General features: G+C 38.8%; 2 protein-coding genes, 1 long non-coding RNA gene and 1 other non-coding gene across 4 annotated transcripts; 2 read left to right on the forward strand and 2 right to left on the reverse strand.

The window, feature by feature from the left end:
- The first annotated feature begins 34,877 nt into the window (after positions 1 to 34,877).
- LOC137768970 (U6 spliceosomal RNA) lies at positions 34,878 to 34,984 on the forward strand. The gene has a single exon (XR_011074889.1). It is a non-coding gene; the product is annotated as a U6 spliceosomal RNA (small nuclear RNA).
- A 25,712-nt stretch (positions 34,985 to 60,696) lies between these two features.
- HERPUD2 (HERPUD family member 2) lies at positions 60,697 to 108,541 on the reverse strand. The gene is made up of 8 exons (XM_068549296.1): positions 108,338 to 108,541; positions 85,290 to 85,367; positions 82,797 to 82,910; positions 80,147 to 80,301; positions 65,693 to 65,815; positions 62,797 to 63,120; positions 61,972 to 62,089; positions 60,697 to 61,514 (listed from the first exon to the last, which is right to left on the reverse strand). Exons 1-8 carry the CDS (start codon positions 108,482 to 108,484, stop codon positions 61,353 to 61,355), a joined length of 1,221 nt encoding a protein of 406 aa, XP_068405397.1. The 5' UTR covers positions 108,485 to 108,541; the 3' UTR covers positions 60,697 to 61,352.
- A 69-nt stretch (positions 108,542 to 108,610) lies between these two features.
- On the reverse strand, positions 108,611 to 109,560 carry LOC137768319 (uncharacterized). Its single transcript, XM_068549812.1, has 2 exons — positions 108,953 to 109,560; positions 108,611 to 108,752 (listed from the first exon to the last, which is right to left on the reverse strand). The coding sequence occupies exons 1-2, from the start codon at positions 109,558 to 109,560 to the stop codon at positions 108,611 to 108,613; spliced, it is 750 nt and encodes a 249-aa protein (XP_068405913.1).
- A 177-nt stretch (positions 109,561 to 109,737) lies between these two features.
- On the forward strand, positions 109,738 to 111,254 carry LOC137768072 (uncharacterized). The gene is made up of 3 exons (XR_011074703.1): positions 109,738 to 109,842; positions 110,651 to 110,788; positions 111,192 to 111,254. It is a non-coding gene; the product is annotated as an uncharacterized lncRNA (long non-coding RNA).
- The last annotated feature ends 23,081 nt before the right edge of the window (positions 111,255 to 134,335 follow it).

The following is a 134,335-nucleotide window of genomic DNA, read 5'->3' on the forward strand; positions in this document are numbered from 1 at the left end:
ACTCTTGGACCCCTTCTCTATGTCCAGCATCAAGAGAACAGAGGAGGTTTGAAATCACGTTGGTCCTACAGGTCAGTTGGGGAGAGAGTAAAATATGAATATTCTAAGACAAAGTTACACATTGTCTCCGTGTGGTGGACCAGGAGACAAGATGACACAGGCAGGACGAGGCAAGGACCTTGCTTAAGCCGGTAGAACAACAGGGAAACATTTTAACTAGAGATTTGACTCTGGGTTCTTGTCACATAATCCAGGTCTGTAAGCACTTCCCCCTTCTTCCTGGAGCCATCACTAATGATCCCACGTACAACTGCTGAAGAGCATGGTAAGAGAAGAGAGGGGTTAAGAATGAGGAAATGATGCATTCTAGCATAGCCAAGTACAAGGGTGGCAAACCTGGGTATTGGGCTGGGAGAGTAGCCTGCCCTCTGGCTTCGTGTTTCCATGTGAAGGACATGACTCTCTTGGCCATTCCTTCAGCCCTCCTCTGCCCCCCACCACCACCCCAAGAAGAGGGGTGAACCATTGGCTTGTTTAATTGGGACCAAACACTTGTCTGAGACTGCATCTGTGTCCCCAAGAGCCCCGTAGAAGTCTCCACCAGCAGAAGACACTGCTGCTCTTCTGGGTTTCCTGTAGAAATAGGTGGAGAAACAGAGCGCTGAGTGACAATTGCTGTGAGGCAGCTAGATGGGCTCCACTTCGCACAAAATAAGTTAACAGTGTGGGTCTTGACATGCACCAAGAATTAACTTCCATTGACAAATATCCTGATGTGCCTGGGACTTGGTTTTGCCCAGAAGAGACTGACAAAAACAAAGGTACAAACATTAAGTGAATAGTATTTGGAATACTGAGGGAGCAGGGGGAATATTCAGAAGGTGTTCAGGCCTTTCTATGTGCTGGGCCCTGAGGTTTATATACATTAAGGCCATCTCATCTTCACAGTAATTCCATTTGACAGTTAGGGAAACAGTGTCAGAGGGATTAGGCAATTTGCTGTGATGGCACAGATGAAAAGCGGCAGAGCTGGCATTTGAACACCTCAGATCTGTCGAATTCCAAAGCTCAACCACTCAACCAGTCGACTGCACTGCCACGTGGCAAGTAATTTGCTGCATTTTCTATTTGTCTATAGTTTCAGCCCTATGTCAGATCAGAGAGCCCATTGTCTAGGAATAGCAGAAATGTTTGAGTTTTTGCTTGGGGTTCAGAAAATTTGTAGGATCTGGTAGGAGACTTTTATCTACTGCTCTATCTAGGGAAGAATTTCCTGAGATCAAAGCTGTTGCTGCTTAGGGAGGTGGCAGGGGCACGGGCTTTGAGAAAGACGGGCCTGAGTTAGAATCCTAGCCCTGCCTCTTATTCACTGAGGGACATTAAGCAAGATGCTCTACCTCAGAGCCTCAGTTTCCTCATCTAGAAAGTGGGGCTGATGACAGTTGCTTCATAGATAGCATTAAAAGAGATAAAATATATAGAATACCTACATGCTGTAGTATATACCTACATGCTATAGTATATCTATAAGCTATAGCATACCTACATGCTGTATACTATAGTCTGCCTTTATAAATGTTGGTTCTCTTCCTTGCTTCAATTTAAGAAAATTATAGGAAGTGATCACAGTGATAGAGACTGCATCCCAAAAACAGAAGTTAAGAGATGATACTAACAATTCAAAACTGTTCAGAGGAACTAGAGCCAGGCTTCTTTTCATGGGGGCTCACATCCCAATGAGAATCAGTTCCTCATCAACTACTCAGGAAAATCTACAGACCCCAAACCTCACTGGAGGCAACAAGCATGGTAGACAGTCTTCTGAGATGGACCCCAGTGATCCCCATCTCCAGGTATTCATACCCTTGTGTAATCCTCTCCCCTCAAGTATGGGCTGGACTTGGTACTCACTTCTAAAGAATAGCAAACAGTAAGAGCAATAGGATGTCATTTCTGAAATTAGGTTAAAAAACTGCAACTTCCATCTCTTGCCTTTCATTTTCCCTTTCCTTCAATGTCTATTCCTTCTTCTCTTTGGCAAATATATCTTGGCCATGTCAGGCACAAACCACCACCATCTCTCCAGTTTTGCCTCTCCTGGCCCTAGCAAAGCTCGTGGATAGGGCAGGCAAAGACAGCATTTGCCTTAGAGGGTGGGGTGCAGGGGAGACAGTGAACACTCACTCAGGATGAATGTTTGACCCTGTCATACCCGGCGATGGGCTTGGGCTGCTCCCCAAACAAGCACAAACTCCATGGCTTGTGGGCTTCAGCTTAAAAGAGCATCAGATCCTTAGAGAAGTAACAGCTGCCAGTGGACGATCTGGGAGCGTCAACCACCGTTTCTGGAGCAATTAGACCCTCTGGAGTGAAATTTTTCACTGAAAACATTTTACAGTTTCTCTTTCCATTTGTAGTTATATTTGGAAAGGGTGGACTTAACAGATACTTTTGAGCTAGAGTTGTTTTACATACCCATGAATTAAGGGTTTTATCTTACAGCCAAATTATTAAAAATGTCTCAGGCAGGAAGAATGCCAAGTTCTACCAAGACAGAATTTCTCAAGGCCTTGCAAGCCAGTGTCTGGTCAGACATTTGCTACAGGCTCATTTGGGGCATTCAGATAGCTCTGAGTATACCCTGACAAGCTGTGCAAGTTATTATCTCGCTGAAGAAGATGGGCAGGGAATTAAATCGCTCATTTTAGCCAAGAAGACCACTGTAAATTAGCTAACTCCATTACTTTCATTGCAGTGCTTATCTTGCCCTAAAGGACAGCCTTGGGGCAGCAAAGAAGCTCTTAACTGCTTAGAATGGGAGGGGCTCCTGCTGCATTAAAGCACAGCCTGAGGAGTGTCTGCAGAGAGGACAGTGCCATTAGGTACCCTAAATGCCACCACTTTGGGTTCAAACAAGGATTCTCTCGGATAATTTTTAACAAGTCGGTGAGCTCTGTGAGGACGAGAATGGTATCCTTTATCTCTGAACATATTCCAAAGTGCTCTGTTTTCAGCTAAGCCAAAATTTTCTAACCTCTAGGAAGGGGGTGATAATACCTACACACTAGAAACTGCAAAGAACGTTGTAAATTATGCACCTAGAGCCCCTAACATGGTTCCTGGCATAGAGTAGCCACTCAATACCCATATACTTAAATTAATGAATGAGGAAGAGAATATTGCATAAGCGATCATGGACATAAAATTAACCATAAAAACATCTTTATTGTTGTGTGTGCTGTCAGACACCATTTTCAGTGGACAGAGAGCATCAAAATATATAGCCCAAAAGAACAGTATTTTTACAATCTGGTCTACCAATATGAAATTTTTTTAAGATTTTTTTTTTTGATGTGGACCATTTTTAAAGTCTTTATTGAATCTGTTACAATATTGCTTCTGTTTTTTTTTTTAATGTTTTGGTTTTTTGGCCGCGAGGCATGTGGGATCTTAGCTCCCCTACCAGGGATCAAACCCACACACCCCCGCATTGGAAGGCGAAGTCTTAACCACTGGGCCTCCAGGGAAGTCCCTACTAATATGAAATTTAATATAGCAAAAATAATTTATTATCATTATGGCCGTTTTACAGGTGAGTGAACTGAGTATTTCAGAGGTTAAGTAATTTGCTGAAGCTATTCACAAGCATATAATAAGGTATTTATAATAACGTATCTGTTGCATACATACTATTTGCCAAATACTCTACATACATTAGCTCTTTTAATATTTTCAGCAGCCTCATCCTTATGCTGGGGACTACTGACTCCACATAACAGAGGAGGAAACAGAGGCTCAGAGAAGTTAAATGTTGATGATCACTAAGTGGCAGAGCAGGGATTCACACCCAGGTGGTCCTGGTGGCAGAGCCCATGGGCTTCATCCCAACATTGGCCTGTTAAAGCCATGTGCACCTTCTGCCATAGAACAAGAACTCCCTGTGAGGGTGTCAGCCTTGGGGAACAGGATGGGTCACATTCAGCTTCATGTCCCTACCAGGGCTGGCACGGTGCCTGTCTGCGAGTAAGCATTTGACAAATACAGTACCTATTCTGTGCTCATTCTTGGGAAATGCTCTACAAGCCTCTTATGTAAGGTAGATGACATCTGTTGAGGAAGTGTATTAGGGCTCTCCAGAAACACAGAACCAATAGAATGTGTGTCTGTGTGTATGGAAAGAGATCTCTTTTAAGAAATTGGCTCACACAATTATGGAGACAGGCGAGTTGAAAATCTACAGGATGGACCAGTGGGCTGGGGACCCAGGAAGAGCCAATGCTGCAGCTCCAGTCCCAAGGCCATCTGCTGGCAGAGTTTTTGCTCAGAGGAGAACAGTCTTCTGTTCTATTGAGGTTTCAGCCGATTGGATGCAGCCCACCCACATTATGGAGGGCAATCTGCTTCACTCAAAGTCCACTGATTTAAATGTTAATTTCATCCACAAACACTCTCACAGAAACATCCAGAATAAAGTCTGACTACACAGCTGGGCACCATGGCCCAGCCAAGTGGACACATAAAGTTACCAATCATAAGAAGTTAGACAAATAAATTTAAAAATGCACACATGGGTTCACAGCTCCACCTTCAAGAGACAAGCAGAAGACAACATACCACACTCTCTGGCTGGCAGCATCCACTTATGTACCAGCTACTTTTATTGTCAATCTTTTGTGGTGCGATGTACTGAGAGTAACTGATAGAGGCACTGAGGAATCGTGCAGGGCTCCAGGCTGGACAATGAACCTATGGCAGGGAAGCCCAAGGAGAAGCAGTTAGGTGTCTCCTAGGAAGAAATTCAAATGCTGAGGCAGGTCATGTGTGTGTGGAGGTGGGTTCCACATGGCCCCAAGAGGTCTCACAGGTGACATCCACTAATTCAGGGGATATACCACTGTCTGGGGTCTGACGTGGGTTCAGAAATCTATTGCTTTTTCAGAGCACTAGGAAGGTTTATCCTCTCAAGCAACACACATAAACTAAGCTCAAGAGACAGAAGTATAAAAATGGAAAAGTCCATTTCTTAAACTCTGGTTAATAACTGCCATGAGCCAGGTTGATCCTCTTCAAGTAAATAAAATGTCCCTGCTCAAAATCTTCAAATGAGGACTTCCCTGGTGGCATAGTGGTTAAGAATCTGCCTGCCAATGCAGGGGACATGGGTTCGAGCCCTGGCCTGGAAAGGTCCCACATGCCGCGGAGCAACTAAACCCATGCGCCACAACTACTGAGCCAGTGCTTTAGAGCCCGTGAGCCACAACTGCTGAGCCCGCGCACCACACCTACTGAAGCCCACGTGCTCTAAGGCCCACATGCCGCAACTACTGAAGCCTGCACGCCTAGAGCCCGTGCTCCGCAACAAGAGAAGCCACTGCAATGAGAAGCCCATGCACCGCAAAAAAGACCCAGCACAGCCAAAAATAAATAAAAATTTAAAAAAAAACAAAAAAACCTTCAAATGTATTAAAATCAAAGTCTTTGCCACTGCAAGTCTGGATCTGGATTCTACCTCAGTCTCTGACCTCATTCCCTAACACCTGCAACCACCTTTGTACATGTGCTCCAGCCAATCTGGCCTCTTGTTGTTCTTCCATCATGCCATCCTTCTGCATCCCCTCCTCAGGGCCATTGCCTCCTTGCTGACCAGCCCATTCCTTCTTTCAACAGGTTTATAAATCAAGGAACTAAGCATGGCCCTCCAGCCAACAACCAGGGACAAACTGAAGTCCTCAGTCCAACATCCAGTAAGGAATCATATCCCACCATCAAGCATGTGGGTGAGCTGGGAAGGGCACCCTGCCCTAGTTGGGCCTTGAGAGAACTGCAACTTTGGGGACACTTGTTTGCAACCTCATGAGAGACCCTGAACTGGAGGACCCAGATAAGCCATGCCCAGATTCCTGACCTGCAGAAACCGTAAGTTGATAAATGTGTTGTTTTAAGCTCACCAAGTTTTCGGGTAGTTTGTTACAAAGCAACAGATAGCTAATACATCAAGTGATTTAAGCTCTGCACAATTTTTCGTCTGAGTAAACATGGTCCAGGAAACAAATAATTAAAATCAATCCCAAGCTTTACTGGTATTTTGTGAAGAAAGTCAAGGCAAGAAAAGGACCACTAAGGTATTGGAGGAAAATCCCAGAGTGAGTGAAGTGATGTTGTAAAGGGGAGAGTGCATAAAAATTACCTGTATTAGTCAAGGTAAGCTAATCTGAGAACAACAACCCCAAATTATCAGAGGATAAGTACAATAAAAGTTTCTTCCTGCTCAGTCCAGTGGTTAATGTCTGTCTTCCAAGAACAGGGTGGCTAACCATTCTAGTTTTCTTCATACTGAAGGGTTTCACAGGACACGGAACACTCTGTCCTAAAACCAGAAAAGCCCCAGGCAAACCTGGATGACTTGGTCACCTTACCCAAAAATGGCTCCTTGAGCCAGCTCAGGCTTCTCTGTTGGCTCTTCCACATTCAGAAACACAGCATGTAAGAAAGACCGTGGAGAATCCATGCCCACCATTAACTGCTTTGACCCTAAATAGACATAACACTTATGTCTCACATTCTGTTAGTGAGAACTAATCACAGGGCCCCGCCCAGATGCAAGGGAGCATGGGAATGTTGTTTAACTGAGTCTCCAGAAAGAAAAAATGGGTTGATGAACATGTCACCAGTCTTTTCCCAATGCCCCAGCTTCCTGTGGAGCCAAATTGTTGTAGAAAATTGGGGCTCCCAATTTTTCCATTGGTCTACAGTGGGTTCAGAAGGGGAAAGATCATGATAGGACCGATGTACCAGCTCCCTTCATACACACACATACTTCGAGAGGAGGCTATTGAGCATAGCAAAGTACCCCCCAAATATGGCAGCTCAACTTTCTCTCACTTAGGCCACCCTGACATCGTGGAGTGGCCATTAGCATGGAGTCAGTCGGTTATCAGAGACCAAAGATTCTCTAACAACACAGGAAGCCAACTACAATAACAAGAAACTATCTCATAGATACGATAAAGCAAGAATAAAGGAAGAAAAAGGGATAAATTGACCAAATCTTCTATATGCCTTTGTGTGTGTGTGTGTGTGTGTGTGTGTGTGTGTGTGTATGTGTGTAACAATTACTAGGAATAAAATAATACTGGTTAGTGGTAAGGGGAAGAAAGTTTATCACTCTCAGATGATAGAGGACTTGCATTAAGAAATATTGCTGCACAAGCACAACTGAGGCACATTTTTTTAAATAATTAAATTTTAAGATTGGATTTTACGTAGTTTTCCAGAAGAACCTCTTGTCTGGGCTAGATGAGAATTTTCCTCCAAGCTGGTAGATATTGCTCAATACAATTTAACCTGGTCCCTCCTGATGGGACAGTGTTTTGTCCCCATCAAAGAGTTTTGGCAACAAGGGTACTACCAGAAACTAAAGACTAGTCAGGAATCGAGAATCCAGAGAAAAATACAGTTGCCAACAACAGTTGCCAAATTGGACTGATTACATGATATGTGATGTATGGTTCTCTGAGCTCAGGACCAAGCTCCGGAGGTCATATCAGGAAGAGTTCAGTTTGAGAGAGGTGTCAAAGGTCAGGGGAGGAGGAGTAAGAAGACTAGCAATTATTGCGCCCCTACCATACACTCAATACCATGTGCTTGGTTTTCATGCTTATGCTTTACCTACCCACTCTGCACTCACTTCAGTCTGTGGTTTCCCCAAATTGTTGTGTCTTTGGCCTCCCCAGCATAACCATCTTAGAGAAACTGAGGTAACACAGTGGCAATTAAATAGCTGAGAGGAAATGAGTTCCTGCCATCATGGGATAAAGATGCCCGAAGACGCTGGTTTGCTTTCTGGAAAACGTTGAGTTCATTTCAAGCCTGAATGTGGAAAGAAGCAGTAGCAGAATGCTGGAAAGGTCAAGCTCTTTTCACAGCGGAAGCTGCTGTTGTTGGTTAGCTCCAATTCAGTAAAGTGAGATGATAAGGAAGGGACAGTCAATGCAAACCAATAAATCTCTCCTTCCATGCAACCCTTTATCTGAATATGTCACAAACAAACAAACAAACAAACAAAAACTAGACAGGAAATATGTAACCCTAAAGCAGTAGCCTGATACATTTATTAGGTATAGCTGAGTTTTCCAAAGATACAGCATGAGTTAATTGAGAGTTCATGCTTAAAGGGAGGCTTAAACTGCTGGCTTCTTCTACCCATTTAAAATTTAGAAAATCACAATGTCCCTGATGAGAATCAGACAGCTGTATTGCTTGAAGAAATATGCCCAGGAACCACTGGACACTAAATGTCTACCTGATCCCTGTTTGGGTACCATTTTGCAAATGGTGAGTTGAGTAAATATATCGAGTTCATGCACTAAAGGTGCAAATTCTCATTATTTAGTGCCCAAAGAGGGCCAAAGATGGTGAGACCTGATGTATAATTTGTCTGCTAATTCAGATCTCTCTTCTAAAGAAGTTTTTTTAAACTTGATTAAGATACCTCAAACACACAATATGCAATGAACTATATACACATTTATCTCTATATTTGTCTATCTATCGACTATCTATGTATTTATCATCTATCTATGTATCTAGCTATGTTATTGTAGGTTAACTGAAGCACAAATACATACATTTACAAATTCAAATAGTATACAAGTCTAATGACATTATGCTTCTGAAATTATCTACCAGTCCTTTTCACTAGGAAATTTTGCCAGGTGTGATTAGGCTAAACTAGTTCTCAATAATTGCTCCCTGGGGGACATCTGGCAATGTTTGGAGACATTTTTTACCCTTACAGCTTGGGGGTGGGGTGCTACTGGCATCTAGTGTGTAAAGGCCAGGGATGCTGCTAAACATTCTACAATGCAGGTTCTTAGTTGCAAACCACAGAATCCACTCTACCTAGTTTAAACAGGAAGTGAATCTATTCAAGGCCATCAAGCAGCTCACAGAATTTCCAGGGGAGTCAGAGAGTCAGTCTTAGGGCTAGGCAGCTGGAGCAATGCCCAAACCACAATGCAACAAAGACACTAGATACACACCAAAGGTACTTTGCCACCACCCTCACCGAAAGTCTGAGTCTAGCCAGCCCTGCTTTCTCTTGTTGATTACTGCTGAACTGGAATTTCACACGGTGTGTCTAGTTGACAGGGATTACAGTAATGCCTACAGTGCATGATGGAGCTGTGGAAAAGATGAAAAAGCAACTAAACTTGTGGATGCATGAGATGACAACCAATTTTAAAAAAGCACAGTGGGCAGCATTGCCATGAGGCTAAAAGCCAAAGGAATTTGTAATTGAAATATTGTTTTATTATAAAGAAACACTGCATTTAATTAACTATTTGTAAGAAATATGTTAAATAAGGTGTCTTTGAACAGAAACACACATAAAACAAGGTTATGTATTGAACAGTTGACAAAAATGTTACAATGAGACGCTTGCAGGAGCCCTGCCCTGTATTTTCTCTAGGAACAAGGATTCCATACTCACTAATTCAGTATTTGTGGCAACTTTATGAGACATAAACACTGTAAATAATGAGAATCAATGCACCTTAGGACAGGCCCACTCAGAATCAACTTCACCCTGAAGTATAAATTTCCTGATGGTGTGTACTTTCCAGAGGTCACATCCCAAAGGCTTACTGGGTGCCTGGTGGCAGGGTCGCTGTAGAGAAAGAGAGGAAGTACCACAGAAAAGGCACATGGGAGGAACAGACAAACTCCCCCTACTCCTCAGGAGATTATGATTCCGTCTACGATACAGCAACTCAGCATCTCCTGGAGTGAAAACCCAGTGAATGATTTGCCAAAGACCAAAGAGCTCAGTGACTGTCACGCTTGTACCTGTATTTCAGATCTGTCTTTTCTGCACTTGCCCCACAGTTACAGAAAGTTTTCCTTGTGACAACCTGTAGGGCCAACAGCACAGTATATAATCCTCATGCCATGGGCACACCAGCCGTGTCAGCTAGCCACCAACTGTGAATCCTGGAAAGGATTAGCACCACACAGTGTGATGCAGCCTAAGAATATTTTAGAAAATGGCCAGGCTGACAGATGAGCAAATTTCTGCCAGCCGACTGGCTACTCTAGAGTTTACAACCATTACAGACGCACTCAACAAAAAACATTTCTCCATCCCAGAGAATACACACAAAAGTATATATCTGGTAATATTAACATCAACAAAAATGGTAACAGCAATAGTTATTGAGCACTTCCTCTGTGCCAAGCATTGGAATCAGTACTTAACTTGCTATAACTTGTAGAGTTTAGTGTAAATCAAAGTCAAGCCAACTAGAGCAATATTTGGAAGAAATGGTTTCTATGGGCATGGAAGTTTCTTCCATATTGATGTAAATTTAGGCAGTGTTATTTCTGAAAATCTCACATTAGACGTGTGTCATGGCAATAGATGACTGCTGAGAACTTAGCAATGATCATATTACTGATCATTATATTTGTTCATGGAATAAATATTTCTTAAGCACCTATTTTGAGAAAAGTTGCAGATTGGGTCCTGAGCACACCGAGTAGAACAGAGTCTCTGCCCCCAGGAATTTACAGCTGGCAGAGGACATGAATCACAAAGTAAAATAACTGAAAAGGAAGCATCGTGATACTGTAAGAACTGAACTGTGGACCTGTTGCTACAGAGGTTCAGAACAGGGCAATTTCTCCTGCAGAGGAGACACTGGGAAGGCTGTCAGAGGAAGGGATGGATGTCTGAAGAGAGGGCAAGGGGGTGGGAGAGTGGGAGAGAGGGGGCAGGACTCAGAAGGCAGGCAAAAGCTGGGGAGAGTCCGTCGTGGGGCAGGAAGCCACACAGCACAGGAGAAGAAGAGTGTCCAGCATTTATTATGTTTCAGGCCCTGGGTTAGGACTAGGACGCAAAGATGATTAAGATGAGGCTCCTGTCCTATAGGGGCTCATGTTCTAGAGCAGTGCTTCTCAAAGCGCATCCTCAGTGAGATAAGGAGCATTCTCCGCAAAGAAAAGCAACCTGTTGATTCCTTTATTAAGTCTGGTTAGGCAACAAGTGAGCTGATATAACGACTGAATTGATTTACATTCACCCCATCACAGACCAGCAGCAGATGTACCATACTTGGAATCGTACTTCTCTAGAGCAGCAGTCTGCAAAATGGGGCTCTTGCAAAAAGACATATTGGGGCGCAGGAAGAAAATATTAAAATGTCCTCTTATATAGGGCCACAATCTCTTATCTGAAATCTTTGGGGCCAAATGTGTTTTAGATTTTCCTTGGATGCTAGAGGGGCAAAATGGTGCACACACTGTGTATAACATACACCCCACGGAAGTTAGGGCAACACCCGCTAATCAGACACATGAACATTTCTGCAGCAAAATTTGGTACTGGTCCTCAAACAGCATAAACAATGACTCTAAAGTCTTTTCTCAGTGTGGGTCGGGTTTTGTCACTATTGGGAGACAATTTTCCTCAGATTTCTTGGTATTTCTGCAAGGTCCAAGTCTTCTGAGCGAAGGCATTGACAAGCTCTGTTCAGAGATGACTAAAATAGCAAACAAGCCTTGGAAGCTGGAGAGAGTGAGTGCATATGATAAGGAGAGAGAATGTCTCCCTCCCCGAAGACATTCCAGGATTGTAAAGCTTCCTCAGAGATGACCCAGTGGAGTAAAGATACTGTCTTCCTCGGGGACACCCAAAAGAAGCAACCACCATCATTACTCCCCATTCCCGGAACTTGGGCTCAGCAAAGATGACTAATCTGGAAGTCACACAACCAACAAGCAGTGCAGCTGGGTTGGAACATGGTTCTGCAGGGTTCTGTCGGATGCCCAGGTCTGCTCTTACCCACTGTGCTCAGATGAGGATGTGCCAAGAGCATCACCTGCCATGGAACCTTATTTAAGGCAAATCTCTTAACTGCTCTGACTCTATTTCCTTATCTGTAAAATGGGGCTAATCCTCTTCTAACTCCGAAAAGTCTGAGAATTTGGTGAGACAATCATGAGATGGTGCAGGGTGAGATATTCTGGAAATTAAAAGGCAATGTAAAATGTAAGGGATTATAAATCATGTTACTGCAATCATTATGGTCCTAAAACGCACAAAATGGGAAAGACTAAAGTGACTTCTAGCCTTGCCACTACCTCCCTTGACAGCCTGGATAGGCCCAGCAACACCCAGGGGCCCTGCCTTGGCGGGGTACTGGCCTTGGCTCCCAACACCCCCAGGGCGTGGCCGAGAGACAAGGGGAAGGGAGCTTTGGCCCTACACAAACAGAATTTGTCCTGCTTTCCACTTCCTTCATTCCAGAAATAGCGAGGCCCTCTCTGCGGGTTACAGGGCGCACAGTGGAGCTGCTGTGTTTTGATTTTACCCAGAAATTATCTGAGAAGAAGAGTGGTTCCAGAGCCCCTCTGGGTAGGAATGAGGATCACGCACTTACTTCCCCCGACTTAGCTTAACACTCTCCGTGACTAGCCTCACAGAGTTTAGAAAGAGGAAATATTTTTTGGAGGGTTAAGCAAATGATTTTGTTTTCTAAATACATGCTGACATGGGGTCTGGAAAGAAGAAATACAGGTTCAGGTTAGGTCTAGGGAACAGAAGCTCACATTTGAGCCCCAACCGTGTATCAGACACAGAGCTGGGCATTCTCACTGTCCTCTCCTTACTCCTCACTGCAGCCTGGGAAGGAGAGACCATCCCCCTCATTTTATTACACACGAGAGAGGAGAAGCTCAGAGAGGCTAGCTGGTCTATCACAGACACGTGGATGGCAAGTAACAGACCTGGGATCTAAACCCAACTTGCCCATGTCCAACACCCATGCTGTTTCCTGGTCACTCTGCCCAGCTGACTTGTTTAAGATCCCCCTTCCTTGCCGATGACCAAAGAACAGACATACTGTCATGCCAGTGCCTCTTCATCTGTTTGGACATAACTATTTTCCCCTTGGCTGATTAGAAAATTAGCCCCTTAAGACAATAAGATGGTGCTGCTGACTTTTGCATCTCCCCCTAGGATAATAATGAGCAGTGCCTTTAGAAGTTGATATGGATGTCCCTGCTTTCCTGGCTTCGTTCAGTACTCAATTGCTAGGTTCTGTCTGCACATGTGTTGCTGCCAAAAAGTGGAGGATGGAGAGATCAGAGCAAATCAGCCAATTACCAGAGGTGGTGCCCCTGAGCCAGGGTCCAGCCTTGGTGACAGACCAGAGCCCCCGGGAGGAAGCCGGGCCCCTTCAGCGCCGGCGCCGGCTCACTGGCCTCCCGTCCCGTAACTCAGGAGGCGACAGGGTTCCTCCTACTCATAGTCACACAGCCCTGTTCATTGACCGCCCCCCTCCCAATTTTCATTGCTGGGACTTGTGTTGTAACCCAGCATTAGAGGTGCAAGGTCCAGTTTAGGCTTGAAATGGAAGGGGAGATTTGAAAAAAAAGTCTGAGAGAAAACATTTAATGTTGTTAAAGCGTTCAAAAACTGAAAGAGACAAAGAGAGAGGTTGGGGTGGAGCAGAGAAAGACAGAAAGAGAGAGGGAGAGAGAGAATGGTCACTGTCTAGAGAAAGGGGATGCTGTTGAAACACAGTCAACTCTTTATTTTTGGATGCATTTTTTGTTGCAGAAAATCCAAGATATAACCTTTTTACATCATTGGACATTTACTATACAGTGGGCACTGGTCTGGCACCCTACCCACATTATCTGGAATGGGGTACCCCTTCCAGTAAACCCATACTGCACGCTCATTGGTGCCTTTAGAGGGAAAAACAGAGGAATGCAAATGGGCGGGGGGCGGGGGGGAAGGAGGGAGAAGAACAGGCAGGGCCGGGAGAGGGAGGAAAACAAACTCCTATTTACTGTGGACATGCATGTTCCAGTAGTGTGTTAGACACGGAACAGGCATCACAGTATTTCTCCTCACATCCACTCTGCAAACTGCAAAGTAGGCATGAATCTTCCCCTTTAAGAGGTGAGGAAACTGCAGCTCAGATACGGTCACATGGGTAACAGCTAGCTCTCAAACTAGTATGATTCTGGGCTGAATGGGCTGAAAAGAATTCCGCCAGGACAAAGAGGGGAATTAAATTTCTTTGCTCCTAAAATAACCATGTCACTATGGCAAAAATTGGACTTTTATTAGATTATTGGGATTCTTCCCTTCATTATGAACTCTATATTTATATTCTGTATAGGCAGTTCTGTGTTTTGATTCCAGTGTCACATGGGACAGTTACAACCAAGGCTGTAGTACCAGTTCTAGTCATCTCATACCTAATAATTCGTTTGCACTTTTTATTGAAGTATAACAAACTCAAATCATGTACCATCAACGGGAGCCAGCAACTGATCCTCAGAGCCAACCAGGCCTTGAACAGGGTTGCATGGTTTGGAGGATGAGTATCAAAACGCTTCCTGGGGGAGGTGCTGAGGCTAAAATTAAGTCCACCCTCTTGGTCAGAGAGCCTCAGGAGCCAACGTCTAGAGCCAAAGGTGGGAGGGGCGCTAAGGAACCAGGGGAACTAAGAGCTGGCTGGAAGTGGTCTCAGATTAACAGATGAAGGACAAGTTGCATCCTTGTGACATGTATTTTACCTGTTTCAAGTACACATGGGATGAGTAGACCATCGCTGACACATTCTAGGCCGGTGAAGATCATGTTTTTCATCGTATATTACTAATTTACCACTTTGGCTTCTACCCAGTTCTCAGTGCTATGCCTGGCATATGGTAGGCTCTCAATAAATACTGGCTGAAGTATATGAATGAACAAATTTTTTCAGTGTGCCCTGGAGATTGACGTTTCTAGACTTATAAACCTTGACCCCCACCTGAGAGGAGGCCCACCTGAGTGGCCAGCTGGCATTCCTCTTCCGCTTTGTTAACAAACAAGAGCCCCAGTTTGAAGAACACAGACTTCCCTAACAGGAAGCCATTTCTGCATCAGTGCAGGAAATCTGGGCTCTCCTCTTAAAGAAGTTAGAAAAGAACCCCATGACCTTGTCCCTTATCCTAAGAGGGAAAAGTCTAGGAGAAAAATCTGTTTCACAAAAGCAAAAGCATGTGGCCAAGCTGTAACCTCACTGAGCTCATCAACCAGACAGCTCACCCTAGACCTTTGTCTGCAGCTCTTAGCTCAGGGTACAGAGAGGCACTCATGGAATTCAGCCCAGATATGCATTTCCTTTTATACTAATTCCCTCTAACTGCTGTACACTGGGTTCCCAAGTGTTCATGTACCGATCTTTCAAAGCAGATTCCCTCAGAAATTTCTAGTGGCCAAAACACAGGAAAGAGCTAGAAACCTGAGGAGGAAAGAGAAAATCCTACATGAGTAAATCAGAAACATGGTTGGAAACCAAAACCACCCAGAAACTGCAAATATGAAAAAGTATTTTCTATATATTTTTAAAACTACTCTTTGCCTATTTATTTAGATCTTACTTTCTTCTAAAAGAGAAACTTAAGTCACATACACATACATATTTGCTCCATGAAAGGAATAATGAGGTGGAAATATGTGTTTTATTTGAGGGCAAGACTGACTGGGTTCATATTCTGACCACCCCATTAATCAGCTATGTGACCTTGGGTTGATGCCTCTGGCCTCAGTTTCCTCACTTATAAAATAGGGATGATAATAATACCTCGTAGGAATATTGCATGGACTGACCTCCACTTGAGGCCCAAGAGAAAAAATATTTACATCTATTGACCACCTATTAAGTACCAAGATTGTACTAGGTACTTTTTCGTACTTAAATTCAATACATCTCACAACAATCTTATAAAGCACATATTATTATTCACATTTCATAGATAAAATACTAGAAGCTCAGAGAGTTTGAACTATTTGACCAAAACAACATAGACATTAAGGGAAAGGCTGATACTTGAATCCAGGTCTTCCTGACAGCAAAACCTCAAAGCTGTAGACAAGGCAGCTCCCTAGATCCCCAGCCATCATGTAGTGGTTTCTTGTTCTCATAATGATGGGTGATCAGCTTTCCCCAAATGCTCAACTACCGCCTCCTCTGAACTCTCACAATGCAGGGACTTCCTCACATGTAGAAGAGAACATTTAAATCTAATGCCTGGGTCTGAGTTCTCTCCACTTAAGATATTAAGAAATACACGTTGCTAAAAACAGACTTTATACAATGCAAGAGGAGCACAAATATCACTGAAAATACCCTCTTTTCACATGCTTAGGGATTGCTTGTATGGCTCAGCCTGCATTCCAAAAGCTTTGGTTTGTTGCACCCTGAAAAAATTCATGGGCTAATACAGTGCAAGATCATGTAATAGTACTCAAAGGTACTCAATAAATTATAGATTTTACTATCGACTCACTTTATCTTCAAAACAACATTATGAGATATTTGTTATCTCCGTTTTACAGATGAGGAAACCAAAGCTTGGAGAATAAAGCAACTAAATAGCTATATTGGTTGCTGCATATTAAATTACCCCCAAAACTTAGTAGCTTAACACAATGATAAACATTGATTATCTCCCACAGTCTCTGCAGGTAAGGAGTTGGGAAATGGCTTGGATGGGTACTTCTGGCTTAGGATTTGTCATGAGGTTTCGGTCAAGCTGTCAGCTGGGACTGCAGTTATTGGAAGGCTTGACTAGGACTGGAGGATTTGTTTCCAAGGGGGCTCACACACTGGTGCTAGTTGTTGGTGGAAGCCTTAGTTCCTCCCCATGTGGGCCTCTTCATGGGCTGATGAGTGTCTTTATGACATGGCATCTGGCTTCCCTCAGAGTGAGCGATCCAAAATATAGAGAACGAAATGGAAGTTATCCATTTGGTTACCCACAGCATCACTTCAACCACATTCTATTTGTTAGTAGCAAATCTCTGAGCCCAACCACATTCAGTGGAGGGAGAAAGAGACTCCACTTTTTTAGAGGAAGTGTGTCAAAGAATCTATGACATATTCTGAAATCACCACAAAGGCAGAACTGGAAGTCTCATTTATCCCTTTCTGACCATACAACTCCAGCTCTTTTTCTGATACCCAAGGTAGGAAAAACGTAGCATAAATGTTTCCACAGCTCACCTCTGCATCTGTAATAGACCTCATAAGCCATCCAAGTACTCGTTCTGCTGAAGCTCGACTTGGCCTCAGGATCTCTCTCTCACACCATGTTCCAGGAAATCACCACCAAATCATTCAGAGTTAGCACACAAGTAGAAATGTACTGCATCCCTGTCCCTCCCCACCCAAACCATACTTATATAGAAAAACCTCACAGGTATGTAGGTTCTGGCTATCTTAGAGTCCCTAATCTTGAGGATCACCTTTTGAACTGTCTGTAAAACAAGATTTTTAATAATGAACCCCTCTTACAAAAGTGCTCTAGGAAGAAAATATTTTAGGAAGCCTCATTTGTTCTAACTTTCAGAAAATCCTCCAAATTCCAGAACTCCACTGTAACTGTGCAGACACACCCCAGTAATGCCATTTATTCTCTAATGACAGGAGGAAAGGACTGTATTCAACATCTACGGTGTTCTTTACTTGGTACAGGGGCTCTCACCCATGGGTATACATTGCAGTCACCAGTGCCAGGACCTGGCCCCATCACAGAGATTCTGATATGATTGATTTGGGGTGCAGCCCGAGGTCTGGGGACTTTTCAAAACTCCCCATGTGATTCTAATGTTCAGCCAGTTCTGAGAACAACTGACTTAGCACTTCATTTTCATTGCCAAATAAGTGATCCCGCTGTGTATGCATTAAGGCATGCCACTCTGTAATGGCTAAATGAACATATTAAAAGAATCTGGAGTGATTAACCCCCAGGCAATATTCAAAATTTACTACTATTTTTCAAAATATCAATCTCAATTTTTGACTTTAGATTGCCTTCCTTTTGTAGTTTTTCCCATCTCTATTAAATGGACCAACCTACCTGATTCAATAAAAACCCAATTATTTTGCACTTTTATGTGACTTTAACATTTTTTCATAAGCATCTCCCAAGCCCCCTTTTTTCACACAATGTTCACTTCCCTCCATAATTCTTCCCAGTATATCAAAAATATGAGATCACCTTGGAGCAAATGTAAAATTCTGCTGCTCTGGGATTTTATGGTAGCTTTTAGTAAATACTTTTCTCATACCCACATAGTCAACTCTTACTTTCCTAGGTTAACAAAGAGGGATTAGCCAGATAACCTAAAAATCAAAACACCACTTTTGGGCTTCCCTGGTGGCTCAGTGGTTAGGAATCCGCCTGCCAATGCAGGGGACACGGGTTTGAGCCCTTGTCCAGGAAGATCCCACATGCCACGGAGCAACGAAGCCCGTGCGCCACAACTACTGAGCCTGCGCTCTAGAGCGCGTGAGCCACAACTACTGAGCCCGTGTGCCACAACTACTGAAGCCCGCGTGCCTAGAGCCCATGCTCTGCAACAAGAGAAGCCACTGCAGTGAGAAGCCCGCGCACCACAATAAAGAATAACCCCCACTCGCCGCAACTAGAGAAAGCCCACGTGCAGCAACGAAGACCCAATGCAGTCAAAAATAAATAAATAAAATAAATTTAACAACAACAACAACAACACTTTTCTCTCATATATCACATCTATCCTAAAAAAGATACTTTTGACTGAAGACATTTTCATCTTTACACCTTAGCCAAGGCAAGGACAAATGATCACCATAAGATATTGAAGGATTCTTGGGCTAGAGGGATGGCTGCAATCCCCTTAACACAGTTCCCACACTTTATTTCACATTAAAATCCTATGCCAGGTTGCACCCCATATAGTTAAATGAGCATCACTGGGGGTGGAAGTCAGGCATTTGTACAATTTGTAAAAACTTCCCAGGTAATTCCAATGTGCAACAAAGTTTGGGAACTACCGTCTTAAAACTTTACTGCTAAATCTTTGTGGGTCTGTGAGCAAAATTGATTTTCCGTATCTTTAAACTACTTTAAGAAAAAACACCTACTCAGATTGGAGATATTTGCATACCAAAGTTCATTTACTGGGCTATCCCATGTTACACAGTGAAGAACTTGAAAAATTCAAATGTCTCTTCATTTACCAAGATCTAAAATTAAAGCAGAACAGGGACTTCCCTGGTGGCTCAGTGGTTAAGAATTCACCTGCCAACGCAGGGGACACGGGTTCAATCCCTGGTCCGGGAAGATCCCACATGCCGTGGAGCAATTAAGCCCATGCGCCACGACTACTGAGCCTGTGCTCTAGAGCCAGTGAGCCACAACTAATGAGCCCATGTGCCACAACTACTGAAGCCTGCGTGCCTAGAGCCCACTGTCCGCAACAAGAGAAGCCACTGCAATGAGAAGCCTGTGAACCGCAACAAAGAGTCGCCCCTGCTCGCCGCAACTAGAGAAAGCCCTCGTGCAGCAACAAAACCCAATGCAGCCAAATAAATAAATAAATAAATAAATAAATAAATAAATAAATAAATAAATAAATAAAATTAAAGCTGGACATATTTCAATAACGTATTACCCATTGGATTTGGAGGCAAAATAAAAGTACAGTTTATCGCTGTGCTCCTTTTTCTCCCTTTACTGTACTGACTGACTTGTCTAGATACGGCATAAATGTTTCACAAGTAAAGACCAAATGAAAATTGATACCGAGAATTGGGTTGTTCATCATAAAACTAAATTATATTTATATTGCAAGGGATAACCATTTATTAGTTTAACACAAATTACCATCTATACCACTTTTTCCTTTCTTAATCCTATACTACCTCCTTGTGACATAATTCATTAGCTGATTTAGGTCATTAATTTTTTTTCCAGTTTTTTTGAAAAATAATTGACCTACATCACTGTGTAAGTTTAAGGTATACAGCATGATGGTTTGATTTACATACATTGCGAAACGATTACCACAATAGGTTCAGCTCATTAATTCTTATATGGTATCCTTATTTTTAGTGTCTTATAGGGATTATAAAACCCTTAGGAGAAAGGATCATGTACATCAACTGATATTTATTGAGTATCTACTATGTGGCTGGAGCTATGTTAGCCCATCAGAAGGTTTTTGTGTCCCCTATAGCTGTGTTATTCAATTTGCAGTTCACAATCAGTAGTACAAATCAACTTAGTGGCCTGACCACCTTTTTATTAATGAAATAGTATAAAACAGAAGCAAATAGGAAGGAATAACAAATAGCAGCATATTAAGGATATACCCACTTTTAAGGATAAGTTTCAGTAAAGGAAACTTTGTTTCACTGTGTGTGTGTGTGTGTGTGTGTGTGTGTGTGTGGAGTGGGTTTCAATGCAAAATATTTTTCTCCATTAAAAAGATTTGAAATACATTGGTATAGAACAGTGTTCCGTACATCATAGTGTTCTGTAAATATTTCTTGATTAAATGAAAAAAGTCAAAAGTTCTAGAAATGGGGTTTTTTTTGTTTTGTGGTTTTGTTGTTTTCAAAGCTGTCAGAAGCTTCTGGCTATAAACAGAAGTCACCTAGTAACAGGTATTCATTTGGCAGGTCTGAACACTGAAGGGGCCTCTTTTCCATATGTAAATATAAGGGGCTGAGGCCCCTGTGGGGAGAAGAGCAGGCAGGACCTCTGTGGCCTGGAAGGCTCATTTCCCCAGCCCTGTTGGTGTGCAGAGCTAGTTTTCTGGGCCATGGACCTCTTTGTCTAAGTATCAAGATGCCTCCTGGGAAAATAAGAGATGGACACCTGACTCTGTCCATTTAGAGCTTCAGAAGGCATGGAATTGTCCCAGCCAAGGACCATAGGCAGCAAAGGGGACCTTTCCATGAGGCAAGGGGAGTCTGGGCTGGCTTGGAGCCCATAGGACCGAGATGACCCCAGCACAACCAAATGGAGGAGGCTTTGACATGAAGAAACTGTGCTTTCTGCAAAGAGATGCTGATGGAGCCTTGGGAAATCATACAGAAAAATAGTAAAGATATGACAGTGATTAATATCCTAAACTGATTTTTTAAAATGCATACTAGTGATTTGGAGGGCTGAAACTCAGGCACTTTTAACTTACTAATAGCCACTAATTGTCTACCATACTCTGCATCCCCATGATCCTATGATTGTGATTAATGAGGTCATTTATTCTTGCTGTTATCCATATGACAAAAATAACATATACAGCCCATTTATACTTTGAACTCCTTCAATGGCTTCACTTCACTGAGATGAGGAGAATGTGGCCACACTCAAAGATGGCCAAGAATTCTACATAGGGTTAGGTCAGATGAAGCATAGTATTTCACTGCAATGTATGTATAGTTTGAATGATGAAAAGACACATATAAATTGATTCAATTAGTAGATATCTGGTGCTTACCATATGCTAAGCACAAGAAAATAAAATATGATTTTTTATACTCTAGAATTATAATAACGTTCCACCCACATTAGTGATACGACTAAGGAGGCCACTGATTGCCATATGGGTTCAAAATGGTGGCATTCAGAGCAGACATTAAGATAACTTGAACAAATTTTAAAATATTACTTGAAAACAAAATATCACAAAATGAGAAAAATCTCTAAAGACAGACTTAAGAATAAGCCACCAACATACTTGACTCACATCAAAACAACAGACTTTAGACAGAGGTTATCTGAGCAACCACTTGCATGAACGTCTTGATGGATAAAATTTATAGAAATGTATAATCATGCATCTCTTATGTTTCATTCTCAAAATGTGTAGAAGTGGAAGGTAATATTTGGCATACATGCTTCCTTATTGAGTCATTACAACATGTTCGTATAGTTTTCTTTCCAAATCAACGTTTACATACGTTTTAATAAGACAACCTGTGTTCTCCATGGTTTAAATTGCAGTGTGGATGTTCAGTGGCCTTCCTTTAGGTAAGAGGCAATAATCTGACAACAGGCTTTTCTCATTGCAAAAGGAAGAAAAATGTCTTTGTGGAATACTTTTCTCATTCATTATCCTCCCCTCTGCAAACTACTGTTTGACAAGCCTGTAGACATTCTGTGATAAGCAGGAGTGCTGTCATCAGAAATAGGCTCCACAGGACTGAAAATAGCTTTCATGTAGAAGAATATCATCTTGCTTTTACAGATCTGAAGAAGGGTTAGGAGAAAGATTTGACGAACGCTTTCTAGGCTAGTTGAATTCTGCTTGGAAAAACCAGCTTTGGTTTAGATCTTTCTTCCTCAGAAGATGGGAGGTTTTATTCTTGCACAATATAAATCATGGTCTTTCATCTCTTCTCCAGGGATAAGTAAGATACCAAGTACACTGTATAGCACAGGGAACTCTACTTCACTTCGCTGTACAGTAGAAACTAACACAACATTGTAAAACAACTATACCCTAATAAAAAAAAAAGGTACCAAGTACACACTGAACTATTTTATTAATATTTGCTCATGTATCTTAAGTTTTCAGTTTCTTTGAGATTTTTTATTTCTTATAACTGTTGTTTTTCTTTTCTGGTTGTAATAATTAGAGACACTTTCAATATTTTGTAATTGCAGTTTGAATTGGGATCCATGTAAACTGTACTCAAAGTTCAGCACATCATTTCAGTGTACATGAGAAAAGGCCTAGGACCGGAAACCAGGTGACCTGAGTTCTAGTTCAGCTCTATCACTAGCTACCTATGAGATCCTGAGCAAGTCCCTTAGCCTCTCTGGGCCTGAGTTATCTCATCTACAAAACGAAGAGCTTAAAGGAGATGTTTTCTCCTCCTTTGGATGATTAGTTAGACCTCCTTTAGAACTAATTGTAGGGCTAAAATTGCATGATTTGGGTTTAGAACTGCCTCCCTGCAAGACCTTTGTACTAAATGTTGTACATTAGCTATTCACAAACTATCCACAGCTCCCTTCTTGCTTGCCTTCCTCAATCATGGACTGGAAAGCTAATATTCTTCATTCTCATACTCCCTTGCACTTAGATGAGATGGTCATATAAGCAAGTTCTGGCCTATGATGTTAGTTGAAGTCTCTAGGAGGAACTTCCAGGAAAGCTTTTTTAAAAGAATAGATTCAGCTGTAATATCCCTTCCCCCTTTCATTCCCTCTTCTATCTTCCTGCTTGTGATGTGGACATGAGCCTGAAGCTGCAACATGTGACCATGAGGCACAAATGTAAGGACAAAGGCTATACACTAGTGCTAGTGGAAGAAAAAGATGAAAAGAGCCTGGTTTACAGATGCATCCCTGAACTATCATACCAGACCTAGCCTGGCCTACATTACACTTCTTATTGCTTGAAACAAATAAATCCTTACCTATTTAGAGCACTGTTAATTGGGCTTTCTGTAAGCCGCAAATGAATGCAGTCATAATAAACCTTAAAAATAATCATTCCCAAAGAGTAATGATTTTAGAACATAGTTCAGTAACTTTAGAATTAATCTTCCTCCTTAGAATCAGTTTCCCCTTCAAAATGACTTTCCTTTGCCTTCGTTCAGAGCTTCTGTAACCCCTCCTCAGCCTTCGGGACCCTACCCATCCCCCTCCCCCTCTATGAAGTGCTCCCTGCCTCTTCCAAGTAGAGGAGACCACAGCCTCCTCTGTGCCTCCACCATATCTGGCACTCTCCTCTATTTTTGCCCCTATCTCATTTTACTGGGACTTATTTAGTCTAGTTTTCATCCTTATTAAACCAGGAGTCTCCAGAGGGCAGTCAGCATGTCTTACACAGCTTTGTTTACCCCAAATATAGCTTTGAACCTGGTACATAATAGATGTTCAATAAATGGTAGTTTGGTTATTTAATTTTGAATGAGTGCATTAATTTATTAATATTATAATCATTTGGCAGACTCATTGCTTATGTGGAAGTGGCTGGGGACAACTGGACTTCATGCTGATCATTCTATGTGGAGATGGTATAATTCTTGATAATTCTACCTGGGCTGTATAACTGACACTGTCATTTACCTCTAAACACATTATAAACCTACTTTCAAGAGGAGTTTCTTTCCAGCGGCAGATCTATGTCTAACTCAGCCAGTCTCCCACCTTTTCTGTTGCAGCAATAGGATTGACCCTGAATTTGTTTATTAATTTAAGGGAAATAAAATATGTTATTAAGGTCCTGAAACTCATAAGAGTGAAAAGCAAGGAGCTTTTCACAAACAATGCTCAGTAAACATTTATTATGCCTGGGAAGCATGCATTATGCCTTTCCTGGGACAGCATTGTTATAAATGGAAGATATGGCAAGATATTAATTCTTTCTGATCTATTGATTTCGTGGCTTAGCACAGAAAGAAGACATTCAGAACTGCAGATTGTGTGTGTTTTTAAGTCAAGAACTATCCTAAAAAGGTCAAAAAAGTAATTGGGATGTAATAGGATTGTGTGAGATTACATTAAAGCCTACAGTTATTCAGTTTATTACATTTTGCTATGAACCACTAAAATGTCTATCTGTCTAGGCAAATTGAAGCTGATTCAGTTATGCTTAAGAATGCTCAGATAATTAATATTTTAGTGGTGCTCATTCACTGAGGCTATGGATAAAACATGTTTTCTCAAGGGAAGTGATTTGTCTAGTGAAAAGCAGCACAGTTGAGAAGAGTGTCCTGAAACTTTAGTAATTCACATACCAAATGCACAATTTGGGCTACAGTTTTTACCTGTACTAGCATAAAATTAATGAACTCATTGTTTTCCTTTTGGAAACTTACTCTTTTTCCTTTTCTACTTAAGTAAATTTATTTTTAAAAGAACTGCAAATCTCTACCACAAATTTAAATAAATAAATTATACTATATATATATATATCTATATATATATATATATATATCTCCTTAGAAAGCTTCCCCCAGCTTTGGACTCTCTATATGTATATATATTAGGGATACTGTTATCTGCAAGGCTCTAAGCCTGAGGCCTGATTTTTCTTTTTTTAAAGTGAGATAAGAAAATGTTACAGGGACTTCCCTGGGGGTCCAGTGGTTAAGACTCTGCACTTCCATTACCATTACAAGGGGTGCATTTTCGATCCCTGGTCGGGGAACTAAGATACCACATGCCACGCAGCCAAAAAAAAGAATATGTTACAGAGATGAGAGGTGCAAGAAACACACTGGTATTAACCTGAGACTTTTTCTTTGACATAATAATGAACATAATTAAAAAGGGAATAATTTTTTTATTATGTGATTTTACATCATGTCCACATGCCATGTAAAGTCCTTTTAAATACCATCAGATATGCACATCCTACAGCTTGGCAAATATGAGAATAGTAGAAAGAGCACAGATTTTGGAGCCAGACGGAGGCGGATATAAACTCCAGCCCCACCACTTACTGTGTAACTTGGACACATTCCCTTCTCTCTCTGTGCTTTAGTTTCTTCATCTGTGAAATGGGCATAACAAAGTACCACAATGGCATATAATTAGAGAATAGAATGTCGTAATTTGAAAAAGCATGCTGAAGTGTAAAGATATCTGTAGTTTATTTTGAAATGTTTTTAAACAGTTCAACTTGGCTAGGCTGAACCATGTCTCCCAGAATTCCCAGAAATGTTTCTGGTTAAGGTACACTTCAAAAGACATTTTTATGTGAGATTTGGAGGGTTAAAATGAAGCAGCAGCCATTTTTATTTTTATGCTCAGACTATTATGATAGGAAAATCCAGGTAAAAGCTAATGGAACTGCTTCTACCCATGAAAATAGTAAGCCAAAAGCAACATCTCATTCCTAGAGGTATTGCAGAGATCAGTACCACATGGTGATTCCTACGTATCCATCCCCAGTCATCCCCATTCAGCTTGCTGATTTGGCCTGTGCAGTAAACAGAATGACAGTGGGTTAGCATAAAGTTAATCAGGTGGTGACTCCAATTGCAGCTGCTATTCCCAATATAGTGTCATTGCTGGAGCAAATCAACAAATCCCTTCATACCTGATAAGCTGTTATTGATCTGGCAAATGCTTTTTTCTCTTTACCTGTTAATAAAGACCATCAAAAGTAGTTTGCTTTCAGCTGAGAAGGCCAGTAGTTTTCTTTCGCTCTCCTATTTCAGGGGTATCAACTCTCCAGACCTAGTCTGTAGGGATCTTGGTCACCGTTTCCACTCTGCAGAACATCATTCTGGTTCATTGCATTGACAATATTTATGTTAACTGGATCTGTTGAGAGGAAGTAGTGACTACTCTAGACCCATTGGTATTTCCTGCCAGAGATAGGAAATAAATCCCACCAAAAATCAAGGACTTTCTACCTCAGTAAAAAATTGAGGGGTCCAATGGTCTGGGGCATGTCGGTATATCCCTTCCAAGGTGAAGGGCACATTGCTGCATCTGGCCCCTCCTACCACAAAGATAAAACACAATCCCTAGTGAGTCTGTTTGGATTTTGGAGGAAATTTATACCTCATTTGGGCGTGTTATTCCAGCCCATTTACCCAGTGATCCGAAAGCCTCCAAGTTTTTTTTTTATAAATTTATTTATTTTATTTATTTATTTTTGGCTGTGTTGGGTCTTCGTTGCTGTGCACGGGCTTTCTCTAGTTGTGGCGAGCGGGGGCTACTCTTCGTTGCGGTGCGCAGCCTTCTCATTGCGGTGGCTTCTCTTGTTGCGGAGCACGGGCTCTAGGCACGCGGGCTTCAGTAGTTGTGGCACGTGGGCTCAGTAGTTGTGGCACACGGGCTTAGTTGCTGCATAGTATGTGGGATCTTCCCAGACCAGGGATTGAACCAATGTCCCCTGCATTAGTGGATTCTTAACCACTGCACCACCAGGGAAGTCCCAGCCTCCCAGTTTTGAGTGGGTTCCAGAGCAAGAGGAGGCTCTGCCACAGGTCCAGGCTGCCATGCAGGCACAGTGCCCACAAGCATGGATGGCACTTGAATGCGCTGCAGCTCCCCATCATCAAATGGAGGCGGTCTATTTGAGATGGAGCTCCAGTAGGTCCTGAAGGCACTACTGTGTTCCATGAGGAAGTATGTCCTCTACTCCTACCACATTGCCTTTTCTCTCTCTTAGCCCACCTATATGGCCTCAGTTATGGCATATGGTTCCGTACACCAATCAGTGAGTCCTCTCAATTCAGCATGGCTTTCCTACATGTGGCTCCTGATGGCTGATTCTGGAGGTCAGAGCACCCTAGAGGGGGCTATAGCTTCCCATACTCCTTTTTATCAGAGCTAAGGTTGTCAGTGGATTTACATTTTTCCTCAATCAATGGGGCAAGTTTTGTACCAACAAAATTGTATCTCCTGCCATAAAGCCAACTTTTAGCTGAATAAAAATTTCTGAATGATTTCCATATAAAAGCATGAGATCTATGAAAAATCTGACCATGGCTGCACATGTCACTAACTCCCAGAGAACTGAAGGAAGTCAGAGCCTGGCCTCAGGCCACCAGATGTCACAGTCACCTCCCTGCTCACCTTCCTGAGGACAGCCTCCAAGGAGAGTGGCACAGAGGGCCACAGCCCAACACGGCCCTGAAGCCCAGCCCCAAGAGCTCCCCTGCAACCATGGCTCCACCAGCAACACCCCACAGCACACGGCAGGGCCTCCCCAAGTGTTCTGCCTGGAATCCAAACCAGCAAAGAACATGAGGGCACAAGGAGAGGGGAGGACAGATTCAATAAAGAATTCACAGGTAATATCTTGTTAGGAAAAATTTCAAACATTACCAAAAGTAAAAAGAATACAGTGAACACCTGTGCACCTATCTCTTATATTCAATAATGTTAATGTTTTACCATTTTGCCATGCTCTCTCTCTCTCAGTGTCTCTCTCTTGAAATTCATGATGGAGTAGAAAAGAACTTTTGTGGGGGACAATAAATTTTGTTAAGTCCCTGTCCTTAGTCTTTCCAGTCTTATAAATCCAACTGCTGACTCAGCTCTCCACTTGGCTGTCTGATAGGCATCATAAGCTTAACAGAAATGTTGGTTCACTCCCTTCCCCAGACCTGGCCCACTCCTGTCTTCCTCACCTTAGGAAGCAACACCACAACCCACTCAGTTGTACGGCATGAAAACCTCAGAGTCAAAGTCAACCTTGATTCCCCACTAACATGGGGCACTTGCAAAAGGACTGTGATTTGGGGGGAAAGACCCACAACAAGAGGTGACATGAGAGCATGGGGGTTAGGAGTGTGAACGCTAGAGTCAGCCCACCTGCGTTCACGGCTAGCTAGCTCACTCACGAGATTTGTGCATGTGGGCAAGATACTAATTGCTCTAACCTTCAGGTTTCTCCTGTGGAACATCAAGATCACCATAGTGGGGACTTCCCTGGTGGTGCAGTGGTTAAGAATCCACCTACCAATGCAGGGGACATGGGTTCGATCCCTCATCTGGGAAGATCCCACATGCCGCGGAACAACTAAGCCCGTGCGCCACAACTACTGAGCCCACGTGCCACAACTACTGAAGCCCGTGCGCCTAGAGCCCTGCTCCACAGCAAGAGAAGCCACCACAATGAGAAGCCCGCACACCGCAACAAAGAGTAGCCCCCACTCGCTGCAACTAGAGAAAGCCCGCGTGCAGCAACGAAGACCCAACCCAGCCAAAAATAAAAATAAATAAATTTTTAAAAAAATTCTAAAATGTAAAGCTTTTTTAAAAAAAAAGAAGATCACCATAGTATCTACTACTAAGGTTGCTGTGAGAATTACACAACTTCAGTGTGGCAGCTATTCAAGGTCACCTCACCTCGGGCACTAGAAAGTGAGCCTGTTTCTGCCAGTTCATGGTCTCCTCCCTAGAGTGATGGAGGAAAGACAGAACTAGAGCTACATGATTTTCCACCTACAATGAGTTGAGTAGCATCAGCAGGAGAAATGATACACTGTGGGGTCCCAGAAGGTCCCTCCATAATTACACTTGGATTTATGTACTTTTATCAAATCCAAACCCTTTCCTTTGTTTATTCTGTCTTCTAACTCTACACGTTTCCAACCAGAGCCCCTCTCAGGGTGGTGTGCACCTGGGCTCTTCACAGTGCTGCCCCCTTCCAGCTCACACTACGCTTCTACAGTCCCCTCTTTGTATCACCATGTAACTCAGATATGGGCCCTCATTTAGGGTCCTTGGCTGCCTCTCTTGGGGCCTTTGGAGTTTCCTAGATGGATGTGATTTGATTGTTTGCTTATTAAAATCAGTGTATTCAGATGATAAATCCAGAATTATAATGACTTCTGGCTTATTCCCAACCATGAAAGAAATATGTTTTCTTTTTTTATATAAATATATACATTCTTTTTTTAGTATTCTTTTCCATTTATCATAGGATATTGAATATAGTTCTCTGTGCTGTACAGTAGGACCTTGTTGTTTATCCATTCTATATATAAAAGCTTACACCTGCTAACCCCAACCTCCTTACTCTATCCTTCCCCCAACCCCCTCCCCCTTGGCAACCACGAGTCTGTTCCCTATGTCCATGATTCTGTTTCTGTTTCATAGATAGGTTCATTTGTGTCATATTTTAGATTCCACATATAGGTGATATCATATGATATTTGTCTCTCTCTTTCTGACTTACTTCACTTAGTATGGTAATCTCTAGTTGCATCCTTGTTGCTGCAAATGGCATTATTTAGTTCTTTTGTAGGGCTGAGTAGTATTCCATTGTATATATGTACCACATCTTCTTTATCCATTCATCTGTTCATGGACATTAAGGTTGTTTCCATATCTTGGCTATTGTGAATAGTGCTGCTATGAACATAGGGGTGCATGCATCTTTTTGAATTAGAGTTTTGTCTGGATGTATGCGCAGGAGTGGGATTGCTGGATCATATGGTAATTCTGTTTTTAGTTTTCTGAGGAACCTCCATACTGTTTTCCAGAGTGGCTGTACCAACTTACATTTCCACCAACAGTGTAGGAGGGTTCCCTTTTCTCCACACCCTCTCCAGCATTTGTTATTTGTAGGCTTTTTAATGATGGCCATTCTGACTGGTGTGAGGTGGTACCTCATGGTAGTTTTGATTTGCATTTCTCTACTAGTTAGCAATATTGAGCATCTTTTCATGTGCCTATTGGCCATTTGTATTTCTTTTTTGGAGAAATGTCTATTTAGGTCTTCTGCCCATTTTTCAATTAGGTTGTTTGTTTTTTTGTTGTTGAGTTGTATGAGCTATTTTGGAAATTAAGCCCTTGTCGGTCACATCATTTGCAATTATTTTCTCCCTTTCTGAGGACTGTCTTTTCGTTTTGTTTAGAAATATGTTTTCTAATTCGATAAAGTGTCAGAAATAGATATATTATCATTTAAGGATCAAGTTTTTTCATGCCATTTCACTCATTAATGAAATAATCATTTAAATATATGTGAATGATGGAAAAAATTTTAATGATAAGTCCAATATAATATATACACTATTTTGAAATATATCAGTAGGTTATATTTTAAATCTATAGTTAGAATATTTATATTTATTATGTCTTATATTTGTATATCTGTATACGTCTAAATACAGTCATGAGGGTTATTAGTACATGAATTGAAAATTCATGTACTAAAAATTGCTACATGAATAATATATAAATTGAGTAAAACTAGAAAAGGGTTTTTTTCTGTAGAAAATGACTATTATTCAATAGAATCTGTGCTCCTTACAGTATTATTTTTATGTACACACTATCTCTACTCTGAAGGCCCCAAGAAACTAGTTCAGTTCACTAGCTAAGGCCAAATTTATGCTATAGTAAATACTCCTTACTTTGTCAACATAAGTACAATTGGAGAGATGGAAGAGCCTGTGATTAGACTAAAAGAAAGAGGCATGACCTGCATCCCTAGAGGAGACCCACCTGGACTTCAGGACATGTTTTGCTGTCCTGCATTTAGTCATCTGGCCCCTGACTTTACAGCTTACTACAAAGACTAAATTTGTCTTTCATAATTGCCTATATCCCACTTGCCTGGGACATCCTGTACAGAGACAACCATTGTCTCATGCACAACCACTGTCACGTCAGATCATTCAACAATGTATCCTGCAATCAAAGGAGCAAGAAGTGCTAACTTGTCCAAGTACAAATGATATTCTCTGGACAACCTCCTGACAAGCAGAATTTCAGTAATGGTGAAAATCTCAGCATCACAGATTAATGTCCTGTCACCTAACTTTATCTGCCCTTGACCAAAAGTAAGAATTAGAAAAAAAATCTCTGAAAGCCATCAGCTGGCACTAACAGCAAGACCCTGATGTTCTACTAAAGATACAATTTCACAGAACACCAACATCAGATGAGGTCACTCTGGGATCATGATAGAGTGAGACAGAGGTAAGACTCCTCTCAGATTATGTCTGAGTACAGACAAAAACAAGGATACTGGGAAAAACATGAAAATAAACAAATGTCTCCCTCTTTCAGCTAACATGAGTGACCACTGCCTTTTTGCTAATTACATCTTTAGTTCCACTCCATTTCTCTCTCATCTCCCAGATAAAAATTGTTATCTAAGCATAGGTTTAATTTTACTTCCTGACAGTATCAAATCCAGAGAAGTACCCCGCTTCTTTAAACACTCCACAGAATCACCTGACTCAGGTTTAAATCCTGAGTTGCTTCCTGGTATGGTCTCCTTTGCTGTAACAAGTAACACAGGCAAATTTGTTCCACTACAGATGTGCTCTTGGGGAGTTCTGGCTGTGGTCAACATTAATTAGCACCAAGAACTAACTTGAGTCATTTGATCCAAAAATGATCAAATTCCCAGGGAAAACAGAAGAAATTACAAATAGAAATAACAGTTATTGCTCACTAGACATATGCTGGAAGGCATTTTCACATGCCTTTATAGGTTGCCTTTATCTCACACAATGACTCTCTGATTCTCCTCTTTCCCTCACAGCCCCCATTGCAATCCATCGGTAAGCCCTCTGAGCTCTACCCAACAGGACACCCCAAACCTGACCACTTCTTGTCCTCTGCACTGCACACACCCAGCCCAGCCATTCTCAGCCACCACTTGCACTATTGCCATAGCCTCTGGAGGGATCGCTGGACCTCAGTTCTGGCCCCGAGTCCCCTCCCACTGTCCATTCATCTCACCACAGCCAGAGTGAGCTTTACAAACAGGAAATATATATGTATCTGTAATATTGAGTTTATGAAAAGATGTTCAATCTCAACAGGCAACTAAACATTTTCAAATTAAAATAACACATTGCACAGTGTAGTGCTTGGCACAAAGTGACTACTCAATGAATATTTATTGTATATGTGAAAAACAATTTTTCATCTAACAATTGGCAAAGATTTAAAAATAAATTTCACAGTATTGGCAAGAGCTCACAGAAACAGCACTCTATACACTTTTGGAGAGCTTGTGCATTTTTTATCAGGAAATTTGTCTCCAAAGTCTCTGAAATGTCCATATACTTTGAGCAAACACTTTCATAGTTAAATTTCTTGTTTAAGGATTTAATTAAGGATGTGCACAAAGCTGTATTTATATCCAGTAGTCCAGGCATATTAAGTAGCAGTTTAATCTTACATGTTTAAGAATGGATTTTTTTTTTTTTAGGTTATAAAAATTCATCGTGGAATAGAAAGGAGCTTTTTTGTTGTTGAGGGGTATATTTGTTCCCTATTGTTGCTTTAACAGTTTTCCACAAACTAGTGGCTTAAAACAACACAAATTTACTGTCTTACAGTTCTGGAGGTCAGAAGTCAGAAATGGGTCTTACTGGGCCAAAATCAAGTTGTCAGCAGGGCTGTGTTCCTGCCAGAGACTCTAGGAAAGAATCCATTTCCTTGCCTTTTCCAGCTTCTAGAGCCCTCCTACACATATGATACCTACATTTCTACATTTCTTGGCTCATAGCCTCTTCCTCTATCTTCAAAGCTGGTAGCATATCATCTTCAGATCTCTAATTCTGACCTCCTCTTCTACCTCCCTCTTCCACTTTAAAGGACCCTTATAATTGCATTAGGCCCACCTCTATAATCCAGAATAATTTCCTGATTTTAAGATCAGCTGATTAGTAGCTTAATTCTTTCTGTAACTTTAATTCCCTCTTGCCATGTAACATAACATAGTCAGAGGTTCTGGGGATTCTGATGTGAACATTTTTGTATTGGCATTATTCTGCCTACCACATGGGATATAAAAATTTTGGTGTCCCTCCATCACCCTGATACCAAAACCAGACAAAGATGTCACAAAAAAGAAAACTACAGGCCAACATCACTGATGAACATAGATGCAAAAATCCTCAACAAAATACTAGCAAACAGAATCCAACAGCACATTGAAAGGATCATACACCATGATCAAGTGGGGTTTATCCCAGGATGCAAGGATTCTTCAATATATGCAAATCAAACAATGTGATGAACCATATTAACAAACTGAAGGAGAAAAACTATATGATCATCTCAGTAGATGCAGAAAAAGCTTTTGACAAAATTCAACACCCATTTATGATAAAAACCCTCCAGAAAGTAGGCATAGAGGGAACTTACCTCAACATAATAAAGGCCATATATGACAAACCCACAGCCAACATCATTCTCAATGGTGAAAAACTGAAACCATTTCCTCTAAGATCAGGAACAAGACAAGGCTGACCACTCTCACCACTATTATTCAACATAGTTTTGGAAGTTTTAGCCACAGCAATCAGAGAAGAAAAAGAAATAAAAGGAATCCAAATCGGAAAGGAAGAAGTAAAACTGTCACTGTTTGCAGATGACATGATACTATACATAGAGAATCCTAAAGATGCTACCAGAAAACTACTTGAGCTAATCAATGAATTTGGTAAAGTAGCAGAATACAAAATTAATGCACAGAAATCTCTTGCATTCCTATACACTAATGATGAAAAATCTGAAAGAGAAATGAAGGAAACACTCCCATTTACCATTGCAACAAAAAGAATAAAATACCTAGGAATAAACCTACCTAAGGAGACAAAAGACCTGTATGCAGAAAACTCTAAGACACTGATGAAAGAAATTAAAGATGATACAAACAGATGGAGAGATACACCATGTTCTTGGATTGGAAGAATCAACATTGTGAAAATGACTCTACTACCCAAAGCAATCTACAGATTCAGTGCAATCCCTATCAAACTACCCATGGCATTTTTCACAAAACTAGAACAAAAAATTTCACAATTTGTATGGAAACACAAAAGACCCTGAACAGCCAAAGCAGTCTTGAGAAAGAAAAATGGAGCTGGAGGAATCAGGCTCCCTGACTTCAGACTATACTACAAAGCTACAGTAATCAAGACAGTATGGTACTGGCACAAAAACAGAAATATAGATCAATGGAACAAGATAGAAAGCCCAGAGGTAAACCCATGCACATATGGTTACCTTATTCTTGATAAAGGAGGCAGGAATATACAATGGAGAAAAGGCAGCCTCTTCAATAAGTGGTGCTGGGAAAACTGGACAGCTACATGTAAAAGAATGAAATGAGAACACTCCCTAACACCATACACAACAGTAAACTCAAAATAGATTAAAGACCTAAATGTAAGGCCAGACACTATAAAACTCTTAGAGGAAAACATAGGCAGAACACTCTATGACATAAATCACAGCAAGATCCTTTTTGACCCACCTCCTAGAGAAATGGAAATAAAAACAAAAATAAACAAATGGGACCTAATGAAACTTAAAAGCTTTTGCACAGCAAAGGAAAACATAAGATGAAAAGACAGCCCTCAGAATGGGATAAAATATTTGCAAATGAAGCAACTGACAAAGGATTAATCTCCAAAATTTACAAGCAGCTCATTCAGCTCAATATCAAAAAACAAACAACCCAATCCAAAAATGGGCAGAACACCTAAATAGACATTTCTCCAAAGAAGATATACAGATTGCCAACAAACACATGAAAGGATGCTGAACATCACTAATCACTAGAGAAATGCAAATCAAAACTACAATGAGTGCTCACTTCGGCAGCACATATACTAAAATTGGAACCATACAGAGAAGATTAGCATGGCTCCTGCCCAAGGATGACACGCAAATTCGTGAAGCATTCCATATTTAAAAAAAAAAAAAAAACTACAATGAAATATCATCTCACACCATCTCAGAATGGCCATGATCAAAAAATCTACAAACAATAAATGCTGGAGAGGGTGTGGAGAAAAGGAAACCCTCTTGCACTGTTGGTGGGAATGTAAATTGATACAGCCACTGTGGAGAACAGTATGGAGGTTCCTTAAAAAACTAAAAATAGAACTACCATACGACCCAGCAATCCCACTACTGGGCATATACCCTGAGAGAACCATAATTGAAAAAGAGTCATGTACCAAAATGTTCATTGCAGCTCTATTTACAATAGCCAGGACATGGAAGCAACCTAAGTGTCCATCAACAGATGAATGGATAAAGAAGATGTGGCACATATATGCAATGGAATATTACTCAGCCATAAAAAGAAATGAAATTGAGTTATTTGTAGTGAGGTGCATGGACCTAGAGACTGTCATACAGAGTGAAGTAAGTCAGAAAGAGAAAAATAAATACCATATGCTAACACAGATATATGGAATCTAAAAAAAACAAATTCTGAAGAACCTAAGGGCAGTACAGAAATAAAGATGCAGACATAGAGAATGGACTTGAGGACATGGGGAGGGGGAAGGGTAAGCTGGGACAAAGTGAGAGAGTGGCACGGACCCTCATATACTAACAAATGTAAAATAGATAGCTAGTGGGAAGCAGCCGCATAGCACAGGGAGATCAGCTCGGCACTTTGTGACCACCTAAAGGGGTGGGATAGGGAGGGTGGGAGGGAGACACAAGAGGGAGGAGATATGGGGATATATGTATAGCTGATTCACTTTGTTATAAAGCAGAAACTAACACACCACTGTAAAGCAATTATACTCCAATAAAGATGTTAAAAAAAAAAAAAATTGGTGTCCCTCTCAAGCAAATGATGACCCTTCCAACCTAGAGGTGAGTCTTCAAACTTCAAAAGAAGGCTTGAGACTGTAGTCTCAGGCTGCAGATAGGGAACAAGACTTCTCAGCACATCCAGAGTACCTTCATCATGACCATAGTCATGGTGGTTGGTGGTTGAGAATCAGCATTGCTCTTACTGTTTGAAATCCAAATATTTAGGCAATTATGGTGGCCTGACCTGAGCCCAGGTGGGTATTTGATGCTCAGACCCTACGTTGAATATACTTGAAACAATCAGGAGGGGGAATGGGCCAGAACTTGAGTTCTTTGGCCATCTGCTAGTCAAAGTTGGGGAAACAAACTTCCAACACAAAATCCATCCGGCAAAAGTAAGGCTGATGCTGTGGGACCAAGCCAATGACAGAAGCCAAGTATAACAGGGATGAAACTGGAATTTAAAATCGCAAAATTAAGCCCACTGAGCTAAAGCACCCACAGCGACTCTTTGCCAGTTGCCCTCATGGGCAGGTCATACTGGCTTAAAGGTACAGATTTGGCTGACATCGTTTTTCTCAGAGAAGAAATTAAAACTATACCATTGTTTTGATTTATTTTCCTTTTTTCCCACAAATTGAAGAATCTCAGTGGTTAGAAGATGAAACTTTGGCCCCATGCCAAATGGTAATAGTAATCCTAATGTGGAGGTAGCATTTGGAGCTACGGCTCCTGCACACACCACCCCCCAGCTTCTTTGCAGGTTACCTACTTGTAGTGTCTACAAAACAAACGTAAATGAGATGGAAACCCGACATCTTAATGCACACCACTCACACATTTCCAAGAATTTGTATTGCACTGACTCCCTTCCATCCAAGTATCATCATCTTTTTTTTTTCCTGTAATAATGGAATTACAGTGGTGAAGGAAATAGAATACTATCAGAGTGATGCATGAAACCTCTAGTTTATTCTTCTGTGGCTAAGAGGAAAGAGCTTTAGTGTTCAGCCTTCTGACCAATGTGCTTCCTAGACTTGAATGAGTGAAGTAAACAAGGAACTACAGCTACCTTTAGATTAAAATGTGGAAGGTGGGAAGGATTGTATAGGATAGAGATAAAGGAAGAAAGGCACCTCGGCAAATTCTATTTTTCCCAAAAAAGGATCCAGAAAACAAAGCCCATATTTTTATTGTAAACTATTACTGGGTACCCGAATCTTAAAATTCTTAGGACTCACGAGGCAAGAACCACAAGATATTAATAAGCTAAAAGAAAGCAGGGCAGGGTGGAACCATCCTGAGACTCAATCACAAACATTAGTGTCCGTTTCCCTACCCGGAAGCGTCTGTTTGGTTGGTATGAAATCAAATTCTTTTAGTCTGGCCACAAGCTAAGCTAACAGAAAAAACATTTCCTTCGGCCCCAGCTCTCTGCTTCATCCCAGTGCTTGTGTTTCCCACTCAGGGCCAAACTCAGGGGCGAGACTTCTCCTTGCACCACATGAAGGAAGCAGTGTTGAAAGCAAAGCATTTGATTTTAAGAGAGGAAGGCCTGTTCTCAAGGCCTAAACATTTAGCTCTAAAACGTGTAAACCATGTCATGGAATTCTGGCTGTGGTGTGTGTCAAGCTAAGAAAACAACATGCCATCTCACCACTCTACCTAACACGGAGATACAGAGAGGCTGAGACAGATAAACACATATATGTGTAGTTAGTTATGATATTAAAATATGGGAGCTGCTGGGAAAACTTTGCTGCTGAAAAATTAGAGCTGCCATTGTATAAAAACTGCCTAAATATTGGCTTGATATCATCATCAGTTAAGCAGTGGTGATAAAAATGTGTTCCTGGGAATGTATAAAGATAAAGGAATATCTTGTTTTTCCATGAGACATGTTTCTGAAAATGTGTGAAGTAGATTTTCGTAAATGAAACCGTATTAGGCATGCCCCTATTTTAAAAGTTTTTTATAGCACTTATCACCTTCTACCATGGTCTATAATTTACTTACCTGTTGCATTTATTGTTCATTGACTCTCCGTCCTACTGTAACATGTAGATCTTTGTATATGGTGGCAGCCGCTGCTGTGACTGCTGGCCCAGGACTCAGCTAAGGCTTCAGCCCCAAGGTTTCCTCCTCCACATCTGCAGCTGTCTCCTCTCTACCGCTCCACCTCAGGCCTAGGGTGCTAACTCTAACACTTCATTATCCTAAAGGTGTTACAGGGCTGTTTGGTTCCCAAACAGGGAAGAGGTTCTCCCTTTTACCAACTCCACCCCACAACTGCAACCCCTACTTGGTGCCCACACAGACTTGCCCTGATTTACTATTTCACCCTTAAAATTCCTCAACAACTAATTCTTACTGGGCACCTACTCTGTGCCAGGCACTGTCCTGGGTGCTTGGGATACAAACACAGACAAAAACTCCTGAATTAATTCAACTAACATTTCTTCAGTGTCCTTTGAAATTGATCCCTTATTCAATGCCTCTCTATAAATGTACCCTATTTATCTACATTTAGAATAAATGTCACTTTGAAATCTCAACCTGACACCAATTTTGGATGGTTGCCTTTAAGACACGCAGGCAATAAGGGCCTATAATACTCCAGATCTCTGGGGTTTATATTAAAGTATCTTACTTTACACTTACTACAAATTTAGGTGCTCCCCTCCCCTAGGGCCCTGGGAAAAGGATCATTGAGTGCAAATGTCACAGCTTCCACAAATCCCATTGTTATTTCAATGAGACTCCTTACACTCCCAAAGTAACCAAAAAGCCACATTGAATTATTACAGAATTCTGAAATAAATCTTTTAATCCTTTCAGAAATTTCTGTCAATCTGCTACCATCTGACCGTACTGGTCCATGACCCACCCCTGTGGAAACTCTTGCCCAGGCAAAGCATTGGAGGTTTTTAGTTGGAGTGTAATTAGTGTGCCAAGTCATAATAACTATCATGAAAATATTAGAAAAAGTCAGTATGATGAAGAGCATTCCCTTGTCTCTTTCTTGAAATTCTTCTCCAGCTTAACCCAATTGCCTAAGTCACTTAGAGGCCTTTAAACAAAATGAAATCCTAATGATGTCTCTTCCATGAATAATTAATTGTTCATGTACAGTCTTCTCAACAAAATCCATTCTCATTAGATTAAAGGTTTCCTCAAGATATGTGAGTGCATTATGGGCATTTTTACCTCCTTCTTGTATCTTTCTTTTTTTTGTCCATCTTAACTGTGTCTGTGATCTGAGATTCCATCACCCTGGCAGCCCTCCAAAGAGAAATTGTTGCAAGGAAATTAAAGACCTTTGAGAAGTGGTAACATGTCTTACTACTTTAAAACATGGTGGCTTAATTGAGAGAGTAAACAAGTGAAGGACTGAATTTACTGTGGTAAGGAAGAGCCGTTTGTTCTTTCAGAGGGAAAAGAGGAGAGGAAAGTAGGGAAGGTATGTTTGTCCACCTTCTTAGAAACTGACTTTTTATCCATGAGTGTTCTGTCTTTCTGAGAAAGCCTTCATGACTGGAAAGTCTTGAGAAGAAAGAACATTATCACAGAACATCTTATAACTTCTTCTCAGATGATGAAATGCAAGGTCTTAGACACAATGGGAGGAATTTTAGGGGTCATCTCACATTCATTTGACAAATAACTGAATCCTTTCTGTCACAGTTCCAGCCACTGGACCAAAATGAACCTTGTCCCTCTCCCCTTCACAGTCCTGCCTTTTCAGTCTTAACCTCCTCTATCCTCACCCACAAATGTGTACAATTCTTTCAACTGTATTGCTGTATTGCTAAAGAATACTTAGGCGTAGGGACTTCCCTGGTGGCTCTGTGGTTAAGAATCTGCCTGCCAGTGCAGGGGACACAGGTTGATCCCTGGTCTGGGAAGATCCCACATGCTGCGGAGCAACTAAGCCTGTGTGCCACAACTACTGAGCCTGCACTCTAGAGCCTGCAAGCCACAACTACTGAGCCCGCGTGCCACAATTACTGAGCCTGCACGCCTAGAGCCCATGCTCCGCAATAAGAGAAGCCACAGCAATGAGAAGCCCGCGCGCCGCAATGAAGAGTAGCCCCCGCTCGCCGCAACTAGAGAAAGCCTGCATGCAGCAACGAAGACCCAACGCAGCCAAAAATTTTTTAAAAAGACTACTTAGGCATAGGATGAACTTGGCAAATGCTGCACAGAGCTTTTTGTTTCACAATATTTTTACATAGCTATACTCATCCAATAGACAAAATTTTGTATTCTGTTTTTTTAATCTAGCCTATCATATACTTTTTTGAGGTTAAACATAGCTTTACAACCATCATTTGGAAAAGCTGCATGACATTCCATTGAGTGGACACATGCTACTTTAACAAACCCCTATTAATAATACTGCAGTGAGCATCTTTCTGCATAAAACTTCTTTAATATTTAGGATTATTTCCATAGGTTCAACTCTTAGAAGTGGAACTACTGAATCAAAGGATAATATTTAGGTTGTTGAGATATAGTGTGAAAACTTTCCCAAAACACTGCTCCAATCTATATTCCTACATATCCTATTCAATTAACAGGATTAATTAACTTTCAATTTAAGGTGGTCATAATGTACAGAAGAGGGTGACTGTAAGTGTTTATTGTAAAATGTATCATAGGTACAAACAGTATATAAAATATATGCAGTTTAATGAATAATAATAAACACCCATTACCCAGTTCAAGAAATAGAATATTATGAATACCTTAGAACCCCCATAGTGTACTGTAGCAGCTACAGACAGATCTCATAATCTCATTAGCTTAGAATACATGCACACACATCACACACACACCTTTATACCTTGTTCACATCACAGCCCATGCACGCTAAGGAGCTCTTCTCGACACCTCCAGCAGTAATTTAAGACTTCAGGTTGCTCGCATCTTGTAATTCTACCATCTTGGAGGTTTTTTGCTCCTAGTCAAGTATGGCAAATAAGAGAGAGGGCATGACTATTTATTAATAGCCAAGACATGGAAGCAATCTAAATGTCCATTGGCAGATGAATGGATAAAGAAGATGTAGAACATATACACAATGAAATATTACTCAGCCATAAAAAAAGAATGAAATAATGCCATTTGTAGCAACATGGATGGACCTGGAGATTATCATACTAAGTGAAGTAAGTCAGACAGAGAAAGACAAATATCATATGGTACCACTTTTATGTGGAATCTTAAAAAAATGATACAAATGAACTTATTTACAACACAGAAACAGACTCACAGACTTAGAAAACAAATTTATGGTTACCAAAGGGGAAAGGGAGGGGGGATAAATTAGGAGTTTGGGATTAACATATACACACTACTATATATAAAAGAGATAATCAACAAGGACCTACTGTATAGCACAGGGACCTCTGCTCAATAGTCTGAAAAAGAATAGATATATGTATGTGTATAACTGAATCACCTTGTTGTACACCTGAAACTAATACAACATTGTAAATCGACTATACCCCAATACAAAATAAAAATTTTTAAAAACAGAGAGGGCATGGAGAATTCATGTCTGCCTTTAACTGCCTTTCTCAAGGAGTGACACGTCTCTGCTTTCTTTGGTGAAAACTACCACTTGGCCTGAACTTTATTATAAAGGAGGTTGGCCAACGTGGTCTTCCTTTATATCCAAACAGTGCTGCCCATCACACATAGCCTCTGCCACAGTGCCCTTCCCCAAGAGATAACCCCTTCCTGACTTCTGTATTAATCATTCCCTACCTTTTCTTTGTAGTTTAAAAAAATTGACTAGGAAGCACAGACCTAACTGTTTGAGAGAATGATAATATTGATACTATTATATAAAGGCTCCTGAAAGAAGATAAGATAACAAAGTGTCTGAGTCATAATCTGGCTTCAGCTTCCTTGAGAATTTGCAAGAGCCCTCTCTGGGGATGTCAATGGGCAAGGTCATGAGTGAGTCTTGGAAATCATAAGGATCAACAAGTTTAGAGCATTTGAAAGAACTATAATTTTGATCATGTACTAGATGTCCATCAGAAATAGACACTTCAGAGGGAGGAGGCTACTCTGTAGTTTTTTCCCTAAATTCACAGTCATCTTCTGTCAGCTGTCAGGAGTGTTTTAAACCTAATCCAAGCATCAAGGCAAAGAGGGAACGCAGGAACTTTAATGATATGTAGTCAGGACAAACCAAGTGCTAAGAATCTGGGCCAGTCTCGGCCAGACATTTAGTCCCAAGGTCACAAGGATGGTCGTAAGGCAGCAGGGATCTTGGAATTCACAGTTCTCAGCATATGGTGGCTGCCTTCTCTGTCTGCAAGTGGCTGCCATCCTGGGAACTCCCTTCATCATCACCCTGTGGATTCCCTTCACCTCTCTCTGATATTGAGTCTCCCCTCTCTGCTATTGATTCCAGTATCCCATGGCTTCTTTTTTGTTTGTTTACTCTATTTTTTTTTTTATTCCTCGAACTTAGTAAGTATAGTTAATTTAAAGTCTGTAACTCTTAACTCCAATATCTGGAGTCCTAAGCGTCTTTCCAATTCTCTGTTTTTTCTGCAGAAACACATCCTCCAGCAGCTTCTTCAGAAAGGATGCAGGAGAAGTCAGTTTTTTTAGAAAATCCATATGCTTTTTTGAGGTTACAACATAGTCCTTACAACCATCATTTAGAAAGACTGTACAACATTCCGTTAAGTGGATATGCCCTTGTTTACCAAACCATGCCCTTTTTAGACATTCATATTGTTTCCCATTTTTATTATTATTAACAGTGCTGCAATGAGCATCTTTCTGCATCTGGATGCCTACTGTGGACCAGGTACTCTCGTGGGCACTGTAGAGAGTCAGACACAGTCTAGTGGGCACAAAACAAGGAGGAGGCAGCAAAGGGAAGAGTGGTGTATACATGTGCTTAATAAAGAGACAAGTGATTGTGCCCCTAAGAGCCTGAGGCACAAAACAGCCTACTGCAAAACCTAACTTTCTCTGCAGTCTTTATTCCAACTTAATTATTACCTATGCAATTTTGCATTTTAATACGTATTCATCTTTGACGGTTTTGACATTAAATAGTAAATCTTTTAAATTATTTACAATGATCTTACTATGGCACCAATATCGGTTAACACTTTTCTGTGTATATCCCCACATCCACATCCTGCACAACCCACCTCTCGAATTCCAGTCTTGCCAACTGAAAGCGCTCCCAATGGCCAAGGCTGGAACAATTTGAGTAACGAAATAAAGAAGTTTTGGATTAAAATCCAAAGTATAGAATAAATAAGTATTCATGAGTTCATACTGACATATAAATGATTGAAAAAATAAATAAAAGAGAGAGAAGAGACAAATCTCCCATGCAGAAAAATTCCTAATAGTTTATGTAGATTCTCTGCCCTCAAAGTGGCAGAGCAGAGCTCCCAGCTCCTTAAATGTGGACTGCACACAGTGACTTCCCTCCAAAGAGCACAAGATAGAAAGGGAGAAAATAAGGGTGACTTGACGGTGGAGAAATATGACAAACACTACCTCAGTCGGGTGACCAAGGTCAACATGAAGAGTGACAGGTCATGTTGATGGTGTGTGCTCTTGATATGATGTGATGAAAATGTCATTTTACCTCTGTGCTCTTCCCTAAAAAAAATACATGACCCCAGTTTAATCATGAGAAAAATATCAGACAAATCCCAAAGGAGGGACATCCTACAAAATACCTGACCAGTACTCCTCAAAACTGTCAAGGTCATCAAAAAGTTACAAAAATCGTCTAAGAAATGGTCACAGCCCAGAGTAGTTTAAGTAGACATGAAAACTAAACTTACTGTGATAGCCTAGAGAGGATTCTGGAACAGAAAAGGCACATTGGGTAAAGACTAAGGAGATAAAGCATGCACTTGAGTTAATAACAGTTTATCAGTATTGGTTCATTAATTGCAACAAATGTACCATACCCAATGTTAAGATGTTAATAATAAGGGAAACTGGCTGCAGGGTATGTGGGAACTCTTTGTACTTTCTTTGCAATTTTTTCTGTAAATCTACAACTTCTAAAAGTTCATTTTTTAAAAAAGTTAAACAAAAAGGTCAGTGAAACATTAAGCAGCTGAGGCCATTTTTATCTATATATGCTTTAGTTTTAGCCACTAATGATTATATCCCTGTAATAAAAAATGAGGACTGAAGAAAACTATTTCCCAAGAGAATTACTAAGTAAGGCTTAAGGCATAGGGTGCCATCTCATTATCAAATACCATGGTCTCATCACTGAATTTTCTGCTAAATTGTCCTAAAGTAGAGGCTGTCAAAAATTTAAATGGCCCTTGCCTGAAAAATAGTGGTCTGATTCAGTCATCAGGAGCCAACTCTGGGTATAGAAAGACAGTGAGACAACAATGCTTAACTCCTTCAGGAGCCACTCGCTTCTCTCTTCCCCCCAACCGCCCCCCCACACACAGCACCCTTGAGTCACCTATACAAGTGGTTATTTTTATTCTCTGTATTTTTCTGTATGTTTTGAAATATTCCATAATAATGTTAAGGTAACGTTTTCATAAATTATTTTCCTATTGAGCTTTCAGACTCAATAATTTCAGACTTGACAAACAGTTGCAAAATAATATAAGAATTCATGTACACCCTTCACCCACCTTCCCCAAATGTTAACATTTTATATAGCCACAGTACGATAATCAAAACCAAGAAACTAACTTGAAGCAATACTATTAACTAATCTACAGACTATGTTCAAATGTCACCAATTGTCCCACTGATGTCCTTTTTCTGGTCCAGGATCCCAATCCAGGATCCCACATTGCATTTAGTTGCCATGCCTCCAATGTGAAGCAGTTCCTTAAACTTTGTCTTTCATGCCCTTAACACTTTTGCGGAGTCAAAATAATATAGTTAAACCCATCAGGTTTATGACTATCTCCCCAAAACAATTTTATTAAAGGAAGCTCTTCAGATAATTGCCAGCACATCAGGGAAGAGCCTTGATATGGGTTCTAATCCCAGGTGACTCTGTAATCTCAAGGAAGTCCCCAGAAGGGGCAGGAGGAGGATAGGAAAGTGGCTGAGCAGGGGCAGACTATACCCCAGTAGGATTACTGAGTTTTTAAATCTACAGTCTTCTGAATACCTACTGCAGTGCCAAGTTCCTAGATGCCTAGAAACCTCAGCTCACTGGCAGGAACTTCTGAGATAGGGGAGCTTATTGTGGATGAGTGCGTGCCCGAGTCCATTCACCAGGGCTTGGTGAAGCCAGGGGTTCAACCGAAGACTGTCTGAGAAAAGCCCAGGCTGTCAGTACTACACATCCTGAAGCTCACTGAGGGTCACACTCTCTAGCCTTCTCAGAGTTTAGCATCAAGGACCAGAATGTCAGGGCCAAGAGAAGGGGTTCCTTTTTTCCATGCTTTCTCATGCTACTTTGAAGTAGCAGCCTGCCCTCCAGTGCCCCCAGGCTCTGAAATCATGTTCCTCTGGGCCCACAGCAGAAAAGATTTATGGTGTTACACCACCATCTAGTGCTAAAAGTAGTAAAGTGCAACAACACTATCCCCACGCTTCTGAAGATATAACAAGTCATTAAGCAGAGGTTGACAACCTTGAAGAAGCAACACACCAAGATTTAATCAATGTACTCTAATAGTGTAACAAGCCAATGTGGTTTATTGGGAAGAGGCAATGGAGTCAAATGGACCAGGAGAGAATCCCTTTCCTGTTCTTACTTAAAGTGACTTGTTAAGTCTCTGAATGTCCCTGATTATTTTCCTCATATTTAAAATGGGGCTCATAATATCTACATGTAAAGTTGTTATACCTTGATGAGTACTGGGTTCACAGTAGATCCCCAATGAACATGTATTTCTTCTCACACTCCTCTCTAACCCCTTGTACACAATTTGCATGACAACCTAGAGTCATCAGAATTGAAGGGATAGTTTGTGAGAGGTTCGATATCTTTATGCATAAAGTCAGACATTGTAAATTTCAGAGGCCAGATTGCATAGAGTTTAGAGCAGGGACTCTGGCAGGGGGCCGCCTTGTTTTGAATACCAGCTCTGCCAGTTGCTGGGTTTTCCATCTGTAAAACAGAAATGGTAATAATGATACCTACCTCCTAGGGTTGTTGTGAGGATTAAATAAGTTAATACCTGCAAAGCACTTAGAACAGTAAGCATTTGATACGTGTGACCTATTATTAATAACATTTCTTAATAATGCTGACCCAAAAAAACAGGGGTGAGGGTGGGAAAGCTCCAAGCCAGTATTTATTTGATTCATAAAAAGAAAATGTTACATGTTACATTTCTCCTCCTTTTGAATGCTACTACTCTGTCCCTTGTGTTTTCCCCTAAACATACACACATACACAAGCACACACATTCTATCTTCAAATACTTGGAATCTGGTGCCTCTTGACTAAGTTAGCTTCCTGGTCCATCTCTAAGCTGAGGCGGGACCTTTCTGAGCTTCACAAACAGCTCAAACGCCTGAGTGAGCTGCATACCCTCTTACTCTAGTAATGCTTCTTACCTTAACTTCTACTTTGGATACTAAATATACCAGTTTCCTGTTGGTTCATATTTGCATGAGAAGTCTTTTTCCATCTTTTACTTTCAACCTTCTTGTATCCTTATACTTAAGGCATGTTGCTTTTAAGTCTCATAGAATTAGGTTTTGTTCTCCTTGTAGTTGATTTCTAATCTCATAGCAAAAAAAAAAAGAATTCAGAGTAATGATAGTAAAGATGATCCAAGATCTTGGAAAAAGAATGGAGGCACAGATCAAGAAGATAAAAGAAATGTTTAACAAAGACCTACAAGAAGTAAAGAATACAGATGAACAGTACAACAGCTGAAATGAAAAATACACTAGAAGGAATCAATAGCAGAATAACTCTGGCAAAAAAAATGTATAAGTGAGCTGGAAGACAGTATGGTGGAAACCACTGCTGCAGAAAGACTAAAGAAAAAAGAATGAAAAGAAATGAGGACAGTCTAAGAGACCACTGGGACAACATTAACCACACCAACATTTGCATTATAGGGGTCCCAGGAGGAGAGAGAAAGGACCTGAGAAAATATTTGAAGATATAATAGCTGAAAAAGAAACAGTCAACCCCAGTTCAGGAAGTACAGAGTTCCAGCAGGATAAACCCAAGGAGGAACATGCTGAGACAGATAGTAATCAAACTGACAAAACTTAAAGACAAAAAATATTAAAAGCAACAAATAACATACAAAGGAATTCCCAGGTTTTGTTCTTTAACTAAGCTGACAATATTGTCTTTAAGTTGTAATATTTAGTCCATTAATGCTTGATGTATTGATGCATTTGGATTTAAATCTACCTTCTTAACTTTTTGTTTTCTGTTTGTTCCCATCTGTTCTTTTTTCTCCTTTCTTGCCTTCATTTGAATTTTAAATTTCATATTCCTTTTCTATTATCCTGTTAGTTTTACATTCTTTTATTAACTATCATAGAAATTGAAACATGCTCCCTGGCTTATTCATTTCTAATATAAATTAGTGTCTTAACCATTTCCATTTCCAAGACAATTCAAGGACCTCAATACTCAATTCCATTTACCTCTCATCAGACTTATATGCTATTTTTGTCATGTATTTTAATTCTTTATACATGTAAGACCCCATAAAGCATAAATGTATTATTTTATGGCAATATTCTTTTATATTTATGCACAAATTTACCTTTCCATTGCTTTTCAGTTTCTTTCTGCACCTCCAAGCTGTGATCTGTGATAATTTCCCTTCTGCCCAAACACCCATTAGTATTTTCCTGTAGGACTTCTAGTACTTTCCGGTGTTGACAAAATCTGTTTTCATTTGCCTGAAAATGTCTTTTGAAGGATATTTTTGCTGTACATAATCTTCTATGTTGGCTATTATTTTCTGTAAGCTCTCTGAAAATATCACCTACTAGGCTTACTTATTGTTGCTCCTTTGAAAGTGATCTACATTTTCCTCTGGCTACTTTTAAAATTTGTTTTTCAGCAGTTTTACTCTGAAGTAATTAGCTGTGATTTTCTTTGTATTTATCCTGCTTGGAAGCCAATAGCATTTCCTACATCTGTGGCTCAATGTCTTTCATCAATTTTGGAAAATTCTTAGCCATTATCTCTTCAAATATTGTGTCTGCCCTATTCTCCCCCAGCATCATTCTGGATATTTTTTTTTTTTGACCTTTCAGTTTACTAATTCTGTCTTAAACTGTGACTATCAACGCCATCTACTGATTTCTTAATTTCAGCTATATTATTTTTCAATTCTAGAATTTTCTTTTTATATAATTTCCAGGTCTCTACTGAAATTTCTCCATCTTGTCATGTAAATCCTTGATCATTTTAATCACAGTTATTATAAGGTCTCTGTCAGATAATGCTAAATATCTTTTTTTTTTTGCTTTAAATTTTACAATATAATTTAATTTTTACATCTTATTTAAGGGTAATGTTTATTTTTTTCACAACTCACACACACACACTGTACTTTATTTTTACAAGAGATAAACTGACACCAAGCATTGTAAATGGATGACCACAACAAAAGCAACAATGATTGCAATTACCAAACACGAAACACACTCATACTGTGTCATAATATTGACATTCAGTCCAGTAATCCTCCACTGTAACAGCTCCTTTACTTTGCAGTGAAAATTGATTTGTATATTTTTTGCCTCTGAGTCCTTGTGGGATTTTTTTTTTTTTATTCAAACAGAAGTCACAAAAATTATACTCATCCTCATCAGTTCACTCAGTCCCGTGTAATTAATTTTTTTTATCTTGATCTTTTGATAGCAGTTTTATGAATTCATCAGTTTTCCATTAGAGTTGTGAAAATGCTTATTCATTCAGTTCAGCAGTATAGTCAGTTACCAGAAAACTGTACTTGTCAGAGTCTTTTCCATGAATTCCTTGAAGATGAAACCCTTTCATAGGAACATTTTTGCAAAAGCATCAGAGTACACCCAGAATGTCTGTAAATGACAAAACACTTAAAAATGACCACGGTTAAAGATTTGATGAAAGTTCATAATAATGCAATTGACAAGGAAATTTAGTTATTTCTGAGATATACATTTTAAAGTAATAACTAGAATTATAACATTATACCAGAACATATAAGATTTTTAGAAATTTCATGTAATGTCTGAAACATTTATATTAACATATTTCCATACAAATAACCCAATAAAAGTTTAGTATTAGTTGTTTGTTTTGTTTGTTTGTTTGTTTATACTGCAGGTTCTTATTAGTCATCAATTTTATGCACATCAGTGTACACATGTCAATCCGAATCACCCAATTCAGCACACCACCATCCCCACCCCACCGCGGTTTTCCACCCTTGGTGTCCATACGTTTGTTCTCTACATCTATGTCTCAACTTCTGCCCTGCAAACCGGTTCATCTGTACCATTTTTCTAGGTTCCACATATATGCGTTAATATACGATATTTGTTTTTCTCTTTCTGACTTACTTCACTTTGTATGACAGTCTCTAGATCCATCCACGTCTCAACAAATGACTCAATTTCGTTCCTTTTTATGGCTGAGTAATATTCCATTGTATGTATGTACCACATCTTCTTTATCCATTCGTCTGTCGATGGGCATTTAGGTTGCTTCCATGACCTGGCTATTGTAAATAGTGCTGCAGTGAACATTGGGGTGCCTGTGTCTTTCTGAAGTATGGTATTCTCTGGGTATATGCCCAGCAGTGGGATTGCTGGATCATATGGTAATTCTATTTTTAGTTTTTTAAGAAACCTCCACACTGTTCTCCACAGTGGCTGTATCAGTTTACATTCCCACCAAGAGTGCAAGAGGGTTCCCTTTTCTCCACACCCTCTCCAGCATTTGTTGTTTGTAGATTTTCTGATGATGCCCATTCTAACTGGTGTGAGGTGATACCTCATTGTAGTTTTGATTTGCATTTCTCTAATAATTAGTGATGTTGAGCAGCTTTTCATGTGCTTCTTGACCATCTGTATGTCTTCTCTAGAGAAATGTCTATTTAGGTCTTCTGCCCATTTTTGGATTGGGTTCTTTGTTTCTTTAATATTGAGCTGCATGAGCTGTTTATGTATTTTGGAGATTAATCCTTTGTCCGTTGATTCGTTTGCAAATATTTTCCCCCATTCTGAGGGTTGTCTTTTCGTCTTGTTTATGGTTTCCTTTGCTGTGCAAAAGCTTTGAAGTTTCATTAGGTCCCATTTGTTTATTTTTGTTTTTATTTCCATTACTCTAGGAGGTGGATCAAAAAAGATCTTGCTGTGATTTATGTCAAAGAGTGTTCTTCCTATGTTTTCCTCTAAGAGTTTTAGAGTGTACAGTCTTACATTTAGGTCTCGAATCCATTTTGAGTTTATTTTTGTGTATGGTGTTAGGGAGTGTTCTCATTTCATTCTTTTACATGTAGCTGTCCAGTTTTCCCAGCACCACTCATTGAAGAGACTGTAGTTTCTCCATTGTATATCTTTGCCTCCTTTGTCATAGGTTAGTTGACCATAGGTGCGTGGGTTTATCTCTGGGTTTTCTATCTTGTTCCATTGATCTATGTTTCTGTTTTTGTGCCAGTACCATATTGTCTTGATTACTGTAGATTTAATATAGTCTGAAGTCAGGGAGTCTGATTCCTCCAGCTCCGTTTTTTCCCCTCAAGACTGCTTTGGCCATTCGGGGTCTTTTGTGTCTCCATACAAATTTTGAGTTGATTTGTTCTAATTCCGTAAAAAATGCCATTGGTAATTTAATAGCGATTGCATTGAATCTGTAGATTGCTTTGGGTAGTAGAGTCATTTTCACAATATTGATTCTTCCAATCCAAGAACTTGGTATATCTCTCCATCTGTTGGTATCATCTTTAATTTCTTTCATCATTGTCTTATAGTGTTCTACATACAGGTCTTTTGTTTCCCTAGGTAGGTTTATTCCTAGGTATTTTATTCTTTTTGTTGCAATGGTAAATGGGAGTGTTTCCATAATTTCTCTTTCAGATTTTTCATCATTAGTGTATAGGAATGCAAGAGATTTCTGTGCATTCATTATGTATCCTGAAACTTTACCAAATTCATTGATTAGCTCTAGTAGTTTTCTGGTGGCGTTTTTAGGATTCTCCATGTAGAGTATCATGTCATCTGCAGACAGTGACAGTTTTACTTCTTCTTTTCCAATTTGTATTCCTTTTATTTTTCTTTTCTGATTGCTGTGGCTAGGACTTCCAAAACTATGTTGAATAATAGTGGTGAGAGTGGACATCCTTGTCTCGTTCCTGATCTTAGAGGAAATGCTTTCAGTTTTTCCCCATTGAGAATGATGTTGGCAGTGGGCTTGTCATATATGGCCTTTATTATGTTGAGGTAGGTTCCCTCTATGCCCACTTTCTGGAAAGTTTTTATCATAAATGAGTGTTGAATTTTGTCAAAAGCTTTTTCTGCATCTATTGAGATGATCATATGGTTTTTCTTCTTCAATTTGTTAACATGGTGTATCACATTGATTGATTTGCATATATTGAAGAATCCTTGCATCCCTGGGATAAATCCCACTTGATCATGGTGTATGATCCTTTTAATGTGTTGTTGGATTCCCTTTGCTAGTATTTTGTTGAGGATTTTTGCATCTATATTCATCAGTGATATTGGTCTGTAGTTTTCTTTTTTTGTAGTATCTTTGTCTGGTTTTGGTATCAGGGTGATGGTGGCCTCATAGAATGAGTTTGGGGGGTGTTCCTTCCTCTGCAATTTTTTGGAAGAGTTTGAGAAGGATGGGTTTTAGCTGTTCTTTAAATGTTTGATAGAATTCACCTGTGAAGCCATCTGGTCCTGGACTTTTGTTTGTTGGAAGATTTTTAATCACAGTTTCAATTTCATTACTTGTGATTGGTCTGTTCATATTTTCTATTTCTTCCTGGTTCAGTCTTGGAAGGTTATACCTTTCTAAGAATTTGTCCATTTGTTCCAGGTTGTCCATTTTATTGGCATAGAGTTGCTTGTAGTAGTCTCTTAGGGTGCTTTGTATTTCTGCGGTGTCTGTTGTAACTTCTCCTTTTTCATTTCTAATTTTATTGATTTGGGTCCTCTCCCTCTTTTTCTTGATGAGTCTGGCTAATGGCTTATCAATTTTGTTTATCTTCTCAAAGAACCAGCTTTTAGTTTTATTGATCTTTGCTATTGTTTTCTTTGTTTCTATTTCATTTATTTCTGCTCTGATCTTTATGATTTCTTTCCTTCTGCTAACTTTGGGTTTTGTTTGTTCTTCTTTCTCTAGTTCCTTTAGGTGTAAGGTTAGATTGTTTATTTGAGATTTTTCTTGTTTCCTGAGGTAGGCTTGTATAGCTATAAACTTCCCTCTTAGAACTGCTTTTGCTGCATCCCATAGCTTTTGGATCATCGTGTTTTCATTGTCATTTGTCTCTAGGTATTTTTTAATTTCCTCTTTGATTTCTTCAGTGATCTCTTGGTTATTTAGTAACGTATTGTTTAGCCTCCATGTGTTTGTGTTTTTTACATTGTTTTCCCTGTAATTCATTTCTAATCTCATAGCGTTGTGGTCAGAAAAGATGCTTGATATGATTTCAATTTTCTTAAATTTACTGAGGCTTGATTTGTGACCCAAGATGTGATCTATCCTGGAGAATGTTCCCTGCGCACTTGCGAAGAAAGTGTAATCTGCTGTTTTTGGATGGAATGTCCTATAAATATCAATTAAATCTATCTGGTCTATTGTGTCATTTAAAGCTTCTGTCTCCTTATTTATTTTCATTTTGGATTATCTGTCCATTGGTGTAAGTGAGGTGTTAACGTCCCCCACTATTATTATGTTACTGTTGATTTCCTCTTTTATACCTGTTAGCAGTTGCATTATGTATTGAGGTGCTCCTATGTTGGGTGCATATATATTTATAATTGTTATATCTTCTTCTTGGATTTATCCCTTGATCATTATGTAGTGTCCTTCCTTGTCTCTTGTAACATTCTTTATTTTTAAGTCTATTTTATCTGATATGAGTATAGCTACTCCAGCTTTCTTTTGATTTCCATTTGCATGGAATATCTTTTTCCATCCCCTCACTTTCAGTCTGTATGTGTCCCTAGGTCTGAAGTGGGTCTCTTGTAGACAGCATATATATATGGGTCTTATTTTTGTATCCATTCGGCAAGCCTGTGTCTTTTGGTTGGAGATTTAATCCATTCACGTTTAAGGTAATTATTGATATGTATGTTTCTATGACCATTTTCTTGATTGTTTTGGGCTTGTTTTTGTAGATCCTTTTCTTCTCTTGTGTTTCCCACTTAGAGAAGTTCCTTTAGCATTTGTTGTAGAGCTGGTTTGGTGGTGCTGAATTCTCTTAGCCTTTGCTTGTCTGTAAAGCTTTTGATTTCTCCATGGAATCTGAATGAGATCCTTGCTGGGTAGAGTAATCTTGGTTGTAGGTTCTTCCCTTTCATCACTTTAAGTATATCATGCCACTCCCTTCTGGCTTGTAGAGTTTCTGCTGAGAAATCAGCTGTTAACCTTATGGGAGTTCCCTTGTATGTTATTTGTCGTTTTTCCCTTGCTGCTTTCAGTAATTTTTCTTTGTCTTTAATTTTTGTCAGTTTGATTACTATGTGTCTCAGCGTGTTTCTCCTTGGGTTTATCCTGTATGAGACTCGCTGCGCTTCCTGGACTTGGGTGGCTATTTCCTTTCCCATGTTAGGGAAGTTTTCGACTATAATCTATTCAAATATTTTCTCTGGTCTTTCTCTCTCTCTTCTCCTTCTGGGACTCCTATAATGCGAATGTTTTTGCATTTAATGTTGTCCCAGAGGTCTCTTAGGCTGTCTTCATGTCTTTTCATTCTTTTTTCTTTAGTCTGTTCCGCAGCAGTGAATTCCACCATTCTGTCTTCCAGGTCACTTATCCGTTCTTCTGCCTCAGTTATTCTGCTATTGATTCCTTCTAGTGTAGTTTTCATTTCAGTTATTGTATTGTTCATCTCTGTTTGTTTGTTCTTTAATTCTTCTAGGTCTTTGTTAAACATTTCTTGCATGTTTTAGATCTTTGCCTCCATTCTTTTTTCCGAGGTCCTGGATCATCTTCACTGTCATTATTCTGAATTCTTTTTCTGGAAGGTTGCCTATCTCCACTTCATTTAGTTGTTTTTCTGTGGTTTTATCTTGTTTCTTCATCTGGTACATAGCCCTCTGCCTTTTCATCTAGTCTGTCTTTCTGTGAATGTGGTTTTTGTTCCACAGGCTGCAGGATTGTAATTCTTCTTGCTTCTGCTCTCTGCCCTCTGGTGGATGAGGCTATTTAAGAGGCTTGATGGGAGGGACTGGTGGTGGGTAGAGCTGACTGTTGCTCTGGTGGGCAGAGCTCAGTAAAACTTTAATTCACTTGACTGTTGATGGGTGGGGCTGGGTTCCCTCCCTGTTTGTTGTTTGGCCTGAGGCAACGCAACACTGGGCCTACCTGGGCTCTTTGGTGGGCCTAATGACAGACTCTGGGAGGACTCACGCCAAGGAGTACTTCTCAGAACTTCTGCTGCCAGTGTCCTTTTCCCCACGGTGAGCCACAGCCCCCCCCCCCACCTCTGCAGGAGACCCTCCAACCCTAGCAGGTAGGTCTGGTTCATTCTGCCCCGGGGTCACTGCTCCTTCCCCTGAGTCCCGATGCGCACATTCCTTTGTGTGTGCCCTCCAAGAGTGGAGTCTCTGCTTCCCCCAGTCCTGTCGAAGTCCTGCAATCAATTCCCACTAGGCTTCAAAGTCTGATTCTCTAGGAATGCCTCCTCCTGTTGCCAGACCCCCAGGTTGGGAAGCCTGGCATGGGGCTCAGAACCTTCACTCCAGTGGGTGGACTTCTGTGGTATAAGTGTTCTCCAGTCTGTGAGTCACCCACCCAGCCGTTATGGGATTTGATTTTACTGTGATTGTGCCCCTCCTACCGTCTCATTGTGGCTTCTCCTTTGTCTTTGGATGTGGGGTATCTTTTCTGGTGAGTTCCAGTGTCTTCCTGTCGATGATTGTCCAGCAGCTAGTTGTGATTCTGGTGTTCTCGCAAGAGGGTGTGAGAGCACATCCTTCTACTCCGCCATCTTGGTTCCTCTCCTCAATGCTAAATATCTTAATTTTCTGAGGGTTATCTGTTTTACTTTCTCCTTTTTGTTCAAATCTTATGTTTTTGTATTCCTAGCTATTCCTTTTTATTGCTGAATAGACTTTGAAAAAATTATAGAGAAAATTTGAGAAATTGCATGATATTATCTTTCTTCAGAGGGGATTTATTTTTGCTTGTGGCTGTCCACTAGGTTTGGGGACAATTGCCTCATTCAATTAGGGACTGAGATGATTTGAGGCTGGGCTTCAGTCCTTGTGAGGACAGATCCATTTCCAGTTCACCTTCACTCAAGGGGTAGCCCTTTGGGGATTGAATAAAAAGCCTTGGGTGTTTAAAGGACATTTCTTCTTGGTGCAGCCAGAACTCTAATATTTGTTTCCTATGAGTCTATCAAAAATTTTGCTCAGCTTCTCTCACTTGTTCTTGAATTAGCAAGTGCTTTTAGGGGTAAAATGTGGCACCAAATGTAGGTCTCATCTGTGTGGAATATTGGTCCCTGCTTTGTTGATAGCTTTCTGACGCCCTAATAGATATCTATCTTCTGACTTTTCTGGTTTTCTCAGCAGAGGGCTGGGTGCAAAACAAGTTAATCACCCATTGCTGGAAGCTAAAGTCTCTACATGCTTTATTTGAATGATTAATTTTAAGGAATTCAAGTTCTGAAGTAAAATAGACTTTATTCTGTCACTTACTACCTATAGGACTTTAAGTGAGCTATTTAACCTCTTTGAGTCTTAGTTTCCTCATCTGGAAAATGGAAGTAACAGTAGCACCTACCTTGAATTGTTTTAAGGATTTTTTTAAAATGCAGGTATAGTATTCAGCACAGAGCCAGGAATATAACAAATGTTCATATGTTAGTAATAACAATTTTTAAAGCATTATAATGGTTTTTATTGTTAATTATATAAATTAACACATAATGGCAGCCTCTCTCCTATGCACCCTCTGTGAGGAGTGGTAACTGGTAAAGACCCTATACAGATCTTAATTTTTCCAACTTTCCTATGGCTTTGTAATACCTGAGTGGAAATGGCTTACTGTACCACATGAAATAGTTTATGCAGGCATCAGTATGTTCATTTTGGAAAGTAGATCAACTGGAGTAAGAGAGTTAGAATTTAGCAGCAGGATCAAGGAAGTAAGCTTTGGCAAGAAGACTCATGAAACTGACACCCTAGACTGGGGCCTCCAAGGCTTATCCCCCAAGTGTGATGCGAGACAGTAACCACCAAGATTTGCTCTGGAAGGAGTCAGATCTTTTGCTGCCCTCCCCCTATTAGGGCTGAGACCTCATTGTGCTGGGAAAAGCTTTCTATCTACTTACTAAGACTCCTGGACAGTAGAGAAGCTCCAGAAACCCTAATTATTCTGGGCTCTCTTTGTAAGAAAAACCTTTATTTAAAAGATTCCATAGTGTTTTAATAAAAAAGGCTTGCATTGCTCCACAGCACTTATGTTTAAGAAGCATCACCATTTATTCCTCGTTTTTAAATATTTAAATGTTTTTAAATGCTACTGTTATTATACACTTTAAAAATCTGTTGAGAGTGGACCTCATTTTAAACATTCTTACCACAATCCTTTTTTTTATAAATTTATTTATTTATTTATGGCTGTGTTGGGTCTTCATTGCTTCGCACGGGCTTTATCTGCGGTGCGTGGGCTTCTCACTGCGGTGGCTTCTGTTGTTGCGGAGCACAGGCTCTAGGTGCGCAGGCTTCAGTAGTTGTGGCACACGGGCTTAGCTGCTCCACGGCATGTGGGATCTTCCCGGACCAGGGCTCAAACCCATGTCCCCTGCATTGGCAGGTGGATTCTTAACCACTGCACCACCAGGGAAGTCCCCACAATTTTTTAAATTCAAATGTTTAAATACTGAAACATCCGAAATATTGTTTATGTGTAAGATATAAAATATAATAAACATGCTTTGTACCCACCATGCAGCCAGTTTCCCAGGTTGCAGTGAGAGCGTGTGATGCCACGTGGGGAGGTGAGTCAGCCAACCACACTGGGGCTCCCAGGAAAGATTGGTAGTTGGGAATACCACATTCCAGAGCCTGGTGGAGTTTTGCAGATCCATCAACACAATTCCAGATACAACAGGTCTTAAGGTCTGATTTACACCAAACTTACAGAAAGCTGACATACAAATCAGCACACCTCAGTCTTTTCTCAGTGAAGTAAAAACTGCCATGGGGCTCCAAAACTAATGAAACTCCAAATGTGGCCTCTTCTCCCTTAATTTGAAAAGCCAAATTTCAACAGTGATGATGGAGCCAGAGCCAGAGAAACTAGTTAGAATAATGATGGGTGGTAGCATCAAACTATAGTGAAAATATCTCCAATTCTTCAGCCCTCAGATCATTCTTTCCTTTTACCCAGCTAACAAAATCAAACCGTCTCACCCATACTGCTTGACTGTAGAAAGTCTAGTCTTTATTGTGATGTGTAAGAAATGGGAAAAGTCCTGGGAAGTATTTATGTCCCATCCTGGTTGTTGCTAGTCACCATTTAGCCTAGAGACCAGTGTCTGGGCTTCTGTGCTGCTCTTTTGCCATCTGGAAACCATCTCCAAGCTACCACTGCCCTCTAGGCACCATCTGGCCCCAGCATGGACACAGCTCCTCCCTTAACATCTAAACACAGCTGACACTGGGCTGTAGTTTCTGACAAAGACTTACTGAAAGTAAGACTAACAAACATGAGGGAATTAACAATGTAGGGAAAATAATTAAAATTGAGTAACACATTCCACTGTTCTTAGAACCTTTAGCCACAGCCCTTCAGAGGGGGAGTCTATGACCAGCATCGTTTTCCTTAGGCTCCAACCTACAATTAGGATGCAGAGACCTGCTCATTTCCTTCAGATGGGTGTCCCCCACAATAATGCTCCCCTCTATGAATTCTATGGCTCCAATTCTCCCCTGTCCAACTCCCAACAGAAGAAAGGAGACTGATCAATCTCATAATTATCTTTGCATTCTTACTCTACTTGCCTGCTCTATTTTAGCATGTGACCTATGGAACACTTCTTCCAGCTTTGACAGTTTATTTATTTAGTTCCCAGGTTAAAATCCAGACCCTCCCTCTGGATGCAATGATTGCATCAGCCCTGAAACAAGCCATCCCTAACTAACTATGGACCCAAACAGTGTACAAATATACCATAGCTCACCCTGTTGAACATCTGTCAGTCCTAATTTTTTCCTGTTATAAACAATGCAGTGAAAATCTTAAAAGGTGGGTTTCCCTGGTGGTGCAGTGGTTAAGAATCTGCCTGCCAATGCAGGGGACATGGGTTCAAGCCCTGGTTCGGGAAGACCCCACATGCCACGGAGCAACTAAGTCAGCGTACCACAACTACTGAGCCTGCGCTCTAGGGCCCGCGAGCCACAACTACTGAAGCCTGTGCTCCTGGAGCCTGTGCTCCGCAACAAGAGAAGCCACTGCAATGAGAAGACCGTGCACTGCAACGAAGAGCAGCCCCTGCTCGCCAAAACTAGAGAAAGCCTGTGAGCAGCGACAAAGACTCAACGCAGCCAAAAGTAAATAAATAAAAATAAATTTATGAAAAAAAAAAAAAAGAAAATCTTAAAAGCTAAATCACACATGCATGATACCCTTCCAAACCTTTTCTGATTCAAAGGGTGTGCACATTTTCAATCACTCATGCAGTACTGAACTAACTACTGGGCACTCTTCTGGTATGGGGGATACACTAATGAGCATATATTCATTCCCCAACCTTTTAGCTCTCATGTTTTGTAGGACAAATAAGGAAATAAATGTAAACTACCAACAGTGCTAAGTGCAGAGGCCATTAGCTGAGAGCTGATGATTAGTAAGTGGTCACAAGGCAAAGAAGGATGGGACTGTGTTCCAAACAAAAAGAACTGTCATTTTAAATGTCCTGGGGCTGGAAGGAGAGTGCCGGAATTGGAAAGCCAGCCTGGCTAGAACAGAGGTATTAAGGAGAAACACAGATTGAGAGGTTGCAAGGACTCAACCTTTCAGGATGTAGTAAAGCCATTTTTAGGAGTCTGATTTTATTCTACGACCAACAGGATAACACAGCAATTCTGTGCACATTTTGAAAATCTGATACTTGCTGGAAAGGCTATATAGTATTTTACATTCCTCTGTACCTTTACCAACACTGAGTATTATTATCTTACCAATTTGTTAGTCTTAACTTGTCCACATTACTTTTTTTTTCATGTTTATTGCCCATGTTTGTATCTGTTATGGACTTAATGCTTGTGTCCCCCCAAAATTCATATGTTGAAATCTTAGCCAATTAGGAGGTGAAGCTTTGGGAGATAATTAGGGCATAAGGGCAGACCCCTCGTGAACAGAGCTGGAGCCCTTGTAAAAAGTGACAGCAGAGAGCTTGCTTCGACTCTCTGCCATGGAGGACACATGAAGACAGCCACCTACAAGCCAGGAAGAAGGCCTTCACCAGATACTGAATCTGCCAGCACCTTGGTCTTGGGCTTCTCAGCCTCCAGAACTGTGGAAAATAAATGCTTGTTGTTTAAGCCCCCAGCCTGCAGTAATTTAGCATAGCAGCCCAAGCTGACTAAGAGATTGCCCTTGCCCATTTCCTACTGGGATTTTGTCTTTTTTTTAAGCTAAATTTAAGACTTGCTTATTACCGTTTTAGTATTTTTTTCCTGTTTGCCTTTTAATTATATGTCAAAACATTATATACATAAGCAACCTTTTCTTTTAGGGATTCTGTCATAAAGGTATTTTTCTCCTCCCAATATTAATAAGAAGTATTCATCTATATTTTTGATTAGTAATTTCATGGTTGAACTGCTCGTATTCAGTCATGATGTTTCGACTGACATCTATAAACAGAAACCTAATTTTACTTTTCAAAGGGTAACCAGTTACCCTTGAAATGTCACCTTTAACACTGGAAGTAAAAAACTTAGAGAGGGCTTCCCTGGTGGCGCAGTGGTTGAGAATCTGCCTGCCAATGCAGGGGACACGGGTTCAAGCCCTGGTCTGGGAAGATCCCACATGCCGCGGAGCAACTAGGCCCGTGAGCCACAACTACTGAGCCTGCGCGTCTGGAGCCTGTGCTCCGCAACAAGAGAGGCCGCGATAGTGAGAGGCCCACGCACCGCGATGAAGAGTGGCCCCCGCTTGCCACAACTAGAGAAAGCCCTCGCACAGAAACGAAGACCCAACACAGCCAAAAATATATAAATTAATTAACTTAAAAAAAAAGTTAAAAAAAAAAAAACTTAGAGAATAATTCATGGAGTCTTCTTAATTTTATATTTTGTTCTATTATCTAATCATATATTACTGTACCAGTACCATATATTACTTTATAATACATATCATGTGAGATAAAAGTTCTTCCATAGTAAGCTCTCCTATCCTCACTTATTCAATTTTAATTAGCTACCCTATAAGAAACTTACTCATTTCTTAAGAAATATTGAATTGACTTTCACAGGGATTTTTAAATAAACTAATGAGGTTTCAGACTACCTGAGAACTAGAAGATATCCATCTGGAATGGAAAGAGGTGAAAATGACCTTGAAGACTTTAGCAACCCCAAAACTACTGAAATTTACATAGATTTTGCATGTAATGGGTACATTATGGAAGAGTTTGAATAAATATCCCATAAGACAGTTTACCATAATTGACCTTTTATTTTAAAAAATTACAGGGAGCAATTTCCAGAATCTTATTTTATAAAAGTACTGCCTATATCAAACATTTTATATCACTATTAATTCCATTGAAGAGCTGCCTTTTTTTTTAAGGTACTAATTCCAATCGATGGGATATGCCCTTAAAATAGAAAGTTTCCATTTATTCAAATGTCAAAATTAAGATTATTGAGAAGTTTATTGCTTTATGGCTGGGCAAGATGCTACTAGCACATTTTAGGTAAATAATATTCTTTGTTAAAAACTATGAGGTCATTCTGTTTAAAACTTTCAGGATAATTCACAGAAAATAGATATATGTATTCAAATTATACATTGAAGGGCTGAGATATTAGCTAGACATTTATATGTGAAGCAGCTCTTTAAAGAAGACACACAAACAGGTCTGTCTTGGTATAATATACATAATTGAAATTAATAAAACCTGGAAGACCAATATTATTACGCTATGTTAAGATCTTAAAAAAAAAAATCACACATTTAGTAGTCCATTTGTGCTTAAAATATTCATATGCATGAGAAGCTTAAAGAAAAAAAAAACACCTCTATACATGATGATGAAAAGAAAGTAATAAATTTTTTTGAAATTGCACTGTTATTTAAAACACTTCCCTAAATTCAGACCCTCCTTTGCAACTGGCACAGTTTTTCAGGTCTAATTGGCAACCTGGGGAGGCCCCTCTGGTATTAGCGAAGTAAAGAAGGTGGTGATAAAAGACCAAGCTGATGCCATTAATCCAGGCCTTTGAATTGCACTGGCATCTTCACCTGCATCTTCTCCACTCTCATCTTCAAGCCCATCATCCATAAGACGCTCCTTTCAGACAAAAGAAGAAACATATTCCTAAGTGATCTGAACAGCTACCATTAACTCATGACAGAAAAGGAGAGAGTTAAATTCTTCCCAAAGAAGGAATATGAGCATATAATAAGGAAGTGGAACTTCATGGTCGTTAGAAATCTTCATTAAATCCAAAATTGATAAATTCCTCATTCAAGTTCAAAGGGATAACTGCCAATTTAATACAATAAATTCTCACTGTGTGCATAATTTTCTTTTTAGACTATTTTTGGGAAGAATGATATTAGTTCTTTCCACTTAATTCTAATATATGACTGACAGTATTATAAGTTCTCCTAGATGAAACCACACATTTACATGTTAACTTTTCTTCAATACTATGGAATACCCCAAGAGTCTTTTATTATGTTGGTCTCATACAGTACTGAAGAAACATCTATATTTAAAGTATACGAAAACCTCATTAGCATACCATTTCTTCAAGTTCTAGGTTGTTTGCATTCTGCGCATCATTGTTGACTTCGGCATTATTGTTGGGAGCCTGTTGCTGACCTCCTTCTTGCCTAAAAGGAAACCATCCAGCTTGGTGTCTGCTCAGTAAAATAAAGAGAAAAGAAAATAAGTCACAACTGTTTTTATTTGTAACACTATCAAACATTAGTGTCCTACAAGAGAAAAATGATTAGAACTATGATAAATGAAAAGACCAAATCTCCTACTTCAGGCCAAGAACTACCCCTCTCAAAACAATGACAGGAAAACAGGAATCAATTTAAGTCTAAAGTCTATCATGAGCTTAACTGACTCTATGCTAGATATTAAGACATATCAGGAGTCATAAAATCATTTTTTGATATTTTTCAAAATGAAATTCAACTAGATATTTGTTTGCCTCTTGGGAAAAAGGGGGGGGCAAGGGACAGTTAGTCTGCTTATGAAAAGAAATCTGACCTATACCTATAGGACTTACTATTGATAAATATAATTAATTAAAAAGCATATCCTCTGCAAGACTGCATCATACACACCTCAAATTCTAAATAATTGATAGAGCATGTCTAACTGAACTAACAATTTTTATAAAAGACAGTAAAGGAAAAAATCTGCCTCTAGACAATTCTGATAAACGTTCTTACGTAACATAACCTGCTTTGCTTTTGATGCCAGATATCTGAAGGCCAACATTCATATTCCTTCACTCAACATTCACAACAGACTACCACATGCCAGACTCCGTGTTGAACAGTTTTAGAAAGTAATTAAAAGAAACCACAAAAAGTGAATGAACATCACTCACAAATAAACCAGTAGCATGGCTCCCATTACCATGATAAACCGACTAAAAGAAGAATAGAAGTACACAATGCTAAGGAGAATTGCAGCTCGTGAGAACGTGTACATCCAGTCTAGCCAGTCTCGATTGAAGTCTTCTTCGTTTAGCACTGGACCTCCCTGTGCATTCATTTGAACATTCTCATTCATGGGTCGATTTTCTTGGGCCACTAGGTTTGGAGCTGGCGGGGGTTCTTCTCCGGGAACGTGTGCCAGATTTAGAGGCTGTGAAGCAGCAGGCTGGGCTGGGTTGGCGTTTGATGTGGCCTGAGCTGAAACTGCAGCTTGACTGAAATATTCACCAAAATAAATATTAAAAAGAAAAAAACATTTATATACTATATTTTTCAAAACTTCCTGGGAAGTCATATGTATTTGTCATAAACCTAATATGGAATATCACAACTCCCGCACCTCATTTCCTAGGTAAGCATAATTTCCAGTGGAAAAGTGGAGCCAACATGGACGGCAGGAGTAGCTCAGGAAAGGATGATCTCCCAGCCTGGTAGTCTAGGTTAGCAGGGAGAGGTGGAAGAGATCAGAACAGCCATGTGATCACTACTGTTTCTCTCTTTCACTAAATTATAAGGTAATGACCAGATCTTTTCCCAGAACTTTTCACTAATGGCCTCTTTTGCTCTTCTACAGACGATAAATGACCCCCACACCCACCACCTGTTCCTTAGACCCGTGTTTTGAAAGATTTGTCTAAAAAAGTACATTAATCATTACCCTGTGTGTCCACTCTCAGTGATAAATGATTTGTATTAGTATTTTAAAATATTAACAAGATCCCAGGTAACAATCCCTCAACCCCAATCCTGACTTTTGGGAACTCCATCTGGAGAACACTGCTGTAGGTCCTTGTCAAGTTATGAAGAACTGTGGTCCTGAAGTTTGCTTATAATTTGGTTGCTTAAAAGTCAGAATAAATGTTCCTGTAAAAGACTCCCGGTAAAATGATAATATATCTGAAATTTGCTTTAAATTATTTAGCAAAGGGGGGAAAGTTGTAGAACCAGACTGTCATGAATTGATAAATGTTGAAAAGCTGGGTGATGAGAACACAGGGATTCATTTCACTCTTCTATCTTTTTATATGTTGAAATTTTTCTACAATGAAGTTTTAAAATCAAGATAGCAAAATAAAATAAAATAGAAGTTTTCCAGGCTACAAAAGCCTATTTAAGCCAGTTATCTAATACATTGTATATGTAGAGGGTTCTTTCATTTCCAAAACACTTCCTATCTCATGGACATTTTGATTCATAGGTGAGTTATTTCATTAAATGTGAAAACTTGAGGCTCAGAAGTTAAATGATGTACATAAGATTATATGATTCAGTAGCAAACTACGATAAGCCCCACTTATCTTACACAGTTCTTTTGAGGTTATAAACAAGACAAGGGGTGTAAAGCATCTAGTGGAGTACTAAGGACAAAGCAGTCACTCAAATGATAACCATTACTATGGCGACAGGTAAGGTATAAAGAGCCTTCCTGGAGCCAAGGGGTTATACAGGAGAGCATTAGGATATGAAGTTAATAAAGCAGGTTAGCTTCATGGGGTAAGGTCTAGAGGAAGGATAAGGATACAGACTTCACACTGTAGGCAAGAGAGCCATCAGATGTTTTAGGGGATGGAGAATGACAGACTCAATTATGTGTTATGCAAATTAACCTGGCAGTAGTACAATGAAATACAGTAAAGAGCCTAAAAGGAGAAACAGCGATTGCAGTAAAGTGGGTCTAATATTAGAAAAGATCTGCACAAAATATTGGAAGTAAGATATAGGGAAGGACGGAAACTAGAAACAACATACTAACTCATCTTGGTAAGTTGTTGGATTCAGGGATAACAGAAGCCAGAATCAAAGCTGACTAAGGTTAAGAGCTTGGAGGATGATTAAGAAGAGACAGTACCACTGACAAGGAAGTCAAGAAGGAGAATGCACTTAAGAGGATGGTGCAGTTAAATTTCAGACATACTGCATTTAAGGGAAAGGCAAATTTCTCTATGGAAATCTCCAACAATTAAGTGGAGACACAAGAGGAGGCACAGGAGATGAAGAACGGGAGTCATCACAGAGAGCTAACAACTAAGGCCACGGAAAAAGGAAATCCAAGATGACTGGCCCAGGACTGAATCCTATCTTCCCTACCAGACTGAGTATCACAAGGCACATGGTAGGTATACAAATACCTAACTGAACAAGAAATGTTACCATTTAGAAAAAGGGAAAAAGCAAAGGACACAAAATGAGTGATCAGAAAGAGAAAAAGAATGAAGAGGATGACAGAATCACAGAAACAAGGACAGGAAAACATTAAAGAGAAGCTAGAAATTTTAAATGAACACACAGGAAGTCCAGAAGAAAGAAAACCGATAAACTGTATTTGGTACTAAGATTGTTCCATGCTGATCAGAAGCAAGACTTACTAAAATACCAACAGTCCAGAAAGCATATTAGCCACAACTGAGCCTACATCAATATGAGCCTCCCTGACTTATGATTCTTTCTATTCCCTTTTTTATTCGACATCCTACCTTCACGTAGATTTGCTGCCTTCCAGTGAAACTTTCCTAAGTTTTCTCCTCTTAAATAGATAAAATGTTCTATTAAAGAAAGCACCTGAATACTGCTAAATATAATTAGGGGAGAGAGAGAGAAGCAGAGAATAGGTTTAGTTGATGTGAACAGGATGTGAACCCTTTTTCCTTTAGCCAAATACATCAAAATAATTTTTAAAAACCAATGAAACACATCAGTAAATGAAATCCCAAATCAACTTACTTAGAATCAAAAAGAAAATAAAGCAAATAACACAATGAGTAAAAAAATAAACTCAAATTAACTTACTATTGCATATAATACTGATGCGCATACATCTGTTGCCACCATAGCATCTGCAGTGGGCTGAAAGCGGGATACACTGGGAATCCAGCCGGAACAGCCTGCCCAGGAAGCTGGTTGTCTACATTTCTGAAATAGAGTAATAAAGAAATGCCTTTTAATGCTCCAGAAGACGTTGAAAGCATTTCTCTACATTTTTATTTCTGAACTACAAGTAATCCATTGACAAAACGTATTAAATCTTAATGAAAAATACTTATTTTCAGCATTCCTCAAGTAAGACATTATAGCTTATGTAAGATGACCCTGACCCCAAGCATACAGAACAAGTAACATCACAGCCCAATTTTAATGGAAAAATAAAGCAAATGTGTGGCCAGATTAAACATCCTGCTATCTTCTCATTTCAGCACAGAAGTCAAAAAATACTTTCATTACATTTTTAGTACATTCTTCTTGAGAACCGAAACCCTAAACTTGGGGGAATTAGCAAAAGGATATTTTACATTAGTAATAAAATATTATTTAATACATAGCACCTATCAACTGTAAAATTAAAAATGAACATTATTAAAATCTGTAAAATATTTTTTAGTTAAATAACCAAGATTAGCAGAACATATTTATACATGCATTCCTAAAGTAGATTAAAATTCTATTAATTCAGTAAAATTTGTGGGTGGTCACATTTAACTTTTCTATGCCTCAGTTTCCTCATCTCTAAAATGGGGCTAATAATAGAATCTTCCTCACAGGGTTGCTAGTCTGTACTCAGTAAATGTTAGCTATTTTTATTTTTACTCTCCCCTACCACTAACTCTGAACATGACTTCAAAGTGTGTAGTGTAATGTGAGGTTTGCAGAAATTCGCATACCTCAAGACAACTACAGGGATAAACATATAAGTAAATGCAGAATTTGTGAATTTTGTAACTCTCCTTTTCTTCACATTACTTGAATTTTATCTTAGCTAATATTAGTTTGATCTATCCAGAGTGAGACAAGAATAATTAACAAATTCATGAACTTTAATTTTATACTCTAAAGACTGTTAACATACAATTAGTAAAAATTGATTATAGAAACCTAATTCAGAAGAGCTTGGGAGGCTAAAACTTATCAACAAACGGTACTGAAGGCAACTTGGTGCTAGATTAAGGCATCAGCTCTCCTGCATGTAACCTGAAATTTCCTCATCCTTGGAGGAAAATAATAGGAGCCATACAGTGGCTCCCATCCTCAGAAGATCCTCCTGCCTCCTGAACGCAGCCCTCCCCACTACTTCCCAAGCTTTCCCACATACTGAATGAAGAAGGAAAAGCAGAGAATCCTCCATGAGAGCTCCTCCCAGCTCTTGATAAACAAGTCCTGTATAAGAAGAGGAAAAGAACCTTACCCCACCTATACATTTAAAAAGATATCAATTAGTGATCAAATCTGGAGAGAAAGCCATACCACTGGAGCAGAGACGTATTATAAAACATTTATATAAATGTTTTGGCATTTGTATAAATGCTGTTAGCATTTCCCCCAGTGAACTGATGCATCTGAGCAAAATGAAAACTATCTAAATCAAGTATTAGCCACAATATAAGTCTGTATCTAGGTATATATTTAAATTTTCTTAGTATTTCCAACTAAGAAAAAACTCATCCCCCTAAAAGTAGAACTCAACCAATCTCTACCACTAAGAGGAAATATAACCTCACACAAGTCCATTACTTCAACTGTTAAATGTGAAGGCTGGACTTTGTCACTGTTTTTAAAGGTCAAGGGAAGAAAAGGCCACTAACAATCACTTAGAAAAAATTACTATAGCTTCCCACCTCACCTTCCTGCAGCCAAAAACATAAATGTGATTATTGAAACTATGTTGTCAAGAAAATAAATTAATAAATTCCCCTAGATGCTTCTTCCCTTTCTCACCAATAAGTTAAAAACTACTGGACTGTATAATTGCTAAGGTACATTCCAGGCCCAGGTTGGTATACTACAACTTTCCATTGTGTTAATTATCCTTCAGACAAGATGTTATATATTTGGTACTCTACAGAAAACAAGAAAAAAGAGTTTATTTGATATGAAATTATAAAGTTACTGTTAAAGCACATAATAATAGAGTAGTGAAACATATTACATAAGAATTTAATATATTCTAGAGGATGCATCGTTAAATAACACAATAGAGAATTATTATTTGGAGCTGGTTAAAGTGATGACCAAATTGGTGGTTGGGGGAAGGGAGTTTAAAGGTTCACCTCATTCCATATTCAAATGAGTTTCAAGTAGTTTCAAATGAGTTTCAAGTAGACTAAAATAAAGTATTGAGTTAAACCACAGAAAATCTAGATGCAATTAGAATTGACTATTTACCAAAACTATGGAAGGAGGAAGACTTTCCTAACTTATAAGCAATAGAAGAAAGCACAAAAAAGATAACGTATTTGACAACATAAAATTTAAAGATACTGAGCTTAGAAAAAAACGTTTGCAATAAATATTAGTTAATATCTTTTCTAAATAAAGAACTCATAGAAATGGAAATAATCATTAGGACACCAAATAAATGCAAATAAAATAAAGATAGGGATTTTTTATCTGCCAATATCCAGTGTTGGCAAGGGGTACAAGTGAAACCCAACTCTTTCATCGCCAGGAGGATAAACTGGAATAAGGCTTTAAAAAACAATTTCATAAAATTAAATACCTTTAAAAATGTTCACTTATACTCAACTGCCCAAGTAATTCTGCTCCTGAGAATTAGCTTGAAGAAATATGAAATATGGAAAAAATTTTCACATGTCTGCCCTTTTAAGCCTTTGTACGTACTCATCCCTCTTAGGAACCACACACTCAACCTGCTCCCACTCCCAGCCTCCTTTCCCCTAATAACAGAGAGAAACTGAAAACAAGGACAGTAGCTCATGATTAAAAAGAGAGAACCTTATCATAGCACTTATCAGCATGCTGAAATCACCTGGTTTTTTTTTTTGTTTTTTTTTTAAATTTATTTATTTTTGGCTGTGTTGGGTCTTCATTTCTGTGCGAGGGTTTTCTCCAGTTGCGGCGAGCGGGGGCCACTCTTCATCACGGTGCGCGGGCCTCTCACTATCACGGCCTCTCTTGTTGCGGAGCACAGGCTCCAGACGCGCAGGCTCAGTAGTTGCGGCTCAAGGGCCTAGTTGCTCCACGGCATGTGGGATCCTCCCAGACCAGGGCCCGAACCCATGTCCCCTGCATTGGCAGGCAGACTCTCAACCACTGTGCCACCAGGGAAGCCTGAAATCACCTGTTTTTAATTCCAGTCCTATGAAGGCATTTATTCTCTGATCTATCTACTTTGACCTACTTCTACTTCTAGGAGTCTATCCTAAATATAAATGGCAAAAATCTGAAATGATATACGCACAAAGCTATTCATTACAACACTATTTGTAACAGTAAAGACGGAAAATAACTCAAATATTCATCAATAGGAGAGTGGATTTCACAATTTATGCAGTCAGTGAATTGGTATGCAGATGTAAAAAGGAATGAAAATCTCCATATCCTCCCACAGAATGACCTCCTGTATATTGCTATGTGATATTTTGTTAAAAAGCAAGGTGCAGGTTATGTATAATATGCTATCTTTCATGTTAGAATGAAAAGGATATATTTATATGTGTGTATATACATTGTGTGTATACACACTTTCTTAAATTTTCACTATGAAACAGTGGAAGGATAAACCAAAACCAAAAAGTCATAAAAGTAGTTACGTATTATGGGGAGAGAGAGAACAGGAAAAGGGAATAAAATGAAAGCAGGGCTCTTAATGTATCTTGTTTTATAGATTTGAGACTGGAACCATAGAAATGTTTTATGCAATTAAGAAAAAAGCTAAATCAAAAAGAAAAAATAACAAGACATAAAAAAAATTCAAAGAAACTGAAACAAATGAACTCGTGTATCAAGTCTGCAGCATACCACACAGAGAAGATTTATTCTACTGACTTCAAAACATAGTATTTTAACTGTAATAGGATAAATTCTAAAGACAAAAAAGAACCATACTTGGGGGAAGGGAAACACTCAACTCCAGTCCCCTCCGCCCATCCTGTCCCACCTAAGGGGAAGAAATACTGAGAAGCACCAAGTAGGTTAGGCTCTGATAAACCCTAGCATGTGATGTTCTGGTAAAATCGTTTCTCCTGAGGGCAGACCTTGTTAAGAAGAACAGAATGGTCTGGTGTTATTTCAAAATCATTTTCTTTTCTCCTCTGCTTGCTAGAAACACGAAGGAATTCCTCTCTGCTATTTACTGTGAGGACCTGGTCAAGCTCCTAGAAGCAAAACTCACAAACGTGTGGAGGCCCACATATGACTGGGTCCCTCTGGAGTTTTTAACCCCAGAGTCGTCCATATTGACCCTCCAGCTCAGTTTACTGTAACTGTAATTCATCAATTACAATTCAGGTTTTCCTACCCCAGCACTGGTTCCCATGGAGGTTTCTCCTCATGGATTTCTGCTTCATTAAGTTGTGATTCTCTGTATATGTCTGTCTGTCTCTCCAATTTGAGGGGCAGCAGTCTGCCCTATGACCTCAGTTCTCTGACAGACCTAAGAAGGGTTACTGGTTTTTCAGTTTGTTCAGCTTTTTATTTGTTGTCAGGATAGAGTGGCACCTTCTAAGCCATAGTTATTTGTTTTTCCTACCTAAGTATACCTTCTTTATCAACTCAGTCCCTGTTTCCTATGGTAAAGTGATAAACAGATTTGTTTGTTTTTTAAAGTAAAGTGATGCACAACAATAAAGATGAAAATCACTCTCAAAAAAAAAAAGAACCATAAAAATTTTAATCTATGAATACTATCTCTCATCAGGATTCCCTGGGAATGGGATCAAGATGAGCCTGGGAAGTCTAGTCAAGCATGAATCTAGGACACTATCCAAAAATTACTAAAATAATGCAAAAGGACACAGTAGAAAATTGAACAGGCTCCCACAGGCCAAAGATGAATCAAGAGTATCAAAGAGTATCAAGATGAATGACTACCTTCTTTCAGTAGATAGTCTGTAGACCAAACACAAACATATTAAAAGCCTTAAGTTCAGGGACTTCCCTGGCGGTCCAGTGGTTAAGACTCCCCCTTCCAATGTGGGGGCACGTGAGTTCGATCCCTGGTCAGGGAGCTAGGATCCTGCATGCCTCGGGGCCAAAGGGCCAAGGCATAGAAAAGAAGCAATATTGTAACAAATTCAATAAAGACTTTAAAAATGGTCCACATCAAAAAAAATTCTTAAAAAAATAAAAGTCTTAAGTTCACATTGACACTCTAAAAAAACAAAAACAAAAAAACCTCATTCATCACCTTTCATGGTTACTAGGGAAACAACTACTACTCTGAAAACTGATAAAGAACCCAGCATTTATCAGAACTTTCTTGAATGGATTGTATTTTAGGATAACAAAATGATGAGAGAAAGTGTGTTATACAAGAAGCATAGCTAATAAACAGAAGAGAAACGATAGGATTAGGAAATTACCATTTTGTAACAATTAATGAAATAATGGATCTAGTCAGTGATTATCAGTGACTACTAAAAGGCTGACAAGGAACTGTACGATGGAGGATCAGGCTGGCAACACCTGTGCCCACTGTTCCACTTTAACATGACTAGAGGTAATAAGACAGCCAAACTTTAGGTGCCTCCTGAAGCGAGGCAAGGACACAGCACTACCTACAAAAAATTCCTTTGAAAAAAAATAAGCGGAAGGGAGGGAGGGAGGGAGGGAGGACACTTAAGAGAATGTACACATATTAAAAACATGAAATCAGTATTTCTCTTTCCCATTTCCACACACTGTCATCTTTCATTCTATAACTGATCTTGTCAGCCAAATAATTAAACATTACTATTTACAATGCTTATAATTTTATAGTGTGTGGAATCAGGTTTGCCTTTGGCCGCATTATACAGAGAACACAACCTATGGGAGCTTAATCAGATAGGCTGTTCAAAGAAGACAGTATGTGGAAATGGAAATGAAAAATAATGCTCTCATGTTTTTAATATGTGTGCGTTCTCTTAAGTGTCCTCTAACCAGTCTGTTATAAAAAGTAACTTAAGAATTTTTGCAAATTTTCAGTTATTCCAAAATAATGTTTTTTAGTGGCCTAAAGCAGACCACTTAGTCATCAAGTAGATAACAGATCTTTTCCTGGTTTGCTCAAATCTAAAGCAGAGTGATGGAAATTAACAAAGTCTTTAGGTTAAAATTATCCAAATCAGAAGTACTAGCATATAGAGAAAACTGACTTTTCCTTATCTTTGGTAATTTTCTGTTTACATGATAGAAATATATGATATAGCAATCAAATTTCTAGTATTTATCAGTTAAAAACAGCATTTGAAAACATCTACTAATCATGAAATAATTTCATGTATGAAAGTTTTTTAAATGGGACTGGCTATAAAAGAAGCATGAGGTGTTGCTTCATGATACATGCAATGTTTTTCAATTTTTTCAATGAAATTTTTATTCTTTGATCTATATTTATATGCACATTCCATTTTAGTATTGTATTTAAATACAATTTACTGTTTCTTATTAAAAATCACAGTAAGATTCAGCTTCTGTCATAAGAAAATCATTTGTAAAATATATTCTGGAGCATCCTCTGTGCCTGTTTCCTTATATAGGTATGAGAACATTTCCTATCCCATAGGGTTGTTAAATTATATATATATATATTAAGCACATCAATGTCTGGTACAAAGTAAGCAAATATTAATAAAATATTGTTATTATCATTGCTAGGGAGGGAAGTATAATGATGTGTTCACCAAAATCTGTGCTTTCCTCTTATAGTTTTCCTCCTTGAGTATCTGCTGGGAAGTGTGTCTCCCCAGCTAGGGACTACATTTCCTAGGTCCTCTGGCAATTCATTGAGCTATGTGGCTAGTTCTTGCTCATGTAATGAGTGACAGTGGAATATATCACTTCTAGGCCAAGGTATTTACAAAGTAGGTGTGTTTCCCTATGCTCCTTTCTCCATTTGCCAAGTACATACAGATGAACAGACGAACTCCAAGATTTTATGAGCCTTTTTTCTAATTTTAATTTTATGTTATAGTTGATTAACAATGATGTGTTAGTTACAGGTGTACAGCAAAGTGATTCAGTTATACCCATACAAGTAGCCACTCTTTCTCAAATTCTTGTCCCATTTAGGTTATTACAGAATATTGAGCCGAGTTCCCTGTGCTATACAATAGATCCTTCTTGGTTATCTATTTTCAATGTAGTAGTGTGTACATGTCAATCCCAAACTCCCAATCTATCCCTCCCTTTTTTATTTTTGGCAGCACAGCTTGCGGGAGAGCTCAGTTACCCGACCAGGGATAGAACCCGGGCCCTGGCAGTGAAAGAACCAAGTCCTACCACTAGACTGCCAGGGAATTCCCTTATGAGTCTTGAAAAGCCATAAAATTGAAAAAACCCTGGGTCTTTGAATCACCAAATGGCGAAAAATCACCTAGATGGGATTAAACACTAGAATCAGACTACTACATGAGTAAGAAGCAAACTTCTATGATGTTAAGATTCTAAGATTTGTTAGTTACACTATTATTTGTTAACCATCTGTCAAAATGTTTTATAAAAGTGAGTTAATAAAATTCACATTTTCCACATAAGCTAAAGTAAAAAAAATAAATAAAAATAAGTTGAACTTTAACTGAATTTAACTGAGCTCTAGATCTAACTACCAGTTTACAGGCAATCTGTGAAAACAAAGGAAAATATTAATGATGCCACAAGGATGTAGTGAGCCGAATCTAGATAGACTACTGTGGGAAATTACATAGAACAACAGAAAAGGCATAAAGTAAAAAAAGGTAGGGATAGGGATTAGATTAGAGGAGCCTTAAGAAACATCAACCAAATGCAGTAGGTCAATCTCTTTCAATACTGACCCAATCAAAACAACCATAAAAAGACATTCGAGACAATCAGGGAAAATGGATCACGAATTGGATATTAAATGATATTAAAAATGTTTTAATTTTGTTGAGTGTTCTAATGGTATTGTGATTCTTAGTCCATATCTGTCACGTCTGTTACAGATACACAGTTATTTACAGATGAAGTGATATGATGTCTAGATTTTACTTTAGAAATACTCCAGCCCAAGAAAAAAAGGAGGAGCAAGGGGGAATGGTTGAAGAATAGTAGTCTATTAATAGTTGCTGAAGCTGGATGTTAGGAAAGTAAGGGTTCCTTATGATAGACATTCATTAGTATGCTTTTTAAAGTTAAGAATTATAAAGGAGAGGAGATGAAAGGAACTGGAAACTTCAACAATCAGGGACAAATTCTTTCATAGAAAACCTGCATGGAATCCCCACTTCGTTTCCAGAATATGCCTTTTCAAGACTCTCCACACTGCTTTGTTCTCCTCTGCTGAACCTCCCTTAAAATCAGCCAAAATGTTACCAATTATGAAGCCCTCCCCCTTCCTCCAAGCAGAGACAGTCACTCCCTCCTCCAGGCTCCTGCAGAACTTTTTCAAGACCATGATAGCACATCAGTGAATGGCAGTTTATTTGCCGATCTGACCTACTTCCATTGAGGGCAACTACATAATTCATTTTCCTGTCTTCATTGCCCAGCTACAGCAAATTCTAAAGTAAACTTTTCCTGAAGAAAGCCACAAGATCCTCATACAGACAAATATGCTTATTCAGTCAGTCACCAGTACGTAAAATCTGGCCAATAGATCTTACTAGAGAAAAGTTTTAAATGGGAGAGCAGAGGGGAGAGAACCACCATTATAAATGAAGTCAAAATACAAATGGTAAGCTAGGAAATTATATTGAAACAAATGACAGACAAAATATTCACTTCAACAAGACAGTTAACACAGACTTTCAAGTCAGATATGGATTTGAACTTTAGTCCTGCTACTGACCACTTCTGTGAACTTAGGCAGGCTACATAACCTTTCATCCTCCTTCTCCTCATCCATAAAATGGGAGAGAATAGTACCTAGACCACAGAGTTGGTAAAAAGTTCAATGAAATAAAGCATGTATAAGTGCTTAATACAATGCTTAGCCTGAGCTAAGTGCTCAATAAGCATTAATTATTAATATCCTTTTAGATAAAGAACTGTCACAAATGAACTTTTTAAAATACCAACACGCCAACAAATAAGCATTTCACAAAACAAAAAGAACGTCTCTTTATCATGTCTCAGATTAAAACAAGGACATCCCAACTTATCATACTGGGAAGTACATATCTGTAATGGTATGGTGAATCGGGCTCTTTTAACAACTGTTATTGGAAAAGTAAACTGGTATAACTTTTCTTTTTATGGCTGAATAGTATTCCATTGTGTAAATATGTACCATAATTTCTCTAGCCATTAATCTACCTATGGACACTTAGGCTGCTTCCTTATCATGGCTATTGTAAATAATGCTGCAGTGAACATGGGGGTACATATATCTCTTCAAATTAAGTATTTTCATTTTCTTCAGATAAATACTCTGAGGTGAAATTGATGGATCATATGGTAGTTCTATTTTTAATTTTCTGAGGAAACTCCATAATGTCTTCCATAGTGGCTGCACCAATTTACATTCCCAACCACAGTGCACAAGGGTACCCTCTTCTCCACGATCCTGACCAACACTTGTTATTTGTTGTCTTTATAATAACAGCCATTCTGACAGGTGTGAGGTGGTATCTCATTATGGTTTTGACTTGCATTGCCCTGATGATTAGTGATGTTGAGCATCTTTTCATGTACCTGCTGGCCATCTGTATGTCTTCTTGGGAAAAAGTCTATTCAGATCCTCTGCCCATTTTTTAATCGGATTGTTTGTGTTTTTGCTATTGTATGAGTTCTTTATATATTTTGGATATTAACCCCTTATCAGATATATGATTTGCAAATATTTTCTCCCATTCAGTAGGTTGCCTTTTCATTTTGTTGATGATTTCCTTTGCTGTGCAGAAGCTTTTTAGTCTGATGTAATCCCATTTATTTTTGCTTTTGTTGTCAAATCTAAAAAATCATCACCAAGTCCAGTGTCAAGGAGCTTATTTTCTTCTAGGAGTATTATGGTCTCAAGTCTTACATTCAAGTCAAATTCATTTTGAGGTAACTTTTTTTTTTTTTTGGCCATGCCCCGCAGCTTGCAGGATCTTAGTTCCCCGACCAGGGATTGAACCTGTGCTCTCGGCAGTGAAAGCACGGAGTCCTAACCACTGGACTGCCAAGGAATTCCCATTTTGAGTTAATTTTTAAGTATGGTATAAAATAGTAGTCTAGATTCATTCTTTTGCATGTGGCTGTTCAGTTTTCCCAACACCATTTATTGAAGAGACTGTCTTTTCCTCATTATATATTATTGCCTCCTTTGTCATAAATTAATTGACTATATATGTATGGGTTTATTTCTGGGTTCTCTATTCTGTTCCATTGATCTATGTGTCTGTTTTTATGCCAATACCATATTGTTTTAATTATTGTTACTTTGTAGTATAGTTTGAAATCAGGGAGTGTGATGCCTTTAGCTTTGCTCTTCTTTCTCAAGATTGCTTTGGCTATTTGAGGTCTTTTGTGGTTCCACACAAACTTCAGGATTGTTTGTTTTATTTCTGTGAAAAATATCATTTGGAATTTTGATAGGGATTGACTGAATCTACAGATTGCTTTGAGTAGTATGGACATTTTAACAACACTAATTCTTCTAATCCATGAGCATGGAATATCTTTCCATTTATTTGTGTCTTCAATTTCTTTCATCATTGTCTTATAGTTTTCAGTGCATGGCTCTTTCACCTCCTTGGCTAAACTTATTGCTAATACAGACTTTAAATGTTGTAGATTTATATTTGATCTGGAAATATGTCCAGGCTACATTATGCTTTTTTAAAAGGTTTATAAAATAAAATAGTATGATATTTCTATTTAAAAAGTATACTTAGAAAATTATTTGGAAGGAAACTACAAAAATGTTAGCAATAGTTATTTCTGGGTGGTGGGTTATAAGCAATTTTTACTATTAAAAAATCAGATAACACAGAAGGGTACAATGAGTAGGTTTTCAGTTTTAGTAATTATAAAACAAGGTTGTTACTATTTCAGGGGGAAAAACTGAGTGTACAAAACAGTGGGTATTCTATAAACCAGTCAGCAGTTTTTGGAGTTAAATAAATATGACAGCACAGCACACTGAGTCCAAAACAGTCAGTCAAGATTTATAAACGTGACATTATAAATGGATAGCCAATGTGGTGATATACATGTACTGTTTGGTCTTCTCATGTTTCCTCAAGATCTTGATGGGCAAATAATCACCTGCATTAGAGCTTCTTAAAAAGCGAGGTTCCCAGAATGCTGTTAAGTTGGCAGATTCCTAAGCACTACCCTAAACCTAGTGATTCAGAAACTCAGGGAGTAGGGATCAGAATTTAGCAATTTTAACAAGTTCACTAAAGATTGAGAGTACTAACCTACATGGTGGAAAACACATGTGACTAGTTAAACATAAGCTGTACTGAAGTCTAAAAAAGGTGTGCAGAGATTATATTTTGTTGGTGAATTCTTCAAGGTCACTAAATTACTGCTCTTGTACATTTAAGGCTAAGGCTATGTTCAATAAAATTTACTTAAAGACAGATGTAAAGTCTTCATTAGCAAAAAATTACAACTATATGATGAAATTAAATCACGTTCATTGTTGAACTGAATAACTTATTTACTGAACTTTCCCTTAAATTGTTTTGTAAATCACAAAGTGCTCTTTCCAAATATAGATTCATTTTCCAGCACCTAATACTGGCATTCATTCAAATGTTTCAGTGCATCAGACTCACAGATGACTGTAAATCTGTTTGCTGAATGAATGTACAACATTCATTTATAAATATGAATGCATTTATAAATATTTGCTAACACATCAGTAAACACTTTACATACGTGAACTCTTAATCCACACAGAAATCCTGTATGATAAGTACTGTTATCTCCAGATCATGAGCAAACTGAAACAAAGTAGAGAAGAGACTTGCCCAAGCTAGTCAGTGGTTAGGGCCAGGATTCAAACCAAGGCAGGCTGGCTCCTGAATCTGTACATCCTCTAAGCTATACTGCCCTCCTGATTTAAAACATTATTCATCTAGTAATAGATTGCCTAAGTGAAGCTCAAATCTTTAAGGATTTTATTGCTTATCATCTTAATACTCATTTCTAGCAAAATAAACACTATTTCAGATTTTCTAATCTGTTTTATATACTTCTAAGAGCTAAATCCCTTTGTCTCCACAGTTTGTTGATTTTCTCAACAGCCTAAAGAAATTACTAATCTTTTCCCAAGATAACCATGGTCTTATTCTGAAGATGTGCAACTTTACACACTTTGTTTATTACAAAATATATTCACTGTAAGTATGAGAAAGAGTTAAAAATCTTATTGTGCAGAGATAACTATTATTAACATGTCATTACATATTCTTCCAGGTTTATTATATCCATAATTTTCTCACTTTCTATCACTACCACCGTATTTGGTAAAATATTAGTAAAATCACTCTGTATAAATTGAGAGGAACTGAACTGTCTTACTCTGCAAAAAAGACAGGAAAGGAATCACTGTCATAAGACAGAAAGTATTTTAAGCCATTATTCTATAATGTAAACCGTGACAACACTGTTTTTTATAAATAACTAAATTTTGGTTTGTAATAATCATTTTCTGAAAACAAAAATATTGATAGTTTCATAGGATGCTTCATAAAAGTCTACAATCAGCCTCATCTAAACACTTATTTTTAGAAGAAAAACTCAAGAATATGAGACAAATGAGTCCTTTAAATATTTTGCTATATACTCCGCTTTGTTTTTCTGCATTAAGAATTGAATTAAGTTTAAAGTTCTAAGTAGAAAGTACCTGTATGTTATTACATCCTGTTTGGCATAACAGCCAGTGGCTACTCCTTGGTTATATCACTTACTACCATTCTGAGGGGTCCTAGCCATTTCCTTATTTCCAGCCTCACCATCATGGATCCGGAGCACTGACACACACTGCAGTCCCACAGCATGATACGCAACACAAAACAACTGCCACTGCCTATTATTCGTGTTTCCTTTACTTCAAAAGTACTCTGGTTTTAGACATAACCCAGGTCTAAACTGTATTCTCCAAGATCCTCCTTTCTGAGCTGTCTGAAAGATGTGCTGTGGCTGTCGACTGCATTCCCCCCTGGAACTGCCTAACCCAAGAGGCCTGCTGTAATTGCTAAATATAAGGTAGCCATAGCAAGCTTCTTGAGTAAACTCCTCTAAGAAAGACTCTGGATAACATGCAATGGTTAGCATATCTTCATAACACATCACAGTTTTATTCTACCTCAGTTGTTACCAAGCCTGGCTGATCATAAACACCAGTGGAAGTTTTTAAAAACATATTACTGGGCCCTGTACTCTTCCAAGAACACCCTTACTCACCCATCTGCTCCCCAGAAGACTAATTTGCATAGACCTATAGTGAGACTGAGTAAAAACAAAAGTTTTAGTTACCTAGATCCTTGTTATTCAAAGTATGTTCTAAGCATCAGAAGCATCAGCATCACAGGGGAGCTTGCTGGAAATACAGAATCTCAGGCCCCATAAGACCTACTGAATCAGAACCGGCATCTTAATAAGATCTCCAGGTGATTAGCACAAACATTAAAGACTGAAAAGTACTGCCCTAGACAATTCTAATGTCCAACCAGCTTTCAAAAGCACTGCTCCTGGGCTTCCCTGGGGGCGCAGTGGTTAAGAATCTGCCTGCCAATGCAGGGGACACGGGTTCGAGCCTGAGTCTGGGAAGATCCCACATGCCGCGGAACAGCTAAGCCCGTGCGCCACAACTACTAAGCCTGCGCTCTAGAGCCCGCGGGCCACAACTACTGAGCCCGCACGCCTAGAGCCCATGGTCCGCAACAAGAGAAGCCACCGCAATGAGAAGCCCGTGCACTGCAACGAAGAGTAGCCCCCGCTCGCCTAAACTAGAGAAAGGCCCACGTGCAGCAACAAAGACCCAGCGCAGCCAAAAATAAAATAAATAAAATAAACAAATTAAAAAAAACAAAACAAAACACCATTCACTTAAAAAAAAAAAAAAAAAGCACTGCTCCTGGGAATTCCCTGGCGGTCCAGTGGTTAGGACTCCATGCTCTCACTGCAGAGGACCTGGGGTTCAGTCCCTGATGAGTGAACTAAAATCCCAAAAACCGTGTGGGACAGCCAAAAAAATTAAAAAAACACTGATCCACCTAACCCTCTAATTCTCAAAACATATAATCAGGTATATGAATAAATTTCAAATGTACTTTGATTACTGAAGGGGACTACCATGAAAGTCTGGAGTCACAGATTATTAAGAGGCCCACAGCTATCAGTTTCACTCACCCTTGCATTACATATGGGAACTGATGACTCTGTGCTGGGTCGGTTTGTGCTTGTGGAAGGGTGCGTTGCCTCAATCCTTCTGAGGACGAACTGGTAGCTAAAGACAAGGTTTCTTGACTGGATGATGGAGTTGATGATCCTGACAGATCTGAACTCTACAAACAAAAATGTAATTATTTTTTCAAGGAGATTTAATTCATTACAATCACAATATTATAGACACATTGCTAAAAATGTACTTATGAAATCCCTCTGCAAAGAGTGAATTTTAGAAATTTACTGATTTGACTCCTGTGCCCAGCTTAATAGGTAGATATTTTAATTCTTACGAGACTGAAGAGTTTAGAATATCAAAATCACTTAATTACACAACATTAGTCCATTTCTCAACTATAAAAGGCTGAGTAGTAATTATATACAAAAATAATAGCATACAAAATTTGTGAAAATTAAATTCATACAAAGCTCTTTTCATGATGCTTAACACATAGGAAGTGTTTAATAAATGGTACTAAAAACTGTGTCACTTAAACAGTTACTATGAACTACTACTGTATAACAGCTACTGTGTAACATGCTATTAGTAGTACACTCGTTTAAAATATTGAGGAACATGCTAGAATTTGGTGCTATCTCTGACATTAACAAGGAACATAACCTTAAAATTCACTTAACCCCTGAGTCTCAGCTTTCCTATAAAAAATGAGATTGAACTAGATTTTCAAGATTTCTTTCAGTTCTAAAATTCTATTAGTTTATAGATACCACCAACAAATATTGTTTTTTTACAACATGAACAAGATACCAAACAGGATTTTAAAATTCTCATGCTTCAGTGATGTCAGTAACTCACAGATTCAAATAACCTCAAACAATATAATCTCTTGAAGGCCACCTCAATTTGCTGCTGCTTGAAAATAGTTTGTCAAGTGTTTTATGTAAATTTAAAACACAATTACATTTTATATAAATTACCCACTTTAAAAAGCTGGGTACAAAATAATTTCAACATCCTTCCAAGTTCATTAAAATTGCATTTACCTGTACTGCCTTCCTATTTACAGCATGTCTTTTTGCCTCTCTACCTTCCTTAGTCCTGCCATGTGAAAGGTCCCACGGACACTGGTCTTTTGCAAAACTAACAAAAGCTTTAAGATGTTATTCCACACCACATAGACACCAGAAACCTTACTAGGGAGCCTGATTGTTAGGCACATAACCTGGAAAAAAAGTGTTCTTTTTTGGCATGATTTCTTGTTAAAGGGACCATCAAAATATGGTGTTCATTAAAAAATTAATAGAAGAAAGGCCTAGCCATTTGGCAGCACAGCCTAATTTCTCTAGAACTAATTATTTCTGGCCTTATTGGATAACTCTTTCATGAACAGATTTTTAAGACATTTTCAAGTCCCATTGAAATTTATCTGCCATAAAAAATTAAGAGGAATTCAACTTAATTCTCCTTTGATACTTTTTAGATTTTTATAACACACCTTAAAAAAACTGAATATATATACTAATGACATGAAATCATGAACGAGGAACCACTAGAAAAGTGAGAAGGTTCTTCGTCCACAAAAACAGGAGCAACACAACTGTGTCCAAAGACTATATACAGAACTCTATTCCAATGCCAGGGTTTTGTCCCTTCTTATGCAAGGTAGGAAACATAGAAAGACCCTTAGGTTTACTGACAAAACATATCTCAATTTAATGTAAGCTAAACTCCCATGGCTGGTACTAGAAAATACCATTGAGGCTATGCTAATTAAATACAGCAACTAGAAGATCTAGTTTCTTAAAGAAGCAGTTAACTGGCAGTATCTATATCACCCATGCCATTCATCGCCTCCTTAAAGTTTTGGCTAGATTCTTGACAAGAAGGAAAGTACACTTAGCAGTACAAAAGTTCCCTGCCCAGGAAGTTTTAAGCAAGCTTCCACTCATCCAGTCCTTTTCTTTCACCTCCAAAAGTGTCACATAAAGGTTTTACGGGAAACCAAAAATAATTTAATATAAAAGGATTTGAGACGGTGTCTCTAAAACTTGTAGACAATATCTAAGTTGAAAAGTTCAACTAGTTTTTAAAATTTCCAAAACAGTTTTAAGCAGATGTAAAAATAAGAAGGGAGAAATGAATACTCAAGTCTGAAGGAACTGAGTAGGTTAAGTAATTATTCCTCCCACAGTTGAAATACAGGCTCAAATGCAATCATTTTAAAAAACAAAGTTCTTGACCAAGCAATCTACCAAGAAGATTTAGGAAACTTAAAGTTTAAATAATTTAATCTACCTTGATTAAATATACTATATCAAATACTTTAAATATTTCTGAAATACTGGCCCTAGAGTTTATATTATATAACCAGATCATAATTCTGTCTTTTGAGTATTTCAGTAATTAAACCCCTGAAGATTGGATCCATTACTGACCTGCCATATAGTAAATTATAACTCATGGGGAACAGGCTTCAGGGGATAACACTGTGTATTGGATCTCTAAAAATGAAGTTTAAATGCTTAACTTGAGCTGTTCAAAACACAGTCTCACAACCCACAAGAGCGAATTGTTCTGTTTTCCACTTAATTTTTAGAGGCAAAAAAGGATAATCAGAAAACTTCAACATTTACTCTGCCCAAAACAACTCACAGAATTGCTGCTGGATGTCAATGCTTCATGACTTTCTCTACTGGTGCTGGATTTTGGAGAACTGGGAGGAGTCCGAGAAGTACATACTAGATGAACCATATGATACTCATCTTGCTAAAATTAAAGAAGATTACATTTAAAGAGTAGTACTGGAAAATACACAGCTCAAAAATGTCAGTAGCTAAGCAGAAATACTTAATTCAGAACTTAAGTTCCTTCCTACCACAGCCATATTATTAGTAATAAATTGTTGTCATTAGGACCCTTGTGAATTCAATATTTTGTCCATGATTAGAAAATGGTCTCAATACTCAGGAATTGCTATATGAAAAAAATGATTATTTTGTATTCCAAGGTGTTTTGAAGCAAACACTGCTGTAAAGTTGTGTCAGCACTATCTATTATTTCAATATAAAAACATCTAGCATGTTAATATCAGAACTGTGATAGTCACATTTAAGTTTAGGCCTACAAACTTTGAGTAGTGAAATGTTTTCATCATTTGAGACCTTACAGCGATAAAGAAACTCAAATAACTTCACTATAATCTCATTTGTCTTAGTTTTAGCAATAGTGTTTTATTTTTTTAAGTCAAAAACTGTTTTTATCTATAACACTTATGCACAGACATAAAGCATATATTTGAACTATATTCTGTAAATATTCCAAATGTGTTGCCATAAATCTACAACTACGACTGAAGGAAAATGTGCTAAAAATGATTAGAATTGGCATTTTAGCTTAGCAATTTCATGAGTATATTTATAGTTAGGCATAAAGCAAGTAAATAAGATGGAGAAAGGAAAGAGAATAAAGGAGGACAGAGAAGAACAAAGGATGGCTCAGCAATTTTAAAAAAGAAAGAAAAGGGACTTCCCGGGCGGTCCAGTGGTTAAGACTCCACCTTCCAATGCAGGGGGCGTGCGTTCAATCCCTGGTTAGGGAACTAAGATCCCACATGCAGCGTGGTGGAGCCAAAATTTAAAAAAAAAAAAGCATGTGGGATCTTAGTTCCCAGACCCGGGATCGAACCTGTGCCCCCTGCAGTGGAAGTGCAGAGTCTTAACCACTGGACCACCAGGGAAGTCCTGAGGCATTCTTCTTTTAAGTCTTCCGGTTGGAAATGATTTCTGGCAGCAAAAGCCTTTTTAAATGTACGCATGTGCAGCCTCTAGCTATACTTGGGTAAAATAATAAATATATATTTCAAAGAGCATATGGCAAAAAGGTTTTTAAGGATAAAAACAGGGAAAGCATGAAGAGGTGAAGCACAGAGGATTTGGGGGGTAGTGAAATATTCTGTACAATACTATAATGGTGGATACATGTCATTTTACATTTGTTAAAATCTACAGAATGTACAACACCAAGAGTGAACCCTAATGGAAACTATGGGTTTGGGGTGATAATGAGGTCAATGTAGGCATCAACTGTAACTACTATACCACTCTGACGTGGATGTTGTTAGTGGGGGTAGCTGTGTATGTGCGGAGGCAGGAGGTATATGGGAAATTTCTATACCCTCTGCTAAATTTTGCTGTGAACCTAAAACTACTCTAAAAAACAAAGTCTATTAAGAAAACAAAGGGGGGGGGGTGAGTCTGCTGCAAATTCCACTATTTTTGAGAGGGAGAGAGAGCGAGGGAGACAGAAAGGTTATTAAACCACTTTGGCAACCTGAAACTACATGATTAAAATGAAAATGACAGCAAGAAGTCACACTGGCAAAGCTAAAATGTCAACTATCTAACAGAAGGAACACACCAGTGTAAGATTTTTTAAAGTTTCCCACAGGTGATCAATAAACATACAGGAGAGGATAGAGAGATTAGGAATATCCAGAAAACACTGAGTTAAGTCAAAGATCTAAAGCAAAACATTAACAGCTATATATTCAATTCTGCTACACTCACAACCAAAAAGAATCTCAAACATAGAAAAGTTCTAAAAGTATAAATTCCACCAACAAGCATGAGCTAAAAGGCTGCCATTAAAATAACTAGCATTCAATCTGTCAAAAAAACTGTATTCAAATATATTTAACTCTGAGTACCAGCATTCAAAGTTTGCTAACTGATGGACCAATTGGGCTTCCTTCTATTTTCTGTCCTGAAATTAAACTCCTAACCCAAGTTAACTTGTATTAAAACGTAGTTTGGTCAAAAGGGTATTTAAGAGAGACTATTATCAATGAAAATCCTTCACCACTACTTGAGCACTCTACTCCTGCACAGTTTACTGATAACTCAGTACTGCTTTCTTACACAAGATAACAAATCCCTGAACACAAATATATAATCCTATTTCAGATTTAGCTATCAGATGGATATACAAAACTGTTACCTAAACTAATCAGAATCACCTATTATGCTACCCAAAAGAGTTGATTTTAAGTATCTAAAAACTAAACTGGTTGGATATCAATAAAACTTCAGAACATATCTCCTCTGGCACTCTGAGTATCTGGTATCAAATAGTGGTAGAAAAGCTTACTTTTCTGAGAATGTCTTTCAGCTGCAGGTGATCGGGAAGCAGTCTGCCAGAATACACCAACCTCTGATCCTTTGTCAACTAAGAAATGGGACAAAGAAAAGAATTCAACTTTTTCTAATTATACAAATTGAAGGTTGAGAATAAGATGCCTTACAATGGGTAAAGTAAAACTCCCTTTAGGCACAAATAAGCAGAAAACTGACATAATTTAAGAATTTTGTTTTTCCAAATTCCACTTAAGACATTAAAAGTTCAGCAAATGGTAGCATATCTACTGTAGATATAATAAAATACAGATAATTACCAAATTATTTTTAAAACGAGGAAAAAAAGGTAAATTGGAAGTTTGTCTTTTCAGCCATAATGCAATCCATGTGTGACTGTCATTAAAAACCTTCAAGGGGGGCTTCCCTGGTGGCGCAGTGGTTGAGAGTCTGCCTGCCAATGCAGGGGACACGGGTTCGAGCCCTGGTCTGGGAGGATCCCACATGCCGCGGAGCAACTGGGCCCGTGAGCCACAACTACTGAGCCTGCGCGTCTGGAGCCTGTGCTCCGCAACAAGAGAGGCCGCAATAGTGAGAAGCCCGCGCACCGCGATGAAGAGTGGCCCCCGCTTGCCACAACTAGAGAAAGCCCTCGCGCAGAAACGAAGACCCAACACAGCCATAAATAAATAAAAATTAAAAAAAATTAAAAAAAGAAGACTCCTCCATCCCGCCCCCGCTCGAGGTCCCGCTCGGTCCCGCCTTAGGCCCCGCCCCTTTAAAAAAAAATGGGCACAAGAAATACTCAAATCAAAAAAAACAAAAACAAAAAAAAACCTTCAAGATTATAAATGAGAAGGTGGCTGACTTTCTATTAACAGTCAACAATGGGATAAAATTCCAAGATCACCAGTGTTATTTTGCATTGTCAGTATTTTTAATCAAAAGTAAACATAAGATTTATTTTATTCTTTACTAACATCATGCAGGACAATTTATTGGTTTTAATTCCAAAGCCATTTGGATTTAGTTACAGCTTTAGGTAACTATTCTTGTTTTTATTATTCCTGCCATTCTCATGAATACCTTCATACATTTTTCAACAACACAAGACTAAAGAAAAATCAACTCAAGTGCATGGAGATTCAAGTGCCATCTCCATATGCAACCCAAAATAGGAGATATGTTCTGGTTATCTCTGCCTTATTTTGTACTTAAAATAAATCTGCTAAGTGCTCACACTACAAGCATTAAGTATTTAAAATAAAAGCATTTATGTAGAGTCCCCATAAGACCTCCTATTTCATAACTGAGAAACAGGCAAATGTTCCTTGAATTCTATTAAAACAGTTAAATATCAGCTATATCAACAATTACTAAACATGCCAAATCCAAGCAATAACTATAACAATCTTCAAACAGACTACATATGCAACATGGCTACTAAAAAAGTCTTACATTAAAAAATAACCATAGTAGAAAGAGTCATACTGAGTAATATCTGTGATTCAGGGGTCCTTAGGTACCAAAGATCAAGGGAAGGTATAGTTGTCCTTCCAAGATACTTAGCTTTTAGGCATAATTTAGCTTCCCCTGGAAGTATTTTTGAGTGTACCATTCCTAAAGTGCACATATAAAAATTCTTATATTAACAACCAAATACAACAAAGGATTTTTTTTAAATTTATTTATTTATTGTTATTTATTGTTATTATTCATTGTTGCAGCAAGTGGGGGCTACTCTTTGTTGCGGTGCGTGGGCTTCTCATTGCGGTGGCTTCTCTTGTTGCGGAGCACGGGCTCTAGGCGTGTGGGCTTCAGTAGTTGCAGCGCGTGGACTCAGTAGTGGTGCGCGGGCTCTAGAGCGCAGGCTCAGTAGTTGTGGTGCGTGGGCTTAGTTGCTCCGCGGCATGTGGGATCTTCCTGGACCAAGGCTCGAACCCGTGTCCCCTGCATTGGCAGGCGGATTCTTAACCACTGCACCACCAGGGAAGTCCCAAGGATTTTTTAAAAAATACATATCACAAGTCTTGAAACTTCAATCGATACATATAAATATTGAGTGGAGCACAAACAGTAAATTATATAACATAAGTTAAATGCTAAGTAGATAATGACTGATTTAATGCTTTATAAGTTTCCACAATATACTTATTACTTCAGCTGCAACCTAAAGAAGTTTCTTTGATAAATACTACAGCCATCATAAACTATCATTCTTTCACCAGTCCAAACATTTAATAGATACTTCTATGTCATATCATTCTGTATAAAAAATATCAGTTCTTTCCTTACTTTACTATGAAACTTCTCAAACATACACAAAGTGGAGAGAATAAAATGAACCCCCTTACCATCTTCAAGAATTCCCAAATATCCAGCTCCAACAATTATCAACATTCTGCTATTGCTGTTTCATTTACCCACCTACCCCCATTTTGTTTTTGGCAAGGAAGAGAGTTTTAAAGCCAATACCACATATTTCTTTTTGCCTGTAAAAAACAGAATGTATCTGTAACAGTTTTTTTTCCAACTACCCACAATATTACCACATTCAACAAAATAAATATTAATTCCTTATAATGTGATATCCAGCACAGCTCAGTTTTTCCCACTTGCTCAAAAATGTCTTTTTAGGAATGGTTTGTCTAAATCAGAATACAAACAAGGTTCACACATGGGATGGGGCTGTTACATCTCTTTTAACTTTTAACAGCGTCCACTTCTTTAAAATTTTTCCCTAGCTATTTGTTGAAGAAAACATGTTGCAATCTGGATTTGGGTGACTATGTCCTCCTGGTATTGTACAACATGTCCTGTAGTCTCTGTATAATGCAGTTAGATCTAGAGGGTTGATTAAATTCAGGTTCTTTTTTGTTTGACAAGAGAACTTCCTGTTGCATCACATCATTATTAGCACACTGGATTGAGTGACTTACTTTTAGTCATGTTAAGTTTGATCAGTGGGTTCAAATGTTGTCAGCCGAATTCATCCCTCATAAAGTCTGCCATCAAACATTCACCTTATTAACAACCTAGATCCAACTGCCTAGATCCATTACTTCATTAGGGGTAGAAAATATTTTCTAATTCTCTAATTCTTTCTGTATTAGCTGTGCTTCTTCTAAAAGAACTTTACCTCATCGACCATTTGCATACCTAGATTACACAAGATAGACAGCAAAAATGCTCAATTTATTCCCTTTATCAGTTTCCAGAATGAGTGCCCAAGCAACCTCCAGAAGTGACCAAAAAGTTTTGGTTTAAGTATCATTATGAGCTTGTGGAATTTTATGTTTTTCAATATACTGCCACCTGGTTGTTTTTTTGTTAATCCTCAAATTGCACCATCTTTGGCCAGTAGGAGTCCCTTCAGGTTGGATCCTATGTCACTTTGACATGACCTCTGTAGTCTCTAAGAGCTTCCTTGCTTTCAGGCACACCAGGTTCATCTTCCACATTTCTTTCCCCAGGCCTGGAATCAGCCACTGTTCCAGGGGCCTTGATTCCTTTTAATGGGAAATGGCATCTAGAGACAAAATCTGGGGTCTAAGAGTGCTTATTGTTACTTGCTATTATTTCTAAGATTCTTCATTGAGGAGAGCTAGAAAATATGTATTTTTGAGAAAGAGAAACTTAAACCCTGAATATATATTCACATTTCCAATTTTAATTAAACAGTATATGGTTTTTTATTTGTATCTCTATCACCCTGAAAATCTTTCTTGCTAACGATATTAACAAACGTATGCCATTAGCAAAAGTACTTATATGCTTTATCGTACTATGTATAATCTCAAATAATAACAATATTGGATGAGGTTTAAGATTTCTTGTCACTTTTTTCCGTCCTTAGATATATCCCATTAGGGATATGCAGTCAAAATACTGTTTCGAAATTACTTGTAATAATTCTTCTTACAGTTTTGTCACCATCCTGACATTGTTAAATTGTTTTGTTACCATTTAGGAATTTTTTTCTATTTAATTTTTTTTAAATTATATATAACACACATAGAAACAAAGTAAAAATTATAGAACAAGGTACAAAGAGGTTTAGCTTCTGTCCCTACCCTCTTTCTCTGTAATTCTGAATTACCCTTCCATCATTTTTTAACAACATAACAAACCTGAATACAAATACACTTGTATTTCCCTTCTTTTCTCACATAAAAGATAGTACACGATACTCCTTTGTACCTTGTTTTCTCACTTACTGTTCCCTGGAGATTACTCCTTAGCACTATGAAGATGTCTTCCCCATTCTTTTTAACAGATGCATAATGCTCCATTACACAGAAATACTAAAGTTTACAATATGGATACTTGAGTGTTTACAGGCTTTTGTTATTAATCGTAGTGTCCTTCTTTCATACGATTCTATTTCTTTCTCTATTCCCCCACCGTATCCTGGAACATGGAGCTCCCTGGTGATCTTCATAAAAGCAATCTTGGTGGAACAGTAGGGTAAAAACTTAACTGGAACGGATTCAAGAGAACAGGAGAGGAGTACAGATACAGTGAATATTCGTAATTTATAAGGAGTTGTGCACTAAAGACAGGAAAGAAATAAAACAACAGCTAGAAGGGAAGTGGAATCAAAGAGGGTCTTGTTTGTTTTACTGTTCGTGTTTTTGTTTTTTTAGGAAGAGAGAAATAACATGTTTGTATGCCAACAGGAATAATCCAGTAGAAAGGAAAAACTGAGGATGCAGGAGAGAAAAATAGAGAATTTCAAGAGCAATGTCCTTGAGTAGCTAATAAGGGGTAGAATCTCGTGTGAAGGAGTTGGACTTAGAGAAGAATATGGCAGATAGGTGAAGAAATGTTGAGAAACTTGTACATGATCCCACTACCACCAGTCTGTGCCTCAGTTTTCTCAACTGAAAAATGAGGGCAATAATAGTACCTATTTCACAGGGTTGAATTTTCACAACAATGAAAATGCACACAAACCTCTAAGAACAGGGCAGAACACCTAGTAAACATTCAATGAACATGTGATACTAATCTCTAATACCTGCTTCTCTTACATCATGCTATTTCCTGAGGATCTAATGAGAGATTATGTGAAAGTATTGATAAGTTGTATGACTAATAGCAGACTATCTTCATTATGTATAAGAACATGATTAGGACACTGCTAAATAGGTTTGGTTAAAGTTGCAATAACTATCAGTTTTAATGACTAAAAAAGCAAGCTCTAATCCATGTTTGAAGAGCTTTCAAGAATCAGTTTAAAATGACATTTACAAATAACAAAAGGAAAGCTTTTAATTAATTTTAGCTTCTCTACACAGAGAGAAAAGTAATTTGACATTGGTAAAAAGAAGTCCATGTCCAAAACATAAGTTACTTACCTTCAGATTTTTAGTGAAAGGATGTATTGGGTGCTAAGATGAAAGAAGTTATTTACCAACTACTGCTTCAAAATGTAAGAAATCTATATATATTACCTGCTTTCTACATAGGTAACCTCCATTTTACTATTAAACTGTAATGGTAATGGAATTAATCATGTACTTTATCACAAGTATCACTTTTAAACAACATGGGGCATAAAAATATGCTACAACACTCATTATTTTGGACTATTGGCAAATACATATATATATAAATTAAGTACAACGGCAACCAACTTAGACAGTTTACTCCCGTAATTATTTAGTAGATAAGTTTAAAACAATTTTTTTTTCACAGAAACAATACAGATCACCATCAGTCAGCAACCTCACAGATTTCAGAAGCCCATGCTTGAAAAACTTAACCATACAAATTAAACATATTTAGTATGATCACTTACTTTAAAATGCAGGTACTAAATCTCATGAGAGTTAGCTACAAAGTAATCATCCTGTTATCTACAATGATAATTTTTACATCAAGATAAAAACCCAAAATTAAAGATTTCGGAGATTGGTTCAAGATGGCAGAGTAGAAGGATGTGCGCTCGCTCCCTCTTACGAGAGCACCAGAATCACAACTAACTGCTGAACAATCATCGACAGGAAGACACTGGAACTCACCAGAAAAGATACCCCACATCCAAAGACAAAGGAGAAGCCGCAATGAGATGGTAGGAGGGGCGCAATCACAATAAAATCAAACCCCATAACTGCTGGGTGGGTGACTCACAAACTGGAGAACTTAAACCACAGAAGTCCACCCACTTGAGTGAAGGTTCTGAGCCCCATGTCAGGCTTCCGAACCTGGGGGTCTGGCAACGGGGGTAGGAATTCCTAGAGAATCAGACTTTGAAGGCTAGCGGGATTTGATTGCAGGACTTCGACAGGACTGGGGGAAACAGAGACTCCACTCTTGGAGGGCACACACAAAATAGTGTGCACATCGGGACCCAGGGGAAGGAGCAGTGACCCCAGAGGAGACAAAACCAGACCTACCTGCTAGTGTTGGAGGGTATCCTGCAGAGGTGGGGGTGGCTGTGGCTCGCCATGAAGACAAGGACATGGGCAGCAGAAGTTCTGGGAAGTACTCCTTGGCGTGAGCCCTCCCAGAGTCCGCCATTAGCCCACCAAAGAGCCAGGTAGGCTCCAGGGCTCGGTCGCCTCAGGCCAAACAACCAACAGGGAGGGAACCCAGCCCCACCCATCAGCAGACAAGCAGATTAAAGTTTTACTGAGCTCTGACCACCAAAGCAACAGTCAGCTCTACCCACCACCAGTCCCTCCCATCAGGAAGCTTGCATAAGCCTCTTAGATAGCCTCAGACGCCAGAGGACAGACAGCAGAAGGAAGAAGAACAACAATTCTGCAGCCTGTGGAAGCAAAACCACATTCACAGAAAGACAGACAAGATGAAAAGGCACAGGACTTTCTACCAGATGAAGGAACAAGACAAAACCCCAGAAAAACAACTAAATGAAGTGGAGATAGGCAACCTGCCAGAAAAAGAATTCAGAATAATGATAGTGAAGATGATCCAGGACCTCGGGAAAAGAATGGAGGCAAAGGCCGAGAAGATGCAAGAAATGTTGAACAAAGGCCTAGAAGAATTAAAGAACAAACAAACAGATGAACAATACAATAGCTGAAATGAAAAATACACTCGAAGGAATCAATAGCAGAATAACTGAGGCAGAAGAACGGATAAGTGACCTGGAAGATAGAATGGTGGAATTCACTGCTGCGGAACAGAAGAAAAAAGAATGAAAAGAAATGAAGACAGCCTAAGAGACCTCTGGGACTACATTAAACGCAACAACATTCACATTATAGGGGTCCCAGAAGGAGAAGAGAAACAGAAAGGACGTGAGAAAATATTTGAAGAGATTATAGTCGAAAACTTCCCTAACATGGGAAAGGAAATAGCCACCCAAGTTCAGGAAGCACAGAGAGTCCCAGGCAGGATAAACCCAAGGAGAAACATGCTGAGACACACAGTAATCAAATTGACAAAAATTAAAGACAAAGAAAAATTACTGAAAGCAACAAGGGAAAAATGACAAATAACATACAAGGGAACTCCCATAAGGTTAACAGCTGATTTCTCAGCAGAAACTCTACAAACCAGAAGGGAGTGGCACAATATATTTAAAGTGATGAAAGGGAAGAACCTACAACCAAGATTACTCTACAAGCAAGGATCTCATTCAGTCAACAGAGAAATCAACAGCTTTACTGACAAGCAAAAGCTAAGAGAATCCAGCACCACCAAACCAGCTCTACAACAAATGCTAAAGGAACTTCTCTAAGTGGGAAACACAAGAGAAGAAAAGGACCTACAAAAACAAACCCATAACAATTAAGAAAATGGTAACAGGAACATACATATCGATAATTACCTTAAATGTAGGTGGATTAAATGCTCCAACCAAAAGACACAGGCTCGCTGAATGGATACAAATACAAGACCCATATATATGCTGTCTACCAGAGACCCACTTCAGACCTAGGGACACATACAGACTGAAAGTGAGGGGATGGAAAAAGATATTCCATGCAAATGGAAATCAAAAGAAAGCTGGAGTAGCTATACTCATATCAGATAAAATAGACTTTAAAATAAAGAATGTTACAAGAGACAAGGAAGGATACTACATAATGATCAAGAGATCAATCCAAGAAGAAAATATAACAATTATAAATATATATGCACCCAACATAGGAGCACCTCAGTACATAAGGCAACTGCTAACAGCTATAAAAGAGGAAATTGACACTAACACAATATTAGTGGGGGACTTTAACACCTCACTTACAACAATGGACAGATCAGCGAAACTGAAAATTACTAAGAAAACACAAGCTTTAAATGACACAATAGACCAGACAGATTTAGTTGATATTTATAGGACATTCCATCAAAACACAACAGATTACACTTTCTTCTCAAGTGCACATGGAACATTCTCCAGGGTAGACCACATCTTGGTCACAAATCAAGCCTCGGTAAATTTAAGAAAACTGAAATCATATCAAGTATCTTTACCGACCGCATGCTCTGAGATTAGACATCAATTACAGAGAAAAAAAAACGTAAAAAACACAAACACATAGAGGCTATACAGTACGTTATTAAATAACCAAGAAATCACTGAAGAAATCAAAGAGGAAACCAAAAAATACCTAGGGACAAATGACAACGAAAACACGACAATCCAAAACCTCTGGGATGCAACAAAAGCAGTTCTAAGAGGGAAGTTTAGAACAATACAAGCCTACCTCAAGAAACAAGAAAAATCTCAAATAAACATTCTAACCCTACACCTAAAGGAACTAGAGAAAGAACAAACAAAACCCACAGTTAGTAGAAGGAAAGAAATCATAAAGATCAGAGCAGAAATAAATGAAATAGAAACAAAAAAGCAATAGCAAAGATCAATAAAACTAAAAGCTGGTTCTTTGAGTAGATACACAAAATTGATAAACCTTTAGACAGTCTCATCAAGAAAAAGAGGGAGAAGACTCAAATCAATAAAATTAGAAATGAAAAAGGAAGAGTTACAACGGACACTGCAGAAATACAAAGCATGATAAGAGACTACTACAAGCAACCCTATGCCAATAAAATGGACAACCTGGAAGAAAGGGACAAATTCTTAGAAAGGTATAACCTTCCAAGACTGAACCAGGAAGAAATAGAAAATATGAACAGACCAATCACAAGTAATGAAATTGAAACTGTGATTAAAAATCTTCCAACAAACAAAAGTCCAGGACCAGATGGCTTCACAGGTGAATTCTATCAAACATTTAGAGAAGAGCTAACACCCATCCTTCTCAAACTCTTACAAAAAATTGCAAAGGAAGGAACACTCCCAAACTCATTCTACGAGGCCACCATCACCCTGATACCAAAACCAGACAAAGATACTACAAAAAAAGAAAATTACACACCAATATCACTGATGAATATAGACGCAAAAGTCCTCAACAAAATACTAGCAAACAGAATCCAACAACACATTAAAAGGATCATACACCATGATCAAGTAGGATTTGTCCCAGGGATGCAAGAATTCTTCACTATATGCAAACCAATCAATGTGATACACGATATTAACAAATTGAAGAAGAAAAACCATATGATCATCTCAATAGATGCAGAAAAAGCTTTTGACAAAATTCAACACCCATTTATGATAAAAACTCTCCAGAAAGTGGGCATAGAGGGAACCTACCTCAACATAATAAAGGCCATATACGACCAACCCACAGCCAACATCATTCTCAATGGTGAAAAACTGAAAGCATTTCCTCTAAGATCAGGAACAAGACAAGGATGTCCACTCTCGCCACTATTATTCAACATAGTTTTGGAAGTCCTAGCCACGGCACTCAGAGAAGAAAAAGAAATAAAAGGAATACAAATTGGAAAGGAAGAAGTTAAACTGTCACTGTTTGCAGATGACATGATACTATACATAGAGAATCCAAAGGATGCCACCAGAAAACTACTAGAGCTGATCAATGAATCTGGTAAAGTTGCAGGATACAAAATTAATGCACAGAAATCTCTTGCATTCCTATACGCTAATGATGAAAAATCTGAAAGAGAAATGAAGGAGACACTCCCATTTACCACTGCAACAAAAACAATAAAATATCTAGGAATAAACCTACCTAGGGAGACAAAAAACCTGTATGCAGAAAACTATAAGACACTGATGAAAGAAATTAAAGATGATACAAACAGATGGAGAGATATACCATGTTCTTGGATTGGAAGAATCAATATTGTGAAAATGACTATACTACCCAAAAGCGATCTACAGATTCAATGCAATCCCTATCAAACTACCACTGGCAGTTTTTACAGAACTAGAACAAAAAGTCTTAAAATTTGTATGGAGTCACAAAAGACCCCGAATAGCCATAGCAGTCTTGAGGGGAAAAAACAGAGCTGGAGGAATCAGACTCCCTGACTTCAGAGTATACTACAAAGCTACAGTAATCAAGACAATATGATACTGGCACAAAAACAGAAATATAGATCAATGGAACAGGATAGAAAGCCCAGAGATAAACCCACGAACCTATGGTCAACTAATCTATGACAAAAGAGGCAAGGATATACAATGGAGAAAAGACAGTCTCTTCAATAAGCAGTGCTGGGAAAGCTGGACAGCTATATGTAAAAGAATGAAATTAGAACAATCCCTAACACCATACAGAAAAATAAACTCAAAATGGATTAGAGACCTAAATGCAAGACAGGACACTATAAAACTCTTATAGAGGAAAACATAGGAAGAACACTCTTTGACATAAATCAGAGCAAGATCTTTTTTGATCCAACTCCTAGAGTAATGGAAATAAAAACAAAAATAAACAAATGGGACCTAATGAAACTTCAAAGCTTTTGCAAAGTCAAGGAAACTACAAACAAGATGAAAAGACAACCCTCAGAATGGGAGAAAATATTTGTAAATGAATCAACGGACAAAGGATTAATCTCCGAAATATATAAACAGTTCATGCAGCTCAATATTAAAAAAACAAACAACCCAATCAAAAAATGGGCAGAAGACCTAAATAGACATTTCTCCAAAGAAGACATACAGATGGCCAAGAAGCACATGAAAAGCTGCGCAACATCACTAATTATTAGAGAAATGCAAATCAAAACTACAATGAGGTATCACCTCACACCAGTTAGAATGGGCATCCTCAGAAAATCTACAAACAACAAATGCTGGAGAGGGTGTGGAGAAAAGGGAGCCCTCTTGCACTGTTGGTGGGAATGTAAATTGATACAGCCACTATGGAGAATAGTATGGAGGTTCCTTAAAAAACTAAAACTAGAACTACCATATGACCCAGCAATCCCACTACTGGGCATATACCCAGAGAAAACCATAATTCAAAAAGACACATGCACCCCAATGTTCACTGCAGCACTATTTACAATAGCCAGGTCATGGAAGCAACCTAAATGCCCATTGACAGACAAATGGATAAAGACGATGTGGTACATAATACAGTGGAATATTATGCAGCCATAAAAAGGAACGAAATTGGGTCATTTGTAGAGACGTGGATGGATCTAGAGACTGTCATACAGAGTGACGTAAGTCAGAAAGAGAAAAACAAATATCGTATATTAACACATATGTGTGGAACCTAGAAAAATGGTACAGATGAACCAGTTTGCAGGGCAGAAACAGAGACACAGATGTAGAAAACAAACGTACAGACACCAATGGGGGAAAGTGGCGGGGGTGGCGGGGGTGGTGTGATGAACTGGGAGATTGGGATTGACATGTATACACTGATGTGTATAAAATGGATGACTAATAAGAACCTGCTTATAAAAAAATAAATTAAATTTTTAAAAAAATTAAAGATTTTGAAAACTCCTAGTCCTAAAACTATGAATCCCAGTTTCAGAAATACAAATCTCATCAGACCTTTAAACCTAATAGCACATAATCTATTTAACCCAAAATATAGCCAATTGAAATAACATTACTAGAAGCCCAGAGGCTGATAATCCCTTATCCCCAAGTCCTAGTTTTTTAAAGCCTATACCCACTGAACAGAAAAGCTGGGCAATGGCTAAGCAAGTCCCTCAGCAGGATGAGGAAACAGCATGACCAACAGCACCCTGCAAAACGTTTGCAAGAAGAAAAGACCACAGCATTCACCATTTGCACCTCTGGAAGAGCAATCAAGGTTTAGAAAATCCATTAAGAGGCATTTGTACATTTCATTCGTATCTTTAGCCACTGTCCCTCTCCAGTGTCTTCCATCCAGTTCTAAAAGTTAAGGAAGCTTCTTCAGCTGAGGTGCAAATTTGCTTTTCTATCCAAGGCCTCTCTGTCCCTCTCAGACCCAGATCCAGATATCCAACTGCTTGTTAGACATCTGACACTTTCAAATATCTTTTTTTTTTTTTGGCCACGCCAGGCAGCATGCGGGATCTTAGTTCTTGGACCAGGGATCAAACCCATGCCCCCTGAAGTGGAAGCATGTAGTCTTAACCACTGGACCACCAGGGAATCTCCACCTTCAGATATCTTAATAGGCAACTCAAAATCAAAACATCTACAGGGGTTCTCAATTCCCAATTCCCCAGATCGTTCCTCTTGCTTGTTCCCTATTCCATAACAACTTGCCACCAGTTGTTTAAGCCAAAAATCTGGGCATTATCCTCAATTTTTCTCTCACCTTGTCTAACATATCTAACCATCAGCAAATCTTACGGACTCTATCTCCAAAAGTCCCTCTCAGTCCATTTCTTTCCATCTCTATTGCCATTACCCTAACCTAAAACCATCACCTCTTGCCTGAACTTCTGTAATAGCTTCTTAACTGGTCTTCACACTGTGTTCTACAGTCAGTAAATAGAGTGATCTTTTAAAAATGTGAATCACTCCTGTGACTCTCTAATGGATTCCTACCACTCTGGATTGAATTCTAATTCCACACCATAACCAGATGGTCCCAGCAGATCTGGTTTCTGTCTCTTTCCAAGCTCCTCTGATCATAATCTTTCCTCCTCACTCACTAGCCAAACTGGCATTCACTTAGATCCCCAAATATGCCAAGCTCCTCCCCAACTCAGACATCCTACCTGCAACAGTCTCTCCCAGCTCTCGCAGGGCTAGCTCTTAATCATCTTTTGGGTCTTAGCTTTAAAATGACCTCCTCAGAGAGGTCTTATCTGATTTACAAATTTAAAGTAGAGTATTTCCTTTCACACACCCGGTTTGTTTCCTTCATGACACAAGCCATAATCTGTAATTATCTGCACATGTTTATTTCCCTAAGTGGAATATGAGTGCCAAGAATAAACGAGGGTCCATGTCTGTCTAGCTCATCCCTTTACTCCCAGAGCCTAGCACTGTGTCCTGCAGAGTAGATGCTAAATGCCGATTTATTAAATGAAGTGTTATGAGTCCAAAGGGGCTTACACAGATTTGGAAGACACAACTTATTTGAAGTTCATTATATCAGTTATTTTACATGTAATCATTAAGAATGGAAATGAAGTATTTAGTCTGTGAATCACAATACTAGTTTAAAACACTTGCTGGTTCTAAATTCATTTGGTTCATTTCTGCAAATGGTACTGATATTAGCATATTATTATACTATTGAAGGAGCAGTCATGTGTTAGTATCTTAGTATTAACTTTACTCTAAATTAATAGTCAACTTAAAGTAAACATATCTTTTCACAGCAAGGGAACATCAATTTTCAAAAAAGCAGAATGTAACAAAATTACATGGAACTCCCCGAAAATACATGAAGCAAAAACAAGTGTGGATGAGGATATGAAGAAAGTAGAACCCTCATACATTGCTGGTGGGAATGTAAAATGGAACAGCCTCTGGAAAAGCTTGGCAGTTCCTCAGAAAGCCACCATATGACTCAGTATACATCCAATTCCATTCCTAGGTATATACCAAAGAGAACTGAAAACAACACGTCCACACAAAAACCTGTAAAGGAATGTGCACAGCAGCATTATTCATAATAGCCAAAAAGTCGAAACAACTCAAATGCTTTGATGAATGGATAAACAAAATGTGACATTTACATATAATGGAATATTATTTGGCCATAAAAAGTAATGAAGAACTGATACATGTTATAACATGAATGAACCTTGTAAACATTATGCTAAGTGAAAGAAGCCAGACATAAAAGGCCATATATATTACAGTTACATTTATGTGAAATTTTCAGAATAGGTGAATACATATAGACAAAAAGTAGATTACTGGTTACCAAGGACTGGGGGACAGAGAATGGGGAGTGACTGCTAATGAGTATGGGGTGATAAAAATGTTCTGGAATTAGACAGTGGCGATGACTGTACAAATTTGTGAACTACTAAAAACCACTGAGTTGTACACATTAAAGGGCAAACTTTACAGTATGTGAATTATATCTTAATTTTTTAAATTGTTGCTTTAAATTGAATATTCAAACACCTTCAGATATCAGAAGTAAAAGGAAAAAGAATTCTTTAATTTTACTTTGGGTGAAAACAGAGAAAAAGTTTTCATGTGCATAAATTAAGAAGATTTGAAATTTTTTCTACTAAAAAAATTAGTGAAAAAATTCAGTTTAAATCAGTGAATTTAATTTAAATATCTGGAAAACCAGTGGTTAGACATGATAACAAACCACACAATAATCAACTGAATTTTCAATTGGTTTGCATTATAATCTACAGTATTAGGAAAATAACAGATTTTGAGATCTAAATTCAAATTCAGTTTAACTTGTAAAAGTGACACAATTTTATTTATCCAGACCTACTAACAGTATTTTTTACCTTGATGAAAAATCCACTTCTGTATTAGGGTAAGTAATGCTAGCTGCTATAACGAACCTCAAGATCTCAGTAGCTTAACACAATAAAAGTTCATTTTTCTCTCAATAAAAAATGTTACATGGTATCCTTTAAATATAAGAATTCAGAAGACTCAGGATTGGAAAATCTAAAATGAAGTACTAATTAAATTGTCAATGAAAATTTTCTTCTGTTAAGATACTGGCTACACAGATTAACATATAAATATACTTGACTACCTCTGTTAACAACACCACCAATTCTTCCTGTTGCTCACATCCTACATCTAACAGTCAGCAAATCTTAATAGGTACAGTACTTTACCATCTCCCCTGCTCCACCCTAGACGAAGCCTGGTGATATACAGTAGAGTAGAGGCAGCTAAATTACCAAGTTGGAAACATCCTGTTGGCACTCTGAGTAGCCCAGAGACAAAACTATACCACTCCAAATATACGGCTGCTTAACCAGCTGGCCCAAAAACTCTGCTACCCACTTAACAGAGGTTGCTAAAAACCAAGGTGAGGAAAGCTCACCTGCTAGTATAATATGCAAAAATAAATCCTAAACTGGGGAAAGATGTTTCCTTTCTAAAAGGTTTAAATATATTTTATCTAAAGTGTCTGACTTTTTAATGTTTATTTAACTAGATAGCAAAAACAGATAAAATACCATGTATCCCTAATGCACTTAAAATATTCACAAGAGTCTAACAGATGAGTTCACAAGGTGAACAACACTTTTATATTTCTGGAAAGTCACCTAGTTGGTATCAAAAGATTAGATTTTTTATGTGAAGGACTAAATGGGTCTTTCATAATTATGAATGGCTTAAAAAAATCATGTCCTTAGTATACCCAACTTCAACATAATCAAATAGCTCAGTAAAAGCAACGGTTAACTTATATATTAGTGCAAAGAACTACAGCCCAATTTCTTTGAAAGTGGTAATTATTAACATTTCAGTTCTTATATACAGTTCAGCCGTAAGTGTCAAACAGCTTTAAAGAGCTGGTTCTCAGTGCACAAAATATTGTTTCTGTGGGAAATGAATCCAGTGAATTTGTACTGAACATATCTCCCTCCCATTCCCACTAAATCCACCCAATCTAAAGCCTCGGGAAATTCAGAAACACTAAATGGAAGCAGAGCTTACCCAAACTGCCTCTACCTCTTATCCCCTTGCAACAACAGTAAACAAAACCAGCTTACAGAGCTTACACAACAATTTCCTCTGGAACTCCAAAGGGACATTCCCTGCTTAGCTGTTTCTACTGACAGGCCAAATCAGGTATGCATACAACAGAGATGCCAAAATACATGACTGCTATGGTTCATACAAACAAGCAGGGAATGTGAAAAGATAGGGCAAAGCAATGTACTTGGAAGTCTTAAGATATTATGTTCCCATACCTTCCCTATAATTTATCAAAATTAACAAAAATAACCATACACTAAGCTGACATGCATTAGAACGGTATTAAGACTGTGTTACCCATTCATCTGTAGCCTTTAGATGACAAACCATCTAAACACACACGCCTTTTTACAGTCCACTTACTTCCTTTTAATTTGCAAGTATATAACTGAGCTGGCCAAATCCCTAAATGCCTTTCCTTCATCTTATTATATATAACCGCCATATGGTTAAGACCTGAGGCTTGCAAGTCAGACCAACCTGGGTACAAATTCCGATTCTACTACTTAAAGTTCTATGACCTTGGGCAAAAAAAAATCACCAAGCCTCAGTTTCCTCATCTATAAAACAGAGCTGATAACAGAACTCACAGCGTAAGCTGTCTATGAAGGATAAGTATGATAAACATATAAAGTGCTTACCAGAATGCCTGGTATACATAGCAACCTCTTAGTAAACGGCAGTTTAAAATCACAGCACCAAATATGACAGTTAAATAAAAGGATTTAGGGGCTTCCCTGGTGGCACAGTGGTTGAGAATCCTCCTGCCAATGCAGGGAACACGGGTTCGAGCCCTGGTCCGGAAAGATCCCACATGTCGTGAAGCAACTAAGCCCGTGCACCACAACTACTGAGCCTGCGCTCTAGAGCCCGCGAGCCACAACTACTGAAGCCCGCGCGCCCTAGAGTCCGTGCTCCGCAACAAGCGAAGCCACTGCAATGAGAAGCCCACGCGCCGCAATGAAGAGTAGCCCCCGCTTGCCACAACTAGAGAAAGCCTGCGCGCAGCAACAAAGACCCAACACAGCCAAAAATAAATAAATAAAAATTTTTAAAAATCATTGAAAAAAAGCATTTAAGACCATCAAGTCAATATTCCTTATGTGTGGGAATTCCCTGGTGGTCCAGTGGTTAGGACTCCATGCTCTCACTGTTGAGGACCCGAGTTGAATCCCTGGTGGGGGAACTAAGTTCCCACAAGCAGCGCAGCGCAGCCAAAAAAAAAATTATTATGTAAAGGAGAGAAACTTAAAGTTCTAGAAAAATCCTATTTTTAAAAGCACTGATGCATGATTAAACAAAACATTACCTTCACAGTACTGTTATTTTCCAAAAAAGACATTAGAAAAAGGCAAGGAGTTAAACAAAACAAATTTCAGTCAGCACTCATTCAAAACTTTTAACTTTCCATCAACCTTTGACAAGAGTCTTATAAAACAAAAATGATTTGTGTGTGTGGATTATAGCCCCTTTAAATCAACAGTTCTGAGATGGTTAAGCAAGCAAATTTTAAAAATGACCTGCTTACTTATGCTAAGTGAAATAAGTCAGACAGAGATAAATACTGTATGATATCACTTATATGTGGAATCTAAAAAATAAAACAAACTAGTGAATATAACAAATACAAAATAACAAATAACAAAAACAGAAGCAGACTCACAGATATAGAAAACAAACTAGTGGTTACTAGTGAAGAGAGGGAAGGGGGGAGGGGTAATAAACAGGTAGAAGATTAAGAGGTACAAACTATTAGGTATAAAATAAGTTATAAGGGTATATTGTACAACACAGGGAATATAGCCAATATTTTACAATTTTTAAAAAAATGACCTTCCTGGGCTTCCCTGGTGGCGCAGTGGTTAAGAATCTGCCTGCCAATGCAGGGGACACGGGTTTAAGCCCCGGTCTGGGAAGATCCCACATGCCGCGGAGCAACTAAGCCCGCGAGCCACAACTACTGAGCCTGTGCTCTAGAGCCTGTGAGCCACAACTACTGAGCCCATGTGCCACAGCTACTGAAGCCCACACACCTAGAGCCCGTGCTCCACAAGAAGAGAAGCCACTGCCATGACAAGCCCATACACCGCAACAAAGAGTAGCCCCTGCTCGCCACAACTAGAGAAAGCCCGTGTGCAGCAACGAAGACCCAATGCAGCCAAAAATAAATAAAATAAGTAAATTAAAAAAAAAAAAATGACTTTCCTAAGTAAGGTAATAGAGAATTGCAAAAATAAGACAGATATAAACCTCAAATTATATTATAAAAGCTACTTCCACTGACAATGAAAGTAAGACTTCCATCTGAACTGTAGGCAATTTGGTTACAGAATGTTATATTCTCAGAATAGAATCTATGCAACTGGTTCTATTCCTATTTCTTTAATTCTAACAAATCTCAGAGCAAAGGCACAACTTGAAAAGGTGCCAAGAGAGAGGAGGTCTATCCAGAACTGAAGGACATGTTCAACAGGCATTTTGACCTCAAGACAAAAATGGGAAGCAAAAGGATACAAGCCCCAGAAAGGTTTGCCTTCAAAATTGAATTCAGGGTGAGTCAGGTCCATCGTAGTTATTGTTTGTGTATAAGAACAAATAGTAAGAAACAAGATAATGAAAAAGGTGCCTAACTGGATTTAGAGGATCTTATTTTTTATTTTATCTTATTTTTAAAGTTTTCTCTAGGATAGTCCATTCTACTGGATAACATTAAGTTCAACCATTTTGATTTTTACATACCTAGTAAATAAGTCTAAACTAGATCAAAGTCTGAAACTACTCAAGTAAAAGTGGCCCTCTTGATAGGTTATCTTCACCCACTAGCAGTAATTACCTAAATTTCAGAATAATTATTTCACACTACAGGCCAATTTTAGGAACTGAAAACCTAAAGTCATGAAGTGATGACAAATGTCATATTAGAATATGATTCACAATTATATACACTATCAACATGAACTGGTGCACTCCCCAGTTTTTTTTGTTTGTTTGTTTGTTTTTTTGTTTATGGCTGTGTTGGGTCTTCGTTTCTGTGCGAGGGCTTTCTCTAGTTGTGGCAAGCGGGGGCCACTCTTCATCGCGGTGCGCGGGCCTCTCACTATCGCGGCCTCTCTTGTTGTGGAGCACAGGCTCCAGACGCGCAGGCTCAGTAATTGTGGCTCACAGGCCCAGTTGCTCCGCAGCATGTGGGATCTTCCCAGACCAGGGCTCGAACCCGTGTCCCCTGCATTGGCAGGCAGATTCTCAACCACTGCGCCACCAGGGAAGCCCCTCCCCAGTTCTTAAACCAAGTACCAAACCAATTATCAATACCATTCAAAGTTAAACAAAACTCCACCACAGCTCAGTTTCACACCTGAGGTTTTTAGTAATGACTTTGTAAACTTCTGTATAAATGTGGCAATTGCCTTGCTTCCTAACTAGAAAACACTTCCCCCTTTTAGCCCATTATGGAGCTATAATCCTTTAACATAGTACTATACTACTAAGTACTATAATAATATAAAGCATTTAGAATCATCAGTGCAACAATAGCTCTGAAAGAACAGTTAAAAAAAAGAAAAAGAAACTACGATCTTATCTGACTAAAACTTATCAGTTCTTTAAGAAAAATGTCCCTGTGAATCTTTTCTTAAAACAGCTACACATTCCCTTACCCTCACTCCAGAGTGGACCATTCCCTTCCAGTGCTCCTACAGCACTCAGTACATCCCTCTTATATAACACTAGTACATAATATCGTAGTTATTTACTTATATGTCTGTATCCCCCACTAGACCTGAGCTTCTTAAGAGCAAAGGACTCTTACCACCTTTTTGCTTAGTATATACATAGACCTTCAAATGCCAGGTCAATAAATTCCTAATTAAATAAATAAATGAAGCCCAAGAAAGTGTGCTTTGGAAGGAGGGGTATATTTGTTGTGGGTTTATTGAGGGGAGGGGAGGTTGAATTTAAAATATCCATGCGAATGGAGATTATCTGTGATTAAATGAAGTGAATATCTGACCATAAAGCTAAAATCTTAAGATTTTACACACTGTTGCAGAGTTTAGCCAGAATTCCGCTAACAGCATGTAGGCATGTGACCTATCCTTGTAGAGATCCTAAATGAACAACTTCAAATCTCCATTCTTCTCCCTCCAGCAGCTCTCATTTATTTTCCTAGAAGCCACTGTCCACAGGGACCAAGGCCCTCTACCTCCCCTGACCCATCAGATCCCATAAGAGCAGTGTCTACGAACTGTTCTACTTCACACTGGGGAACACTTGCTTCTACCAGGCACTAAACCCTTCTCTGCTTCCAAGTCCACCCACCTCCACCTTTCTTATGCGCAAGGAATCAGGCATAAGAAATGATCTGTTAAACACCAAACAGCACTTGAGACCCTTAAAAACAGAATCAATGTTAAGTAGTCATTGTGGGTGGTCATAAGAATCTAAGCTTCCTTTATATTAAATCAACAATATAATATTGCTTATATTGTTAAATTTCTCTGTTCTAAATAACAACTTTACAAGTAAACTTTAAGGACTCCAATTCCTATGCTGAGGACTACCTATGGCTTTGGAGTATCAGTAAACAGTTGGTCTGTTAAACAACTGTGATACTTCAAATCAGTTCTAAGTGATAAAAAAGTTAGAATGTGAGTGTGTCAATAACCTTACAAAGTTTTCAGTGAAGTTCTATGAAAATAAACACATGTGCGCTTCCCTGGTGGTGCAGTGGTTAAGAACCCGCCTGCCAATGCAGGGGACATGGGTTTGATCCCTAGCCCGGGAAGATCCCACGTGCTGCGGAGCAACTAAGCCCGTGCGCCACAACTACTGAGCCCGCACTCTAGAGCCCGCGAGCCACAACTACTGAAGCCTGTGCGCCTAGAGCCAGTGCTCCGCAACAAGAGAAGGCACCGCAATGAGAAGCCCGCGCACCGCAACAAAGAGTAGCCCCTGCTCACCGCAACTAGAGAAAGCCCGCACGCAGCAACGAAGACCCAATGCAGCCAAAAATTAAAAAAAAAAAAAAAAATTTATAAAAAAAAAGAAAAGAAACACATGTACACCATCCTCACCCTCATTAACCTAGAAATAAACTTCAGATATTACAATTCACTTCGAGAAAACTTGCTGGAAGAGGAAAAAAGGTTTGCCACAAGGTTAGGTAATTAATAGGCTGTATATTATTTGGTACACCTTCCAAAAGTGCCTCCAGTGTGTACTAGAAGCAAGCGGCTTAGGGGGGCGGGGTGTAGAGAAGTTTGCAACTGATATGTCCTCCAGCAGCTGACTGATCCACATGGGCACTGACAGCACTCCACTGAGATAAGTGCTAAGATGGCAGAACTCCTGCCAAAAACAGGCTTATCCCAGGAGCAGATAAGACAAATAGGGTTCACACTCCTCTCTTAGATACTTTTTAAAAAAGAAAAAGTTTCAGAAAAGTGATAACTCTTGTTCTATCACAGTGCAAACCAAGTCCCTTTTGGTTTAATCATATAATGTAAAAGATCCTCACATAAGTATACACTTGAGCATATAACTAAGTACTTAGATATATGCTCAATAATGTACTTAGGAATGGCTATGTTATGAACAGTGCTATGGAAGTCTATGGCTTTCAATTCTGCCTATCCTGAAAAGCTATCTTCTACTTCAAAAATGTGTAAAACAAGTCATATGCAATAGGAAATCTTTTGTAAAGCAGAAATTTTTAAAAAGAAATTGTTACCCCTGTGTAAATCTTACCTTTCAAGAAAAGATTTGAAAAAATGAGAGTTCCAACTATTTTGTTCCAAGTACTTAAATACTTCAGGGTTTTTATTTCTCCTACTAAAAATATTTGTAATCAAAAAGTACTGACAAACATAGCTAATGCCAACTAAGAGTTGTTTTTCTAAACCACCTGTTTTTGCAATAACCACCCTATTTCTATAGCTATTCTAGAAGCCTAAATGCCTAACTAAACTTAATACTGTAACACTGAAACAGTCCTAATTCATTAACATCTTAATATAGATCAAGTGCCTTCCTTACTTATCTGCATAAAACAAGTGTTAAGTAAAACCTAGAAAGCACAGTTGCCTTCCAACACATCCTTGCTGCTGGCTTAAATTTGCCAGATGCCAAAAATATTTCCCACCCTAAAAATCCAAGCTTCTTCATTAATTAAAAAAAAAGGTTTAGTTATCACTGAAAACTACTTATTCAGGAATGAAATTTTTACACAATGGAGAACATGAAAGCCTAACTTTCATACACACTACACAACATTATACTTTTCTAAATTATTCCAAGACTTAGTTATCAACTGTGTTGATAACTTTCAAATCTAACTTTGGGGACAGATGGAGCCGTACTGTCTATTTTATTTATTATCTTTGCAATATCCAGATGTGATTCAGAATGAAAAACACTGCCGCACTGATTTACAAATGGCTATATGAAAGGAATAAAATGATGCACCAAATGGTGGGGGTGTGGAAGGACTGTTCTCTTCTAAATGAAGAAAATTTCTGTGTCCTCTACAGGAGGAAAATGAGAGAGGGAGGGGGAGTAGAAAGTGAATCTAAAACGTATAACTCTTTGCTTCTTGAAACATACTAGTATGTAAAGTATAACTTTCGTAGGGGTCACATACTTATTTCAAAATTCGCTCTTCAGCAATGAGCAAATTTCTGGGCCAGATGTTGAAAGTAAAAAGGAATTTTAGTCTAATAAGCAATAAAAGCTTGAATATGGATTGCAGTGCTTATCTTTTTTTTTTAAAGGATGCACCTGTCATTCCCATTTTAGGTTGATGACTTTGAGTCCAAGGAAAACGGTCCTATTGTATGCCTGCCAATTCTCATGTGCTTTGATATTTCACTTACTAATTACACTTACTAATTAACTGGACCTCATCAGGAAAATATTAATGATGGTTCAGACACTCAAGAGAGTCACATAACCTCGGAACGCAAAATGCTTCGCGGTCAAAATACTTTGCAGTCAAAAAGAGACCTATTTGACTCAAGAGGGGTGGGGATAAGCAGGGAGTAAGGGAGTATATGACAGGAAAATCTGCTGGCCAGAGCAGCTGCGCCCAGCTTTTAGACACTTACTGGTTTGCTAGGGTACACGTTAGACAGATGCGTTTTTAGTTTCCCCACGGTCCAGTTCAAGAAGCAGCTAATAGTCTGGTCACTGTATTTCTGATTCGGTGCTTTAATGATGAGGGTCACAGGAATCTCCATCCCATTTTGGTCCATGGTGCCTCCAAGGTCGAACAGAGTCAAGAGGAGCAGCAGTTAAGCCCAAATGAGCCGAGGTGGTTACTGCCGGCGCGGCTGGGATGGGGACGGAAGCGAATGGGTTCTTAATATTCCTTGTTCAAGTCAGTCACAAGTGCATCGGGCGATACAAAGGCCATTGCCGGTACCGAGGATGATGGACAGGGGCGGCGGCGGCGGCGGGGTCTGGGGGCCCGGCCGGGGGTGCAGTTTTCCCCGCCAGGTTCGGGCTCCGCCGGGCTCCGGTCTGCAGAGGGAGGCCAAGGGGAGAGAGAAAGCGGTGAGAAGGTAGGGAGGGGTGAGGACGCGACAGCCCGAGCCACCGCCCCGCCCCCGCCGCGACCCCTAAGCTGAAACGCAACAAGGCCCCGACGCGACGGCCTCGCCACGCGGGCTGGAGAAGGGGACGGGCCGCTCAGGGTGGCCAACTGCGACAGGCAGGGCTACCTGAGAGATGGCTGCGGGGCCCGCCACCGCCGCCCTCCGCCCCCGGGCACGGCCACCGATCGCACAGTCCGGCCGAGCGTCCTCCGCGGCGGCCGCTCCCTTCCTACTGCTCGGCGGCGCCCACGGTCCGGCCCTGGATCTCGCGAGGCGGCGCGGCGGCAGCGGGAGAAGTTGGCCGAAGGGCTCTCCGCCTGACGCCTCCGGCAGGGCAGCTGGGGCGCAAGGCCGGGCGCAGCCGAGGCGGCGACAGGTGGCAGGAGGGCGGGGACTAGAATAGGGGCGCCGGCCGCGAGTGCGCCTGTTTTGTTGTTGTTGTGAATAAGGTCCGGGTCCCCTTTAAGCCGGAAAACGCAGGGCGGAAGTGCGTCAGGGGCGACTCGCCCACGCGCGCTGCTCTCCAGGTCCCGTCGCCGACCGCCCCGGGCGGCCCAGGGCGGCCCGTGCCGAGTTGTGTGTCGTCTCGAAGCCACTCGGGCGTGTCGAGCCCGCCCTGCCAGGTCATTCGCTCCGCCTTGCCTCCCCAGCGGAACTCGGGCCTCCACTAGCTTCGCTGGCGTTAGCACATTCTGTTTTGACCACACCCGGAAGACTTGGGAAGTGTTCCTCATCCTTAGAGCTGTCTCTGCAAAAGTTAGTGTCCTCCCTGATGCTCAATCAGACTTCTGCCCATAATTTCTTGTGTCGACTCTCTGCAAAGCCCGGTACCTGGAGCTTTGGGGAAGGAGAGACTGTGGGTACATTGCATAAGGAGAAGGCTTTCAGTTAAACCTGAAGTCTACCTCTGCTTTCCGTGTGACCCTGGCTAACCTTCCTGAGCCTCAGTTTACTTCTCTAAATGGGGACGGTAATGGCTACCTGACTGTGTGCTGTTGATTAAATGAGCTATGTAGGTAAGCCATCTGGTACAGTTCTGGCGTATATCAGTCTCTCAACTAAATATTAATTTCCATGTATTTCCTCTCCGTCTTCTCAAAAGTTGGCAAGTGTTTGTTCACTGAGCACCTACTGTCTGCTCAGCACAGTGGGAGATGAAGACGGATGGCAGTGTTATTTTTCTGGTTTACGGTTTACACGTGGGAACGCGAAGGTTCAGGCTATTGCCCAAAGCCGACTTACTCTCCATTTTCTGCACAGGTTTAGGAGTCAGTGCAGTAAGTTAAGAGATGTGCATTTGCACAGGTCCAGGCTTCCACTTACAGGTGAATACAAGCAGATAATATAGGGGACTTTGGGGACCTGGTCTCTTCCTCTCTCAGCTGCAGAGGAGTTAGTGAAAGTTAGTGACCAAGAGGAAATTCTTCCTTTCAACAGCTAGGGCCCCAGGATCCCTTACACCCTCTCCTCCTTCACCTCTTTTCTTTGTGATAGGACACCTACCATATCTTAGCCTTACCCTCTCAATGCTCTAAAATAAGAGTGAAGTTTCCTTTATTTCTTGTCATGGAATGAGAACAGTTTACTATGACTTGGATTTCCTTTAGCAGACCCTTTTTCTACCTAGTATCTAGTCATCTTAATAGAACCTTAACTTAATTCTAGCTACAAGTACTTTTTCTAGCTCCCTTACATCTAGCAGCAGCCATTCGACACAGCTGTAGTCCATAAGATGAAAGGTGAAGTTGCTACTGGGGCTTCCAGATGAACATGTTCTGCAGACCAGAGCTCATCCCTGCCCTACACCTGTCTTTCTTCCTGAAGGAATGTGATGCCGGCGGTGGGGCAGCCACAGCTCAGTCCTGAAGCAACAGACAGGAGAACAAAGGCCTATATTACAAGGATGGCAGAACAGAACAATTGAAAGAGGTTGAATCCTTTATGGCATAAGTGTGCCACCATGTAAGTCCCAAGCTGTCTGCTCTAAGAATTCTTTTATGTCCAATTCCTGTTTAAGGCAGGAAGTCTCCCCAACCGCAACTGCCACAAGCACCACCACCCAAGCCAGCGGCTCCTGTCACTTATGCCTGTGACTCACTTCCAGGAACCCCTTAGAGTAATGTGGTCATCCCCCTTGGTTGGCACTCTGAAATGTACGTTATTAATGAGAATTATATTAATAAATATTAATATGGAGAGAATGCATTTCACTGTGATAGATACTATTTAAAGTAGAGTTCATCAAAGGTTCACTAACATGGACAAAATCATTTTAAAATGTAATGAACATTCAAGAATTTGAAATATATGAGTATAAAGATGATAGAGTATCTGACAGAAATGATTTTTTTTTTTTGCTTTACAGCCACCTGAATTAACAACCTAAAAATGCTTTTGATGCTGTTGAACTTGCCCACAATAAAAACAGTATGTAAATATGATCCCATTTTTGTTAAATTACGTGTATGTGTGTATAGAAAAATGTATGAAAGGGTAGTCCCTAGACTATTGATAGTGTTTAACTTGGAATTTGGAGTAGGAAAAACAGCATGGAGGGGATGCAAGATAGCAGTTACTTAGAGGCTGCTGTGAGCTGTTTGTTCTTTGTCCATGTTGCACATAAGAAGGGAACAACTACACATCTCAGTTACCATTTGCTACTTAAAGACAGCCTCTAATGAGAATGCTTAAGGATAGGATGCTAATAGATAATAAAGGATTTGTGATTGTTAAGGCCAAATCTACTTTAACAATATTAACTATTCAATGCACATAATTTTAGTAGCTAGTTCAGTAATTCAGGGTGATTTCTGCCCATGGAGTAACTTTCTTTGTTGACAAAGTAAAACACTTAAAGAAAATTATTTGTAAATAATAAAACTGATTTCCAGTATTTGTGGGATATTTACTTCTAATTCTTTTAATTGGGAAGGAGGACAGCTAGAAAAGCTTATATCGACTCCTTCTGTGAGATTCCAGTTTCTTTTAAAATTTTAAAGAAAATAGAGTGCTTATTACTGAGCTTTTCTTACTAAAATTTGGAATACCTTCCAGGAAGGTAAAATACTTTATGATGTTGAATAATATAGTTTTCAGTGTTTTGGTTTTTTGTTTTTGTTTTTATGATAACTCTCTTGGGAAGAAAGACTTTAGTCAAGTGATGATCTTGCAGTTGAAAATTTCAAAGATGATGATAGCCATCTGGCTTCTGATTCCTTCTACTTCTGTTTACACCAAACTTGTCTTTTTTTTTTTTTTAAGATGCTGTGCCACAAAGCATCTAATCAAATCTCAATCAAATTTATTGTTTAAAAACAAGTGAAATCCTCCACTTCAAGCCTAGGAAAATTAGCTCATTTCAACACTGCACTTTCAAAATCTTAATTGGTCCCAGATGTTTGATTATAAACCATATTGTAGAAAATGGAAGGAAGAAAACCACACATGCATTAAATGCCAAGTGGATGATTTAAGTGATGTGTCATTTAATGAATTTTCAGAACAACCCTGAGAGGTAGTGAGGTCAGTGAAGCTCAGAAAGGCTAAATGTCTTGCCCCAAGTCACACAGCTAGTAACTTCTAAACAGAATTCTGATTCCTCTGTAATACACAGTCTTTCCACTACACTGAACTGTCTTAAAGATATTCATGCATAACAAGACACATTCAGGAGGAAAAGGCTTTCAGGAACAACATCTTAGAGGTCATCTAGATAGCTTTCCAAGTACTGCCGGAATCACTCTTACTGCATCTCAGAAAGGCAGTCAGCCAACTTTGGCTTAAACCCTTCCAGGGAAAGGGAGCACCATAGTTTTCACTACAGCATGACCTATTGTTAAACAGCCATGGTTATTATAAGTGAATTAAAATCTGCATTGCTATAATTTGTCATTAGGCCACTTTTCTCCTCTTGATTAATTCAAAATATGTTTACTTTTATTCCACGTCTGCCCTTCAAATGGTTAAATGCTGTCTACATCTTATCCAAACTAAACATCCCCAGATTCTTCAACCATCCTTAAGAATAGTTTCCAGATCACTGAAAACATTGACTCACCTTTGAACACACTAGTTTGCATGGCCCTCCTCAATTATGGTGGCCATAATGAGCATTTCGACACATGATTTCCCTAGAATAGTCTTCATAAGGACACATCTATATTTCTATTTCTGTATTAATATAAATCTTCATAAGGTAGTTTAGCAGTTGGATTTCCTGCTTTTCAGAAACTATATGTCTAGTCAGTTCTTAGAGCGACCATTTGGGTAAGACAGAAGTCTAATTTCTCTGATGAGTTAATCCACTGACTTATTTATCATAACACTTGGAGAAAACTGTAGCAAATAGCATCTCACTGACCTCCTTTAGGTGACCAGAGGAAGGGGGGAAGGGGAAATCCCTTATATTTTTCACCCTCTAAAGAATTTTGACCTAAATGTATGTATTAGTTATTTATTGCTGCAAAACAAATTGCCCCTAAAACGGGGTCAGAATTTTGGGAGTGTCTTTGCTGTTGGTTCTGGTTTTGAGTCTCTCGTGAAATTGCAGTCAGGATTTCAGCTGGCATTTGGTTATCGGAAGGCTTGATTGGAACTGGAGGATCTACTTCCAAGATGGCTTACTCCTAAGGCTGGCAAGTTGGGCTGGTTGTTGGTGTGAAGTCTCTGTTCTTCCCCATGTGGGTCCCTCCACAGGACTGCTTTTGAATGTCCTTACAACCAGACAGCTGGATTCCCCCAGAATGAGGGAATCCTAGAGACCAAGGCTGAAGCAGCAATGCCTTTCATGACTTAGTTTCTGAAATCATACATTGTCACCTACATGGTGCGCTATTTGGTCACAAAGGCCAGCCCTGAGTCATTGTAGGAGGAGAGTAGTATGAGCATGAATACCAGGAGGTAAGGACCTCCTGTCATATTGGAGGCCAGTTACCATAATGTACCTTACCAAAGCATAGCAGGTCATAATGGATACCCTGCTCCTTCTGTATGCAGCTATCCAAGTCCAAATCCCAATAGTAACCTTGCAGTTGGTTCACAACTGCATACCCTTCCTCTGGCATTTAGCCTCTCTCTTCCCAGAGATGTTTCACCAATTTCCTCCCCCCAAAATTAGAACTATCTAACTCTATTGGCTATATTTCTCAAATGTTTATAAATGTTTATCTTTTTTGCTAAAAGTAAATATAGTTTAGCTGAGTTTGGGAATATTAAATTTGCTACACTACATTCAAATAAAGGTAAGAATAATCACTAAATTGAACATGGAGAGTAGTCATGGGCCTAACTCAGGGGTTCTCAATCTGGGTCCAGAGACATACCCTGAATTATCTATAGGACTGTGTACATATGTACACATGTGCATTTATCTGGAGGGAGAGTCCATGGTTTTTATCAGCTTTTATTTGTTTGTTTGTTTGTTTGTTTATTTATTTATTTATTTATTTTTGGCTGCGTTGGGTCTTCATTGCCGTGCGCTGGCTTTCTCTAGTTGTGGCGAGCAGGGGCTACCCTTTGTTGCGGTGCACAGGCTTCTCATTGCGGTGGCTTCTCTTGTTGCAGAGCACGGGCTCTAGGCATGCGGGCTTCAGTAGTTGTGGCTCGTGGGCTCTAGAGCGCAGGCTCAGTAGTTGTGGTGCACGGGCTTAGTTGCTCCACAACATGTGGGATCTTTCCGGACCAGGGCTCGAACCCGTGTCCCCTGCATTGGCAGGCGGGTTCTTAACCACTGCGCCACCAGGGAAGCCCTTTATCAGCTTCTTGAAGGGGCCATTTGTAATGCCTTTCAGAGCAGCAACAAAATTTAGTCCTCATTGTAAGGTTTTTCCAGTTAAAGGAAATGGGTTATTGAGCCAATTACCAAGTTACTGCCTCAAGGGCCCCAAAACACTGTTCATTGCCTGCTTTGTGATAATAGAAATAAATCCTGTAAATATCAATACTTCGCCTTTTCCAGCTCTCATGATATTAAGCTTTGTCAGTAAAGAGCACTGGAGGGACACTAGAGGAAGAATAGAGTTCTCTACCTGTGTAGTGTGGTGTGCTCCCTTAGGCAGGCTCTTACAGCACGTGTGGCTTCTGCAGCTCTCAGTTCCAGCAGTGCCCAGTGGCCAGCAGTGTGTAGCACCTCCCATGAACAGGCAACTTTGCAGGCAACACCCATGAGCATCTTTCCCTGGAACCCCATCAAGTGGCTTCACATGGAGTACCACCAGTACAACACTGTTCATGAATAGCTTCCCCTCACACCCCTTAGGCAGCTTTTCTCCCTCAGCAAACTTCTCTGACATCAAATGAGCCACAGTCACTGGACTTCTTCAAGGAGGGTCTATCTCAGCCCTTAGGGCAGTAGATGATCACTATATCTGATTTTCCTATATTCTTTAGCATTTTCTTAGTTCTTTACTATCCATCTCCTTATCACTCCAATTCCTTGTTATAAATGGTAATTCTTTATATTTAACCTTCCATGTTCAAAATATTGTTTGATTTCTGTCTCTTGATTGGACCCTAACTGATACAGAATTGGTATCAGTAGTGATCCCAGGAGAGAAACACACAAAGAATTTGAGGATTGCCTTGGTCATGCCCTTTGGCTGGGTTCCTCTCCACTGAGAAGTGAGATGAGGGCATTAAAGTAATCAAACTGTCATCTGTGGTTGATCGTGATGACATGTCAACTGAAGCAAGAGATTGCCCAGCTGGATGCTGCACTTGACCATTATGGCAGTTAAGATGTCTCTAAGGACAATGGTATGGCATAGAGTCTTCTGAGTGTCCTTTAGCACTTATAGAAAGAAAATCACAAGCTCGTTTCTTTCAACTCTCAGCTCAAGTCACAGTCTAAGACCAGGAAGCTTCCATGATAACTATAAAAGAATCTTTTAGTTCTTTCAGACATAGGGGTGATAGTGTCAAAAATCAAGCACAAAATTTTATTATATGGATTGCTGAACTGTAACAATAGTTGTATTCACAGTTCCATCAAATTTTTCACACGACAAACTAGCGGTTAACAGTGGCAGGGGCGGGTGGTATACAGGTGGGGGAGTGAGAGGTACAAACTATTGGGTGTAAGACTGGCTACAAGGATGTATTATACAACATGGGGAATATAGCCAATATTTTGTAACAACTGTAAATGGAGTGTAACCTTTAAAAATTGTATAAACATTTTTAAAAGGAAAAAACAGAAAAGAATGGGCAGAGAAGAAAGACCAGGGTTACAGAAAAAAACAAAGTGTACTAGGCAAAAAGAAAAAGTGTGCCAAGAAAGAAAAAGGGAAACCCAAAGTAGGATGCAGCCTGCATTTTTTAACATTATCATCATCATCATCATCATCATTATTACTAAAATAAAATGGCTAAATTTTTTTTCATTTTTTACATAAAAGTTAAAGCATTGAATGAGAAAGAATGGGATCCTGAAAATTGGAATGGGGACAGCTGCTTGAACACAGATGAAGCTAATCATCTTGAAACTACAAGTCACTCTAAGCTACCTCTATTAAAGAAAGAAGTTTGCCCTCTGGAGACTAGCCTTCCTTTGCTTAAAAACTCTGTGATAACCTCACCGGGGAAGATGCCTTAAAACGGAATATTTATTCTCCACAAGACACACTATAACCACCCACTATTGCCCCTAGACCTAAAACTAGGGTTAAATCTCAGCATTCTCCATGATGACAGGTACACACAGTGACCCAGGAAGAAATAGCTTACACACCAAGATAATTGCAAGACTTTACTAATCTATATCAGCAGAAATAGGAAGTATATTCTAAGAGTGTTAGACCTCGGAGGGTGAAATGCAACACTAGGTTGAGCCAAATTGATGGATATAGTGCACTTAGTAGATTCCAGGCTTGATGTGTTAGTTCATGAAGCTGAAGGTAGCTCTCACAATTGATTGATTGGTCGACTGAAACTTGGACTCAACCATGGCCTACATTTAATACAGCTGAGATACCAGAGCTATCTACATCATGTAGATAAAGGAATCCAGGGGCCTAGGGAAATAGGTATGTTAAATGTATTGCGTGTTACCTGCACACCCACCCGTCCCCTTCAACGTTCCATGAGAAGGCCCAGAAGACACTCACTTCACTAAGGCATTGAGAAATACATGAGTGAGGGGAGCTCCCACATCCTTGTAAAGCTCTGTGTTGCTCTCATTTGTAGACCAGGCATGACTGAAGGGGATGCTGCCACTGAGATGAACTCCCTAGTTATAGTGCCATTTGGAAGACAGCACCCTGAAAGGATGAGAATCTGTTTCATAGGACGCAGTATATCCTTTGGATCAGAGACCATTATATGCAGAGGAATGTCAATTCTTAGCTCAACTGCAACAATACTTAATGTTCACCATTTACAATAACAATATTTGTGCTACTCACTATAATAGAGGACACAAAGAACAGTAAGATGTACTTGCCTTCGAGGGGTTTACAACTTAGGAGAAAATAAGACAAGCCCACAAACGACTGTAAGACAAAATAGAGTAAGGGCAGTATCCCAGGCCCTCCTGCAACCCAGCCAGTTTATGTCTCAGCCAAAAGCAGAAGAGGAAAGTGAGCGATTTGCTGTATTGAAGTGGGCTGGGGGCAATTTGCAAAAGGCAAACAGTAATTTGACTTGACTCTTCCTTTCCTCAGCTTTTTCCAACTTTTTCTCACATTTCCCCCAGATTATATGCTCATTAAAACCAATCCACTGCCTTTCCACAAGCCCAGCCGACACTGTAAGTTCAGAGAGGTCTAGCTATGCCACAGGAGATAAGATGGACCTCACACTACCAGGCATGCATGTCTACCTCCCCCTTCTTAAGGCCTATTTTTCACTGTGCCATTCTTAAGGACAGCTTCATCCTTTTTCATTACACTCTCCACCATCCCTCCCATTTCGCTTCCAGTAACTGCAGCAATTTCTTTATGTTGGTAGTGGCTTCCTAATTAGCTGTGTTAAGATTCTGAGGCCAGATCTGGGATCAGCAGGATAACTGATTGATTTAACTGACATGGGTAAGGAAAGGGAATGACAACTAAGTCAAGTGCTTCAAATACTGTGCCCTAGAAACCCACTTCATTCATTCAAAGTATTTCACATTTCAAAGGTTTTGTACTTTTTATCTTATCTCGAAAAATACTGCCAAAAACATGCATAGCAATTAAGTAGTTTCATAACTGGTCAATAGAAAAGGCCAAAGTTCTTGAGAAAAATCTTGTCTTCTTAGTTTCTTTCTTTGTGTCATGACTCCCTAGGGTTTGTAAACTAGGCTGAGTCTTTGAAACAGCAAACTAGCTTTGACTAAGAAAATTTGTTAAATTCCAGGCTTTAGAGAGTAATAGGACAGCTTCTTGAGTATAGTCTTTCTAACACTCATTCTTAAAGAATGCAGGATTTTATCTCCCTTAAGGAATTTATGTTTCACAACTTTGATGTTGCCCAGTGCAAAATGCTCAGCTCTGTTGCAAAAATTTGTAACTAAGATCATTCCAGAATGAAGACAAAGCAATTTAACATTAATAGAGTGGTTATTACAAATGTGGAGCGTGCTAGGTGTGTTTATGTAGTGATCTCTTTGAATCCCTTCAAGATAAACCCTGAGCCCTCACTTGCAAACTTCCCTGCCCCATCCTTAGATGTTTTGTCTGTGCTTCTATGTGAAATCTATTTCATTTACCATGTGATAATTATCTCTTGATAAGTCTGTGAGCTCCCTGAGGCTACATATTATACCTTAAACAAATTTTTTATCACTATTGCCCAGCACAATCCCTTTTTCTTAATAACAATGAATATTATTGACTAAATGATAATACTCAATTTACAGAGAAGGTAAATGAGATAAGTAATTTGCCCAAGGTGACTCAGTTAATAATTGATAGAGATGTTGATACGAAAGCCTCTGAATTTTATGGCATTTCCTATTTGTTTGTGTTTAACACCACTTCTAACTTCCGTATCTGTAGGATTTGGGGTAACCATCTATGTCCTTATTCATGTATGCAATAGCAGACAGTAGAGTGTATGGGAAAACTACAGGACAGAAATCAGGGCCAAATTGAGGAGATGTACCATGAGGTCAGCAAAAGCGTCACAGGGACAAAGTTCAGAAGTGATGGGGGGACATCACTCTTCAGACATCTGCTAGGAATCTCAGGTAGCCAAAAGCAGCATCCCTGATTAACTATAAACTTGCTCGTTAACTATGCAGAAAAACAGAGAAAAAAAACCACAGGAATTTCAGCATTGTACCTAATTATCTCTTATATACTTTCCTCTGACATTTAATGATTAGCTATACCAGAGGCATTTTCCTGCTAACTCCTCTGCCAAACTCAGTATTTTAATCTATTATATTTTATTGCACATATGACTAGAATCTCCTATAATTATTATACACTTGCAGCTTTTTATTTTGTGTCTATGAAAGTTATTCTTTTTTAACACAACCATTTTTATTCACTCTTATTCACTCTCACCCCAAATTGCAGCTTATAGAGTAACTCTTCAGGAAGGGAAATATTTGAGGCACTCTCCTTATAACCACCTGCGTTTGTGAGGATGCCAAGAAACCTATGAAAGAAAATATGCTTAAAGAAGGAAAAGAAAGCTCAGCATAAATTAATACTTTTTCTCAGATTCACGTGAGAGACGGTCTTCTTTGCTCCCCGTCATTTATGTATTGGTTCTCCAGGGGTTTTTTGTTTTTTTGGTTTTTTTTCAAAATTCATTTAGAAACCTCCATTTTGGATAGGGGGTCTCATTTTGACTTATTGTCAATAGAAACCATTTTTCTTATTATTTCATAGGATTTTTTTTTATCAGCTATGATTTTCTTTTATTTAAAACATTTTTTAACTTCATAAGAAATTCTAGTCTAATTTGTATAGCCTAACCATCCTAAGTTAGCAACTATCATTTTTTATTTCTTCTGATTTTCATTATATCTGTATGCATATTTATAATGAAATTCATATGTATATAGTTTTATAACATTGTAATAGTATGCACACACAATTTTAGAAATTCCTTTCTTCACGTAAAAGTGTTTTTATAAATTCTTTTTATTTCTATTTGGTTATTTTTTATTTCTACATAGTCGTATTTATCAGTGCTGAAGTTTCAAAATGAAATACTATATCAACATGCCATAATTTTATTTAACCATTTCTCAAGTCTTAGATATGTGAGTTCACAGTTTTTCATTTTTAAAAATAATGCTTCTATAAACATCTTGGTTTGCTTAGCCCTTATACTTGAAATATATTCCCAGAAGAATGATTACTAAGTCAGAGGATCTGAACTCTTGATATACGTTGTCCATTATATTTTTAAACCAACTGAAAATAAATTTAAATATTTGGCATTATTTATTTTAACTTGCTTTAGTCCAGCTGTTAATATATTATATCATCAAACATTTTAAAATATGCTGAAAATATGTCATTTAGTTTATTTTGTTGCAAGTGATAATCAGCTAACCAAGGCATGGCTGGATTCAGGAGTTCTCTTTCCCATTCTTCATTTATTTCCCAATGATATTATTGGTATCATTCCTTGTTGGGCTTTCTCCATAGTAGGAAAATGGCCACTGGAGATCTCAAGCCTAGTTATTTAAGACTATGGCTTCCATATATCAGATCTCATTGAAGGATTCTGATTATCCTTGCTTGACTCTAATGCCTACCCTGGATTAATCATTTTGTCCATGAAGACGTAGTACTGTACTTAGTTTGGCCCATCTTGGTCACATACTGACCCTGGGGGCGTGGGGAGGTGAAGGGCAAGGCACCATGACTGACAGCCCTACTAGAACCATGGACTTGGAAAGAGGTGAGAGCCTTAGAGGGGCTATTGGCAAACAAAAACAACATATCCATTTCTTATATTGTTTCTAAACTTCTTCATATCTATAAATGTAAATGTAGACTTGCCCCTCTTTAAGATTGTGAAGTAAGAAATTTTACTTTCTTGCTCTCTTATCTCCCCTTTCTGCATCCTTCTCCTTTCTCCCAGGCCTACCACCACTGTCCAGTGACCTAATGTTCTCTCTAATCTGTTTCCTATCAAAACCTACTTTAAGTTAACAGGAGTTGAAAAGAATCCAAAAAAATCAAATTAAGACCCAGGACTCAAATTACTGTCCTCCATAGAGTTGGTTAGTTTTTAATCGAGGACAATCATACAAAACTAAGAAAGGTAGAATTTGAAGGGGAAGGGGGACACTTGAGCACCTTCAAATACTCCCCTTCTACTAGGAATTCATTTTTTTCCCCTTTAGATTGCTAGTAATATCTTTAGTGAAAAGGATGTAAGAGATGAATAGAACCCAGGATCTCTAACTTGAATCCTGTCCATTCAGCTAGATCCCCAGAGGAAATACACATGTAGAAGACAAGGCTAGCCAGTGCATGCTCTTTATTACCGTGAGGCTTTTGCCCAAACCCCACTATTTAACAAAGCAGACAAAAGTGGTCAAGAGCATAGGCTCTGGAATCAGCCCAACCTTTGCTCGAAAGTGGCTTTATCATTTATTACCTGGAGTCTTAGTACCTTGACTATAAAATGGGGATAGTAATTTCTACCTCATGGGGTGCTGTGAGGATTAAAAATAAATAAATAATGTATACAGACTGCTTAGTTCAGTGCCTGGCACAGAGTAAGCCCTTAATAAGTGAGAGTCGTTTTATGATGATGAAGGATAAGAAGGAGGAAGAGGAGGAGGAGGAAGAGAGGAAAGGGAGGGGGAAGAGAACAGAAGAAAGAGGAAGGAGGAGGAGAAAGAAGAAGGCATCACCTTCTTACCTGAAAGGCCAAATCACATAGAAACCTCCTTTTCACTTGGCTGCAAGTTGGTCTTAGGACCTAAAATAATGGTCTTCAAAAATTATTGTCCTTATACCTCCAAAATAATTTTTTAAACTATGAACCCTCTCATGCATTTTTAAGTTAACATCTAAAAGTTTTCATTCTGAGTTTAAATAGTTATGAAAGGATATTCCTGGCATTTTAAATACTGGCATTTTAAAATACAATTTTTATGTCACTTTTAGCTACCCAGTTGTTAGTGTCATTCACTCTCTTAATGTCCAAGGTTCCCAAGCCTATACCAAGATACCAAATAATTATTAATTACATCTCTTTTTCTTTTACTTGGAAGCAACTTATTTAATCTACTAGACTCAGGAAGGGAAATTTTTAATTTGTTAATTTCAATATGCCTTTGCCATTACCATATGCTTAACATATATTTTCATGAAAATCTCAGAGCTACAGATTTCACTCATTTATTTCATGGCACATATCTGTTATTTAATTTAATTACCAAAGCCAGCCCTTATTGCCAATCAGATGATTTTTTCTATAGAAAAAAGACTAATATCCTTTTTAATTGATGTATACAGGCTAATGACGGGAAATGAATTGTGAGTATATGACATATACATACATACACATATGTCACATATCTATAGACAGTTGACCCTTGAACAACGTGGGTTTGGACTGCAGGTCCACTCACACGTGGACTTTTTTCGGTAACTGCGCACTACAATAATACATGATCCCCGATCCCTGGTTGGTTGAATCCAAGGGTGCGAAAGTGCAGATACTGAGGACCAATTGTAAAGTTATACATGGATTTTCCACTCCGGGGGTGGGGGGGCTACACCCTAAACCACCCTCCCACCTTGTTCAAGGGTCAGTTGGACAATACATTCATAGTTTGGAGAACGAAGTCCCATACCAATAAAAGTAGGCTGTACTGCATTTGGCTCTCCGGCCCCTTTCCTCTTTTTCTCCCCCCTTTCCTCTTAAACCTGCATCAAAGTCCAGCACGGTATCAATCTGACACTGAGATGATCAACTCAAAGAAAAGGACAAGAAACTGAGAAAACAACCCATTCCTGTACTAATGAGACACAAACGGTGTCTCATTTGTGTTGGACACCTACTTGGGTGGGTGGGGCTTCCCTTACAGGTCAGTATAGGCCAAAATGCCTACAACTGTGTGAAATATCAGTCACAGTGAACTGAAATTCAAAACTAAATTATATTTTCAACTACTGTCTAGGAATAAAAGATACAATTTTAGTACTGCCAACATGTCATTTGATGTAATTCAATTTGATATTTTGCTATTAAGTCCATGAACCAACAGATTTCAGTTATTTCATGATCCTTCTCTCAGAAGGACACCTGGGGGAAAGGGACGATTTGATAATGCGTGTCAAAATCTTAAAAGAGGACTGTAACTGGGAAGGGATGAGGATGTATTCTGGCGGGCCAGTAATGTTCTATTTCTTGACTTGGAGGGTGGTGGATACACTGTTGTTTATAACTGTTAAAGTATTCATGTAAGTATATTGCACAATTTCAGAACTCTTGCAAAATATACCTACTCAATTATTCACTTTAAATAGTTTTCCCCAAATTTAAACAAAATATAGGAATGATTTTAGCTCGTTGTATATAACAGTAAAAAATGAAAACTAAAAATCTGATAGTGAAGGTTTGGTTAAATAAAGCATACTATAGACATACATTGGAACACTATGCAGCTTTTTGAAAAGTATGTATAGATAAGTACTGAAATAGAAGTTGTTCATACAACTTCTTAACGTGAAAAGCAAATTGCAAAAACTATGTTCAGGGCTTCCCACCAGGGAAGTCCCAACCAAAGTATTAATAGTGGAATTGGAGGAAACTTGCTCAAGCCTCTTAGATAGCCTCATCCACCAGAGGGCAGACAGCAGAAGCAAGAAGAACTACAGTCCTGCAGCCTGTGGAACAAAAACCACATTCACAGAAAGATAGACAAGATGAAAAGGCAGAGAGCTATGTACCAGATGAAGGAACAAGATAAAACTCCAGAAAAACAACTAAATGAAGTGGAGATAGGCAACCTTCCAGAAAAAGAATTCAGAATAATAATAGTGAAGATGATCCAGGACCTCAGAAAAAGAATGGAGGCAATGACTGAGAAGATGCAAGAAATGTTTAACAAAGGCCTAGAAGAATTAAAGAACAAACAAACAGATAAACAATACAATAACTGAAATGAAAAATACACTAGAAGGAATCAATAGCAGAATAACTGAGGCAGAAGAATGGATAAGTGACCTGGAACACAGAATGGTGGAATTCACTGCCATGGAACAGAATAAAGAAAAAAGAATGAAAAGAAGTGAAGACAGCCTAAGAGACCTCTGGGACAACATTAAACATAACAACATTCACATTATTGGGGTCCTAGAAGGAGAAGAGAGAGAGAAAGGACCCAAGAAAATATTTGAAGAGATTATAGTCGAAAACTTCCCTAACATGGGAAAGGAAATAGCCACCCAAGTCCAGGAGGCGCAGAGAGTCGCATACAGGATAAACCCAAGGAGAAACACGCCGAGACACACAGTAATCAAACTGACAAAAATTAAAGACAAACAAAAACTATTGAAAGCAGCAAGGGAAAAACGACAAATAACATACAAGGGAACTCCCATAAGGTTAACAGCTGATTTCTCAGCAGAAACTCTACAAGCCAGAAGGGAGTGACATGACATATTTAAAGTGATGAAAGGGAAGAACTTACAACCAAGATTACTCTACCAGGCAAGGATCTCATTCAGATTCGATGGAGAAATCAAAAGTTTTACAGACAAGCAAAAGCTAAGAGAATTCAGCACCACCAAACCAGCTCTAAAACAAAAGCTAAAGGAACTTCTCTAAGTGGGAAACACAAGAGAAGAAAATGACCTACAAAAACAAACCCATAACTATTAAGAAAATGGTAACAGGAACATACATATCGATAATTACCTTAAATGTAGGTGGATTAAATGCTCCAACCAAAAGACATAGACTGGCTGAATGGATACCAAAACAAGACCCATATATATGCTGTCTACCACAGACCCACTTCAGACCTAGGGATACATACAGACTGAAAGTGAGGGGATGGAAAAAGATATTCCATGCAAATGGAAATCAAAAGAAAGCTGGAGTAGCAATACTCATATCAGGTAAAATAGACTTTAAAATAAAGAATGTTACAAGAGACAAGGAAGGACACTACATAATGATCAAGGGATCAATCCAAGAAGAAGATATAACAATTATAAATATATATGCTCCCAACATAGGAGCACCTCAGTACATAAGGCAACTGCTAACAGCTATAAAAGAGGAAATCGACAGTAACACAATAATAGTGGGGGACTTTAACAACTCACTTACAACAATGGACAGATCATCCAAACAGAAAATTACTAAGGAAACACAAGCTTTAAATGACACAATAGACCAGATAGATTTAATTGATATTTATAGGACAAACATTCCATCCAAAAACAGCAGATTACACTTTCTTCTCAAATGCACACAGAACATTCTCCAGGATAGATCACATGTTGGATCACAAATCAAGCCTCAGTAAATTTAAGAAAACTGAAATCATATCAAGCACCTTTTCTGACCGCAATGCTATGAGATTAGAAATCAATTACAGGAAAAATAAAACATAAAAAACACAAACACATGGAGGCTAAACAATACGTTACTAAATAACCAAGAGATCACTGAAGAAATCAAGGAGGAAATCAAAAAATACCTATAGACAAATGACAACGAAAACAGGATGATTCAAAACCTATGGGATGCAGCAAAAGCAGTTCTAAGAGGGAAGTTTATAGCAGTACAAGCCTACATCAAGAAACAAGAAAAATCTGAAATAAACAATCTAACCTTACACCTAAAGGAACTAGAGAAAGAAGAACAAACAAAACCCAAAGTTAGTAGAAGGAAAGAAATCATAAAGATCAGAACAGAAATAAATGAAATAGAAACAAAGAAAACAATAGCAAAGATCAATAAAACTAAAAGCTGGTTCTTTGAGTAGATAAACAAAATTGGTAAACCACTAGCCAGACTCATCAAGAAAAAGAGGGAGAGGACTCAAATCAATAAAATTAGAAATGAAAAAGGAAGAGTTACAACAGACAATGCAGAAATACAAAGCATCCTAAGAGACTACTACAAGCAACTCTATGCCAATAAAATGGACAACCTGGAACAAATGGACAAATTCTTAGAAAGGTATAACCTTCCAAGACTGAACCAGGAAGAAATAGAAAATATGAACAGACCAATCACAAGTAATGAAATTGAAACTGTGACTAAATATCTTCCAACAAACAAAAGTCCAGGACCAGATGGCTTCACAGGTGAATTCTATCAAACATTTAGAGAAAAGCTAACACCCATCCTTCTCAAACTCTTCCAAAATATTGCAGAGGAAGGAACACTCCCAAACACTTTCTATGAGGCCATCATCACCCTGATACCAAAACCAGACAAAGATACTACAAAAAAAGAAAATTACACACCAATATCACTGATGGATATAAATACAAAAATCCTCAACAAAATACTAGCAAACAGGATCCAACAACACATTAAAAGGATCATACACCATAATCAAGTGGGGTTTATCCCAGGAATGCAAGGATTCTTTAATATACGCAAATCAATCAATGTGATACACCATATTAACAAACTGAAGGATAAAAACCATATGACCATCTCAATAGATGCAGAAAAAGCTTCTGACAAAATTAAACACCCATTTATGATAAAAACTCTCCAGAAAGTGGGCACAGAGGGAACCTACCTCAACATAATAAAGGCCATATACAACCAACCCACAGCCAACATCATTCTCAATGGTGAAAAACTGAAAGCATTTCCTCTAAGATCAGGAACAAGACAAGGTTGTCCACTCTCACCACTATTATTCAACTTAGTTTTGGAAGTCCTAGCCATGGCAATCAGAGAAGAAAAAGAAATAAAAGGAATACAAATTGGAAAGGAAGAAGTTAAACTATCACTGTTTGCAGATGACATGATACTATACATAGAGAATCCTAAGGATGCCACCAGAAAACTACTAGAGCTAATCAATGAATTTGGTAAAGTAGCAGGATACAAAATTAATGCACAGAAATCTCTTGCATTCCTATACGCTAATGATGAAAAATCTGAAAGAGAAATTAAGGAAACACTCCCATTTACCATTGCAACAAAAACAATAAAATATCTAGGAATAAACCTACCTAGGGAGACAAAAGACCTGTATGCAGAAAACTATAAGACACTGATGAAAGAAATTAAAGATGATACAAACAGATGGAGAGATATACCATGTTCTTGGATTGGAAGAATCAATATTGTGAAAATGAGTATACTACCCAAAGCAATCTACAGATTCAATGCAATCCCTATCAAATTACCAATGGCGTTTTTTACAGAACTAGACAAAATATCTTAAAATTTGTATGGAGACACAAAAGACCCCGAATAGCCAAAGCAGTCTTGAGGGGAAAAAACAGAGCTGGAGGAATCAGACTCCCTGACTTCAGACTATACTACAAAGCTACCGTAATCAAGACAATATGGTACTGGAACAAAAACCGAAACATAGATCAATGGAACAAGATAGAAAGCCCAGAGATAAACCCCATAACACCTATGGTCAACTAATCTATGACAAAGGAGGCAAGGATATACAATGGAGAAAAGACAGTCTCTTCAATAAGTGGTGCTGGGAAAACTGGACAGCTACATGTAAAAGAATGAGATTAGGACACTTCCTAACATCATACACAAAAATATACTCAAAAGGGGTTAGAGACCTAAATGTAAGACCGGACACTATAAAACTCTTAGGGGAAAACAGGAAGAACACTCTGACATAAATCACAGCAAGATCTTTTTTGATCCACCTCCTAGAGTAATGGAAATAAAAACAAAAATAAACAAATGGGACCTACTGAAAGTTAAAAGCTTTTGCAAAGCAAAGGAAACTACAAACAAGACGAAAGGACCACCCTCAGAATGGGAGAAAATATTTGCAAACGAATCAATGGACAAAGGATTAATCTCCAAAATATATAAACAGCTCGTGCAGCTCAATATTAAAAAAACAAACAACCCAATCAAAAAATGGGCAGAAGACCTAAATAGACATTTCTCCAAAGAAGACATTCAGATGGCCAAGGAGCACATGAAAAGCTGCTCAACATCACTAATTATTAGAGAAATGCAAATCAAAACTACAGTGAGGTATCACCTCAAACCAGTTAGAATGGGCATCAGAAAATCTACAAACAACAAATGCTGGAGAGGGTGTGGAGAAAAGGGAACCCTCTTGCACCGTTGGTGGGAATGTAAATTGATATAGCCACTATGGAGAATAGTATGGAGGTTCCTTAAAAAACTAAAACTAGAATTACCCTATGACCCAGCAATCCCACTACTGGGCATATACCCAGAGAAAACCATAGTTCAAAAAGACACATGCAACCCAGTGTTCATTGCAGCGCTATTTACAATAGCCAGGTCATGGAAGCAACCTAAATGCCTATCGACAGACAAATGGATAAAGAAGAAGTGGTAAATATATACAATGGAATATTACTCAGCCATAAAAAGGAACGAAATTGGGTCATTTGTAGAGATGTGGATGGATCTAGAGACTGTCATACAGAGTGAAGTAAATCAGAAAGAGAAAAACAAATATCGTATATTAACGCATATGTGTGGAACCTAGAAAAATGGTACAGATGAACCGTTTTGCAGGACAGAAATAGAGACACAGATGTAGAGAACAAACATATGGACACCAAGGGGGGAAAGTGGCGGGGTGGGGGAAGGGGGGGTGCTCTGATGAACTGGGAGATTGGGATTGACATGTTTACACTAATATGTATAAAATGGATGACTAATAAGAACCTGCTATATAAAAAAATAAATAAATTAAAAATAAAAAAAAATAGTGGAATTGGAATTGTGGTGAGGGTTTTATTTCTTTTTGCTTACTTATATTTTCTAATTTTTCTAAATGAACTTATTTTACTATTTTGGTATGAAAAAAATTTTTTTTAATTTTTAAAATCTCATACTTTGAGTTAGCAGAAATCCCTGTTGGCATTATTCTCAGTTTTGATCTTTTTAAGTTTTTAATAAAGTATGCATTTTACAAGGATGATCAGTTCTCTTCATAAACCCTTATATTTTGAAATATTAATGTATTTTGTTTATTGACAATTGGGATGGAATCAGACATTTTCAAGTGTTAAGGTAATTTCATGTTTTAAGTTTTAATCTCTGTAAAGACTATTTTCTGAAATGAAAATTGATACTGGAAAAAAGCAACCTACTTGATGTTTTTAAAAACTATAGTTTAAAAAAAAACTAATTTTGGCAGGATTGGGTGATATTTTTCTTTATTTTTAAAAATTGCTTGTTCACAGATTCTTCAGTCTTTTAGACCAAGGCCTAATTTAGGAGTGATATTCAAGTTATGAACATCTTTACTATTACATTATTAAATTTTCTTAGAGATACTTAGTGTCATATTTTCAAGAGGAAATACACTCATTTGTAAAACAGGAAACGGACAAAATGCACCGTGAAATGCACTATTGCTGCAGTTAACCACGTTAGCCACTGGGTGGCTCCACCTTTTCACTCCATTCACTATCTGGTGATGGAAGTTTCCAATGAAAACAGGAGATGAAGGAGGCTTTATTTAGGGAATGCTTAATTGGGAACTGATGCAGCATTTACATTCTAGACATTTTATTTAGAAACAGTTCTGCTCATGTATAGAATATTTTCTTGTGTTCTTTGATAACTGGGCATTTGACTTGCCAAGGAGGGGAAGGGAAAGCTGTATTTTTTTTCCTTTATATTGCATCATTTCCTATTCTAATTTTTTAATCAGAACCAAAACTTCTTCATTTATGACATCTTGTCTATTTTGATAGCTATTATTTTCAGAGTCCTATAATAAAATAACTCGAGGAAAAACAAGAAATTACCACTAGACAGGAATATCGTATGTTCGCCTTTTGGAAATGTAGAAAGCTACATTGCTGGTAGCTTCTATCTCTAAGAGATATCATTGTATTCTGGTAAGGGCTGGTGAATAGAAGAAAGAGATAAAAATAACCCACAAAGATGTAGAATTGGACTCTGGCTAAGGGATCTCTAAAGCTAACTCTCCCTGGGGTCACAGATCTACACCTTGGGACTGATCACAATTTAGAAACTTGACCTCAATTTATATTTCTAGATGCCATTACATTTGCATTTTGTGCATTTGTGATAAACTTTTTCTCCATCCTGACTTCTTTTATTCTAATTTTTCTACCCTAAACCTATTACTTCTGTGTTCTGGGTTCCTTTTGCAATCTCCTATCCCTATTTTTATCTTTTTTTTTTTCCTGTCCCTTTTCATTTGCTAGGTTGAACGTATAATTTCTGAATGACAGTCATTGTTTTAAAAATTCTACTTTAGCCCTGAATCATTCCATCAGAGGAAAGAAATTCCAGAAATCTAACAAATGGTTGAGAGATTGAGGTGCCCCTAAATGTGAGTACAATTAAATACTTGAGCTAGTAATCACTGTTTTTTAATAAATTAGCTGTGTAACTAATTTCCTTATGTCCTTGGGGGAACCTAATGAATGGTGGAATCAGATGAAAAACATTTGAATTCAAACAACAGTGAATTAGAGAGAGAACATGTTTTTGATTCTAAACTATAAATAGAGTAACTAAAAACAGAACTTGGTGTAGATTACAGAACTCCAAGTGGGAAAGTAGAATTTAAGTATCAAATTCACCTTATCAGGAAAAAATACAGTCATGAGTTAGAGAATACATCATTTAGAATATATTCAAATAGGGAACTTCCCTGGTGGTCCAGTGGCTGAGACTCTGCGCTCCCAATGCAGGAGGCCCAGGTTCGATCCCTGGTCAGGGAACTAGATCCCACATGCCGCAAGCAACTGAAAGTCCCACATGCCGCAACTAAAAATCCCACAAGCTGCAGCGAAGATCCCACATGCTGCAACTAAGACCAGGCACAGCCAAATAAATATTTTTTTAAAATAATAATAAAATAAAATATGTTCAAATAGATGAGTAAAAAGTAAGGTAGGGTCTTGGATCCTAAGTTAGAGAATTAAAATCATGGAATTCAGAGTTCTCTGCAGAAGGGGAGAGGAGTAAAGAATCTAACTGCTGATCGGGGAGAGAGGATGAATCTCAGCTATCCTCCTACCGGAAGACAAATCCACACAAAACCCTCCAAGCCCAGTCATGGGTCAAAGCCCTTTTCTGGCTATCACATACATCAATTGCACTATCTCTCCTGTCGAAAAAAGAGTATTTACAGAGTGTGGGAGCCAAACGGCAGCAGCCACTTCCACCCCAGAGGCTTCATTATCTCCCAAGGCTTCTGGGATTAGACTTAGGCTTTGTTCAATCAGGCTCTGCAGTGGCTGAGCTCCATGGAACACCAGTTTATATTTGAGTTACATAACTCTTGAATGGGGCTAAATCTTAATATTCTTCATCTATAAATAGACTTGTATAAAGATTTAGATTAAAAACTTATTTAAATATTCCTAAATGTCTAATGTATTGATACAGATATGTTATCCCCTCTTTCTGAAACTTGAGTCCATCATTTTTTCCTTTTTATTTTAATAATGAGGTGTTTCCAAAATACAGAAAACTATAAAGAATCATATAATGAACTTCCAGGTACCCAGTATCTAGCCAAGTTAATTTTTTTTTCTTTAACAATTTTTTTTAAGAAGTTTTATATATTTATTTATTTTTGGCTTCGTTGGGTCTTCGTTGCTGCGCACGGACTTTCTCTAGTTCCCTTGAGCAGGGGCTACTCTTCGTTGCAGTGCACAGGCTTCTCATTGTTGTGGCTTTTCTTGTTGTGGAGCACGGTCTGTAGGCATGCAGGCTTCAGTAGTTATGGCACGTGGACTCAGTAGTTGTGGCTCGCGGGCTCTAGAGCGCAGGCTCAGTAGTTGCGGTGCACAGACTTGGTTGCTCTGAGGCATGTGGGATCTTCCTGGACCAGGGCTTGAACCTGTGTCCCCTGCATTGGCAGGTGGATTCTCAACCACTGTGCTACCAGAGAAGCCAAGCCATGTCAAATTTTAGCATTTTCCTTATTTGCCTGATCTCTTTACCTAGAATTTTTTTAAAAAACATTTAAAACATTTCAGGTACAAATGAAATCCCTTGTAACATCTCTCCCGACCCCACTCCCCATCATCCTGCCCTAAAAGTAACCACTACCATGAATTTGGTGTTTATCATCCCATGTATGTTCTTATATTTTACAACGTGAGTATGTATTCCTAAACAAAAACAAACAAAAAATATATAGATAAATGAATGTTTTAACCTTTTATAAAAATAGCACCACACTGTGTGTGCCTTCTACAATTTGCTTTTTTTACTTAATCTCATATTTTTAAGATTTATCCATTTTGGTACATTCACCAACAATCTTCACTTGTTTTAATTTAGACCCATAGCTCAGTTTTCTCTGCTTTTGCTTAAATTGTTGGACAGTTTGTCCATACAGAAATTTACCATCTAGTGGAAAGAGTGAAGAATTTTTTGAAACAGACAATTTTTTTGAAACATAGCCATGATTTTAATCCCATCTGTTTACCATGGAGAAACTAAGAAAAAAATGTATATTTTCACACTTTCTCATGTAGTTTTTAAAGATGACCTGAGCTATTCAAGTAATTTCCCAACAGTTCTTCTATTTGTTATGAAGACCAATAAATACATCACTGAGCTGTTTGACTTGGATAAGGTGGAGAGATCTCATCCTAGGAGTTAGTGAGTGGTCCTACAGTCTAGTCCTGACTCTGGTATCTCTGGCAATTTATTTAATTTCTCTGGACTCTAGTTTTCCTCATAGATAAAATGAATCAGTTGGACCAGAGCATCTTGCTGCTAATTTTCAATGATCTATGGAATATTTAAATAAAAATTATAAAGGCTTAAAATTTAAGTCATATGCTTCACTAGAATTTCATTTCCTGTGTGAAATAAATTTTTATTACAATACTTTGATAAGGAAAGTACATAATGTATGAATACCCATTCTTTAAGGACATGGACTATATTTAACTATTTAAATTCGTATATATGTATATAGTTATAATTTTGCCTTCATAACACATTTTGTTCACATCTATAATCTATTTACTTCTGAGTCCTTGGTGATAGCCCCTATCCCAATTATGACATTGCTCTTATGGGGAAATAGGATCCACTTCCATGATCCATTTCATCATGTGGATTCAGGAGCACATTGTAGGGACTCTCTACGTAGGCAGATTATAAGGACTATGGATGTGAGCATATGGTGTTAGAATCACCCTCAGATTATTTGGCAGTTTGGGTTAGTATTCCTGGGCCCTTCAGATACAAGGATAGGGCTCTTTTATTAAAGCTGCAATCTGCAGAATCCTCCCTCGATTTTTTTATCAGAAAAGTAAAACCATTCATTTTAGAGGATTTCTGAATTCCTAATTGCAGATATAAATAACTATCGGTTTGGAAAATGGCTGAGTGTAATCAAAAATATAATCTCCCTTATAACATTGGAAGCTTTGTAGTAACCAGAGATGCTGCCCCTTGTACCTCCCTCATCCTCCTACTCCTACCAACTCCTGTCCGCAATTCAAAAGAGGCAATAGGAAATCCTTTTAAACCATCACTTACCTTGAAGTAAACTTAAAAGTGTGATCAGGAATAGAAAAAATATAGGTGCTTAAAAGCTGTGAAAGTCAATTTTGATGATTGCCCAAGTATCTAGTAGCTTTTTTGTCAATACTCTGCTTAAAAAATGTAAATTTACATGAATAATGAATTTATTATGATGATTTGCCTTTGAACAGCCTGTTTTCCCCTAATTTATTGCTATGGGGAATTGCACTATTTTGCCTTATTTCAGAAAAAAAACCATCTACTTTTGTGGAAAACCCTCCTCATCCTGTAACCTTTTAGTCCATTTTTTCTCAAGATTTTTGAACTCGTAAGCACCAATTATACCATCTCTTGGGGATATGATAAAATTATGTTAAAAACTCACATTAAAGCTATAGACTTCCATTAGTGCTCTGTATAACAGCCTTATCCCCACAGGCTTTGCAAATTATATTTAAGGAATTAGGGAACTTCCTTTCTTAATTTTATTCTCATTAATTCTTCTAGGAAATTTATTCATTAAATAGGATGGGTTGTTAAACTATGTCCATTAAGTGTGTAAGGCATGTTACTAGTCAAATGTCAGGGCTCTGAGTAGGTAAGAGTTCATGATCAAGTATAGCTTTCTTAATACTCACGATCTTGTTCTCACATTCCCCACCACCAAAGTCTTTCATTTCACTGCTATTTGTTCTTACTTGCTCCTACTAGTAACTCCACTTAGATCCTCTCATCCCACCTCCTTTCCCATAACTCTTTCCTCACAGTAAGTTTCATTTTTCCCACTCACATTTAGTCACATCTGCTCTGATCTGTAGATGTGTTTTGCCTTAAACCCTAGGCAGATGAACATAGGCAACACTATCAACCTGTCCAAGAACACTGTAGTTGTGGAGGGTAGATAAG

This window comes from Eschrichtius robustus, chromosome 8, assembly GCF_028021215.1.
Source record: "Eschrichtius robustus isolate mEscRob2 chromosome 8, mEscRob2.pri, whole genome shotgun sequence".
NCBI lineage: Eukaryota > Metazoa > Chordata > Mammalia > Artiodactyla > Eschrichtiidae > Eschrichtius > Eschrichtius robustus.

Bases quoted from the DNA above. Each gene is read 5' to 3' on its own strand.
- HERPUD2 (XM_068549296.1), bottom strand. From the start codon at position 108,484: ATGGACCAAAATGGGATGGAGATTCCTGTGACCCTCATCATTAAAGCA. The intron at 80,302-82,796 runs GTGAGTTGTTTT...TTTTGTTTGTAG, and splicing joins TGACATCCAGCAGCAATTCT to AGTTCAGATCTGTCAGGATC. The intron at 61,515-61,971 runs GTATGCTAATGA...TTTGTCTGAAAG, and splicing joins ACCTAGAACTTGAAGAAATG to GAGCGTCTTATGGATGATGG.
- LOC137768319 (XM_068549812.1), bottom strand. From the start codon at position 109,560: ATGAGGAACACTTCCCAAGTCTTCCGGGTGTGGTCAAAACAGAATGTG. The intron at 108,753-108,952 runs GTAGCCCTGCCT...CTCCCTCTGCAG, and splicing joins GCCCCGCAGCCATCTCTCAG to ACCGGAGCCCGGCGGAGCCC.